Source organism: Diorhabda carinulata, chromosome 1, assembly GCF_026250575.1.
Source record: "Diorhabda carinulata isolate Delta chromosome 1, icDioCari1.1, whole genome shotgun sequence".
Taxonomy (NCBI): Eukaryota; Metazoa; Arthropoda; class Insecta; order Coleoptera; family Chrysomelidae; genus Diorhabda; species Diorhabda carinulata.
The window spans coordinates 26,590,497-26,711,398 of record NC_079460.1 but is presented as its reverse complement, the minus strand read 5'-3'; the positions used below and the strand labels follow the sequence as shown (position 1 = coordinate 26,711,398).

Here is a 120,902-nt window from a genome sequence, read left to right as displayed (position 1 = left end):
GGAATATCATGAAAAACTGAATATCAACTTTATGAATATTAAATTAAGGGGTTTCAAAATTCAATATTCAAAAAAGACGTCATTTTGAATATTGAGTTTCGAAACTTATGAATTTAATGTTTTCACAAGAATTAACAAAATATAAAATGGCCCGAAAAATCTTTATTATTTTCCAGACGATGATTACATAAGTATTCGCAAGCTCGGAATGTATATTAGTTAGTCGGAAGTTAGTCGACTGTGGTGTTTCATTGCCAAATTCCCAATAAGAAAACGCTCATAATCTAGGATATCGTTACAATTTAAATATATATATATATATATATATATATATATATATATATATATATATATATGTATATATATATATATTATATAAGCGTTTTCTTATTGGGAACGTAGAGTGAAACACCAATGTAGACTAACTTTAATATATTTTCCGAGATTTCAAATATTTATGTATTCATCGTCTTCCAAAGCCTCGTTTGTATTTTAAAAATATACTCATATTTAAAAATAAAAAATAACATCTAATTAGTTACGTTATTGTAATTTGGAACAGCCGAGCATAGAGCTACAGAGGAGTGCCTGGATATAACGATTACTCCTCAACTTATGAGAAGTTCAACTCGGTCTTTCCATGATCGTTCTGCATTCAGTGGTAGTCAAAACAATACAAGGCATCAACTCTAGTATTTTTTTGGTCTTGTCTAGCAGTCGCTGCAGTAACAAGTGTATTGTGTTGTTGTGTACTTTCTACCTATGTTTTAGTGTTTTAGTATCTGAAGTTTGTTGTTGAGTGGCTTCCTTTTATTACGGTTGTTTCTGCTTCTTACTCTGGCTAACTTTGGGAAGTGATCAAATATCAACTGATATTGTCGAATGAGCTTAGTGGAAAAAAGAAAGAAAGAAATAAAAGAAAAAGTAAGGGAACTGCCAGAAATTAATTCATTTTGTAAACTCCCTACATCTGAGACTAAATAAAACATTAATGATTATGAGATTGAATGGACAGTTCTTCCTACTACTTCCAAATCAACGTACCTAACTGTAGACATGGACTCAAGAGTTAGAAATTATATCTAATTAATCCAAAGCCAAAGAGAAAGCGAAGATTCCGATGATAAAGAAGAAGGACAGTTGTTCTTAACATTCAGTGATATTGCAAACTACAGTGCTCCTTTGAATGAAGAAGAAAAAATTTCAATACAGCTTTTAGAACCGTACCGACAACCTGAAGATCCGTTTCCAAAAGACGGCACATGGTGGCACAGTGGTTCAAATATTAAGTACATTACTTATGTTGGTTCCCTGGAAAATGGAATCAATTTTTGATTCAATACTGATCATTCGCGAACGCATTATTTCTTATATACAAGTGTCGATATCATCTTCCACAAATATCTTCAATGGTCCTCCCCCTGTCCCATATTTACTCGATCGGTTCTCGAACAACAATGAAAGTGATCCAGGTTAGAGATCATGATTGGGTCAATCCGATCATAGTATCCGAAAAGTCCTTGTATAACGCAGTCACCGATTTTAGAGACTTTTTGTCCATTGTGGTTCCTTCATTCTGAATTATTTACATTTGATCAGAAACGATTCAGATATTATCATTGTTTTGAAATTTGTCAACTGTTATTAACCTTAATACAAACGTAGTCACAGACATTTAAATTCTTTATAGACTTAATTTTTTCAATTCAATGTATTTTTATTTTCGTTTTCAATAATATGCATTCGCTCTTTTACCGTGTGTCTATTAGGTTAATTATTATTTAGTTTGTTGTTCATTATTTCCAGCCTGTATAATTTTAATATGACTGGTATTTTATGTCATCGCTTTCAATCCATCACGTTTTTACTAATTTCTAGTGATGAGATTCAAGTTTTCTCCTAATTTAAAAACAGGATATACCGCATCACAACACTAGCTTTTGGTGGTTATCTTGTCATGACGTTGGTAATTTTTTAGATTTACCACTGGCAGCACTGTCTGTGAACCAGAGTGGGGAAGAAACTAGTGGTTTATTTAGTAATAAAAACATTATTCTAATGTCTTCTCTGTAAATTTTTAGAGAATTTTAAGTTTTTTAAATTAGGTATAGTTGTGAGGAAGACGATATACTTTAGATTAAAAAATGTCAGAATCCATAGAAATAAGAACAATTATTGAAAACAGGAACATAAATGCAGTTACTGACACTCCAGTTACAGATCCAGCATCTGCAAGCAAGGTAAATTAATTTAAAAAATATGATAATCATTATACATATGGTTAACTTCCCAAATATAAAGTGCTCACTTTCAGTTCCAAAGATGTGTGATAAATTTCTAAAATTCGAGATTTTCTAGCAATTACCTTGTTTTTAAACGTCTCAGTATCAATGAAAATACAGTGTTCTAAATTCTTGAAGTATTTGTGCAACATTATTACTCTTGAGGTTATATTGAAATGTAGCCAATTTAAGCACAAATTTACTGATACTTGTAGAAATTAATTAATAAAAATTATTAATAATGTGTCAATATGAATATTTTATGTATGTATGTAAAGATGTGTTTCTGTTTCAATTCAGCATTGCAAAATTTAAATATATATTCTTATTTAAGTACATCATTACTTTTGCTTTTCTGATATTTATTTAGGTCATCCAACTCCAGGTTTAGAATGAATAAGGGTAGTATTCATCAAAAATATACTGTTATTTTCACATTATAACATCCCCATATTTAAGTACTATGTTTTTTAGGATTTGGAAGGAAGTAATGCATTTGTCTGCCAAAGATCTAAGTTGGTAAGATATATAATCTCTTTTCGAATGCTTTATCTACTTATGCCTTTCTGTTTTTAATTATATCAATTGCATGTTTATGCTTTGATTTTGGTCTACACATACAACATAAAAAACCCTAATAGTGCCATATAATAGTATAACATAAAAAAATAACTTGGTTTATTACATATAATCTCAAATTTGTCAAATTCATTAGTGCTATTCTTGTTTTAATAATCATTTTTCCAAAAACTTTTCAAAGAAAAGAATTTCTATATGATACAGAAATGAGACTATCTATTTTTCTAAAATCTGCATTAAGATGGATGTGATAATGCTTATCTAAGTTCATATACTTAGGTTAAGCTGTGGGGTATGAATAGTAATTGTCAGATATGACATATATTTAAAAGGAACAACACCCAAAGCCATAAAAATTAAAAACATTGATAGAATGAAATACAAGTTTCTTGTCTATCTATTTTATATAATATATCTAGTTTCTTTTCTAAATAAAAAGTTGAACAAGTATCTTCCTATTTAAATCTGTACCCACAAAAGTTTGGCTTGACATAACTATAGGTAGAAATATGATAAATAAATAATATAATATTACTATCCATGTATATGCCAATTAATCACATTGTAGTTATTTGTGCAGATTGAAGTAGTTTTCGTCCTATGTTTTAGGATACTAAAACAAGTGCATTAAAAAAATCTAGTCGATATAGAAGCCGTTCCCTTTCTGCATCATCGACTGATTCTTATAGTTCAGGTATTATTTTTTAATATTTAGATTCACCAAACTTTCTTATGATGAAACTTATCCTTAAATTTATTATCTTTTCTAGACACAACAAAAATTTAATTATGTTCATTTACAGTATATTATATATATATATATATATATATATATATATATATATATATATATATATAAATGAAAAATTGAAGAAATATATAAGATATGTATATGTGAACTATTTATGTCAGGTCTGTCATGTGGCTCACAGGTGGACCATATTAATAAATATGTATTCAAAAACCTACTTGCAACAGTTGAAAATGCCATCTTATTTTTATCTCATCTATTCAATGGGACAACCACTACTATTTTTGAATCTGTATTTAAGTTGGTTTCAGACCAAGGGGATTCCATAAATATTATTGTATTGTCACTGATAAGCACTGATCCTCAGCTATGATAGAAATTGAAATTGGATTCACAGGACTTTTGAAACAAAATAACATCTATATGTAATACACTTCAATGTTCACATTATGTAGAAAATTTTTTACTCAATGCTAGGAAATACCTATGATCCGTAAAGATGAAGACAAATTCAACACTAAAGAAGTGCAAAATCAAATGGTAGATACACAATATTCAATATTTTGCAGGAAAACAACAGAATATTATTAATTAAATCGAATACATAAATAGTTTTACAAATAAAATCAAGCTTTTCAAGTCTTAATGAATGAAAGGTTTTGAGGAAGTTTAAAATTTTTATCACATATGTATAATACATTGACACGATTACAGAAGAATTATTAAATCAATTTATTGATTTGAAGAAATTGAATGAAACAGATTACTTTTTACTCAGCTCCTCACAATTTTAGTTGAAAATTAAGCAAAACAGACAATGGTGATTTGCATCAGAACCTGTTCACCTCAAAAAAAATGAAAATATGTACATTTCCAGTTATTGATTTACTTTATTTTCAGTTAAATATATTAAATTTAATCCTTTGCACTCGTGTGTAAGCTCTTTTCTAATTCACTGTACTCCGGCTATTATTTGATCTACTTATGTATCTACTCGATTTTTTTAAAAACGCGCTATAATTGTGTAGTAGATACACTTAGTGCAAAATAAATAAAAATGTGGAAAATGTTTATTATTATAAAAAAATAGCAAAAATCTCTTAATGCCAAAAATAATGGTATATTTTTCAAAAATAATATTCTTGGAACAGGTGTTTATTCAAATTTAACATCATAATTTATCACCATAATAACATGAAAAATAAATAACAAAACTTGGAAAATGCTAATTGAAAAAATAAAAGCTACATTTTGTAATGTAGTATATGATACTGAGTATCACCAATATGAAAACCAGACTTACAGGTGAAAGTATCAACAAATTCCCTAACAAACTTTAGATGTGTCATTGGTTTTTTGTTTTTGTCCCGTTGTGAAATTTTATGTAATAAATGAGCATTGACACTAGATGTTTCAAGTTCCCAGAAAAATAACTTTCCCCACAATTTCAATGACTGCAGGAAACAGTATGATGCTGAATAAGAGTCTGAGTGGTGGACACCTTCCATAAATTTATTGTAATTGACCAAGTACAAACTGTGTTCCTGAAATATTCCATCATCAAATTACCTGATCTGCATGCAAAAGTGGTTTTTTGTTTGAATCAGATATAAACTCCAGGTTGATTTGAATAGTGCCTGTCAAATGGACATTTAATTTAACAACTATTTTGTAAGTGGCAACTTTGTATAGTGTAAAAATAGATCTTTTCTACCTTGGGTTATTGTCCAGTAAATTTTGACACAGATGTAACAAAATCCTTTTACTAACAGGTAGGTCACAACTCACTAAATCTTTTGAAATCAAGCTTCCACAGTACGGCAAAAATGAATAAACAAACCCGGTGTTAACATCTGTCATTACATATTTTCTGATCCCCCATTTTGTAGTCTTATTAGGGTCGTAAATGTTTTTGGAACTGTTTGTATCATTATTTTTATTATTATGTGACATCCCGCCATAATCCGAAATTACTAGGTTGTGTTCTATTCTGGTCTTCTTCACTGCTGCTTGAACTTTTCTGTCTTTTAGAAATTATATCACTACCACTTCTAAAGTGACTTTCTTCACTGATATTACTACTATCCAATCTATCATTTTCAGGCGAGTCAATATAAAATTCAATTCAAAACCAAAAATGGTGCACATGTGAATACTGAAGAGTTTGTATCATATTATCTTGTATTTTACACTTACTCAACGAAAAAAGCAATTTAGAAATATTATAAATAAGCTTAGGAGATGACATACTGGCCAGCTCGCTGTAATCATAAGACATGAGGAACGAAAAATAATCGGGCTAAACCGGTTATGATCTGAATGTTCGGAAACTAACACAGATTATGATCGTCGTTGTTCGGATTGAGTTAATCGGGTGGTAGTCATATAATGGGATTTTTCCTACCCTGGTAGACACCAGAAAGACCCTGGCAGAATGATGACTGCTATTATATTAATATCACACATGGTTAGCTTCGTTAACTACCAGGGAAATACTATTAAATAATTTGTACCCATCAAAAAGCGAAGAAAATACCGGCTCTCAAAAAACCAATGCTACTGGTAGAAAAAAGAAACCTTTTGATTAAATCGAGGAGTAAATAGATTCTAATTTATACCATGTAAATATATAAAATTTTCTATTTGCACCCCTCTAGAAATCAAGAAAAAATGTTTTTTAAGAGCGGACCAGCTGTTCCAATTTTCGCACCTTCTGCGCATGTGCGGCATCATGATTCTAGCAGAAAATAAATTCAGTTTGAAAAAAAAATAACATTCGCTTTTTTTCAATTCTACTATCTATAAATTATCATTAATTAATTTGCACCGTCAGGAAAAGTGCTTTTAAAAAATTATAATCCTTACAGAACAAAATTAGATTGGAATGAAAAAAACCTTTTGGCGTTATTTTCAATTGCACCACCTGAAAATTTTATTTGCACCCCTAGGAATACATAGAAAAATATTTTCTTAAGACCGAAAGGCATATCTCTACGAGTAAATATCAGTAACAATGCAAAAAAATAGTTGAAAAGTTGTTTGCTCTTTATTTTTGTGTATTAGATGAGACTGTTCAAAATAGGTATTTAATTAATATCTTAATAGAATTTTTCCGCTAATACAAATAAAAATGAAGCTAACCATGTGCAATTTTTCTATAAATCAATCATTATTCTGCTAGGGTTTATCTGGTTTGTGAGTAGATCAGTTGGTAAATGCAATCAGCGATTAATTTTCATAAGAGGCGTCATTCAAGGTTAATGATAGATTATTAGTATTAAATTTGAGTGCAAAATCCGTGTGAGTTTGTAAATCGTTGATAACCGCTTAACAGTTATTAAAGATCTAGAGTCAATTATACACGTGAATAAATATGGAAGAATTAACGCACAAAAAAATATTTAAAAGCTCTTTTTGATCGTGTTTTAAATTTGAAATTTCCACCGAAAATTGAACACGACCTTCGGAAACTGATTTAAATCTCGTTTTGGATTAAGACCTGCAATCAGCAGATAGATAATCTACCTGAAGTCAACATACAGCTTATATGTAATACTTTTCTATAGACAGTTTAAATAGGAAGGAATGTTCTACTATTAAAGTGCTGACAATATACTATTTTCTCTATCGTTCCAGATACCTCGTTCAGGTTGCGCATGCTTAAGAATGCGCAGAATCGAGCTGGAACCTCGGAGGATAGAGAAAGCGTTATCATTCTGTCTTCCTTAGTCGAAACAGCTTCCACTTATAGAAACTGTCCATATAGAAGTATTACATATATGGTTTATAGTGTCAGAGGGGTCCTATGATGTGCCACATATACGGCAACATTCGAGTGCAAAAGTTTAATATTAACATATTTGATAGCGAAAATATATATATATATATATAATAGAACTATATATATATATATATATATATATATATATATATATATATATATATATATATATATATATATATATATATATATATATTAGAGATTTTAATATAACTACGAATAATTTAATTGATGGTTCCTACATATTTTTGATATTCATGATAATCTATTGATTAATTACGCAAATTCTCTAATTCTCATTATCTAGTCATATTTTGATAAAGACGGAAGTAGGTCGAAACGTTGATTTTCAAAAAAAAATCGTATCGTAACTATTTTACAGAAAATTTAAGAATTCATATGTTACATTGAAGAAATTTCACCATTTATTTAATGAATTTTGACACGTTGAGTCGTTTCCATAAAGGTACGGAAGTCGCTATCATTGCGTGACTTTAAACTTGTTTTACTTGCACTTAATTGAAATTGTTCAATAACCAACAATTCTTAAATCATAATAAAAATAAATTAAATCATAAATTGAACGATAGATGTTATAAATTTTTTATTTTCACTTCAGGGGTCTTTATGTCAATTTTGGCTCTTCTTTTTTGAAGGATATCGTGGAGTGTGTGTTTCATATTTCTACTATATCATGTGTATAGAATGATCAAGGCAACGATAAATGTACTTGTAGTGTATATAAACCAGGAAATATTGTTCTCAACAAATGGTTTAAGCCAGGGGTCTCCAAACTACGGCCCGAGGGCCACATCCGGCCCGCGGAGAGCTAGCACACTTGAAAACTCCTTTTAGAGAACATATTTTTTATAGCAAATTAAATTTAGTTTACTGAAGTATTCTAATTTTATGTTGAATAATTATTAATATGACATCTACATTGATATGGCCATGGGTTAACTACTCATAACATTGTTGTAGGCTTATTGTTTTTGTGATAAGTTGGATAAAGAAACAGAATATGATGAATGCGTTCTTATGTAATATTCAGTGCTTCAGATATCCGTTTTGGACCAATTCGAAGGTCTAATAAAATCATGTCATAAACTGCATGGATATTTCCAAGCATGACCCAGAAACTGGCCTTCCCGATCGGTCATCATCTTCGATGAAAAATTTACCTCTTTTGAAGCTTGCAGTCCAATTTTTCACCGTCGCATACGAAGGACATTGATCACCAAGGGTATTAAGCATATCTTTGTAAATCTCCTTACCTCTTAATCGTTTCAAATACAGGTACTTGATGATGGCCGATTTCGATTTTGACAATTTTGGGTGGACATCTTTTTTCTTTTAATTTATTGCGTAACTCTGGTTTACTTTTTTGACGTCAAACTTCACACCGATTCTTCTAATAAGTTATTGTTCATAGCTATGGTAACGCAATATTTTTTTTTTACATGGAACTAGTCTAGGCTAACTGGATATCAATACATATATATATATATATATATATATATATATATATATATATATATATATATATATTATAAGTTTTCGTTTCAATTTAGGGAAGATATTAAAAATTTACTATATATATATATATATATATATATATATAGTCTTTTTTTATATGGTTTTGTTGATAAATTGTCTTGATTTTAGGTCTCCTTCAATTGAAACTTCGTTTTAAAAATGGATAATAACCTTGACGTTTCGACCTATCAAAATATAATTTGACATTGACAATTTTTATAATTATATAATCAATAGTTCACCCAAAACATGAATATATTTCTTGATACAAACGATTTTTTCCTATGTATATCATACCAATTAAAGCTTGATCATAAAATTCACTACAATTATTTTATAGTTGAACAGTAATATTTACTTTTATTTAAATAGAAATGCTGAAATAGAATTAGTGTTTTTTTCATTGGAATACTTCATTTAAAAAAGAAATTAACAATAAAAATATATATTCAGCATCTTGTACAGGCAGTAGTTCAGATGACGATGATATTTCTCCTAGAGAAAAAGTTCAGAAAAATTCAGCTGGTAGTTCTGATTTTTGTGTCCGAAACATCAATCAACATGCGTTTGGAAGACGTGAAATAGAAATTGCTGAACAAGGTAATCATAAATGAAAATAACATTTATTTTCTCAAATTTGTGATAAGATAACATTACTAATGCTTGGTAGATATTAAATATATATACAATGAGCATTTCCTACCATTTCAAAAGAAACCAAAGAGGTAAGTTATGTGACCAAGTTAATTATCCTATATATTTTAGAAATGCCTGGTATAATGGCTCTGAGGAAACGGGCAGCTGAAGATAAACCTTTAAAAAATGCAAAAATTGTGGGATGTACTCATATAAATGCTCAAACTGCTGTTCTTATTGAAACTTTAGCAGCACTAGGAGCTAGTGTTAGGTGGGCAGCATGCAACATTTACTCAACACAGGTACATTGACATTTCTTTTTACATTACTGAAACGTTCTGTTGATATAATTCTCTTAGAATGAGCTATTTGGTAAGTTTCATCTCACTTGGCACTGGCATTTTTTGATTAAGGCAATCCTTGCTATATAGTCCCAAACAAAAACTAACTATAATTACTGTATTTCCTTCACAGCTTATTAATTTCTTTAATTCTTATTATAATTACTATTTTCATTTTATAATTCATCTTGTATTACGTATATTTCAATAATTCTGTCTAGCATGGATAATGTATATTGTGGTTGGACATAGTATCCTTTTTTTTTCTTTCACTGGTAAGAGATTTACCATCTCTAAACTATTTTTTAGAATGAAGTTGCTGCTGCGTTGGCAGAAGCTGATTATCCAATTTTCGCTTGGCGTGGTGAGACAGAAGAAGACTTTTGGTGGTGTATAGATAAATGTGTAAATTCTGAAAATTGGCAACCAAATATGATATTAGACGATGGAGGTGATGCCACTCACCTAATGTTGAAAAAATATCCAGCTATGTTTAAACTCATAAAAGGTAATGTATATTTTTAAATATACATAACAATCAACTCAGTTTTAACATTCTGTATCATTTGATACCATTACAATTATCAACTTAATCATGTTGTTTTCTGCTTTTGTTGTAAGATTCTGTGTTTGGATAATTAACTTTATTTCCTCTTTCAAACATTTTGAATGCTGTACTTGTAACTTTGAAAATGAATTTTCAAATTGCTCAATATTAATTTCAAATCAATGCTAAAATCCAAAATTGCGTTTGACGGACCAAGTCCATTTTTGTTGATGGTTTTAGGAATAGTTGAAGAAAGTGTAACTGGTGTCCACAGATTATATCAATTATCGAAAGGTGGAAAATTAACCGTCCCTGCAATGAATGTCAATGACTCTGTGACCAAAACTAAATATGATAATTTATATAGTTGCCGAGAGTCAATTATAGATAGGTAAGTATATATATAAATATGTCCAAAATTTGCTCATATACAATGATTTATCTTGATTTTAGGTTTCTTTTCGTATAAAATAATTGGTAAAAATTTGGAACTATTGTAGCCTTTATCGAAATATAGTTTGGGATTGACAATTTTCATAATTATATAAATCAATTAATCACATTCAACATGAATATCAAAATGAAAATCTATTTTCAACCACATAATAAGTAGCAAAATAAATTAAATTATTCATACTTACATTTAAATTTATAAAATAGAATTATAAACTGTACTTAAATTGGTTAACTCTTTTTCATAGTTGATAACTGTCTTTCTGTGTATGTGAACCTTTTCTAAAAATATCTCTTTTATTGTACTATTTTTGAATTCTTATAATTAAACATATGTTTTTTTTTTGATATCTCATGGTTTGCTAATGCAGTTTAATTTTCATCATATTCATAACAATTTTCTGTTATACAAAAAACAATTTTTCAATCATGGGGAAAGCAGTTATGTGAGAATTATTAATTATTTTTCATACTATACCAAACTCTTCAATAACTTTGTATCGATTTTTAAGGTTGTAATAAATACCTAAGATTCTGGTTCATAAAACAAGAATTTTCTAAATTTTTGTAATTTACTTGTATATTAAGATGATAAAACGAAACCAATATCGCGAAATTTCACATCAAAACAAATAATTTAAATTTCATTGTGAACTACAGTATCTTTATAACAAAATTGCATTTTGGTTTTTAAAAAATTTTTCTATTTTTTGAGGAGTTTCATTAAGACTTGTTCCTATCGATTTGTTACCAACTTATTTTAAGTTGATTTTAAACTCGTATAATCAGAATTTGATACAAAAGAGTGTGAATTTAATGAAAAAATTAAAAATGTTTTCCTTTGTTTTTAAATTATTCAAGATTTGGATTAATGGAATACTAAAAGCGTCCATTCAACACAAACTAAAAGCTTGAAAAATTACTATATTAATATTCATATTTTATTATCGACTGCCGCCACCACTTTTGAAAAAAATTGAAAAGGTGGATGATGAAATGAGTCAAAATTCCGCGAAATTCGGAACATTTGAAGAAATTAGTTAGAACTTTTATAAGGCATCTCAAAATTTAAAATCACGATACGCTCTACACGAAAGCCGTGCAAAGTTTAAGACACCGAAATGTGCATTATCTGAACACGTTATAGACGAATTGTCCCATACAGATTTCTATAACAATTCCAAAAAAATTATTAAAAATAAGAAAATTCTTAGACATTTATCATATAAACTACACCGAGGAACCAATAAATAAGAGATCTGATGTTGAATCACTCAGAAAAATATACACCTTATTATTACACTACAAAAACGTCCAATGTACCGCCGAATAGTTTGTATCCCATTTATAGTTTTGAGTTTATAAGCAGCAGATAGAGAGAACTCTTCTGCTTCCCAACAAACTAAACAATTTTCACACAGTAATATACATATTCGGTTTCTAAACATAGACTAACTTTTATTACCTCCATTGTAAATATATAAAGGCACAAAACAGGCCCTAACAAGAAGGGAAAAGAAATGACATGAAACAGATGGCTATTAGCAAAACACCATACAATGGCACTACATATATACATATTTCGGGCTAAATTCAACAATAAAAATTTTTACAACTCAGGTGGCACAGCTTAGTAGCAGGTGCTGGCGACCTCCAGTCAGTCAGAACTCAAGGTGGGAGATTGAGTTAATCAAAAAATTAGTTTGGTGACCACAGTTTTTACCTTCAATCATAACTTACAATAGTAACTAATTCCAAACTATTTGGACATCCTTAGAACCAGTTGCTGGGCTTATCACACTGGTTTGACTCTATTACAATAAGTTTGCTGGCATGGGTTTACAGCCCGAAAATGACAAACATAAGAGGTTCCGAATTTCGCGGAATTTTGACTTATTTCGTCATGCCCCTTTTCAACTTATTCAAAAGTGACAGGTGGTGGCTGTCGACAATACAATATGATTATCAATTATTCATTTTTCAAGCTCTTCAGACGTTTCTACTATTCTATGAATGCAAATAAAAAAAATTTCACAAACTCCAACTCTTTTGTATAACATTCTGACTCTATGAGCTTAAAAATCAACTTGCTACCAACAATAAGTTGGTAAGATCGAATCGAATCGATAGGAATACCTAAAATTGGTCTTTATGAAATCCTAATTATTGTAAGTAAAATTTTATTATTGTTATACATTTATACATATTTCTTATATTGTATTTGACCATAATTTCAGTCCCAGATGATGAATACATAAATATTCGAAAGCTCGGAAAATAAATTAAAGTTTAGCCCACTTTGGTGTTTCGTTGCCACGTTCCCAATAAGAAACCGCTTATATATGTTTTGGCTCCCACTTTAGAGCCATTATCATGAGAAGGGTGGTTATTCGTTCAATGGTAAGAAGTGGTCCGATTCCGTGGTCTCAATCTGCCTGCTTCACACAACGAATCACCCCTTTTTCATGGTATAAATGATAAAAAAGACCTAAATAATTTTAGTAAAATTTATAGCTCTAATTTATAAATTCTAATAAAACTACAAATAATTTAATATTTGAGATGTTAGAACTAAGGAAAAATTAATTTTTCTTATTAGAACAAATTTCTAGTTTGATTTTATTCCTATTTTAATATTCATGATGAAGGTGATCTATTGATCAATATAAATAGGCAAATTATCAGTGTCAATATCATATTTCAATAAAGACTTAAAGAAAAGTCGACACGTCAAATTTTATCTATCTTTGAAGAAATTATCAAATAAAACTAATTTTAAAACAGAAGAAACCTAAATCAAAAACATTTAGAAACATAAACATAAAATAAGAAATTATATTATATATATATATATATATATATATATATATATATATATATATATATATATATATATATATATATATATATATATGTGTGTGTGTGTGTTGTGTGTGTGTGTGTGTAGGCAAGTATAAGCAACTTAGTGTATGAATGATTTTAATGTTGTGTATGCTTTTGCGATTAAGTACTAATAACCAGTATTGGGCGGAGATATGGTCGTTATTCGTTCATTGGTATGATCCTCATCTGCATAATTGGGAACTGAAATTAAGTCAAAGTACAATGTAAAAATATCAATAAAAGTATGAAAATTTTATTCACCTCAATTCTCAAGTAAATAATGTAAGTAATTTTTTTATTTGTTACACTTTTATAGATATTGTTACATTGTAGTTTGACCGTAATTTCAGTTACAGATGATGAATACATAAGTATTTGGAAACTCGGAATATATTAGTAAGTAAATACACTTTGGTGTTTAATTTTGCCACAATCTTACTAAGGAAACGCTCATGAACTAGCTGGAAAAGACATCGCTTGAATTCATGAATATTCACACCTTAAATCGAAGGTTTACGCCACTGACTCTGACAATATTAACGTTTTGAAATTAGTATTGTAGTATGCAGGGATTTTTATGGACATAAAATTTATTCTAAATTGTAATTGTTGTGAAGGTATTTTTGTGAACACGTTACTTTTGAATATTATGTTATAAAAATACTTATATACTATTAAATAACTACATTTTATTTATAAAAGATTCCAGTTGCATAAACAAACCCTTGTCTATTATTCCTAATCCCGATAGCCAAGCAGCCATTAAAGCTTTAAGCTCCAAAATCATAAAAACATAAATTTTTGGGCATAATAAAATGAAACAACGAAATGCCTAAATTGCACATAAACTGTATAAGTGTTTCAGCTGCCAAGCTTTGTCCTTATTCATCGCACGTAACAATGCGTGCACATTCTCTCTTCCACTTACCTGGAGTGAGAGTCATTCACAAAAATCATGGCAACCTGTTTGCGGCCATTGTACAACTGGCAACCATGGATTTTCATGTTCAATGTATATTAAACTTTAATTTTGCATGAAAATTTAGAAAAAATCGGTGAATGCAGTTAATTAACAATAATATACCTGTTTACACCTGGCAACCCTAATGCTGCGGTTGACCGAGAGCTGGCAACCATTTTTATTTTGATTTGTGGCATCATTTTCTTTCAAATGCTGTAAGATTGACTGAAAAAACATAGCTGCAAGTCAAATTAGTATATTAATGGCATTAAAAATAATTACAGGTAATTGCGGCTAATTTTTACAAGGCAATTTATCCTTAATCCATTCCATGCATCCTCAAGGTTCCTTTAAAATTAATTTCATCAAAAAAACAGATACCTGCAAGATCAAACGGTGGGATCTTAGACTACTACCCACTATTATATAACACATATGAAGTTACACAGGTCAACTTGTAAGATATATAACACTTTAAGTAAATTATTTGGGAGTCGAGGATAATTACCAATTAACCTAACCAAGTCTACTAAACCGATTAAATAATGTTTTGATTGTGATGACAAATAGATAGCGGCTGAAGAAGTATTGTTAATTTTTTTTAGTGTAAAGTAGCTACTTTTTATCTTATAACATTAACAAATAGGGGTAGTATTAACAACGGCAGCAGCATTTTATATAAATACAATCCTTTTAAAATGAAATTCGTCCAAGAGCTACTCACACATAAATATAGTAATATAGCATAATATGGTATTGGAAAATATTTTACGAAACCTATAATATAGAAAATCTTTTACCAACTTATTTTCAATCTACCAGTGTGTATAATAAACTTAACTATTCTATTCTAATTTTCGGTTATTTTATTAGAATCGCGTTCAGTTGATATCAAAACAAGAGCGGAAAGGTGCACGCCAAGTTCACCAAAATAAGAATTTTAAAAATATTATATATTGAACTCAAAGGTATGAGTATGTGACACGGTATGTCACAATTAATTCAAATTGTTAAGTCTTTCAGTCATAATGACTTGGAAATAAATAAAATAATAATCATAACCACAAAGAAAAAAAAACATTTGAAGAATAATCGGCGGATCTAAGAGGACACTTGATTATAACACGTGTACAAATAATTTTATTAAACATGTTTTCCGAATAGTTTTGAACCTCCCGTTTATTATGAGCAGGGAAATTGTCTTATTAAAACCAATTTTTCTCAAAGGTAACCAAAAGTGATTGGTTTGTAGGATTAATTTGATGTCGCAGTAGTTAAATATTTATTTTGAGTAATCCAAAAGGGACTTAAATAACGTAATCCCCCAAAAGAGATCAATATTAAGATGATATTGAACTGGACTGATTATATTTACGATGTATTGAAGACGTAGATTTATCTATAAATAATGTTTAAGAAAACTTTTCTATTTTTCATCATTTCTTCACAAAATTAAATATTTTTTGCATTGTTCGTTGTTTGAAGCAATGGTAATCATTTTATTCAAAAATATTCCAAACAATTCTATCACATAAGTGTGCAGCTTTTTGTTTGCTTCAACAGGGATCATTGGTTGGTTTTGGCGCTATACTATTATTTATTGCTGTTTTTTTTTTTGAATTTCATCGATTTTTTATTCACGTGATAAAAATCTATAATTTTGAATAGCGAAATGTGATATGATGTGAGTGTGATCTTCAAAATACCATTTTAATACCTGTATGTTCTCGTCTTTGCTGTACATTTTTTTTGAATTGCAATAACTTAGGTTATGTTGCAAAAGCTCATGAGTGAGTAACAGTCCAAATATATGGTAAAATGACTAATCTTCATTTAGGAAAAATGGTACAGTAAACAGATAATTGTAGATTTTGGCCAGAAAATCACTCACATGTGTAACCGCTAACAAAAAACCTGAAATATAACATAATGTGCCATAATCCTTTGAAGTTCAATGTATTAATTGTATTAATGTATGGAAACCAATGGAATTCAATTTGAGTACCATATAATCTGACTGCTAAGCTAATTTATTGAAATTATACTCGGCTCCCAAATGATTCATTTTTTGGTATTATGAATTTTTAGGATCTCCTTTTATAAGAGGATTAAAAGATGTAAAATTGTACAAGATGTTCCATTTAAAAAACTGTAAGAAGTGCTCATAGGTAGGAGGGGAAAGTTATAATGAGTATATATCAACAAAAATACTTTCTCTATATTATTTTTGACGTACTTGTACCCATTTTTTTATATAAAAGTTTAGTATAGAGGTATTCAGATAAATAACATTTTTTAGCAAAAAGTCCCATGAGGTGGTCCATACGTTGCATAACTAACTACTGGGCTGGAAGCTGACATAGCAGACTTGAAGCTAATTTGCACGATTTGGAGGATGTGGTGATAAAATGGCAGGTTGTAAATCTGCACTTTCTGTTCTCGTCTTTCCTCCAAAACATCTAATAACTCAATTGCCTTGCCTTTCTTATTTGTTGGCTGCTAGATTCAACCTGCTTAGTTGATACTCGTTGTCGTTAATATCTGGAAATAAATAACAAAATTAACCACCTGCGATTATTTTTCTTCGCAATTCTATTTATTACTCAATTGTAACTAAAACCTAATTAAGACATTCACTAATCTTGTTACTAATTATCTACTTTAAAACATTAAAAAAATCGCACATTAAACAAAAATTTTCAACCTATTTCTCAACACACATACAATTCAATACCATTAATTTTATTCTCTGTTTTGCTCAAACCAGCGGATAGGGGAATGTTGTCAAGTATGGAGCCTTTTTTGACAATAAATTTTCATACTGAACACACTGATTACACTACAACTACACCAACACTCACAATTACTCTGTCTGATGCGCGTTGCGATAACCAAGTTATCTTCTTCTGATACTAAAGGTAAAATGTTGACCAACGGTTCCAAAAATTCCAACTTAGCAAATGTGCTAGTCACAAGACCTACAATTAGTTGTTTGAGCCTATATTTCTCATACATTGTTTACGAAAAAAATTTGAAATATAAAAAATGCTGAAATATAAAAACAAGTTGCCATAGACTTCTATATATAACATCTCACCATTCCTCAAATAATTGATCGGATATTTTGGAACATTTCCTTAATTGGAAAATAATTAGTTACGTAACTTGAAAAATTAAATTTTCATTTCCTAATTTTTCAAGGTATGAGATTTGAGTCTGATCGTAGTTATTTCTTAATTTTTTTATGTTCAAATAAATACATGTTTTGAAAATATAATACACAATGAGAGCCTTCTATTGAACTATTGTTAACAAAATAAATTTTAAATTTCTTTAAATTTGGGTGAACTTTTCTTTATTCTAAGCCCAATTAGTGGGTGATAAATCTTATCTTCTGAGCTAATGTTTAATATTCTTGAAGGAAATTGTGCATCTTGTATTATGACACTTTAGATTTAATAGTTTTTGCGTAACTTCTGTTCACAGCCGCGTCTGCACCAAAGTCATATTCGAATGAACATTTCCCAGGCTTTATTGACGCGGCTTAGGCAGAATGAATCTGATTTATGCCTCGATTCATAACTGTATATGAAACTTGATTCCACCACTACGCTCTTAAAATTAAAAAAAAACAGTAGAGACAATGGATTACATAGGGCGAACCTGCTCCAAAAACAACAAAGAAGATTTCGTCGAGCGGAAAAGTGATTGCCACCCTTTTTTTGGAATAGTCATGGGATTGTATTCATCGACTATCTTCAAAAAGGTAAAACAATGACAGAAGAGTAATGCATCGTTACTTGATATGGTAAAGGAAGAAATTGCAAAGAAGTGACCGCATTTGACAAAAAAAAAAGTGCTTTTCCATAAGAACAATGTACCTTCTCACTTTTACGTGATCGCCATCGATAAAATTCACGAATTGCACTTCGAATTGATTAACCACTCACAGTATTCACCAGATAAGACCCTCAGCGACTGTTTCCTGTGTCCTAATCTTGAAGTTTTACTTGCATGAGATTTAGACGAGGACATTATCGCATATGTGAGAACTATTTTGAAGACAAAGACGGCAACTATTATTTGGAAAAGTTGAAATGAAAGGAGACTATTTTAAAAATAATATACGTACGGATAATGTACACAAGTATATTCTATTTCTAGCGTAAAAGGTAGGTATGATACTGGAGGAGATATGAAATTTGATGGAAATACTAAATATACTTCTTGCAATTGTGTTGGTGATTTAAAGGATTTTATATTATTAAATTTGAACTAAGTTCAAATTATATAGTAGGATTTAAATTACTAAGTCTTTGATTCGAATAACTTTCTCGTAACTGTTAGGTGATCGTAAATGTAGGATAATTTCACTAGTTGAAGGCAATCCAGGGACAGAAGTTTTTTAAGTTAATTGTCGTATTTTTAAAGATTTGAGCATTTTTCATTAACGTTTTAATGTGAAAAACTCAATTTCAAAATAATTGTGACTGTGATAAAAGGGGCTATAGATTTATGTAACCTAAAATTCAAAATAAATATCAAGAATAAATTACAAAAAAAGAGAATAATAATAATTTTCATTGTCCTTTTTTGGAAAATAGAATTTGGAATTGCTTATCTGTATAGATCCATTTAAATTGCATAAACAATCACAACGCGAGAGGAAGTAATTTAAATATTGTCTAAAAAAGTAATTTAATTTTGTTAATTTTAGTAAGAAGTAGTGAATTCAAGAAATGCCTCATTGTACAATTTCCAACATCTGACAAGAGCGCACTTGATACCGACGTTTACCAGTTTTGGTACAGTATATTGAGAATAGCAGGAATAAATCTTTACATTATTCTAGGGAGGTTTAAAAACTGTATAGAGTTCTGAGAATGAATAATTTTAATAATCATATATTTTTAATACATTTGAATCAAATACATTAAAATAAAATCCTAAATAAACAGAAAAGAATATTTTATTTCAATAAATCCTTAATTATTATAGCCAGGTTTGAAAATTGTATACACAGTTCTAAGAATTGATGCTTATTTTTAAAAATATTTTTGTAATATATTTGATTCAAATACTTTTGAAATAAAATACTAAATAAAAAAATATACATCATTTGAAAAATAAATCATATTTTTTATGCTTATTTTTATTTTAGTTTAAAACGATCAACTGACGTCATGTTTGGTGGAAAACAAGTAGTAGTTTGTGGATATGGCGAAGTAGGAAAAGGCTGTTGTCAAGCTTTAAAAGGTTTTGGTTGTGTGGTTTATATTACAGAAATTGATCCTATTTGCGCTTTACAAGCAAGGTAATATTTATTTCATATAGGTTCCTTTTTGTCTTTTGAGAGTAACGAGACAAACAATTTATGCATTATCTACAATATATCAAGAGTATTATTCGATGAAGAACGAATCAAACTCTGATGAATTGAATACTAGATTATTGTCCCCTCTCATATGGCATCATAGATTATCAAAATTCAAGTTAATAACCGTTATTAAATACAGATTGTATTGTTGTATTTCAAAGAACAAAGAAAATTAAAGGCTCTAGTTCTCACGCACCCTGTATAAAAAACAGATTATTATTACATTTTTATCGAATTTGGAAATATCGCATTGTATTACTTTCATTGTTCAACGTACAGGAAGCCACAGGATATATAGGAGATCTCATAAATTGAAACATATGTTTAGTTTGTGACTGAGATATGTGATTTTCTTTATAATTTGAGGTAATTTCAAAGTATGGACCTTTAAAACATCTACCATTTTACTTAATAACATTTTATCATATCTCCAATAACCCATTTACGGAATTTTGTAGCAAGATTGATACAACTTTTATTCCAAGAATCAATTTTTGTTAATAATATAAATAATAAGGTCTTTTCTTAATCGCATTATGGGTAACTATCATATAAACATTGTTCTATCCCAACTGATTCGCTAGCTCGCTATGGATGGAACAAAATTCTGCAAAACATCAGGATCTTTGAATCACAGAAACGAACGTTTTATTTTAAAAACGTTCACTAGTTCTTATCACTACCATTTACATATACATAATGTTGTAGTACAGAACTAATATAGTATTAGATTGAATGATGGCTGTATTAATTTACCTTCTTTTGTAGTATGGATGGGTTTCGTGTGGTAAAACTAAATGAAGTTATACGAAACGTTGATATTGTTATAACAGCTACAGGAAACAAAAATGTAGTAACTAGGGAACATATGGACAAGATGAAAAATGGTTGTATTGTATGTAATATGGGCCATTCTAATACTGAAATTGATATCGTAAGTTTTTTTATTATACACAAATATAAATAAGCGGTTGCTTATTGGGAACGTGGCATATATATATATATATATATATATATATATATATATATATATATATAGGGTGTTTCTATTTTCGACCGGCAATGCTCTACCACGGAGAGATCTCAATAAATGATTTTGATATGGGAATATGAACCTTTACGTTTATTTTAGGGCTCCATAAAAGGTTATTAGTTTTTTAACTGAAAATAATCAGGCAATTTAAAACAAAATAAAAAAAAGAATTCGATCCAGTGGCGTTAAAATTTTGAATACCCTATATCTTAGCAACTAGGCCCCGTAAGAGTTTCTATTCCCATATCAAAATGAATCATTTATTGAGATATCTCTGTGGTAGAGCGTATATGTATATAACCTTTCATATTATATGGACTTACATATTTCCAAATTTTTCAAATTTTTAGTTTAGTTTCTTTTTCACTTAGTTACTATTTTTCGTTTTCTCCCATCAGTATTCTTTTAAATTCAGCATGTGAGCCCTGACTGTTTAAGATATTGTGTGAATATCTTATATGTTGAAACGTCAAATTTTTATCTGTCTTTAAAAAATTATTGAAAAAACTAATTTTAAATCAGAGGAGACCTAAAATCCAGTCATTTTATAAACATTGATATATACATACAGAACTTAGAAGCCCGTTTGATACTATAAGATGTAATTTGAAAAGTTGGTGTCCCTTTTCATTTCATTTTATTTTTAGTTTATTGCTTAGTTCATAATAAAATATTGTGTTATTGTGTTGTTTTCTGTGTTATTTTACTCCTTCCCATGTATTAATTCCCTTTATTTCTGTTGGTATATTGGGCTTAAGCTTTTGAGATTTTAAATTATATGTTTTGTTTCTTCACTTTAATTGTAGAACTATATATTTCTGATTTACTCTATTATAATTTTATTTTATAAACTTGAACAAATTGTATTTGAGTTCTACAATTTGAATTGCAAAAATAATTTTTGTATCTGGTTATAATGTATAGAAATTCTTATTGAGTTCCAATTCAATACAACTTTTTTCCAAATGTTTTATCTATTCCTTCATCTAAAGTGTGAGAAGATTGAGTGAGTTAACACTTTATCAACCTTGACCTACACTTTGCCCATCCAGTACAGATTTTCTTCAGCCCTATAATGCATAAACAATACCAATGCTATTAAACATAACTTCAAATGTTAACAAAATGTTTCACATGATATAATATGGTTGCTCTTCGGGCATAACATACAGCTTTATACTCCAGACTTATGTTGAAATCAGAATAGTCAAGACCTTTCACAATGAAAAAATAAAACAGCCAAATCTAAATTTCAAAGAGAATTATTTCCATGCTGAACACTCGAAAAATTATATAAGAAAATCTGATATCTGTAAATCCCTTGCATGAGAAGTTTTAGATTGTTTAGATTCTACTGATTCTTTGAGTCACATACTTAGATTCTATTCAATTATAGCTAGAACATTTATTAAACTATTTTTAACAATATGATCACTTTACTTGTGCATGTAGTTTATTCCATTTTGTCACAAATTTGCAATATGTGATATTAGATATTGAGCCCTAAAAATTATTTGGAAAATTATATGGAAATTAGATATTCATTCACTTGTTCAATAATATCTAGTCACTTCATTTTTGTTCGTTTTAGAATAGTTTGAGAACCCCTGATTTAACTTGGGAAAAAGTTAGATCGCAAGTGGATCACGTCATATGGCCAGATGCTAAAAGAATTATACTCTTAGCTGAAGGACGACTAGTTAACTTAAGTTGTTCAAGTTTGCCTTCTTTTGTTGTTTCTATAACATCTGCAACACAAGCTTTGGCTTTGATTGAACTTTTTAATGCCCCTCAAGGAAGATATAAATCTGACGTTTACTTACTACCTAAAAAAATGGGTGAGTGAATCAAGTTATACATTTTTCCAATTGAAATAGAACTAATCAGCTCATAGTGAGGATAATAGATTTTAAATGGGAAAACAATAGTGTCACAGGAGAGTGGAAAAAATCAAGCAGGGCCTAGAAGATGAAGAAATTCCTACGTTTTTTATGTATCTAATAGATATCTTGATCAACTGAGAGGTAGACATTGTCGACTAGAATTTGGAGAAACTATACATTTACCATAAAAGATAATTTTAGGTGTACCTTTTAGAGTGTCTCGTCGCCTTTCTACTTGCTGCGAAATCAGCTTCTGGAAATTATGATTTCTAATAAAAACCGGAGAAAAAGTTTATAAATTTTTAGTTATGTAATAATTCTAGAGAACTGTCTTATGGAACCGAAGTTGGTACAATATTCTAGTTCTATTTCAATAATAAACACACTAAAATATCTTTGTCTTTGTTTGGATGAAAAACTAACATGGAATTCATTTCAAGTACAATATATACACAAAAATATGAATTGACGGATCAATAATTGCTAAAACTGTGATAATTTTCTTGTGAACCCATCGTATAGAATTATAGGGATAGTAAACCATGAGCAAAAAAATTGTCAGTTATGTATTTTAAATATATATAATTTTTTCTGCTATGAAAATGAAAACTGAAAATAGCTTGACTTGAAAATTTGTAAGTGGTAATGAATGATGCCAATCCAGTGAACTAATTAAAACATTTATTTTTTATTTAATTATTACAGCTGATTCAATTTTCAATTTGAACAAATAAATGAAGGTTGTTTTTAAGAGATTTAAAAATAATTTTTTTTGCATATTTCTAATCATGTGTATTGAATCATTTTATAGATGAATATGTAGCCAGTTTACATCTTCCTACTTTTGATGCTCATTTGACGGAACTAACGGACGAACAAGCTAAATATATGGGGTTGAATAAAGCAGGCCCATTTAAACCTAATTACTATAGGTAAAATTTTATCAATGTTTTCTTTTCTAATTAAATATCAATTCTATTAGATAATAATTCATCCTGTTTTTATTTTAGGTATTAACTAGATTTATTATTTTTTCGTCAAGTGAAATAGTGAATCGATTCAGTGTTGTTGCTGGTTAGTTTATTACTTCTGATGAATCAGTCTGAAGTGTTTGCATAAGAGAGCAGTAGTTTTTTCAAATCTGTGTCCAACATTGAAGATTTGGATAAATTGAAATACACAAAATAAGTTATAAGATCAAATCACCAAAACTTCCTAGATTTCTAGTATTTACCATGATCTTTTCAATTAATCACAAATTGAATCTTACAAAAAATATTATAGAAACATGGCCGGTATTAATTGCTAAGTAATCTATCAAACACTAGTACAAACTATATATTCCAAGCTTTCGAACAACTATGAATTCATCGTCAGGGACTGAAATTATAGTCAAAATATAATGTAAATATAAAACTATGTATATATACATATGTATGAATATATATATATATATATATATATATATATAATTAAATTTTTACGACGCCACCTAAAGCTACTTTTTGATGGAAATACACTGGGAATTTCTTTTGAATCAAAACAACACGTTCCTCTAAGTTAATTTTTCGGTATAATCATCTTTTTAGGGAACTTTCAGGAATAATAATAATTTTATTTGAAAAATATGAAATTATAGAACTCAATAGAAATAACAAAAAACAAAAATATAAATTCAAAAATTATCCATTTGATTTAGTCTATTAAATAAAAAGAAATATATTCAAATTAATATTTTTATTTTAAAATTACATTAGTACATACGTTATTTTAATATTTAGATTTCCTCACTGATATCCTCAAGTAAGCTTTTTTTCATATTTTTAATGCCTTCTATAAGCATCTAAGATTTGAATGAGAAATTGTTTCTGTTCTTCATCTTTTGTAAACAAATCATTGTACTTTTGTAATAGTTTTACGTTTAATTAACTTAGATCGTGTAGAGGCACATATTTTAAATAAAAAAATTTCCAATGTTTTTTATTAAAGAATTATTGAGCTCTGCTCCATTATCTTATTTTTTTGTTTCAGTATACAGTGGTATGGAAAATACTATAAACTACTTCAATTTTTTTACTAGATTTTGATAGATATATTGAATCATATTTGAAAAACGAATCTGTTATCATAAGAACGTTATTATTTTCTAAAGTTATAATATCTAAATGCACAATTTGAAAAGGTTTAGTAGCTGTTACAGTTAAAAATATTGATTTTCAGTTTAGTATTACGCTCTATAATTAATCTTTTCCTTGTCATAGTTTTAAATTATATCCTTAACTTCTTGAAAGAAATATGATTTCACAAAATTAATGGCTCTATTCATTGGCAAAAAAAAACAAAAAAAATATTAATATGACTCAAAACCAACAAAAAATTACTTAAATCAATAACTTCTAGGAAATAAAAAACATTTGAACTATATTTGAAATTTCTACCAGAGGCGTAACATTGGGACAGTCTAAGACTATCGATTTGCGAATTATTGTGTCGGATTTGCATATTTTTTATATTGTTAGCTAAATTTATCAATAAAAATACACTCTATATGAATATTGAAAGGTTTTAACTGACAATATAGAAATAATATGAAAATCTGAAAAAATCATATACAAATTGACAGTCCTAGACTGCAGGCGAACAGTGTGTGAATCGACACATCATAGGCCTTCAGTGCATGAAGCACAATAATTTTTTATGAGCAAGTGTGTCTTACAAAATGTTTTTTTACACATTGAACAAAAGGTTGAGTGCTTTCTATCGATTGTTGAAGGGCATTCCATGCAGCGTTGCGCTTGGTCGGTGGTTTTTCTTCATTGGCTAATTCTTAGATATTTAGACTATGTTTTATTTGTTGTTGTATTTGCCGTGAAATATGCGGATTTTCGGATCGTCTTTTCATATGATCTTCAATCAAAGATAGTCCTAATTTTTTTAGAAACAATCGTCTCGCTGTTTTTACATTGTTTAAATTTACGAACGCGAATAAGATTTGACTGTTTACACCAGCTATATTTATAATAGCATAAAATATAGCAAGGGGCCACCTTCATGTTCTTCGGTTACAAGAAAATACCGCACATTTTTTGTCCAGAAAGTCTACTCCACTTTTTGAAGAATTGTAAAATTCAATGATTTCAGGTTTATGTGTGACATCACTAACCGATTTATCATGGTGCATGAAAGATACTAAAGTTACACTCTTATTCTTTTTTGGCACGAATGAAACCAAGGTATTCTCCGGAGTGAAACCAAATATTTTCTCGTATTGCTCTTACAGTAACATTTCTGTTGGTGTGCATAATTGGAGTAACCAATTCTAAGACTGAGAGTATTGGAATAGAGAGTTTCTTAGGATTATCAACATGTAATTTTTTTCCAGTGTAAACGAAAGCGTTCAGAAGGTAATGAGTTTTGGAGTCACACAAGCATAATATTTTTATTCCGAAAACTGCATTTACCTCGAAATCCAACCAATATCTCGTCAACAGTAGTGTAAGCATTTGGTGTATAATTGTCATTGCAATTATCAATAAATTTCTGAAAGAGGTCAGATGTATGAGCCAGTTTATCACCCTCTGCTTTTTTGTTGCCGGGTTTCTGCATCATCAAAACGCAAAGCTGTTAACAGGAACAGAAAACGCTTCAAAGACATAGTGAGACGAAATATATCTCGTCCTGTGTCGTCGGTATCCCATAAAGAACTTGCGTCTTCGTGAGACGATTTGAAAAAACCGGTTAGATATAGTAATCATAAAAATGCCTTTAGCTCTATTTTATCAACATGCTTGGTAAAAAAAAGCGGTACCTCCATAGTTTGGTTGAAGTAGTGTAATTTTTTGATTGGTATACGTTATTATCATTTCAAGAATATCGTCTGTACAAAGCAAAGACTATGCATCTAAAGGTGAACCTGGTTTGTTTACAGCAGCATTACCTTTGAGACCTGGTAGTTTCGTTATATTTTCTTCTTGTGTTCTAGAAGGTGCCGGTGGATTTTTTGAGCATTTGAAGTTATTACGACCATAAAAGTATTCTCTCATTTCATCCTAAATAGGTTCTTCATCAATGGATCCTTCAATTTCCGTGTCCGTTTCATGCTCTGAGTGCTCACTTTGCACTTCCACGTCACTAATATCGTCAAAAGTGTTTTCGAGGACCACCTTATTGTCACTCAAGCTTTCCAAGCTATTAGCAATATCTTCCAGTTCTTTATCACTAAGATATTTCGTCATTTTGATGTAAATACCGTTTTGCAATTTACGTATTTAACTGGTATGGTTGGGTCAAAATTGGCCCGCAACGACTACACAGCTTGAACGATAAACGGGAACTGAACTTCTAGTGTACTGCTCGGTAGAGCAATGAATACTGGGGGAATACGTTCACGCGCGATATCGAGTGATGATGCCTACTCAGGAACAAATTACATGCTTGAAGTTGCTCTGGGGCATCGTTCACCCAACCATACCAGTTGAGGGTTAACAAAGTGAATATGGGAATTTCCAAAGTAATTTTAAAGAACACAGAATTTTTCAGAAATAGGATCTTCGAAAGCAAAAACTATTTGGTTTTAGGTACTATACATTCTTAACTAAGTTATGTGCAAGTGTCGATGACATTCATACTGAACACACTGTTTACACTACCACTACACCAACACTAACAATTATATTGCCTGACGCGCGTTTTGATAATTAAGTTATCGTCAACAGATACCGAAGGTAGACTAAAACTTGACTTACATAGTCATACTAAATATTCCACCAATGAACCTCCTACCGCAAAAAAGATTCTAGCGAAAAAAACCACTTCGGCGAGATATTTCACTTTTATTCTTTTTCAAAAATTTCATATTATTTATATTTATTACATGGTTATCACTGACAGCGTTCTCAGCAATGGACATTCTTTGCAAAAAGAAGTTCATTGGTGAAAAATTTAATAAACGTAAGTAAAAAGATTATATATATTTATATATATATATATATATATATATATATATATATATATATATATTTGATGACTGCTTGGTGTATGATTTTTAATAAAATTTTTGTCATGTGAATTCTAGGAAGTATAGTTATCTTTCCTAAATGTAATTTTAGGAAAAAATATGTTTAAATAAACAAACTATGAAAATTATGTGTTTTTGTTTCTTCTTTTTTACTATTATCATTTTGGATAATTCAAAATATTCAGGAAAAAAGTGGGTAGTCCCACAGATTTACTTAAAGTATCACGAAAAACCGTCCAAACACAAGATTTTTCATTTATATTGGAGAAAGTTTGATCGGAGACAGGGAATCACAAATCTATGTTTTGACCTCATCCTGTGTGTAAATCTTGTATTAGACTGATGATTAGGATATTTTAGGATAAAAATGAAGATGATCTTAGCCATATTTCTATATAATATTAATGTCAATGGTGTATCATACTCATATCACCTATATTTAGTTGTCTTGATAATGTTAATTGCTCTAACCAAATTTACATCGACTGGAAATCTGAATCTGAACTATTAATATGACATCGTTCATAAAATACTGGTAAATTGGAATTTTATTAATGGTGCATAATTTAAATTATTTGAAAGTATTTTTTCCTTCTACATTATAACTAAATTTATTAGCTGTAAGGATAAAAATATTAAATTTATTGTAAAAGCACTATTTCCATACTCATGTGAAATATGGACAAATCGATTCTAATGGCATTATGATAATTATTTAAGTATAATATGTTGAAGAATCTCGACTCTACAGTTATTTTTGTAGCGGTTACTGCAGAAACTGTGACTTTTCATTATGAATGGTTGGCGGTTCTGCTAATGACATTTTTAAGTGCTGTCACCTTGACTTTTATTTTACTTAATGTATTCTGATTTATTTGTAATTTAAATTTAATTTGTAAGTTATTAAAAACTAAACTGAAAAAGTTTGTTTATATTAGAACATGAAAATCACTTCAGGTTATGGTCATATATGTAATACTCCTATATGGAAAGTTGGTATGGGTAAAAACATCCCTACGTTACGGTGCCGATAATATTCATTTTCTCTCTTGTTCGTAACACTTTATCTATACTGTGCATGCTTGAGGATGCACAGAACAGAGCTGGAACCTTGGAGGATAGAGAAATCGTTGCCATCTTGTCTTCCTTAGTCGGAACAGCCTTCCACTTGATAGAAACTGTCCATATACATAGAAGTATTACATATATAGTTATGGGTGCCAGTTCGACTAACTGCGCCGTATTGTGTTCTGAGATCTAAGCAACCTAGAAGTGTTGGTTTTCGCCTGCGTGTGTTTTTGTGATTGCATCAAACGCTAAGTTCTTCGTTTTCGTCCAGCTAAAATGGATTGCTTAAAAGGTATCAAAACGTTGAAAGGTGCTGAAGATTGGACGAAGTCGAAGGATCGGGTTATGGACGTGTTGGAGTTGTATGATGCGGTCGGAATCATTGGTACCAGAAAGAAGCCTGAGTTTTCATCTGTATCGCAAGTAAGGCTAAAAAGGCATAATTCGAAGCGTATAACACGTCTGCAGCTCAAGCTAAAATAATAATTTCTCAGTGCGTTAACGACTATTTTCACCAGTGAATTGCAGGTAGGCTGTCAGCTAAGGAAGTATGAAACATTCTGGTTGCGCAGTTTGACAACAAAGCTGAAGATCAGTTGTTTCGTCAATGTCTTGATTTTTCCAGTTTGGAATGGGATTTTAACGAGAATGCTTCATCTGTTTTATCTCTTGTAAAACATCAACACCTTTTTTTGTCGGCTTGAATACGCGTAATATAGAAACTGTAGAAGATTTTCTTGAGCTGTTGTACGTCTCCAGAATACTGCACTTTTTACCTAAGAGTTTTAAATAATTCAAGTCGAGTTATCTAATGATGAAAGCAAACGAAAAGAAGTCGGTAGAAGATCTCTCGTCTACTTTAATTGAAGAAGGGCTTACAAGGTAATGTGACCATGTTGTCATGTTGCTCTAGTCTCGATTAGGGATGACGTCAAAATGGCTATCATAGATGACCAGTAGTTAATTGATAATGGAGCTACACGCCACATTACATCAAATTTAAACTGGTTCACTGATTATTAGCCTTTTGCAGCAACTTCAAAAGCTACGAAAAAAGAATTGATAAAAGCTGAAAATAGTCACGCTCAATGACGTATAGTATGTGCCCAACATATCTCGAAACCTCGTCTCTGTCCTTGCTGCTCACCATCGAAATCCGAATAGCAAGTTTAAATTAACTGACACTGAATGTCAGTTCACTATCTGTGGACAGACAATCTTTAGAGGTGCCTGTGACACGGGCGGAACTCTTTATGGTGCTTCGTTTGACACTATACTGCCGGCAGAAGTCTGCGTTAGTGTGACTGAAGACAACAAGACACTTCAGCTGTACCATGAGCGCTGGGGTCACATAGACAAACATCACGTTTGTTTCAAAACTTGATTCTGAACTAGGTGTCAAGGTAGCTGGGGATCATGAAATCTGCGAACTATGCCAATTTGGTAAGGCCCATCGGTTATCATTTAGAACCCTAGTAAAAGCCACAGGTGAGCTGTTGTCGGGTGATTTATGCGGACCTTTCGATCCATCCTTTAGTGGTCGCCGTTACTCAATAGTAATCAAAGATCATTTTTCAATATACCGCTATTGCTTTGTTGCAAGGAGAAAATCTGTCGTCAAAGAGGCTTTGCGTGAAGTACTAGCGAAAGCTTGTACCCTCGGCCATCGTGTTAAGGAGTTTCTCTGTGATAATAGTAGTGAATTTGACAATCATGAAGTTCAAGAAATCCTGAAAAATATAGAGTTACAAAACGTCTGACGACTCTTTGGTCCCAAAATCAATTGAATCTAGTGATGATAAACCAAGTGACGATTCAGACGCATTCACTGCCGCCAACGGCCCGTTCAAGTTACCGAGATCGTCGACTGCAGAATCCTTCCGATGAAGACGTGGTCAGAATCAAGAGAGTTAATCACTATCTGGCGGGCATGGTCGAATTCAAGTTGGTGTACAGCGGAAACTGCGGTTTTTCATTATGAATGATTGGCGGTCTTGCTAATGACATTTTTAAGTGCTGTCATCTTGACTTTTATATTACTACATGTATTCTGATTTACTTGTAATTTGAATTTATTTTGTCAAGTAATTAAAAACTCAACTGAAAAAGTTTGTTTAGATTAGAACATGAAAATCACGTCATAAAAACCTAAACAAAATGTGTTACTATTTATAAAAAATAAGATGAAAATAAAACTTGGCTGACCTCATTTACCATCGGAACCTATATTATCGGCGACTACACTAGATTTCTACCTGACGAGTATTCGCTATTCGCTACATATACCAAATAGCGTCGCTCTTTGACGTTGTCCTCAGTCCGGGACTCAAGCCGCAACGAGAGCTGTTAAACTGCTCTGATGAGTTGTAATGACGTCAAAACTATTCAGTAGTTACAACCCCTCCTTGCAATTGCGAGCCATTGGGGATGATAATATCGATAAAAGGGTCGATTTACATCACGCACTTCAGAGGAGTTGTAATTCATTATTAGTTGAGCCAAAGTCGTTCGAAAACTTGATATATAGTATATAAAAATTCACTCGAAAAAATTCTCTCATGACTGCTTTCTCCTTGATTAAGAAATTATATATATATATATATATATATATATATATATATATATATATATATATATATATATATATATATATAATATTAGGGAAACATGACGATAGTAAATCATCAAGACAAACTGTACAATGCATAGTTAAATTCTCCAGTTTTGTGTTTCTACGGCTTTGATCAGAAAATTAATTCAAACTTGGTCATCTGTATGAAAAGTCTAAAATAGGTGGTAAGTAATTGGAAAATATTTTGAGAAGTTAAGGTTGATTTATTCCTACTGTAGGATTCTAAAATAAATGGCACTGCTATAAGTTACAAAGCCTCAATATAAGACACCGAAAAAATGTATTACTTGATCCCCTTCAGACGTACATTCCTCAATAGTGAGAAATATACAATTTTGTCGTAAACAAAGTATAATATGGATTATATAAATGCAACCATTTTTCATTAATTTTATTCTATTAGAATTATACACAAAATTCAACAGTTATGCAAATGGATAGAATAATCTACGTTATCATTTTAGTGAAGATTTTATATGATTCAAATGAGGTAAATCATATTGTAATTATATTGTGTTGATAATAATTTTATTCTTTGTTATTTGTATCAAAGCGCAAAACATTACATTTTCATTTTGCACAATCATCTTAGACAATGTATTTCGTAATAAAATCAATAAAAAATGTAGCTGTATATACTACAATCTAATATAAAGTGCCAGCCTATTAAAACTTATTCACGTATTCAATTCAAAATATCAATCACCTCCATCTCGTTGAAGTTCATGTCGGTGCCATATGAATTGTCAAGATGGACAATCACGTCGCAATCATTGGTTAACTTTCTAATATCTTGCATTTGAATAGGGGCACTCAGCTCAATGCATGCTTACACTGTCAGAAATGTTATAATGGAATCAAGGCAAGGAATAACTAAATACTTTCTCCAGTACAAAAACAGCTATCAACTGGTTGGTCGCTTTTATCAATTAGTCTTTTTGCTATTAAGACGAGGGAAATAATGAGTGCACCTTTTAAGGCAGTCGTGTGGAGCTAATAAGCATTTTTCAGGATAATCATTCTTAGAAAACTCTGATGGTCTTATGTTTTTCGCTCCTATTATATAGCAAAGTATTGAAATATTTGGTATCATTTTTTTTTCGTAAGAAAAATTATATTATAAGTAGTTAATGTTTTTGGTGGTATACATGGTATTTTGGATTTTTGAAAGGCTATTGAGATAGTTAATTAAGAAATTAAGTTTATGTGGGGCAGTATGGAAAGTCGTTGAATCTAAGTCCAATACGTTACTCTGTATTGCGAGATTTTCCCTATAAACTAAGAAATTGGCACTGCGAGAGACTGTTGATTTGAATTGAAAATAAATCTTGTTTAGGAGCGTTTTCGTATTGGGAATCTCCCGATAAAGGCATTCTTATTTTTGGAATTGATTTTGCTCGTTCTCCAGGGCCAAATGAGGACATGAAGGGGTATATGTTTGGTATCTGGATTATGGGGAATAAATGATAAAATATATCTCATGCCTTACCTTTTTGAATGGGTATATGGATTGCGAAAATTAATTTTGAATTTGATATTGTTACTTGTGTGCCTAGGAATTGATAATACGAGTAGGTAGTAATATTTTCAAAGCGAAGAATTTATTTAGAATCGTAAACATTGTGCAAATCTTTAATCATTGCACTTAGGATTATATAAATCTGCAAGGAATTAAATTTCAAATTTATGTGAGAGATGATACCTTGGAGACTGGACTTTCCAGAGATTCGATCTCGTCATAAAATGACTCTTTTCTTGGTTTTCGCTTAAAATGGTTATAGATTTATTGTAATTTTTTTGTACAATGAAGTTTGTTAATTTACTTCGTGGATTATATTTCTCTGATTTTTATATAATTTAACTGAATTATACCTATCTTCGTCGTCTGAATCTAAAGAACCGAACAGCCATCTAGCAATTTTACCAACTTCATTAACTAGTCCTCTTCGGTTTCTAACATTAGAAATTGAATTGTTCAGGAATTTTCCTCTACGGAAGGGATAAGGTATTCTGTTCCACTTAAAATCGTATGAAATAAGCTATGATATGATATAGGGTTGCTGCTATTAATTATTCTTATACTACTTTGTATTATATAGTAATGATTCATTAAACTACTGTTTTTAAACGCTCAATAAATATTTCTTAATCCACGTAATGTGAAAATGTATGTTTTTGTTCACTATAAATAATTTTCGAATTTCTTATTTGTATAGTAAAGAGAAGGTTTTCTACTTTGGTTATTGATACATCCTCTTCAGTGCCTGAGGTACCTGAAGTTTTCATGTTAAAGTTTTATGATATGTGCCTTTATCTGTTTTAATCAGTACACCTTTATGTTTTACCATTTTGGCTCTTTTATATGTCCAGATTAGTTAAATGGTCGTCTAGATCAATGGGGATTATTTATATGGACTATTTTTTGTGACAGAGTGTAAAGTGTGCTTGTAACAGAATATGGCATTTTTTACTAGTTAAGGCTCTAGTACACAGGGCGAGTTTACAAGCTACAAGCCGGCTTTTTCACAAGCAGCTCGTGAACTCATCCAGTGTACTCGATGCTCCCGCTCCATTAGCTGCTTGTAAAAACGCTCTGGAAAAAGTTCAACTGTCGGCGACTTTTCATAACACTCGCTGGCTTTTGAGAGAGTTAGCTTGTAAACTAGCCGCGTGTACTTACAGTAGCTTGTGCACAAGTTGCTAATAGCGTTGGTTTTGAAGATGTCAGAGGAGCTGGTTCTAGCGGTAGTTACAGTTGTGCTAAAGTGATTAAAAACGAGTTAATTAGACGACAAAACATGCATAAGAGGAACGTGTGGGTGAAACCGTGGATAGGAAGGCGTACTGATTATGGTGCATCAAATACTTTACTGAAAGAGCTGAAAAATGAAGAACCTGCGGCGTATAAAAATATTTTGAGAATTACAGGTAAACAGTTTGATCAACTACTGGGAATGGTAGACGAAATGTTGTCAAAACAGGACACGACAATGAAAATGGCAATCCCAGTAACTACAAAATTAGAAATAACATTACGCTATTTAACGACTGGTGATTCGTTCAAGTATCTGGAGTACCTGTTTCGAGTTCCAGAAACAACAATATCTAGGTTTCTACCCCATATACTTACGGCGATTTGTTATGTTCTTTGACCATTCATTGAGGTAAGTGTAAATAATTTGTAATTAATTTCTAAGAATTTATTTCATGGAATCTTTTCACATACTTTGGGAAAACATATTAATTATAGCTGTTTGTAAAATGTCGTCTTCGTCGTTTGAGGAACCAGTTGCAAAAGCTATTGAGTGCGGTGATGGGAGTAGAAAAAAGTTGTGAAAATCTTGTTGGACTGATGTATTGTCCAATATGTCCAGCTTAGCACGAGCTATACTATTTTGAATTTTCTGCTGCAGTAAGATGGCTGCTCACGTTGGTAGCTGACGGAATTCACTGGCTATATACTTGCCAAACAGATCGTATGGGTTATCCGCAGCAGCATTATTTGAAACGTCGTCTAACTTCTTTGATTGCTTGCGATATTTCCACATTATCGGATTTACCAATTTTTCTACAGTTTTTCTACACCTTTTTCTTGGCGGCTCAGGTGGCTTAATGTATCCAGACGAGTGGGCTGTGCTGTCTTCAACAGTGGAGTTGTTCACGATGCCAGGCATAGCAGGATCAACGGCATCAATTCTCTGTTCATCTTGTTATCTATTTTGACTTTGGTTTAGGTCCTGAACAAAAGAAAAATATTAATAATAATGCATATTTTATGTGTTATTCATTAAGACATAATAAGAACTTAAAAAGAATCTATTTCTGTCAGGTACCAAAAACTGTGGGAAATTGGAAAGAAATTGAAAAGTTATTTCTCCAGCATTAGAATTTCCCTAGATGCTGTGGAGCGATTGATGGTAAACACATTGTCATGAAGAAACCTCCCTGTTCAGGTTCATTATACTACAATCACAAGAAAACCTATAGTATCATACTATTTGCTATGGTGGAAACAGATTATTGCCTCACTGGATGGACGAGCAAGTGATAGTGCAGTGTTTAGAGATAGTACTCTGAACATTGCGATGGAAAATAATACTATTGGGTTTCCCGAGATTTGTTTGAGCTGCTTGCAGTTTGCATAACTGGCTGCGAAAGACTACCTCAAGGCACTATATGTCGTCACAAGCGGTGAACAGAGAAGATTTTAACACGGGAGATATAACACCTGGCGAATGGAGACAAAATACCAGCATCCTACATTCAGTGACCAGAATAGGCAAGAACAATGCAAGCCAAATCGCGAAAGGGATCAGTCAAGCGCACATGAAGTACTTCATGGAAAAAAATACACTACTGTGGCAATGGGAGAAACTTGGACTTTAAAAGGCATAAACAATGTTTTAATAACATAGTATGCGTCTGTGATGTATTAAATTCATAATTAATTAAATTTACTTATCAAATTCGATGTACTACTTCTCGTTGTCACAACCTCACTCAAATAAGTAGCATCCTTAAACCATATTAACTTTGGTACATAAACTTCATCAGTTCCACAGCCACTCTTTTTACTTTTTTCAATTTTTTGTAATTCCGTTCTGTAGACATCTTTAATGAACTTGATTTTAGACTTAAGTAGCTTTGCATCTATTTCGCCTAACAACTGATTTTCTTTCAGCTCAGACATAAGTCGCTTAAAACTCGTATCACTCAACGATTGATTGCTATAGTCTTTATCTTTAATGTTCCACAATGTAGGAAATTGTTGGTATACTTGTAAAAATAATGAAATATTAATAGTGTTCCACTTCATTTTCACAACAGGATCTAGATAGGACACTGTAGGAAAACCACCAATAACTTAGCAAATCTTCAAAATAACCTAACCTAATTAACAGCAGACGGCAACAAGTGGTTTCAACAAGCCAGCTAGTTGGCTACTGAGCAAGTGATAAGTTTGTATGTACTCAAGTATTAGCGCACACGCCGACTAGCCGGCTTTAGCAAGTCGGCTTGTTAGCTTGTAAACTCGCCCCGTGTACTTGAACTTTTAGGGAGTTAAAATTGCTGTTATTCGCAGCGGTGAAATGTAAATGAACGTGGTATAATTTACAGACGTTTTCAAGGTCAAAGTTTTTTAATTCGGTACACCACGATCTGTGGTATTTTTTGGGGTAGGCCATGATGAGAGTTGAAACAGAATAGTTTATTAGCTACGATTACACCTGTTATTCTATCTAAAGGATATGCTTGTCCATAACGCGAGAAGGAATCAATAAAAATTAAATAGGATTCGTTAGATATGTTAAAGACATCTAAATGAATATGTTCAAATAGTTTTGATGTTGTAGGCGTTAAATTATATTTTATTACAGAGGGATTTCTCTCATATTTGTTCTTCAAACAAGTTAACAATTGTTTATTAATTTTTCGACATCATGATTATAGGTATTTAATTTTGGTTGTTCTTCCGCAGTTCTTCGTGCAATGAGTAAATTTGAGCGCTGAATTTTTGAATACGTTTTGAGTTGTTACACAAATATTCGCATGAGAGAATCATTTTGAAAGTATGAAGCATAATTTTGTTTGGGGTCGATGTATTCTTTGATAAATTGTATTATATTATAAATTCACTGTTAAATTTCAGTATTGTTACATATTGTATGTATTTCACCTAGTGCACATACTTCACCGCATATACCGGTATTCTCATGCGCAAACACGCACCATCTCTCTCGCACAAAGTGACGTCACGTTGGAATCAAAAAGTTAATTATAATGTATGCTGTATACCTGAAAAAAAGTTTTATTTTGATTCCTAAAGTAATATTTGATGGAAAGGCATGTCTATATATGTATTATATATATGGTTATTGAAGTTACCGTGAAAAAAAGTGACTAGGTATTTAAAATATGATTATAACATGAAATTAATCAATTTAATAATATTATTTCTGATATATTATGGGTATATTTTATACATTTCTTTAAGCAAATCATATATAGATAAATAAACTATGTTTAAAACCTAGACTTTATATGAAACTGCCTTCTTCGAAATAAATAGACATACACGCACTATTATAGCTATTAGAAAAAAAATAGGAATTGCGTGTTCTAATTTGTGATTTACGACATTTATTTACCATATTGTCTTTGTTTTTTGATGATAACTCCAATATTTCTGATTAATCTAAATCGTCTAGATTTGGCACAGGCGAATTTCCAAGGAAGGGGTCAAGTGGGTCATGACCTCCTCCAAACTGTCTTACTTTTAGGAAAAATGTTAGGAAAGCATTAAAGCTTCGGTACAGTTTGAGCGAAGTGCCGAAATTAAGGGAAAACAACAAAGCAGTCGCTTATAAAAAGTTCACAGTTTTACTTTTTCTTTCTTTGTTATTTCAATTCGTGTTGTTGTCAATAAGATTCTCTTGTTCTTGTCTAACTTAAGATCAATTAAATCGGTTTTGTCAAAATTTACGTCAACACATGCAGTTTTGAGTACGTTAAGATTTGATACATTTTGTGAAAGAGCTTCTTCGACTAAAAATAAAAATTTATATTACTTCACCTAAACTTGAACCATATTTTGAAATTTCGATTAAATAAATTTTTATTACATAAATCAATATTTACATTCATCATAAGTCGTGGAAGTAGTACAAGATAAAGTCAATTAAATAATCATTACCCTTAAATTCTGGAAATGCAGGTACTAAAGCTTGGTATCTTATATTTCTACTTCCTTAGCTGATGATAATTTAACATTTGAATGGTAAATCGTTTGGGGATAATATTTCTCTGTTACAGATGGTTTAATTATTGACCGAGAACTACCTATATCTATTAGCCACTTTAGATAATTTATTTCGATTACCTCATCTCGCTGAAAACTCTCTTTTTCTGCAGGGTTATCAAGTGGCTCTTCTATTGGTTCATAATCAGCCTCTATGTTAGGATCGTATTGATTGTAGTATAGCTCTTCGGCTATGAAATTTGGTCTTTACTTCAGGTTATTTCGAAAGTAATTATTATTATTTTTATTAAAGCGATTTTTTTTTGTAACGAAGAGATTTTCGAAGTTGCGGACATCAGCATGGGTTTTTGTAAATTATTTTGATTTGGATTAAGTTGAAAGGCATTTTTCGGTGGAATAAATACTTGTCTGCTCGTGAAATATTTTCTGTTTTGCGGGATCTATTGAATTCAAAGGGTTGGCTAATAAGATTATTATGTGTTTAATTTGGTTCAAATTGATAATTTCTTGGTTATGGAGAATTTTTGGGAAACGGCATGCTTCCGTAAAAGTTATGGTTATGCGTTTTGGTAAAATTAGATCTATTTGATATTTTTGAAATTTTAGAATTCTATTAGCTCGCATAAACCTTCAGACTTACTAGCCTTTTCAATTGCATTTTATTTTTGAGTATACCATTGCATGCAGCGATGGATGTATTTAAAGCGTTTATATTTTCAATTAATATTAATTGTAACCTACTATCAAAGTCAATTCAATGTGCACCCTTAAGGGGTCTACTACTGGTATTCTTGTACGAGACAGTCTAGATCTCATCTGTCTGAGAAACATTGTAGACATGATCGTTTAAATTTATCCCTACAATTTATTCCTGTTCTATTGCCTAGAATAAACTGTGTCTCTAACATCTCTTGTTCGCATTTAAAAACGTGAGAATTCAATTCTGAATCGTTATATGTTTGATACGCTTTCATTAAATTTTCACATCTTATTAGAAACTTATTACAAATAATCGCAATCACCTTTGAAATATTTAATATTATTTTTAGTTTGTGTTATTAGGTGTATTTATATTTAATTCGTTTTCGAACGAGTTCCATGAAGTTCCCAAAATATCGTTTATTATTTGAATTATTCATCCAATGCTTATCAAATTACTTACACCAAAATATCAATCGAAGACCTAAGAATTGCTAAGAAAGGTGAGAAAAAGAATAGTTTGCTAGTTAAGTTTTGATGAAAAAACGACTGCTCACAAAATTTCCAGCTTCGGGTGCTCCAAGGAATGGGTGCTGTAGCTACTTAATCTTCTACTCGAACGGTTAGAAAAGAAAAAGTTGCAAAATCACCGCAAAGTCAGAACACAAATGAGCAGTTCTTTAAATTACAACTTGTGCGGATCTTACTGACTGCGCCACTTGTATATTTCTTATTCCAAATAACGTTTTAAAAACAATTTAATTCGATTTATTAAGTAAAACCACAACGATTGAAATCAAGTAAAAGAATGAAGAATATAAAACAAACTTAGTTTTATAATACAGAAAGTATAAGCGCATTTTGATTGTATTGCAAATCTGCGGGTGTTTATTGATAACGTCGTACACATACTCGTATTATTGCTAGCTATAATAAGATATTCGTGATAACTAATTCACATTGATTGCGGAAAATGTAATTGTTAATTAGATTAAAAACTCATGAATTATATAAAAATATGTATGTAAAATATTATGTGACGTTTATGATCCACATTCATAAATTAAGATTATTAATGTATGAGCTTTTGCCGGAAACACATGTGGTTAAGGTAGGTTATGATATGAATAGCGGGAACTCTGTTAGATGATCTTTAACCATCAATAGGGGAATTGTCGATAACTACAATAAATCAATTATTTGTGTGTGACTAATTTGTATGGTTAACCGATACGGTTTGCAACTCAGTCAAGTTTGAAGTTTATATATCTAACTAGTAATTACAACATCCGCAATTAATGTGAATTAGTTATCAAGAATATGTTCCACTTATTATAGCTCACGTTAACGTCTAGGAACCCATCCCCAAGTTGAAGTAAGTCACTTTTTTGACATACTAATTTTATATATTCATTCAAAAATCCGATCTTTCACTATATCCTATTGTTAGTGCATTTAATCGAACCACCCAACTCCTGGCCAAACATATTACGGAAATTCTTCAGCCAATTGCTTAACAATCCCAACCGTATGTCAAAAACTCAAGCCATTTCATTGACCTACTCAAAGGTTTCGATATTTCTCCCATATATATTCCTGTCTGTTTTGATATTATCTCCTCAACTTAGTCTATCTCAGACACTAGTCACCACATCGCCCCAGATTACCTTCCGCTCATCAAAAATGATTTGTCCAACACCTACTTCATATTCCAAGGAAATTTCTACCGGAACTCAAAGGTGCCCCCTAGGGATCCCCTCTCAGTCCCGTTATTGCCATTATTTTCATGAACCATTTTGAAAATAAAGCACTATCCTCCTTCCCTCTCCGACCAAGCTGTTGGCTACGATATGTTGATGACATTTGGCCCCATGCAAAAGGTACTTTAGATTCCTTCCTACTCCATTTGAATGGCGTAAATTCTTATACACAGTTCACAATGGAGATGGAGAAAGAATCATCTCTGCCGTTCCTTGACGTCATAATAAAAAAATTGTCCCCATACAGTGTCTCTCACTTCGTCTATCGCAAACCCATTCACACAATCGCTTCCGTAATCGCATTCGGAATGGTTACAACAAATCCTAAACCTCTAGGGGCATCCACAAATTTTCTCTCCTCACCCTCCTCCGCTGGTTTGTAAGATCAACTGGGGTGCTCCTTTCTAACATCAAAGGTGTCACAGACAAAATTTGCAGACTCTTCAAACTCCATGGTATTCGCCACAATCCACAAACCCAATAAGAAACTCTCCCACTTAATCAAATCCGTCAAAGATTTAATATCCAATAAACACCATGGAGTGTATGAAATCCCCTGCTCAGATTGCCAGTTCTATCGATGGTACGCATATTTTTTATATTATATTATCATCATTTTATATTTTTTTGTTTCAGCTTTTCATTTCCTCAAAGAAATTTCAAGAAGTAGGCAGATTGAAGCTTTGGAGTCAACCAAAAAAAGGGATGATTCGTTGAGTGGAGTAGGCAGATTTAGACCACGAAATCGGATCACTTCTTACCAATGAACGAATAACCACCCTTCTCTTGATAATGGCTCCAAAGTGGGAGCCTGAATGTCGATATATATCACTCCTATAGCGACGCCTATGCGCTCAAGTAATTCGTGAATAAAAATAAGGTGCCTGCGACCCGACCCACCAAAAGAGAGAGGATATTAAACAGGACTCCGCACTTGTCTATTATCTACTAATTATTAGGAGGACATGTAGCTGAAGGAATAAAAGTATATTTTTCAGAAAAACTCAAACTTTCTATTATAGATTTTCAAGGAATTTTTCATCGCTATTTCACTATATGTAGCTAAATTATCGAAAAATTTCATTGTTATGCAAGAATTTATTGCAGATGAAATCCTGGAATAGGACGATTTTAAATGCTCATTTTTAAACAGTGTGCGAAAATGACATCACCAGTTTGATAAGATGACGTAATCGTTGATTTTTAAAAGTCTTTTAATCATGAATTCAGCACTATTAGCAACAACTATTATATAAGTTTGTTGGAAAGAAGTAGCATAAATTTTATTCGCGGGCATTGCAGATAACGTTCCCCTATTAGATTTTAAAAATATAAAGATAAATAATTATTTTCGCCCAGATAATAATTTTCTTAAGTATGCACTTCAGTCATAAAGTGAGGAATATTCTTACTCCAGTATCTGCAATGTTGACGAATGACGGCTCTATTTAGACTAAATTTCGCCTCATCAGAAAACATTTTGTTTAAGAAAACACATATTGCAGTTATTGATGTAGCTGAATTTTGTATAGATAGTACATTCTGTCTTTCAAAATACCTTAGGACGTTAAGCATTTCGAATAATTTTAACATGACAATTAAATTTTGTCTCAATTTTACTGACTGTTGATCGGCTGATTGGCCTAGGTACTTTGCATCAAATGAATCGCGTGTTTCTCCTTTTTTCATTGAAATTCAAAGGAGATATTCTTTGACAATATGTTTGACATATATATCTATGTATGGTGAGATTCTACTTTTCATAAGCTAGTTAACGACCTTACATATAACATACCTTTGCATTTGAAAAAAAGTTGTTACGGTTGCAGCTAAGGGATTGCAGAGAAAAATTATTCTAGTGACAATAAATACGTCCAATCTAAAATCATTTCACGTGTTTCTACTTTTTTTAAGTTAAGTAAAGTTTTAAATAATCATTTTTTTTGCTTCCTTTCGCGCAACTTTGTATAATCTATATATCTCTGTCCAGTTACTTTTTATCATTGGCATATTTAATTATTTCAAATTTTGGACGTAAAGTACCATACTAAAAATTACAGGGTTTTGCATTTATTACTCTACGCTCTTTCCAAATAGAGTATAATAATTTATATAAGTTTCAGAATGCCAAACTCATGAAAATAGATTATATTAAAGGCGATCTGTCTAGTCGTCTATTTCAATAATGTGAATTGTAACGTATGTTATGGAAAATATACCGTTTACAAGTCACCGTCCATCTTTATAAATAAGTTCGATGGAGATTGCAACAACGGACAAGTGCCGACTTGGATTATGTTAGGCAGAAGCAAAGGCAGCGGTGTATTCGGCTATGCTAATGAAGTAGGTAGAGAAGCACCAGTGTTAAATGTGGCCAGCAACACTAATAACCAGACAGCCAACGACAGTGCATAGTTACAGTATTTGGGAAGCACCGCTAAGAGAGGGTGCTTTACGTATTTATTTTACAGTTTATCCCGTTTGCGTTTGCGTTATCGTATTCGTACCACTACGGCGCACGGGAGAAAGTGATCTGTGTTCATATTCGGTGTTGGTTATTTAGACACTGTCGCTCGTGTTTTTCTCAGTCTGTGTCGTTCGGGATTCGCGTTAGTATTGTCATTGCTTTTGTTTATATATGTCTACATGCAATGCTAATGTCTCGACAGTAGATTTTCATGATTCTGCTCTGTACCCAGTCCCATAATGTTATGCATTCATACTAGTGATCAGGTGAGAATCTCCGTCCTTTTACTTTCGTTGTATTAAACTCTCATTTTCTGTATTAATGTACCGTGATCCGAATTTAATCATCTGCTAATTGCAATTTGTAGCCGGCTTAATATATTATTTATCTACAGACGTCTGACTTTTTTGTTAAGTAAATATAATCATAAATAACAAAAATAGCAGCAAATTTTTCCATTATTCAGTAAATAAACCATACAAAATCAACAAGTCGTTCATTTTTATTTACACAGTATGTGAATCCAAAAACTTTTTTTTCTTAATTTTGGAACATTGCATGCTGAAATAACTGGTATTTTAAGTAACAATGATAAGTGCTTATAGTAAAATAGAAATGTTGAAAAAATACCTGAGGTATTTTTTCTGTTCTCTGTGAATATACTGATATTACAAAATATTTTATCTTTATGTGAATTAAAAAAAATTAATTTTCACTCAATTTTACCTACCACTGAATTGTTTCACGTAAATACCAACATAGATATGTATGTATGTTATTTACGTGAATTGCCCAAGTACCATATCCTAATCAAATGTTTAATTATCTATGAGTAAAAGTCCATATCTATTTTATTAGCTTCTTTTCTATATAATCGTAATTTGAAATGTTCTCTCGTTACTCAATGGATTTTGGAATAATTTTCATTTCATTAATTAACAGCCACTTCTCCAAAAGCAAGCTGATGATAAATAGTGGTTAGTAATTCTCAACCTGTTTTTATTATTTTTAACAGTAATTATCATGAGCTCTATTCCCATCATAAATAAAAAAAATGGTAGTAGAAATTTAGTAATATTTGTCGTCTGTTTCCTCCAGTTTTTTACCTGCGCTTGAACACTTCTAGTCAACTTCAAAAGATCACGTTCGAAATAAAAATAGGGGTCTAGAAGTTTCAAAAGTTTTATAAGTGAAGACTAGATTTTGTTTAGTCACCTAAGAGAGTTATTGGTCACATGGACGTATTGGATAATGTTCCAAATTTCTTGTGACATAATAACTACAGTAGTGTATTGAAATTGGAAAAAAAATAGTTTAAATTCTCATAAATACGAGGTGGTCTTCGACGTATTAAGGTATAAGAACACACTGTCAATTGCAATAGAAATAATAGTAATAATTCAAGAAGCTATAGAGATAGAAAAATGTCCACAAAGTGAGCAGATTGAAATTCTGGAATCGGTCGAAAGGGGTGATTCGATGCATAAAGTTGGCAGATTGAGACCACGGAATCGGATCACTTCTTATCGTTGAATAAATGACTACGCCAATCCGGTCCTCTTTTAATAATGACTTCAAAGTGGAAGCTGAAACGTCGAGAAATTGCAAATTTCTAACGCTGTTCAATCCGTGAGTGTGAATACGAGGTACATCCAGAAAGTAAGTTTTCTTTTTTCATCCTTTAATGTAAACGTAACTAATCGTGTCGTAACAAATCTATGATTTATCAATCATATACTAGCGGATAGATACCGCCTCGTTCCACTATAGTGGTAGCAATAGTCCAAAATGGAAGCTCTTACTTTATTCTCCGTCTGCAATATTTGAACACATTGCACAATGCAATGCGTGAAACAATCTGGTAATTGCGACGTGTCAAAACAAGAGGCGTAGAATGCTTACTACAGATGCCGTGTTCCTCCATAACAATGCTTGTCCACATACGGTTCGACGCACAAGCAGCTATTTGACGGAAGTGACTTGCTTCCAACGATTTTTGTGCTTGGTTAATCCTCAAAAAATTCTTGTCTTCCGGTCGGTGATTTGGCAATTTCGCACAAACCACATAGAAATATTAAAGTTGATCCCACGAAAAGGCAAGTGTTTCGATTCTGGTGGCGGCTATGTTGAAAAATAGCTGAAATATTGATTCATTTGTTGCCAATATATATTTTCCTCAAAGTGTAAGGTTTTTTTTCTTGAATAGGAAAACTCACTTTCTTGGTTAGGCTCTTATGTAATTTGTAATTTATTTCTTTACACAACTTTGCAATTTGCGAAATAATTTTAAAAATATTTTGAATATGATTAATTTTTATTTTTATTTTACTATGCAAAAAAATGCACAATTAATTGCTAATAGAAATTAAATTGATATTATCTTTTCCCGCATTCCGTAATAATTTGAGGGCATATTTACTGGAAAGTGCCTTCTACTCTGTAAACGACTTCTATTCTAATAATAATATTTAATTATGGACATGCTGCATACTGCTTTAATTTTTGCTATGAACTTATTTACTAATTATTACCTATTACTATTACCTATAATTTAGTTACTTATGGTGGTTTCTTCTTTGTATTGAAATTTTATTGTATTTGTATCTTTATTTAGTTATTTTTATGTTCGTTTTTTAGTTTTTACAAGCTTTTGTCTACAAATTGTAACAATTTTTTAACAATAAAACATTTCTCTCTCTCTCTTTTAATATCAGGAATAATACAAAAAACTTAACATTTTACCAAATTTAAATTAACTAATTAAATGTTCGAAATGACCTTCGCCGACCTCCACACAATGATACAATCTATTTGCTAATCGTTATCACCAAATGGAGTAAAAATATATTGTTTTTGTAAAAACTAACACATTATGCTGTGGCATGATTTTGAATTCATGAAGATAAGGAATCCTAATGAGCTCATTGAGCACTTTGATTAGAGGAAATGCTTGTCTGAATTGTTGGTCTTTTTATCATAGATAGAAGTTTGCAGCAACAGGTAAAAATTTGACGATTCGACGACCTGCTTCGGTATATATATATATATATATATATATATATATATATATATATATATATATATATATATATATATATAAATATATATATATATATATATATATATATAAATATATATATATATATATATATATATATATATATATATATATATTCAAAAAGTTTTTTTTCTGCTTATAATTTGAAACTTGCATGATACCGCTATACACACCAAAATCAGGATAAATATTTAATTTTATCTTTCATCTCTAGTCATTAAAAGTACATATAGCGTGCTCTAATTTCAAGGTGTATATTTTATTTATTTTGGTTTTCTGAAATATAGGTATAGGAGTTCCTAGTTGTTCTAGGGTGACAATTGAAACTGGAAAAAAACTTTTCATTGCACTTGCTCTAGTTATATATAGAACAAGCATTAATTGCATTTAAGTTATGGTGACATCTTAACGATCTACATTCTATTTGAAATTCACCTACAAATTATTTAAAAAGTCTGATGATAAAGAAAAACAGCATCTAGATCTATCTTTGAAGACTACATGCATATTACACAGTCTTTAGAGTACATGTTTGAAATATTAATTCCGGCGGATTAACTAGGTCACATAATCATATTTTGGTTAAGTGCGAGTGATACGCCGCATTCCTATCAATTTTATCTTTCAGGTCTTGTTTTCTATATCTCACAATAGCTCATTATTGTGTGTTGTTAATAAGCCTAATAGTTTCCTCTAATTACAGCTAGACTAATCGAAATATTAGAATGGAATGTTTCATTTAAAATGTGATATGGGTTGTGAAGAGAAAGAGGTTGCGGAAATATATTTTACTGCCAAAAAAAATTTTATAATTTTGTAGACAAAGCGAAATTGAACTCACCGTGTGGATATATGGTTAATATTGGGTCTTATAATAGAATTGCTATCACAAAACTTTGTGCTATATCCTACATTTTAAAACAGCCAAATACACGTGGCCATGAATTAAGTCAGTGATAGTGACATTGAATTTTATATTAACCTTGGTCGCTTGATATTAAGATATTATATAGTATAATTTTGAACGTTGAATTACATCTAGATATTATAAAAGTTTACCACAATAAATTTTAATAATAGACGAAGTGTGTAATAATAGAACTTAACATAAACAATATTTTTACATTGTTTATTTCCGCATATCCTATACTATCTATAGTAAGAAGAGTCTAAACTAAATCTATTAAGAAATAAGTAAGGAACAACTTTGCTCTTTTAGATAATTGCGACAACTGGCTCTACTTCCAAAAATCCTGTTTTTATTTCTTCCGCATATATTTTTCTTGGCTTTGATATTGTCTCCCCATTTACTACCATCTCTTAGTCTATTCCAGACACTAAACAATGCCCCAGATTGTGTTTCTCTTATCAAACCCTGCTTGTCTAATATCTAGGTACTTCATAATTCATAGTACTTCTACAGACAACTGGAATAGATTGTGGGAGATAGGAAAGGTTCCAACTGTTTAGATATGAGGGACAAACTTATAATTATGCATAGTTACATTGAAATTTATTACATATTACATTACACAACTTTTACTCAACTCTACTTTTTTTTCTCATTTTGGTCTCAGTTATATGTATGTATATATTTAATTTCTTATTTCTTAGACTTTTTGATATGTTTATCTTCTTCTTGATTTTCTCAAATTTTCATCTTTAAAAAATTAAAAAAAAAATAATTTTAAGAGATGTTTTAGAAACATGAACTAAAGATATTCCAATTAAAACTATGTTAGCTAATATTGATTACATATCCAGTTTCATATATAATAAACAAGAAAGAAACGTTATAGCTAAAGCACCCATCCAAAATTTTTTTAAAAGAAAATCCAAATTTAAGAGTCTTACCATCTGACAAAGGTAATGTCACAGTTTTATGGAGAAACAACAATATTTAAATTTATCCAAAGAACTAATGTATAATAATACATCAAACGAAGAACTTACTATTGATCCAACTTTCAAAACAACTAATAATTGTAATAAATTAATGAAAAAAGTTTTCAACCAAAAATAAATTGAGAAATAAACTCATAAAAAATTAACAAACTACAACTGTATTTCAGCTAAATTCTACTGTTTATCAAAAATTCATCAACCTACTGTATCAGCTAAACCAATTGTAGCATCAATTAACACTCCGATATAACCTATTACTAATTGGTTAACTGAAATTTTCACAAAATCTTATTATTATAACAATGATTATCACAGAATTACGTCTTATTAGAATTAGATGCAGTATCCCTCTTAGCAATGTCCGTTTAAATATGTCTTGGAGCTCTACAACATAAATGTAGTGCTATAAGTAGAAATTGTAAACTTAATAAAGAAACTTTATTAGAATTGATATTAATTGATAAAATAATACATATTTTTCTAATAATAATAAAACAAATCTTTGAACACCAATGGATTTTCAGTATACCATCTATTAGTATATTATATAATGGATGATATTTTGGAATTTGTAATATCTGCTCTACCCTTCAAATTATTTTTCATTAAAAAGTATGTAGATGATATAACTTTATCTCTTCCATATAATGAAATTGATAATTTACTATTCCACTTAGATCCTCATATACAATTCACTATAGAAAAGGATAATACTGAAAAATCGTTACCTTTTTTGACACTAAATTGATTGGAAGATAATAAAATTGACTGGAATAGGAAACCAATAAGTTCTGGCAAATGTATCAATTATAATTCATATCACCCACGTAACACTAAGATTAATTTAAACAGGCAGATGAAAAATGGAGTTCTTAAAATTTATGATCCAACACTCAACACACTGTACACGTTACCAGTACACCAACACTCACAATTACACTGTCTGCCGCCTGTTTCAATAACTAAGTTATTCTCTTCATAGACTGAACGTGAACTGTTTACCTTTAGTCTCTGAAGACGATAACTTGATTATCGAAACGCACGTCAGACGTCCTAAACTTTGAACAACACAATATTAAGATAGCGTACAGTCAAACTTTTAATATTCAATCTATTTTTAATAAAATAAAAGATTAAACACTATTCAATAAATTGCCTAAACATACTATATGAAATTCCTTCTTCAAATTGTGACAAAATGCACATTGGTCAGTCGAAGAGATCACTCACCAATCAGATAACCAACAATCAATAATCAACATCATTGTAATTGTAATGTAACCAATGGAAATGAACAACGATTTCTATAACAACCACAATCAATAATCTTAATATTTTTATCGAGCGTCAATTTGAATATTGATTTTTGAAATCGATGATTTTTAAAAGAAGCAACGAAATTTGAAACGCCACAATTCTTAACTAATTAATGTAAGTAATTTTTGTTATTTTTAAACTTTTATACATATTTGTATATTGTACTTGACAATAATTTCAGCTCCAGATGATGAATACATAAGAATTCTAAAGCTTGGAAATATATAATAAAAAAACCTTAAACAAAAATATGAAAGTGATTAAAACTTGAAACTATAACTTGTGAGTATAAGGGACCTATTAGCGTGCTTGGAGTTCGGCTTTTCGGGGGGTTTTGGAGAAAATATTTTTGTTGGCACTGGAGCAGGCCGAAGTGGCATAGGAAAGAAATAGATGAAGAAGATATTTTCAAGTTGATGGTAATCTCTATTTCGATAGCTTCTTGAAGGAGTGAAGAGGTGCGAAGTTTGTGTTCCATTGAAATCGATTGTGTGTCCGCTATGGACACGATGTTGGGGAAGGGTAGAGGAAATATCGGAATTAGTGACAAACAATAAGTATTCCTTTGCCCTGACGGAAATACTTCAAATTGTCGCGCCAATGTAGGAATGGTGATAGCTAAGCAGGGGTTTTCATACACTCTATGGTGTTTATTGGATATTCTATCTTTGCTGGATTGATGTGGAAAAAATTCTGTTTGGGCTTAAAGATTGTGCTAATATCGTGGGGTTTGAAGATCTGTAAATTATGTCTGTTAGAACTTTAATATAAGGAAGGTATACCTTCAATTGATTTTCCAAACCAGTGGAGGAGAATGGTAAAAACAAGGCAAATTCTTTTAACCGTACATTTTTGTGCCACATTTCAATACAGAAAAACACCGCAAATCAATTTGTTTAGTTACATTGAAATTTATAAAATGGAATTATAAATTTTATTATTTTCATATACTCGAACCATTTCTAAAAATGCTAAAGATATTTGAATTTCATATTTATCAAACAACATACATTTAATTATAAAAGTGAATTCTTTTTGATATGCATGTACATATATTCTTTATTGGAGACTAAAATAATTATAAATATAATATAAACACTATATTATTCTATATATGAGAAAAATTTTAAAAAAATTAAAATTACTGTAAATAACATTAATTGATAATTGTGGTAAGTATGTGAAATATTACAGTAAAATATTAAATATTTAACATAAGTTAAAAAACAAAATTTTAAACTGACATTGAACAGAATTACAGATTTTGTTAATTTCTTATATTTGAAATTAAAATTTCGTAAATTGAAGATTGTTACGACTAAAATTGCAGTGAGTTAGACTAAATCTAAAGATACCCATTGATTACACAAAGTTTTTGGAGCAATGTATGTTGTTTTTAAAAATAAATGTTTTTGGTAGTTATTTTCTGTGGTTTGTCCAGTGTTGTGTGGAATTTCTTGTGTATATAATGTTATGTTGTGAATTTTTCAACTGTTTACCTGTGCTATTTCTATATGAACAGAAAATATTCATTCGCTTATATCCTCCAATATTATAAACACTAATAGGCTTAGTATGCCACCTTGTAAAACTTTGAAAAACATGTAAATCATTTGCTGAAATGGTGCTGTTACAAAACTGCTATTTAATTTGCTCTACTTGTCATTTTTTTGAAACTCGAAACTAGTATTATAATAGAAGAAGCCAGAGCAGAGAAGATCTATGATTGAAAATTATTTTTCTGTAGATTTTTGCTTCAGTATGATCGTTTTAAATTAAAGGATCGATCCTATCTATCAATTCCGTGCTTTCTCTTTATTTTTAGGCTACCAGTGGCCTTGAACTTCAATTTTAGATTTTTTTAGGCTATAATGCGAAGAAATATTACTAACTGTAAAAGCTCGATTCCAATTAATGATGAATGAAGAAATGAAAGTATTTATTTTTTTATATCCATACCTGCACCTACTTAATTCAGGTCATAAACTCTAATTTGTTTAATTTGAATGCTCTAATTTTTTGTATAAAGGTATACAAAATTATTAGACTCTTATTCATATCAAATTCTTATAACAAAAAAATGTAGAAAATGTAGAAATATGCATATCCGGTGAATATTATGTCTGAAGTTCTCCACTCAAAGTTGTTATTCTTCTTTTCATATTTTAAAAATATTCAAGAGTTTTCTAAGCAAACGATTTTAAATACCTTTATAGGAATATACCCATTTTATCGCTTCTCTTCCACCGATGTATCTACCAAGGAATGTATTATTTATCCACCTTTTAACTGAAAAGAAATAATTTGTCAATTTTTTTCGTTCATATGCGTTGAGCCAATGGGTTTCGTGCAGAAAGTACTTGATAAATTAGAAAGCAAGAATTTTCTATACTGGAAGTAGTTAGTAAGTACTTAGAGCACATTTATTTAACTCGAATAACTCTATATGGAGTAGTCACTTCGAACTGGATACTTGACTTTTTTGTCTCTAGTAAAAATAATGATTCCTCTAAGTACTTTTTAAAAGTACTTGTTAATTTACTATTTTGGGACGCAATCATTTAAAGCTTATTGTACTAGTTACTTGGGCTACTTATTCCGAGTTCCTGTATCAGCACCGAATGTTTCCATTCAATTTAAAATATAATTAACATTTTTTAAATCAATTTCTCTTAGAAGCTAGAATATGGAAAAACATTTACATGAAAAATTATTTTTCTGAATACAATTATGTATTCATATATCATTGAAAAGTCTGAAATGATTTTTTTGTTGTTCTACAACAATAACATTAAATTTTTTGTCGAAAACTAATGTGTTTTCATAATTCTTTATCAAATAGTAAAATACTCATTGTTACAAGTTTACTACATTTTCGTTCCATTGTCAAAATTTTTCTTGGTTCTATTGGTTTTTAGTCACTTAATTTATTGTATCTGTATATTCTTTATATAATAACTGAATAAGTCAAATTCACGTACTTTTTACATAGGTAATATACTTCATTTTACTGTAGAACATAACATTCATTGTAGTATTTATTCTCTGGACAACCTCTGATTGTATTTATCTATAACATTAGCATTCTAAATTGAAATATATTATTTGATTTTATGATCTCTTATTTTCATAGTTGTGAGGCGTTCCGAAATTTAATTGCAGAAGAAGTAAAAATTTTTCGGAGTCGTAATATATAAAACACACCAAGAATTTAAACGAGTGATCAAGTAGGAACTACGAAGTAACCCATAGAATTATTCGCTTCAAGGTCGGACTGTTGAGTTTTTTCGGAATAAGTATTAAAGGTGAATCATGTTACTTTATGGCGATGGATGTAATAGACTGACCGAGTAATATTTCAACTACTTATGTGGACTTATTTTTAATTCTACAGGAAATAATCTACAACAAAATAAAAGTTGATTGATGGTTAAGATGTTCGGAATGATGGAATTCTTTTATTTTTATGAATATGCTACGTACCTAGTATTCTTCCCCAACTTCAGTGTATTTGATAGAAAAATCACAATCGTTCTGTAAAATGGGCATTAGATCAAACACCTTTTAACTCATTAGACATGTTCTGTCTTGAAATTGAGTGATGAATCGTCCAAAGCAATGTGTTTTACAATAAGGTGAGACGCACGGAGAAAAATTAGTTATCTATCTGTTAGAAGAGAAACTTAAACTGAAATTGTGAATAAAATTAATTTTTCTTTCTTTGAATTGAGGTAATTTTTTTATTAGGGCTCACTGCAGGGACTTCTTTAAAAAGTCTGACTCTTCCTTCCATATTCATCTTTAAATCCGTTTGCCTAATTCGTAAGCACGCTTCTCCAATTTCTGAAAGATCGTTGCACTCCCTTTACCTATCTGCTCCACGTTTAGAATTAGTTAAGGGCTCTATATTTTACATTGCAAAAATGCACAATCACTTGCCAATTGAAATCAAATCGATAACATATTTTCTCTCATTTCGCAATAATTTGAGGGCATTTTTATTGAAAAGTTCCTTCTACTCTGTAAACGACTTCTATTCTAATAATAATATTCAATTCCGGGCATGCTGCATATTGGTTTAATGTTGCTATAGACTCATATACTAATTATTACCTATTACTATTACCTATAACTTTGTTACTTATGGTGGTTTCCTTCTTTATATTGAAATTTTATTGTATTTGTATCTTTATTTAGTTATGTTTAAGTTTGCTTTTTAGTTTTTACAGGCTTTTTTCTACAAATTGCAACAATTTTTCAACAATAAAGCATCTCTCTCTCTCTTGCATTGAAACCACGTCATTTTTTATTGTAGACGTCTTTCGTATTACTATTAGCCGGTTCTTCGAGGGTGAGTGTATACCTGAACAAACTCACTCTGGGTAGGGGTCATCCTAGCCTCGATTACCAAACACAAGTTTTGAAATAACAACCATACTCTTAAATAGTAGGTAAACGCTAGAAATGGACACCCGCAGTGATGCACATCAGAAATAAAGTTATCCGCAGTTTAATTGTCTAATTTGTTGAGTGGCTCTTGAGTGGAAGTGTTTGTTCTAAGATTACAGAGAGGTTTGAATTTCATTCATAGGGTTTGACTACAGATTGTCAAAGTAATTGATACTACAGTAATGCTTATTCAGGGTGAAACACGGGAGACGGATGAAGTTTCCAAATAATGATCAGCCAGTTTGTATATTGTATATTTCAACTCGTACAAATTTAGCGGTTTGTAATTATAGACACACTTCTTAGGGTACACCCATATATAAAAGTCACATATCGATAGGTCGGGAGACCTAGGAACATTGGCAAGTGTTAAAGTAAATGTAAGAATAATTTAAATAGGGCCTATTCCTTACAGCCCACTTTATAGTTTAGTAGTTAAATAATAAATGTGAAGTTTCCCGCCGAAAAGGTTTTCCCACTAAAATTATTTTTCGCGGGAGAAGGCTCATAATATAGGTAAGTCAAGTTGATAGGTTCTAGTTTACCTTCAGTCTTTGAAGACAATAACTTGGTTATCGAAACGCACATTAGACAGTCTAATTGTAAGTGTTGGTGTAGTGGTAGTGTAAACAGTATTTTCAGTATGTTTCAAGCATACGTATGTAACAAACCAAATTAACTGTAACAAGGTCCAATAGTACCAACAGAGCAAGCAACACACCACACTGTTACTTTGCAAGTATAGAGGACGCTGGTAAAAAAAAGCTTTATCGTCCAAACAACTATGGACTTTTATTGTAGAGTAACATCACTCTTGACTACTTTATTTTTCAAAAATAATAGGAATGGCAGGTAATGTCCTTTGTTAATTTATTGCCTTGATTGACACAATATATACAAAGGTTCAGCAACCTGTGTCGTTCAATTTAATAACATTAACCTATTTTGTTAGTTCATCTTAAGTGAAACGTGAATATTACATACCAAAATACGAGTGTATGAAAGATTTGTTTCGCTCTTGTGGTTATACATAGTTTTTGTTAAATTAAAGGAAATGTTAACTTCAAATAGTCCTGAAACTGATAGCTTCTCTCTTATCATTTTCAAAGAATTTCTGAAACTAAATAAACCATACCAAACAACCAATGTATTCCCATTATAACTCCGATCGACTTCTGCAGATTTATATCCGATTTTATATACACAAAAGAATATATAGGGTGAGTACTGAAATTTAATTCTAGAAATACACTGTAAAATGTTATGATTATTTGATTATTTGACGAAGTAAGTCATGTATTGAGTTCCATTCACCAATTCCCGATATTTTGACAGTAATGAATTATATGTAATAATGTAAACTGCTCATTTCGAAATATCGTGGAAAGTTTGAACAAATCACATAAAAAATGGCAATAGTAGGTACAAAACACCAAATGTTATATATCTATGAGAAATCTCTTAAATATTCTACAAAAGGAATTTAAAAAGCATGTAGGTAAAAAAATAATTCACAGTGTTTTTTCATTGAAGGTACCTTTCAACTTAATTAAATTAAATAAAGTAATTTAATATTTCAAAGCCAGAAAAAAGTATATTGGACATAAACTTCATGTTACCTATCTGAAACTTCAATTTTATAATTATATATAATGTTTTCAATGGAACAGATACTTCCAACTACTAATACAAATAATTAAGCAGTGGATTCGAAATCAATGTTTCAAAGAAAGAAACTGCGGAGTACATATTATGTCTTTGAGCTGATAGACTTTATAAGAATATTGAAGCTGTTGAATATTAAGTTTAAAGGACCACAATAGATTTGAAATGATCGCAGTGAAGCCACTTCAGTGAAATCTATATAAATTCAATGATAATATGATTTGTTTTGAAAATCATGAAGACATTTTTATCTAGCTGCAGATTTAGTTATTTTTCATTTTAATATATTTTTTGATAGAAATGTTTATACATTTTTATCACATAATAACCTCGCACACTTTGTGGCAAGTATCCCAGTTTGGCGATGCTATCGCGTATGGTTTTAGGCACGACGACGGTGGCTGAAGTTATAACTGAGACTATTATCTGTTTAATCTCAATTGAGGGATCTGCGGTTCTTCTAGTGTTTGTTGAGAATGTTGTAAATATTCGGTATGATTACATCGACGATAAGACCTGAATTGACTCTTCTATTAGCCACCACGATGTAAGGTCTGTTATTCGTCACCTGTCTATCTGTGATAATAGAGCTATCGTAGTAGAGTCTAAAATTGTCATTTTCAAGCACCTCCTTCTGTGGCTGGTACTTGATTGAAGTATGGTATATAGATGCTGAGAAGACCGAACTTGTTGGTCAGTTTCGGGTGAATGATGTTGCACACTTGATTATGCTGGTGCAGATTGTCAGTATTAGCTAATACACTACAAGCAGATGCTATATATTAAATGGTCTCTGATGTTTGCTGACACTTTCTGCATTTGTCGGATTGAGTGTTTGGATTCTTAATCACATTCTTTTTGTAGTTGTTAGTGTTGATAACTTGATCATGGATAGCATCACCAAGCCCTCGGTCCTGGAAGGGGAGTTCCGCTAGCCTCCTGTTTGATGCTTCGTTGTTAGTAAGTGGCTGGTTGAGGTCATTAAGATGCTCCAGCTTTTTGGGGTCTAATATTACCTTTCAGTCACATTCTGGCGAGTTTCAGAGTTGAGTAATATTTATCCGCTTTTCTGAAAAGAATTCACGTAGTCTCTTTACTTGTTGAAGGTAAAGGTTGACACGATCAAGTAAGTTCTAATAGTGGATGACTTCGGGTGGTGGTTGTTGTTCTTCGTCATCATTGAATACCTGAATCTGAATACCTTCTAGCTCTGTTTTCGTACGTTAGAACAGGCATAACATAGGTGTTTATTGCCTGGACTAAGTTTCCTGCATTTAATTTTGATTTTATAAGTGAATTTACCATTTATGTGTGTTGGTCCTGGATTCTAGGTTTTGCTTGCTTGTGGTCCAATAACCTAGCCTGTTGAAATCCCAGCTATTTGTAGATTCCCCGTTTTCCATTGCCTGTACGATATCTCCGTTGGGTAGTTACACATTTTCGTTTATGACAATGCCATTCTCGATGTTATCCATGTAGAGAAGATGAGAGATAAAACATTTGGTGTTTTATTAGCTATAATATTAAAATCGTACTTCGTATCATTGAGCATGGTGAATTGGTGAGTTGTTGGTACCGTGGACTACGTGACTGATTTCCTTTAGTGTGAAATCATCAAACTGCATCGGGACAATGATTAACCGCTTCTCTTCAGCTCCTATCCAGTCGGCGTTTCTCTTGTGATTTTTGGGGGTTGACCGTAATAAGGACCAATACTTTACAACTGCTGCTTCGATTGCATAGATTGGGTAGTATTGTTATCAGGCAAGTCTCCTGTAAAATACATTTCGTGTTGCTATGAAACATATTGTTCTGTTGCTTCTTTTCTGTGCACTCAATGTATTTCGATAAACGCTTGGATTACGCTTTCAGCTTTTGCTTTTCTTAAATATTTTCCTGAAGTGGCTTTTCAAGTGTTTAGAGGGTTATGCACAATTCTTATACTCCGTTAGGCGTCCTAGCTGGCTGCTAATAGTATCAATGGAACGTTCTAGGCAGAGCTTTGCCACCAGTGTTTTTGGTTAACGTTATTGGTACGGTTCTTTGTCACGTGTATTTGCTGATTGTATAGACGGCGCACTTTAACACCTATGCAATAATGAGTCTACTCCTGCAATGAGTTTTTTTGGTCTTTTTGGGTTATTTTGGACGACGTATTGGGTTTATGCCCTCAAATTCCGCGAATTCCTTGCGCATTTCGAGTGACAATTCATCGACGCTATTTGGTTGAGTATTGTCAAAATCGGGAATGGTGTCATTATTTGAGTACTTCTTCCTTTTCATTGCCAGTGTGAGTTTAATCGTGTGCGCTGCGAGATTATTACAGGATTACGTTTTGTGAAGATCTAGAAGGCTTTCTTCTCGTATTTGTTGCAAGATAGGTACAGGAAACAAATTGTTCTTCACAGTACTTCTTTGGTCATTTATTCTTTGTTCCGTTAAGTGCTGCAGTTCTGGGTACTTGTACAAAATTACGATAAAAGGAGTATCGATAGGTGGTCCATCTTATTTTATTTACTATACTTTCTATTAACAGAGAGTAACATGAAAGAACCAAGGAGGTTCATTTCGAGACATTCATTAGTTGGTTACGACTTTAATTGAGGTGTAGAAATTTCAATGACTATAATTTGAAATGGCATTTTATAAATGACATATTTTTCTATTGGGAATCTATCAGAAAATCTTTTCAAGCATATTTTGAGAATACTTTCCGTTTATTTATTTTTAAAATATAAGGTACATGATTTTCAAGATCACTCGTTCAAATGAAGAAGAAACAATGTTTTATCATAACCGATTGAGAAGACATTACAAAATGATAAATCATTTGTGTGAAACTTAATAGTAAATGAATTGAATAATGTTGCGTCTATGATGATTATTTTATTTCCTATGACCTGAAATTGTGTCATTTTGATTAAGACAACCAACTACAAGAACTTTTAGAATGAATTTAATTTTGTGACCTACTTAATAAGGGATATGTATACGATAATGTTGATTTATTATATAAATTTTATAACAATTTTTCGATTTGATAGTATATAATTTGTATGACTAGGAGAATAAACTAATTTGTTCATCTCTCTCACGTCCGCCCCAGACTTTCGTGACACGCCTCTTAGAAGCTCTCGACAAGACACGAGTCTTGGCGCCGTAATTGCTAGTCATCCACATTCTCGATTTATTCAGCTGCTAGTTACTGAAAACTTATCTAATTGAAGTTTATTTCTCTCTCAGATGTCCTCTAAAAGCCGCCATCTATGACTTTTTTTTAGATTTTATCTCCTGTATACGTACAATACAATACAAAACAAAATTTATTATTTGCACTCCACAAGAAGTACCAAAAATCTGTAATACCTATATTTGTAGCTGTATCTAGTTATATTCAATTCTTTATTCATCCGATCTCACGTGTCATTCAGGCGAGGGCGGGTGAAAGGACATGAGCTTACCATCCACACTCTTGCACTCGTGTTCCCTCGTGGAGGATCTGGACAGGTTTGCGGATTTGGAACCTCAAAATTGTCAATGAGAGATGATATCATATATATATATATATATATATAGATATATAGGTAGATATGTATATATATATATATATATATATATATATATATATATATATATATATATATATATATATATATAACGGCCTAACTTATTCTAACCTAAAAACAAATTTGGAGAGCAACCAGAATCAATATTTTAATATTTATGTCACGACACAATTTGAATATTGATTTTTGAAACTTATGAATCAAAATGATAATAGACATAAATATTGGAGCATATATATTTTGGAAAAATAGCAAAAAAAATCAAGAAACTCTAATAAATTATATATTTTTGAGATATTTGCATTAAATGGAGTACTTGACTTTGATTTTAATTGTATCCCCACATCCCAACAATATCAAGATTTCGATACGCTGTTTCTCTGACAACACATTTGAATTTAATAAATCAAAAGATAGCACTTTCAATAAACCAATTAATAACTCAGACATTTCAATTTAATTGTATACAGATATGCAAACAACTGAGCCGCCGCAATAATTTAAAAAACAAAAATGTAATAACTAATATATGTATATATATATATATATATATATTTATATATATATATATATATATATATATATATATATATATATATTTATATATATATATATATATATATATATATATATATATATAATTTCCTCATTTTTGAAGCACACTTTTCAAGAACTGTTTAGAAATGAAATCATGTGTTTTTCAGTTTTCTATATAAACATGAAATTCAACGAAAGTTGATGTTAGTTGCGTTAGTGATTGATTCGTTTTCATATTTTAAAATTATTTACAATCTTACAGGGTTTTCCAGAATGCTGTGACATATGAAAGTAAATGCATCATCCTATATTTTAGGCATATAGCCAATTTTTTCTACACCTAAAATTATTAGTCTTAAAATATTTTAATTTTTCTGGACTATACGATGATTATGGGTCGAACCATCCATATTTCTACGTATAGAAGTAGTTCTATCAAGCTTCAATTTGAATATTGATTTTTGAATATGTTGAATTTAATAAGTTTTTAAAGAAACAACAAAATTTATACATAATTAATGTAATTTTTAATGTTATACTTTTATAGATATTGTTCTTTGTCCAGAATTACTAATGATGAATATATAGGTATTCGAGAGCTGGGAAATATATTAATCAGGGTACACTTTGCCACAATCCTACTTACAGTACTTCTCAAAAGGCCCCCACCCCCCCTTTTCTTTTGAAAAGTGTTATAGGCATTGGTGACGTCGCTAGATAACTGAAATCAATAATGTTAAATGGGACCTTATGACTTATGGATGTTTTTAATGGTTAAAATAAATAAATACTAAAATTTGAGTGTCGCTTTTAATTAATAAAGATTCAAAGTCCTCCTATGGTTAATTATCAAAAACGTTTTTAAATTGACGTTTTTACATACGATAATACCTTGAATTTTTAATTTATTGTTAACAAAACGCTCAAGTATCTACATAAACAAAATAGTATGTGCTCTAACTGACAAAGTAATAGCTATCTTAATTATTGGTGAAAGTGGAAAGTTACCACTAGTAGAGAAGCTTACAATAGTTCATTTTCACGCTCCAAATTTCATCAATCCAAGTATCAGCGCAAAAAAGAAAAGAGGGGGGAGAGGGTTTTGTGAAGTACTATATATATATATATATATATATATATATATATATATATATATATATAATAAGCTGCTTCACATGTACATACATACATATATATATATATATATATATATATATATATATATATATATATATATATATATATAATGTTGTGATAAACAAAGTTTCCTCTTTAATTGGAATTTACGCATCTGTAATTTTAATTCAATTTCGAAATATAGCCTTAATCACCATTCATATTCAATTTTATGAAACTCTCTGTTTAGATAGTAATAACAATAGTGAGGAGTGGGTGATTTACGATGAATATACACTAAAAAACAAATATTTGTGGTAAGTTAAACAACACAGTTCCAAAATTCCTTGCTTTTGAAATGAAAAAATTACTACGCTACTATTTTTCTTTCAGTTTTATCATTTTTTGCTCCAGTTTTAAAACATTTAATGCAAATATATTTCAATTTTTATGAGCAAGTGTTTTCCAAATAATCTACGCCTATTATATATAAGAAATGATACTCTATAAATAAAAATACAATAATGTATTATAAAAAAATTAAGATTTATCATGTAAACAAATTTCGTGAAATATGTTGAATGTAAGCTCTATATAAATTTGAAACCTTGTGAGCATTGGTTCATGAAACCAAAAATAATTTTTAGATTGGAGTATTAGGACATGCAGCTCATAATCCTCATAATTTCTCATTTCATTTTACACAAATTATACAAATTTGTTTTTAGAACAGGTTGACTTAACTAGAAATCTTTAAAATGTTTTGGTTTACTTATTTTCTTTTTATAACCTTGCCCCAAATTTGAATATTCTTCGCTACTATTCTCAAAAATCTATTTTATTTCGGTTTCTTGTGATTTTGTATTATTTTCAAATGTCTCGACATTGTTTTCTGTTTCATTTACTTGCTGTATGTAATTATGTATCTAAACTATTTGCCGTTGCCTTCTGAGTTTTTTAAGACTAAATCTCTTCTTATTATTATATCTTGTTCTCTTTTATTCCATAAGTATCCAGTTGGTGCATATCCTCTAAATGCTCTTCAGATCCAATTTTTTTTCAATATCCAAGATAATTGTGATTCAAAAACTTCTAGTCTTTTATATCATTTGCTACAATTCTTTCTGCAGTAATCTTAGTACCTTTTTTGTTACGCATATGTCTGTTTGTTTTTCTGATAAGGTTTCAAACAATTCTTTGTCATTTACCATTTGAGCTGTGCTCCTTAATCAAATATGAACAGTTTTTTCTTTGGTTTACTTGTTCTTGGCTTGTCTCTATGAGATGTGTGATCAGTTTCCTAACAAGTACTTCATATTTCTAAAGTTGTGTTTTGACGGTTTTGACTGTATTTTTTTTCATTCCGAAGTTTTACAATTTCATATTAATTTCTATTTCTATATCGAGCTAACGTTTAGGTTTCTTATAAATGTGGCATAATTTTTCCCCTGAAACACTGGAATGCAACAAATCTTTCTTATTCTTTGTTTGCATTTTCTTCTAATAATAATAATATTAAAACGATATTTTCCAAGCTTTTTCAAGCACGAAGAGTCTACACCCAAGAAGTCATAAAAAAGATAAAGTGCTTAATATATTTAGAATCCAAATTTCATCTATAACGTTTTGCCTTATTGTATTCTAAATCTATGTTCTAAATTCTATAGCTTATATGTATGTGTCTGTAAATTGTCACCCCTTTCATAGCTAAAAAATAATTTCTCCATAAAGGTGCACTTTTGAACTTAATTTTTTTTTAAACAAATCGTAAAGTTTTTTATACATATCTGTCGCGGTAGTAGTTCATTATATGCATTAAAATCTTCTTGCCAACAGTAGAAATTATTATTTTTAAACTTTTGCGTCTCTTTGTATCCAATTCCCAACCCAACTTTTATTTTTTTCTTTAGTCAACCGTTTAAACGATTTTTATTATTCACAACTATTCACAAACACATTTCAAAGGATTCTTAGTTTATCAATTATTCAATAATTCCAATATCGTCCGTTCCTTTTCCTATCATTATTGTTGTTATTTAGGTTATTCGTGTTTTTCACCGTTATTTTCACTCAGTTTTAGTTTTTTTTATACCTAGTTTTATTCTATTATTTATTAACCATGTCCTGAGCCCATAACCTCTAGGTTTTTTGTTATTTTATACAGATTAGACAGTTTTGTTTTTTAGGAGCCCCCTTTTTTATTTTCTCCTTCAAAAAGGTTACACGTCTTCTTCTTTCTTTTGAAACATCAATTAACTACTTTCTCAACACATAAAAGGAATTAAAACATAACAGCTCAAAAGCGGTTTCGTATGTCTATATTGGAAGCAAAATATAGTAACATTATAACACATAATATCGAGAAGATTAAGTGCGGACTATATATTAAGAACTGTCTATTAATACACTTACTGATTAAAATCTCAAACTTCTATATATGTCTATTTAGCCAGTATCATTCCGTTAGCCTTCCTCTATATATATTGTCTTTCTCCGTTTTCATCCACCATAGATACTGCCTGTTTCTTGAGGTCGTCTGTTAATCTAATTTGTGGACTTCTTTTGTATTCCCAATTTCCCCGATTTATTATTATTATTTTGTTCTTTTTTGATGGCTAGCGAATTTCCATTTTAATTCTACTACTCAAACGTCACTTACTATCAGTTTGTATATCTAGCATTTATCTTTGTGTTGATCTTTGTGCCTTAATGTTAAAAGATCCGTGACTAGTGTTCAGATGATGATTAATCAGTTAGGTATTTATTTTTCACTTAACTCGTGGAACCAAACAGTGTCCTGACATTTTTACTATTGGTTTTAATTCTATCACTTTTTTAATGAATAATTCAATAAAATGTAGAACAAATACACAATCTTATTTATTCGCATGAGTATGCTTTTTAGGGTATCCACGTGCTTCAATTTTGGCTCACAATGAAACTACAGTAACATTTATAAGAAACCAATGTCCTAGTAACACGCATTTTGCGAACAATATGTGAAAGTGAAAATTCGCCAAATCATTCGTTACATTAGGAGATGACCTGATCTACGCCCATGATTTCTAAAAATCTTGGAAAGTGAAACCGGTAAATTAAAAAATGAGAAAACAAATAATTCAAATCATTGGACATAGGCGTGTGTGTCGAAGATTTGGGAATTATAGGTGGTTAATAAAAATGATAATATATTCAGTAAATTTATGTAGTGCGTAGGTCCTATAAAACCGTTGATATGAGTAAATACGAATTTGAAAGAGTTTATCAGATGTTGAAAATATTATATCGCAATTTTACTAAAAGATTTATTAGTAAATTCTACCTATTAAAGCTATCATAGCTTTAATTGCATAATGCATGGTCTTCAACAAGTTTTCGAAATATTAAGACAAAAATGTGTTGCTATGAAGTTGTAATGACGAATGTTTTCTTCGTTATCACCCGAACGAATCACAACAAATATTTTTAGAATTAGGAAAGAGAACACAAGATGTAAGGTTATATTTGAACTGAAGAACAAATACATGCAGTGCGTCAATAAAGTGAGGCGTAGATTTATTTTTAGCTAAATAACCAATAAGATGAGAAAACATAGAAAAAATCTAAAACTGTCTATTCTGAGAAAGATAAAGATAGAAGATGTCAAATGAATAATATCAAACATTAAAAAATTTACGTTACAAATATATATATATATATATATATATATATATATATATATATATTAATAATTAGATCACCTACATCATGAACATTAAAATAAGAATAAAATCAAAATAAAAAATATTCTAATAAGAAAAATAAATTTTTCCTTAGTCCTTACATGAAATATTGAAAAATCATAAATTCAATTATAAAGTTTCAAAAATTCTTGGGACGGACTAATACACGAAAAAGAGAATTTTTAGAAATCGTTCACATTCATAAAAATTAATGATATGAATGATAAAACAGATCTAAATAAATTAAGTAAAATGCATAGCTCTATTTTGTAAATTCTAATAAAACTACAAATAATTTGATTGTTTAAGTACTGCTACATATTTAAGATGTAAGGACTAAGGGAAAATTAATTTTTTCTTTTTCTTATTAGAACATTTAGATGCATTAATATATCAAAACAAAAGGTCTAAAAAATTGGAGAAATTTATATATATATATATATATATATATATATATATATATACATATCTACCTATATATCTATATATACAGTGTGTCTGTGTCTACTTAAGTTGGAACCATATGGAAATTTTTTTATGAAAAAAAGTTCTGCATGATCCAAAAGTTAAAATGCAACCATCAAATATCAATTTTTTAAAACAGTATACGAGTTTTGTCAAAAAATTTGAATTTTGTGCAAGAGTAAAGTATCTTTATTTTTCACAATTAAGGAAAATGTTATAAAGTTGTTTTCCGTATTCCGTATTCTGACTGGATACAATTTATCTCTCTTACCTGTTAAAAATATGATAACCTTTCTATTTATTACTGTTTTTGAACAACCTTGTAATTTACATACAAAATGAATGCATAATAATTATTTATTGTAGAAGTTGAAAAATCCACACAAAAAATATTTATTAAATAGAAACAAACATAATTAAATTTTAAGTCAATGTCCTACAACTTCGACGTATCCACCTTCTCTTTGTAAATATTTAATTGTTCTTTTGCCAAACTCTTGTATTACTTTCCGTATCATATTTGGAGTAATTTTTTGGCATTCTTCAGAAATAATCCTCTCCAAATGGTCTACATCATTAAATGGTCCCGGCTGAAAATCTGTTTTTTTAAGTAACCCCATAAAAAAGTCAAGGGGAGTCAAATCAGCAGACCTAAGAAGCCAAAAAATATCTGAATACATGTGAATCACTTTCCTATTAAACATATTTTCAATGAGTACTCTAACGTTTAATGTACTATGGATAGAAGCACCGTTTTGTTGGAACCAAATTGTCATACGTAACAGAAGGTAGTGCAAAAAATCTTGAATTTCAAATACTTCTAAGTATTGTGCGGCATTTAAGGATTGTCAGAAAAGGAAGCCTAACTAATTTATTTTTGTACACACCACACTATACGTTTGTTTTGTTTTATTACAAAATTTGGATTACTGTCAGACCACCAGCGACAATTTTGTGATGAGACGGTTCCGTTTGAAGAAAATGTTGCCTCATCGGTAAATATTATAGTTCTTGTAAAAAACGGGTCTTCATCCAATTTTCCTTGGATCAGAGCGCAGAATTCAAAACGAATATCGTAATCCCTTGGCAGTAACGTGTGTACAAATTGCGGTTTGAATGCATGATATTTATTACCTTTCAAAATATTTGCCACTGTATTTTTACTTACTGAAGTAGTTTGGATATTGCAGAGGCCTTTTTTATTAATGACATTTTTGCGTCTTTTACGACAGAAAGCATCACTTCAAATTCACTTCAAATTGTCTTCATTCGCAACCCGTTTTCGGCGTTTATTCTCAAATTTATTTTCTATACTCCTACTAGCCTTAAATTTATTTAAAATTTGTGTAACTGTTGAATGCCCAACGTTTCTATGCCGATGTCTACTATTAAAAATATTTGCGGCCTCTCTGTATGTTTTGTAATTGTCTCCAACAATTAACACAAGTTGTATTTTTTCTTCACAATTTAGTAAATTTGCCATTTTTATTGTAATGTTATGAACAACAACTCACTCAGAAATTCACTGTCACATACTTCATGTCAGTCCCACCAGAATAATTAATACGGTATAATTAGTAAATAATCACAAAACCTGAATTTGCATAATAAATTGTAATTGCATATTTGAATGTAACTTTTAATTCAAAACAACTCTACTTCATAACATAACTTCTCTCTTTCTCTCGTTTTTGCCAACTAGTTTATGAGCGTTTTAGTTTTGAAATTCGGAAATATAATACCGAAATGTGCTCTATTTAATATGTATTCTGTTCAAACTTCTAATACCCATGTATTCATCATCGAGGAGTTAATTTAGAATTGTGGTTTCAAATTGACGATTGACATAAATTTATGTCTTACAATTTACTGTCACTTTGTAGTATCTCTAAGGGCAGAATTAAGTATTCTTTTTTAAATTTTGAATTGTTAGACAAAAATCTTATTTATTTTCAATAAATAATAAATTAAATCTATTGAAAAGTGAAACCTCATGTAATGTGTGTTGATTGTAAGTTGTTAAAGTTTTATGTCAGATACTTTGTATCAACTGTACCAAATAAATAAAATTAACGAACAACTCTAAAACGTTTTAAAATCCACATTGATGTTGATCGTTTAACGTTTCTTGATATTTTTTACCCATTGTCATTATTATCATTATCAATCGTTATTTATGTGTACAAGAATACATATTTTTTCTGTGTGTATCTACGTTACGTAATATTGTGTTGGCTTTGGGAGAGCTTTTGTTACTTTCGTTCAAAATGCCACATCAGTTTTCAACCACAGAATATGCCATCATAATTTTTATGCCAGTTAATGTTTTTTGTTAATGTGTGGAGTGGTGTGATAAATGTCCCATTAGTAGGTCGTCACTTAATAGATGATCCTTCAAGAAGACAGGTCTATTTGGACTTTGAATAAAAAAAAATTTTACCGAATTGGCTTGCCAATGCAAACTTTGTTATCGAGATGTCTATTTTCTGCATGATTTATAATATTTGTTTAAATTAATACCTTACTATTTGATAAGTCAATATGGTTGTTCTATGTTTGATAAGATGCGATTGTCGTATATGTCTGTTTCATTGGTTATTTTTCCAAAGCCGGTCTTGAAATTTAGGTTAACTAGTTTCGGTCAAATGTTTGATAGTATGAGCTGTGTAAACACTATAGTCAATTAAAATTTTTTGTCAGTTTTACAAATCACCCTGTAAATTAATAAGGAAGAGAGAACATTTTTTAGTAGCTTCATGATATCTTTCCTAATGGCTTTATATATGGTAAAAGTATGTAAAGTTCCTCATGACTCATCGTATATATATTAATTAATGAACTTGCCTCGTATATCACCTAATAATTTGATTCATATTATCATAGACCACGGCTAGATTGCTCTTAACTACTGGTTCACAGTCAACAGTCAACATGGCATGTTTACTACATGAACTGAATAGTACCGCTACTTCAGTTCGGTTGAGAAACTCCGAATGACAAGTCGTTACGCCACTTCGAAGAGACGCAAAATTGGAGAAACTAGTCAGTAGTTACGACCCTCTCCTTGTAATTGTGAGCCATTAGCAATGTTAATTTAAATTTATATATATATATATATATATATATATATATATATATATATATATCCCAAGAAATTGGGAAAAAATTTAGTTTTTGAAGATTTTAATTTAAACTATTTGATTTTTCATTAAGATAATACATAAAATAATAAAAATTGAAATCATTAAGAACTTTCCAATATGTTTAAAAACATGTTATGGCCAATTCGAATACTGTTAATAATACCAATTACTATTGCCACGAAAATTGTGTATGAAGGTTTGCTAAGTATACACACAATATGGCAAACACAATACTTTTGACTTCGACTTGGACCATTTTCGTTTGTAAATCTTTCTATGGTAGACTCGATATAATTACACTTAACATTCCTAACAGACTAATAAAGAGAGATAAATAATTGTTTTTTTATCAGTAAAATAAAATACTTACATATGTAAATTTTTTAAGAGGACGTCGTGCCGGATGTTAATATCTTTTGTACTCCGACATATTTGAACATATTCGGAAGTATAAGAGATATTATATTGACATTGAAAAACTGAATCCGTGATGGTGGAGAATATTATATTTGAGAATATAAAGTTTGAGGAAACAAATGGTTAGTAAAACAAATTTTTATGCAATGTTTCGACTTTACCAGTTTTCAATATTCTTATAATTTTTTATCTTATGAACAGATTTTATTTCAAGTTCTTTTTCAATATCTATCTCTCTTTCTCGCTCTCTCTCTCGCTCTCTCTCTCTCTCTCTCTCTCTCTCTCTCTATATATATATATATATATATATATATATATATATATATATATATATATATATATTAGGTCTCTTCTCTTTTAAAATTAGTTTTTTTGATAATTTTTAAAAGCAAGATAGAATTTAACGTTTCGACTTTTCTTTAAATCTTTATCAAAATATGATATTGACACTGACAATTATTTACTTATTTCTATTGATTTATAGATCACCTTCATCATGAATATCAAAATAAGGATAATATCAACTTAGGACATTATTCTAATAAGAAAAATTAATTTTTCCTTGGTCCCTACATCTCAAATATATAGCAATAATCAATTAAATTATTTGTAGTTTTATTAGAATTTACAAAATAGAGCTATAACTTTTACTTAAATTATTTAGATCTTTTTTATCATTTATAGCTTTTTCGAAATCTAATACACGAAAAAGAGAATTTTTAGAAATGGTTCACATTCATAAGAACGATGAAGGTGATCTATAAATGAATATAAATAAGTAAATTGTCAGTGTCAATATCATATTTTGATAAAGACTTAAAGAAAAAACGAAACGTCAAAATTTTTATTTAAAAAATTATCAAAAAAAACTAATTTTAATATATATATATATATATATATATATATATATATATATATATATATATATATATATATCCTTTTGAAGTTCATTATAAACCAATATTTATTGTTTAGTTTGTTCTCAAGTTACGTAATAAAATATTATAAAGTATTATTCACTGCACACTCTGTATAAAAACAATAGTCAATAAACTTGTCATTTACATTTAGAGTGACTCTAGATTTGCAACACACCACCTTACGGTTTTCAGAGTTGTAAATAATACGGAAACTACGTGTGGTCAGTGAGCTCAGATTGCAGTGTGAATGAGAAAATATTTATTGTTATAAAACAGAGGCGTATTGTTTTTTATCATAGAAAAATCTATAACTGATGTTATATTGATGCTATTAATTGTGAACCCATTATATCCAAAAGAAATTAACAGTAATACGTTTGTTTCATTCTAATACAAAATTGAAATAGTTTTTCTGTTTAAGAAAATAAAAATATATAAGTGAAATATGTGAGAGAAGTTGTATGGAGAATCAGTGAAATTGTTGATTGGAAATTCATATTTGAATAAAACTAGGTGAAAAAGGCTATAAAGAATAATTCGGTAGCTATAGCTAAAATTCATATAAATTTTTAATTTCGAATCTATAGTGCCAATACGTTTTCTAAGTTAGTGACTATAAATTTATTGTGCACTAATTCGAAATATGTACTTATTCATCTCAACAACTTTTGAAAAATTTCTGGGTGGGATCGTGATTTTTGATTTTTATGTGTAAATTAAAAATGAATGACGGAATCAAAAATTATCATCCCATGTCATTTATCTATGGTACGTCTATGTGCAGATTGCATACTAAAGAAAAAAATCATTAGGTCATTTGAATGAATATGAGTATGCACTTTGAGGTATGCCACCATGCTTATATATATATATATATATATATATATATATATATATATATATATATATATATATATATATATATATATATATATATATATATATATATCGGTACCGTTTTGAGACTTTACATAATGACACACAGTAATTGGACAGTACTAATATGAATGGATTTATATATACCTTGATAAATTATCCGGATGCAGATTTCAAGACTTTATATTTTTTTGCATAAGATTGTATTGCAAGAGCAGTTAGTTATTCTTAGAAAAGCTTCTAGATTGTTCCTTGTTTTTAGATTTTTCATTTCATTATTTTGTTGATGTGCCCCTGTAATTACGGCAATAGAGGATTTTTTGTAACTAGACGGTTGCTCAACCCACTTCTGATGAATTGTGTGAAAACAATTAAAATATCAGTAATCCCCAGACCTCTCCTTTTTAAACTTCTCTTACTAGAGTGTGATGGACAATTCCAATAGTTAACTCGCTTTAGCATATTATTTGCATTCATTATAATTTTAGTCCTAAACGTTCTATTTTCCTTAATTGTGTGAATTCAAACTATTTTTTACCTGAAAATTATGTTTTCCGGAAAATATCTGTGTAATAGCATCTTTTACAATGCTTTACTCATTACTTACCACAGAGATCCTTTAAGAGGATTGTCAATTGTTAATTATTGTTATGCGTTGTTGGAAAATTATTGAAATAAATAAATGCTTATGAACTGTTTCAGTAACTTTAATAATCTAAGAAATTTTTCATAAGCACTTTGCTGTGGATTTTTATATACTCGTACACGAAAAAAGAGAAAAATTTTTAAATTGACGGCATAATTTATTTAAAGATATTAATATAAGTCTTTTTTATCATGATACTATTTATATTCACCATATTGATTTAAATTTTTGATTAAATGTTAAATTCAACTATATTTTTTGTTAATTATACTCTCTTTACCAGAGCTTTCGTCTATTCGGCTCAACGGAATCCGTTTTTTTTGTTTGCAACAATTGCGATTGCAACAATTTTTTTGCCAGGAAAAAAATGTGTTTTCATCACAATTTTATTCCGTATCGAATGTGTTGTCACTTATAATTTTTCGACTCTTCTAACCATTTTTCACTCATAACTCACTTCTCGATTAGACTTTTATCATACGGTGAGTAAGAGCTTTAATTTAAGTTATTAGTCTAAAATTCAGTACCCTTAAAACAGGAGAAATTTTCATGTCACTCTATATTTTTCTCATGTATTATTATACAGTATGAAAATTGATCTAAATGTATTAATGGCAGGTAACACGCATTCAAACTTTATTACTCACTCGACGATGTTTATGTATACTTAGGATTGGCGCATTGTTTATAAAAAAATATTAACATTGTCTCGTATTTACAAATAATTGCAACACACAATCTGTAGTTGTATATAGAAGAAATGTGTTTACCGAAAAAATGATTATAATCTCTATTTACAAATGAGATACTCGATATTTGTTATGTAGCAATATCACTGATTAAATTCTTTGGGGCATTGATCTGTTATCTTTGCGACACATTCTCTAATGAATTAGATAAAATTTGATTTCAAGAAAAAACAAAGTTTATGCTTTTGATCTTGTTTTGAATTTGCTTTCAAACACATTGCAGAAAACGATATCATACAACAATTTATCATACGTTTATTCTTTGAACGAGTTTTCAATTATATCTCCAACAATTTCACATTATATAAACTTCTTCAAGGTAAACAATATAAAAATATTACCAAATTATTATTACTGTTTTATGTTAACATTCATTTATTTTGTAATAATGTAAACAGTGTTACGTAGATATCCTCAATTGATAGTGATTGATATTTGAGTTTAGGTTTAATACATTTTAATTGAAATACATATTTAATTTTTCATCATTTATTCTAGATTCTATTGATTTTGTATCTGAAATCGATGAGTACAATTAAACATTTCCGAAATTATTTCATATAATTTTTCTATGAAATATTGCAATTATGAAACTTTTGATAGAAAATCAGTTCAAGATAACAAGTAACACTTTGACGTTAAAACAGATTTTCAATTTGATTTTATGAATGAACTATAAAAAATTCAATCCAATGTTGCTACTTATTTGATATATAACAACAAAAAATTATTTGATGTGGTTGAGAATATACTTTTATTTTGAAATACATGTTGTAGGTGATCTATTTATTAACATAATCACGCAAATTATTTATCAATGTCAAGTGATATTTTGATAAAGACTAAAATATGTCCAAATGTTGAATGTACCTGTTATTTTGAACAAATTTTCTATCAGACAAGCCTTAAAATCAATATAAATCATCACGGAAAACATATAAAGGTCTAAGAAGTAAAAAGTTATATATACGGTGTGGAACAGACAAATAGAATGAATGAATTAATAAATAAATGAGAGGGTGTTGGGAAAAACGCTTGGACATGCCAATTTGTATTTGTAAAAGTGCTTTTTTTCAAATAAAAAATTATAGAGGGTCTGTCATGTGACTGTATCAACTTTCTTATTTTTCATGCAACCTAATATTATTTATTTTTTTTGATTCCTCAGAAAATTCTAGCCATAATAAATGTACAATATCATATACCTGTCCTTAACTAGTTTGGTATTGTTGTTCTAAGATTTATTGCAAAAATTAACATTAAAAAAAGGAAATTATTTGATTTCACAAATTCGCTACATTACTTATTTCCCATTACTCTTTTGATGTTGAGAAAGTAAGGAAAAACGATTCTAGAGTATCTTTTAACTGATATGAATTGAGAAAAATTAAAAAAAAAGTTTTGTCTATTTTCGTTAACTTACATTCTTAGCAACTTATCTGTATTTATGACAGTAGTTATCAGTGTCATTGCTATTGTCGTTTAAATTATAGTTCAGTTTGAAAGTTCATAAAAGCCTCTTAAAATAGGATTTGATTTGCAATTTATTGCTAAAATGTGAGGACTAATTTTTATCACTCCTTATACCCTATGAATGCAAAATCAACAGGCCGCCCAAAACTAGTATGGGTGAATTATTCAAAAGGGGCAAAAAACTATTTTTATGATTTTTACCTCTACTGCATACTAAACTGGCAAAATCTTATTCCATTATTTTTATTAGAAATATTCTATTTTTGATTTTGACTTAAAATCAACCTGCGCAATGCTCCACCTTGTTGTAACTTGAAAACCACTTGCTTTTATGAAAATCCATTTTTGATGGATAGTTTTTCTTAACTAGAAAAGAAAGATTTGCGTGGGCGGCCAGGCAATAAACGACTTAGTGGTTACCACGGGCGCTTAATATCGTTTTCTTGTGACGTCCGCCAAATGGTTTTATGTAATATGGTTTTAATGTCTGGATTTTCAAGTGTCTAATAGTTTGTGTTTCAGTGAGTGAGGTCGAATTTTAAGCCCTTGATTGTCGTTTTGGTACTTAATATAAACAGTGTGTGAGTGTGACTTTTGACTTGGATATAGAAATTTTGAGGTATTTCAAAGATTTACTCACTCCGGATATTTGGATGAAATTTAGAATAAGAGAAAATGAACAGTTTATTGCAATTCACGATTTAAAAATGGATAACTTAAAGTGTCTACCAGCGTTCCACGCACTGCTAGATTGTGATTCAAGTCAGTTTGCTGAACTAGGTAACAGAACATGCTTAAGGTCTTTCTGTCCCATTATCATCTACTAGCTATAGTAGATTATGGTTAGTATTTAATTGACGAGATTTTCCATGATGTTATTAAATTTGTTGTTGGGTTATAGAAAGTGTATAAATACCATCAGAGGAATATTGACTTCTTCTCAACGAATTAGCAAATTTGCTCCAAATTTGGATAACTTGAAGCAATATCTCCGACGTCGTCATTATCAAACTTAAGTATGGCTGAACATCACTACATCTACCCCAATTTAACCAAAAATTATGAATAATTGTGGCTGGAGTATTGAAAGAGGAAACTTTACGATTTTGATTTAAAGACCCAACAAATAAAAAAAATCATTTGACTGTACGGTTCACCTCATTAAAAAACAACGAACCAAAAATTTTTATAATTTTTAATTGTAATCTTTATAACATCAAAAACAAATAATAAATTTTTACAATTTTTTGTTAATACGAGTAGGTGTTTTTTGCAATAGTGAAAGAAAGTTTGAAAAAATTTAGGAGCTTATGAATTGTGTACAAAATTTTTTTATCCACTTTATCTTCAATGTTTGATAACAAAATTATGTAGCCTGTTATAATGTCATTATAAATGTTTCTTCTATCAACATTTTTTTGCCTAAGTTTAGTTTATGTTGTAAAGAATTATTCGTGACAGAAGTTCATAGATAACTTTACACGGCTAATATCCCCGAAGATAATATATTGGATAATGAAACAAGTTCGGACACAGTAAGAGTAAATAAACAGGACACAGTAAGACTAAATAAACGTAGAGGTGATTTTATTATTGATTGAACTGTTATCTTTTACACAAAATAATAACACTCTATAACAATTTTTAGAATGACTATTAAAAAGAAGACTAATTTTTTTCCCTTATTTAGTGGGACTGTTTTTTTAAATGCAGTTATATTATAATATAGATACAATTAGTATTTTTATATAGTTATTAATTTTTGTATACATCTTATAATCTGTACTTACCTATTAAATATGTAGTAGTGCCCAGAAAACGATATAACTGATGTGAAATCCGAAAAAAAAAACCGTTTACATAATTTTTAATTAATCAAAATAAAAACGAATTATTAAAATATGTTTTAAATAGTTATGGATCCTAATAATATTGTTATAATCTTGATTTAAGATTCCCTCATAAATTCATTGCCACAACTTGATCCTAAGCGCCCGACGGAACCGTTTATTGCCTAGTGGCACAAATCTAATCCTTCCTCGCTGCTATGCTGGCGACCGCAGTATTCACGACATTGAGTTACAAATTTCTACTTAAAAAAAACTATCAATCAAAAATGGATTTTCAAAAAAAAACAATAGTCTTATGAGTAGTTTTTTATTTGGATCGTGGCAAGGAAACGCCAAAGAAATATTTCTAACGTCAATTTGAATATTGAATTTTGAATTCTCAGCTTAAAAATTTTAAAAAGCTTTAATAATATTAAAAATCAGCGGCAATCTTAATTAATTATTTCCCAGACGATGAATACATAAGTATTCGAAAGCTCGAAAAATATATTGACGTTAGTCCACTTTGGTGTTTCCTTGCCACATTCCCAATAAAAAACTATATATATATATATATATATATATATATATATATATATATATATATATATATATATATATATATATAAATATGTATACATACATATTAACTACGAAACTCAACAATATTTGAACTTTCTGAGAAGTCAAAAAAATAGAAGATTACCCTGTATCCAAAAAGGGAAACAAAATTCCATTCCTTCAAATCATATATAAATAGTCTTAATCAAACATTTACGTGGAATCCTACTGTTGACCCAGTTTCCCTCTTATTCCAGTCCTCTTATTTTTCCAATAAACAGAATTCGAAATAACCACCCCCCAGAACTGATTCAGCCTAATAAAACTTTTAGTAATAATCAAACATTCAATAATCCGTCCACTAGCAATTTTTTTCGAAATGTCTCCCTATCAATTAGTGGTGTACAAACTATTTCTATCAAAAACCAACCCATATGTACTTCCACAAGAAGAACTAATTTCAATGTCGGTTCTCAACAAAACGATATAACTTCAAAAATCCTATCGATACTTTAGACTTTTACGATTCAAATGACAATTTTGAAAGCGACAATTCTGATATGAGTTCAGATGTTCAAGACGAAAATTTTTACCAATTCAATAAATCTTAATAATATCCGTGACAACCCCCAACTGTCATACTTCATTATGCCAAAATCTAAACTGTTGATACAAGAGGATCCGATTCGGTCATATCTCCTGAAGCTTCTACCTTTTTCAGTCAAATCACATTTATAATAAGCCCTTCACGTTGACGTTCATGAAAATAAAGTACTAAAGTATAACTCCAATATTGAAACACCCTATCGACGTTAGAATAGCCGTTTGGAGTAAAGACATACTATTAGGAAATTATGGCTTATAACGCTTGCATGCTCTGATAGAATATCAAAGTTAATTATTTACATTGAAACGCCTAAATTAACCATCCATTTTGACATTTTGCATAATAAATTTCCATTCGACATCTTCAATGGCAACAAAATCTAAAAAAACTAGGTAGCCGATTGTCTTTATTGGGTACAGGTTAATGCACTTTCAAATTCTTCTATTTGTATCGAACCACTCATCCTCACGACTTCGATATTGGTAAATTTCGTGAGGAATTCGATAAAAACAAATCTCTCAGCGAAAATCCAATTTCCGGCATTCTTATATCTGAAGATCTCATTGATTCAGCAACAAACTAAATTATTATTGTCCCTATATCTCCAGAGAATATGACATTATTCATTGGAAACCTTTTAATAATCATAGAAATATTGAAAAATTCTTAGCCTACTATGGAACGAAAGAAAATTTTAATGTCATAATATTTTATTACTCAACATATTCTCCTCTTAATTGGATACATTTATTACATCGAACCTGCAACATCTCTAGACCTTCCAAAAAAAATGTTTTTTCTTGCTCTGCAAACCAGACCTCCATAGCTTTTATTACCTCCTCGTTGGGAGAAATTTTACGACCTTTTAAATTTTTTTTCAGTTGAGGATGATAGTCGGACGAAGCCAAATCTGGTGAATAAGAAGGGTGTTCTAGTAATTCAAACCCTAAATCACCATTTTGTCCTGCAAAAACAAAACAACTTTGGATAGCTTTCCGCGTCTATTCTCTTTAATTTTTTCCCGTAGAGTGTTCTATCCTTATCCAAAAAATCAATCATGATTACTCCATGGCAATCCCAAAAAGCAAGAACTTTTCCAGCAGATTTTTGGACACGAAACTTCTTAGGTCTTGAAGAAGCAGATTGTCGCTATTCCATCTATAGTTGCTTTGTTTCTGGAACGTAGAAATGTACCCAAGTCTCATCCATAGTAACAATGCGGGTTAAAAAGTCTATATCGTTTTCAAATCGAGCACAGTCGAATGCGATACTTCTACACTTACACGCTTTTGGTCAACATTCAAACATTTGGGGATCCATTTTGCAGCAATTTTTCTCATGTCCAAATTGACGTGAATTATATGATGAGCACATTCGTATGAAATATTCAGTACTTCAGATATCCGTTTCAGCCCAATTCTACGGTCTGATAAAATCATGTCATGAACTGCATCGATATTTTCGGAGACTCACACAGGAACTGGCCTTCCCGATCGGTCATCATCTTCAATGGAAAATTTACCTCTTTTGAAGCTTGCAGTCCAATTTTTCACGGTGAGATACGAAGGACATTGATCACCAAGGGTATCGTCAATCTGCTTACCTCTTAACCCTTTTAAATACAAGATGGCTCGATACATCAATTTTTCGATTTTCATAATTTCAGTGGACATCTTTTTTTTTAATTTATTGCGTAACCCTGGTTTACTTTTTTGACGTCACAGTTTACACTGACACTTTACACATTCGAAAAAACAACAAAAAACTAAAATTGTTGGCAAGACCGACAAGCGAAACACCACAAACACTCACTTGAAATTTGCAAAGCGACTTAGTAACGAAAAGAAAAAGAATATTTTAGAAAGACTCTCTTGGCAGAGCGACCCTATCCCTGGAACATCTACTTAAGGTACAGGAAACCGTAAATAACGGTTATTATGCAGAAGACATAGGCAAATCAACTGAGATAAGTCATTATCATAGACATATTTTACACAATAATTTAGGAAGATTAACGTAGCATCTTAATAACAACCGAACAAATAATTATCATTGGAGGAAAACGATATAATAAGAAAATTGTGCAAGAAATTACAGTAACGCAAGTAGTCTCAATCAAGCTACAGCGAAGCATGAAATTATGCTAGAAAAACTCCTACTTCCAAAGACGCAGTGACAAGTTCAACTCTTTAAGCCAATTCCACTTTTGCCACAATTCTCTGCTGAACTCAACCCACTCAAATCCAGATACTCCTAGATTTGTTCGCAGAGACTTTAAGACTTAACACTCTTTTTCATTGGAAATAATGCAGTAATATTTGATATATCATATCATATTTGATACATCATTTATTACATTGACAATCCTGGAACATTATGAAGCAGCCATGTGTGCATTCTTAGACATCATAGTGTCGTTTTATAACACGTTTCATAATATGGTGTGTCGACCACACCATGTGCACTCCTACAGACGCATTTAAAAATAAATTATGTAGGTTTCCCGGAAAACTACCTCAATAAAACAATATTCCTTTGTCACTCGACTGACCGTCGCCTGAGCCAGTGTATTCTTTTAAAACAGTTGTTTTTCTTTTGTAACATTATTAGTTTCCTAACTGCATTCAATTAAACTATTCCTCTCCGATATTCCCTGTAGCATGTTTCAGGAAAAACTAACATATATATCCCTCGACCTTCTGTACTGTATCAAGAGACTGTATCTGGCCGAGTTATGCTGCTCTTAGATGTTAGCCATGCGCGGGGGACATCGACTAAATGAATTTTCCATTTTCCATTTTACGGAAGCCGTCACCCCATTTTAACTTTATTGTATTTCTATAATTTAAAAGTTTCACGTATTTAATTGAACTTTGGTTATTTTGTACACCTTCGCCATCATCGATGCAATGACTCGAACTCCCAATCGGCTCATTGGAGCTGAGAGATGTTAAAGAGACTTATAATCCGTTGTTTGGAAGAGTACAACAGCATAACGAATGACATTTTTTACGTCAATATGTCATGAATTCGTATATCGATGCGTCTAAAGCTGCAATAGGAATTTAGATAGGAGTTTAGAGGCAAAGAATCAAACACTCCAAATCAATAGGAACCAACTATAGCGTTTATTGGACAAGAGAGATAACAATATTATCTGACAGTTCAGCGGCTATACGAGGAAGCAACTCACAATAAAATAAGTAAAACTTGATCATAGAACATGAACATTAAAACTGTGTAAATAGAATAAAGTTCTCCAATCAGGGGTTCAGAAAGCGAATAATTTGCCGAGAAAGAGGCGTACCAGAACTGCCATCTAGTTTACCCAGGGATAATCTCAGTGCGCTCGAATCTGTCCGCATCCCATACCTAATGGAAAACTTTCACTTGAACAAACACCTCATAAGAGTAAAAATAGAAAACTGCACATTCTATATAGATTATAGTAAAAAATCTTGTACTAAGACAGGAAACACCTGTGCCCATCGAAAACGAAGAATTAACCTCCGTGAGTCTGTTCCAAATAAAAGCATTCATGAATGCTCTGGGACTGTATGAATAGCTATAACATGCACGCTCAAATTTCAATCATATGGCTTTCAAAAAATGTTATAAGGTTAACTCAAAACGGTGTAATCAAATCCACCCAATCTGATCTAGACTTCAGATGATAAAACAGATTAATTATGAAAGGTACTAAAAAGACTACCCAATGACATTTATCTACTATAGTCCAGTCATTTTAGAGGGTTGACTTCGGAAAATAGACATACTTAGTATATTACCATGTAAAAACTTGTACTTTGGCATCCTAAAACTATTCTCAAAATTCACATATAATTAGATGCTCACAAGTTTTAAAGTTTAAAGGTCACAAAAATCGATTTTTTTACATTTTTGGAGAATATCTCGTTTTTTATGGGTTTTACGCTATTTGTATTTATTATCAATATAGTAGAGAATATATGTATATCTAATATTTTTTATACCTTGTCGAGATAGAGGACGCGCGGTCAGAGAATTATCTGAGGTCAACTGGTAGTCCCGATCAAAAACTCGTAATATTAAGGTTATAGTTTATTGCTAAATATGTAATTATCTTTTTTTATCAACTTTTAGATTAAATTCAATCTTTCTTTCCAATACTTCTTAAATTTATCAATTCAATAACCCTCATAATCTCTTTCGGTAATCGAAAAATTAATAAGGGACACTAATAGCATTTGAAGTAGAAAATAATTGAGTACATCTTATTTAAAATTCTTAAACTTGCTGCATTATTTGAAGAAGAAAACTATCCGGTTTAGAGTTATTTGAGAGTGGATTGCAAACCTTATTAACAGTTTATAATGCTCTGAAATCTGTGGATAGTATCGGTCATCTTCCGTTTGTACTGCATGTCAAATCAACAAAGTCGAATAAACCTGTGCAGTTACCAAATATTCCACCAACGAGTGGAGCAGCTCAGCAACATTTTCAATCGCGTTTATTATCAAATTGAAACTTGGCTACGGCCAGTGTAATAGACAAGCTTGTCTCAATGCTGTACGATTCAGACCGATATTAATGATGATAGAAACAAATGTCGTTGAAGACGTTAATGAAGAAGAATTTAAAACTCTGTAGCAGAGGGACGATAACGACGATGAAGAGTATTGAAATTAGAACTTGTTCTCGAAATTTTTATTAAATTCGACAATGATAAATCTATAAAATGACACGTTTAATAAAAACATTAATTAAAAACTTATTTCTTTACTTCTTTATTTATATAGAAAGTCATTAGTATAAATTAGATTAGAATTAAAATACAATTAAAATATTTTCCTCAACAATTTCTTAATAACATGTCCAGGTAAGTGTTATCAAATAAATTGGCATTTAATTAAAAATAGATAAGTAACCAAAAAAATGATTTTCATCTAAAAGTTAATGAAAACGTATAATTATACATTATAACCTTCATATTACAAGTTTTGATTGGGACTAGAAGATGACCTCAGATAATTCTCTGACCGCGCGCTCTAAGCCCTTTGTCTTGAAAACAGTTCAAAGTATATCAAAAAATATTAAATACAAAAGTTGTAGAGAATTGAATTCTCTATATCACCTACATCATGAATATCAAAATAAGAATAAAATCAAAATAGAAATTTGTTTCAATAAGAAAAATGAATTTTTCATTAGTTTTTACAGTAATTAAATTATTTGTAGATTTATTAGAATTTATAGTTAAAATTTCTATTTCGATTTTATTCTTATTTTGATATTCATGATGTAGGTGATCTATTATTTATATAAATATACAGATTGTATATTTATGTGACAATATCATATTTTAAAATAGACTAAAATAAGTTGAAACATCAATTTTTATCTTTCTTTTAAAATAAAATTAAGAACAGAAGAATATACATATAAATATTTAAAACGTCTAAGAAATAACAAATTAAAGAAATTTATGTATATATATATATAAATTTATGTATATGTATATATATATAGTGGTATATATATATATATATATATATATATATATATATATATATATATATATATATATATATATATATATATATATATACCACTTAAGGATGGGAGATAAATTTTATGATAATTATGTTTTGTGTTTTGTGGTAGGTTAGTTAGTTGAAACAATACGTATTTGATAAAATTGATTTTTTATAGGAGATAGATACTCTGGGTATTAAATTTTAAAATTCAAGTGTTATTTAAATCACCTTTGTCTAGATAAAAGATAGAAACTTGGCAACTCTCACGGAATATTGATAAATGTGTGAGCAGAATTTCAAATGTACCCAAAGCTAGTTCAACAATGTAAGTATAAAACCAGGCAATATACAGGGGACTTCAATTGAAAATAAATATACATCTGTGAAATTGTGAAAATCTAATCTTAAAACTTTAATATCATAAACCTCTTCCATGTAGCAAATAATAATGGTTATAACAGGTACGTCATTCATCTAGTGTAAACAAGTACTAAATACATACACAATATATTACAAAAATAAAATCAAGTTTTTTAAAATTTCACTTTTGGTGACAGTAGTTGGCAAATAACCCGGTTGCCTAATACCAATAATTAATAATGATGATTACTAATAGTTAAATAAACGTTTCAATGTGTTTAGTAATATCTATCAAACTTATTTTTAAATCGATAGATTAGAAGGTTATGCCTTCATATTTCTTATAATGTGTTTATTCATTCAATCTTAAAGTTGTGTTACATAACTTATTACAGTAAATATTGCTATTCTCTAAAAAATATTAGCATCGGCTCTGATTAAAGGTTACGAAATGTGTAAATGAAATTTTCTTGTTTAAATTGAACAACTTGCATAATGAATAGCTTACGTCTAATCGAACTTAAAAACTAGAACGGGGTTTCAGGAATAATAGACTGCATAATTCTGAAAATCACGAAGGTGTCGTCACAAGGATGTATAAATATATGGGTCTTGAAATGCATAAGTATCCTTAAAGTGCATGTTTCCTACAATCATTTACTCTTTACTGTAGAAACAGCAACTTATATATCATTCTGTTTGCTGTTCATTAACTGGAGAAATAAATATGTGGGAAAGTACGCATATATAAATCATCTGAGAGGCAGTTTAGTTCTCAAAACATTTTTTTAATCTATTTTCAGGAATTTATATCATCACGGTAGAATTCGTACAATAAAATAGCAAAATGAGGCATTCAAATCTGCTGAAAGGTATGATTTGTTGTGTGAAGTGGGCACATTGATACCACGGAATTGATTCATTTCTTAGATCATGGTTTGATAATAGCTTCAAAATTGAAGCTGATACGATTCAACCTGTGAATCTAGTACAAATTTTTACAAGAATGAAAACATAAGTATTCGAAAACTCCGAAAATACATTAGTAAGTTTACTTTTGGTAAGGTTCATTGCCACGTTCCCAATAAGAAAACGCTCAAATATAGTTGTCAAAGACTTCGTTACAATTCATATATATATATATATATATATATATATATATATATATATATATATATATATATATATAAATACATATATTTATTAAAGCATCTAAATGTTCTTGATTTTAGGCCTCTTCTGTTTTAAAAGTAGTTTTTTTGATAATTTTTAAATTAAAGAAATATATATATATATATATATATATATATATATATATATATATATATATAGATATTAATAATTACATATCTCAACACGAGTTTATCTAGAACTAACACTCATAATAAAATAATTTAAATTTGAGATAAAAATATATGAATTAATTGATGGTTTGGGACATTTATATCGAGTGTTATAACAAAATTAGTAATGGAAGATTGTGAGGAAACTGAAGCAAACATGAAATGGTAATTTTTTTTCGTTATATGATCTTTCACAAAAAAATTGGAATAAAAGTTGAATATTCCACTCTTTTAGTTTAGTGGATTATTTCGATAATGTATTATATCCTTTATGACTCCCTAATATTTTAATCACTAAAATAATTTGCTAGATGGTGTACATATTACATTGATATCTATAATGTTAGAACAAGTTATAAAGGAAATATATGATATTATAATACATTATCGAAAAATTTCACAAAACTAGAATCTAAAAGGACCAAAATCAAAATAAATAATATTGTGAATCATGTACCATTCTATTCGCGGTTAGGTTAGATTACATCGAATTATGTTGACTTTTTCTAGAATTTGTTTTTTAAAATTTGGAAGATATGCATTGCCTTAACCCTACAAAAATCACTTTTTACCAAGCTGGCAAAAAAATACTGCCAAATAACTCATTTAATCATATTATATGTTATCTAAATTGTTTTTGAGGATCAATAATCCAATATTGACTATTTTTATGGATATTTATAACATCGTTATGTAAATAGTAAATAACCTATAGCTGCATGAAAATAAACAGATCAAAATGATAGTTACCAGTTAGCTAGAGTTACCAGTTAATATGCAGTAGAAATACTCTCACTTTTTTGAGATTATTCAAATCAAAAATTATATTATATTGTACATTGTTTGTCAAATGTAAGGTGAATATGTACCTCTATAATGCTTGATATATCTTGAGTAGTTTTCCATTAAGTATGACTTTTCATCAAAAATTATTTAGTTTTTTTTAACTATTACATTAACAAATTATATAATTAGTTGTAATAAGAATGTAATGGAAAAGAGCCATTCATAGACGAAAACGTAGCTATATCTACTTATGTATATGTCACAATTATAACAAATATTGCAAACTGTAATTTGAATTGCTACCGTCTCTATTCAATCAATAATCTCACATTTAAAAGTGATCAACCTTGTCTTTTTTTCTACTATTTTCTCTCTCTATAATATGTAAAACATGGTGTAAACATTTGATACCTACGAAGTGATAATTATTCTAACTTCTGTTAACCTATTTACATACATTTTGCTGGAAATGTATAACCATTATTATGGCGTTGACCCTAAATAAAGTCATTGGCGGTGCTGAAGGAGATCATTGATCGGGGGACTGAGAACTTGGTTTTTACTCGTAAAAGGTTATCATCAAGAGCTTCGAATAATTATCAGGGATGGATAGCAATGTTTAATTACAATTAATAATTAAACCATTTGAAGTTGAATTCATCAAGTCACATCCATTTACAAATATTTTAAACAGTTAGAAATTGATATTTTTTAATATGTGATTCTACTGAAACACCATCCCGAAATTGTAGAAAGAAACGAATGCAAGCAAAAAAATTAATCTAGGTATCTGGTCCAAATCAATTCTTTATATTATATAGTTTGTTACTTGAAAAAAATTCAAAAGTTCACATACACTATCATTTTACTGCTTAATTTCATAGGACGTGTAAAGTTGTAGATAAAAAATGTAGATCAATTTGTACTCCTCATCAATTACACAAAAATAAAAAGTAGTCCCCAAATAATCGAATTCACTTATTTCAATCAAGCAAATGCCTATAATATCATCGATTAATTGTCCTGCTGTAAGAAGGAGATTATAGTTATATATCTAATAGAATACAACCAGATCACCAAAATCAATATTTATAGACAATTGTGAGAGGTATTTAAATTCAAAACCGACACATATTTCTATAGATCAAGAAAATGAAATTTTAATACACTCGACGGCTTTTTGATTTTCATCCAAGATAGATTTTGCGCGATTGATAAAAGGAAAGAAAAATAAAAATTGTGCCTTGTTCACGAGGAACTTTATATATGATGAACTTCTGTATTCTAGGTGTTTTTTATTTTGAACTGCTGCAACATTTTATCATATGTAATACTTTTGTTTCTTTAATAACATATTTCCCAAAAAACAGGTGAGACATAGTGAATATAGAAATTGTACATATTCGATTTTTCAATAGCTATTCTCTTAGATCAGGATCTTATATGTAGTTGGACACGCTCATAGTTTTGGTAGCCCATCTTAGGGAGTATAGTTATTGGTGGGATTTTGTTGCCTCATCATTTGATAACTTTATCATTTTATCATTATAATTGCGTGATGTCATAATAACAGTTTATCAGATATCTCCGTTGATATGTGAATACTTATTTTTCTTTATGAAATATTTGCCTTTGGGTATATTCTGATATTGAATATTACCTTGTTGTTTTTCAAATTGTTCCTCATATTAGAGGCAATAATAAAGATTATTTTTACGTCTCTGAAATTAGTTAAAATTTGACGTTTGGACTACTTTCACTCTTTATCAAAATATTATTTCACACTCACAATGTGCGTATTTATATTATTCAATAGGTCACCTACAACATGAATATCAAAATAAAATAAAAAAATTTCCTCAGTTTTTACATCTCAAAAATATGTAACATTAATCAATCAAAGTATTAGAAGTATTAAAATTTACAAAATAGAGCTATAAATTTTACTTACATTATTTAGGTCCCTTTATCTTATATAGTTTTTTCGTTCTTATAAATGTGAACCATTTCTAAAAATTCTCTTTTTCGTGTTTCCATTCTTAGAATTTTTAAATTCTTATATACGAAAACGAAATTCATAAGAACGAAAAAGCTATAAATTATAAAAAGACCTAAATCATTTAAGTAAAATGTATAGCTCTATTTTGTAAATTTTAATACAACTACCAATAATTTGATTGATGGCTAAGATATATTTTTGAGATATAAAAACTGAGAAAAAATTAATTTTTCTTGGTAAAACAGATTTCTATTTCGATTTTATTATAATATAGATACGCAAATTGTCAATGTCAAATCATATTTTGATAAAGACTGAAAGTAGTCGAAATGTAAATTTTTAACTGTCTTAAAAATTTACAAAAATACATTAAGGCTACATCCAATTATTTCTTCCATAGAATCACCCAAAGAAAAAATTGCAGAATAAATCACAAATAAATTTACACTAGTATACAATAAAAACAACATGTTTTTTGTCAAGGATTCTTTTGATTTTGCATTTTTTATTCAAAACTAACAGCTATCAACCAACTATTTAATCATTGGTTCAGATATTGTATCATTTTTTACAAACATTCGGTTGACTTGATAATTTCAGGATAATTTCGGAGAATTTCATCATAGTGGAAGTCAATCCAAAACACCTGCAGGTTAAACGTATACGAATTTTTAGAACTTGTAGGTTTCTGAACGACACCTCTTTTTTTGCTTTTAATAATTAATACTAAAACAAATTTTTTAAACACCAATGGAGAGTTCAGTATCAAGCATTTTTGCATAGTATATCATGGATGATCTGTTATCGGAGTATGTGGAAAGATTACCATTCAGTATTCCTTTCCTAAAAAAATACGTAGATGATATCATCACAGCGGTACCTGAAGGTATGATTGACACCTTTCTTGAAACTTTTGATGGTTACAATGAACATATCCAATTCACAGTAGAAAACCAAATTAACAGATGTGTACCATTCCTAAACATAAAACTAATAGGAACCAATGAAAACAAGATCATCCTTAATTGATACGTAAAACCTACCAGTTCGGGGTGATACTTAAAATCAAATCACCCGTACAATCACCCGACTTTACTTCAAGAAAACTACAAAATACTCATAGATACACTACAAAAAAACGGATATCCTGTCTAACTATTGAAAAAGGTTGATCCACAACACTGCTAGCAGACACACCCATGATGAGGTAGGCAATGATGAAAATGAACAAAACATCTCTCATGCCCAAAAGATAGTTTGTGGTTCTATTTCACACATTAGAACTCTTTCTGAAAAAAATAGTAAGGAATTGAAGGGGAAACAAACATAAAAATTGTACATAGAACTGCAAAACCACTACGTGCAAACTTTTCACTAGACAACCAGTAGATCCCTTGACAAAAAATGTGCTGTATAGGATTCTCTGTGAGAATTGCAACAAGATTTATATAGGTATAATATCTCAAAATTTAGAATCACGATGGACTCAACCCAAGAGTTTAATAAGAAATTTAGAAAGAAAGACAAAAAAATTTACAACCCAGGTGGCATAGCTCGGTTGCGGGTGCTGGCGACCTCCAGTTGGTCAGAATTTAAGGTGAGAGATTAAGTTCTTTTAGTATTTATGTCCAATTTTTGTTTCTAATCATATATTCACAATAATAACCAATTCCAAACCATTTGGACATCCTCAAAAACGGTTACTGAATTTTGCACACTTGTTTGTTTCATTACAATAATCATACTGGGATGGGTTTATAGCCCGACAATTACTCGCTGACTTTTGACTCATTTCATCATTCCTTTTTTTTCAATTTTTCAAAAGTGACGACATAGCTGGCAAAGACCTCTTTACAATACATATATATACGACTTTAATATATATATATATATATATATATATATATATATATATATATATATATATATATATAGGTTTCTTTAATTTCTCATTTCTTAGACCTTTTGATATGTTCATGTTTCTAAATGTTCTTGATTTTAGGTCTTTTCTTTTTCAAAATTAGTTTTTTTAATAATTATAATAATAAAAAGATAGACAAAAATTGACGTTTCGACCTTTCCCTAAGTCTTTATCAAAATTTTGAAACAGAAGAGACCTGAAATCAAGTAGTAGGCTAGAAGAAGCAAAAGACAAAGACAAATATGAATTCTACTGGTTAAGTTATGAGAGAACGTTACAAGACATGATACATTAATAATAATTGGAGATATGAATGCAAAAATATGAAAAGAAGATTACTGTAATGTGGTAGGGTAACACACATTATACGATACAACTAACGATAAATGGAGAGCGAATATGCAGTTTAGCCGAGGAACTCAACATGTATATTAGTAGCACTAGGTTTAAACATAAGAACATAAAATTACGTGGATGATACCAACAACTACTGAGGGAAATTAATTAGATCACGTCTTAGTATTAAAAAGAAGATAAAAGATGTAAGATTATACAAAGGAACAGTTGTTAAGATGAATCATTATTTAGCAATTGTCAAAATGAAATTAACAATGGTAAATGTGAACAAGACGATAAAAAGCAGAAAATGGTATGTGCAGAAACTGAAAACAAGTGATGACGAATGCAGATAAGAAATAGAAAAGCAACTTCAAAAGAACAAAACAAAAAGATACTATTGATAAGCAGTGGGAAGAGGTTATGAAAAGTGTTATAAATGCAACGCAGGAAGTCATTAGTACAAAAGATTTAAAGAAAAATAACGAATGGTTTGACCAGGAATGTACAATTGAAATTAAAGAAGAACAAGATGATTATGATGTATATTTATAGAGAAATATGAAACGAGAGCACAAAGATAATAAAAACAAAGAGAGTAATGACTAAACGACAACTTGGAAAATGATAAATAAATAGAAAATAGAAATAGAAAATAGAAAACGAACTACAACAAATATTGAAGAAAAATAATGGAGTCGAGATTTCAAAAAAGTATTAACGGAAGATGATATAAATGATAATGGTACAATACTAGAAAACGAAGAAAAGACTACGGAAATGAACTGATAAAATATGGGGGAGATAATCTAAGGTACAACATTGCAGTTGAAGGCATAATAACGAAATGTAATATAGATGGGAATGTTATTATTATGTGTCATAAATCGATAGAAGTAATAACATATGCTGATAATTTAACTCTATCAGCAAGGGACCGACAGAGTCTAGCAGACAAGTTAGAAAGAGACAGGAAAATATTATAGAAGATAAATCAGAAAAAGACACAATATATGGAAATTGGAAGAAAGAAGGAAGTTCACAAAAAAGAAACAGTAAAGATAAATTACCTCATCTTCGAAGTAGTCGACACCTTTAACTACTTAAGAACAATGATAAGCAATAAAAATGGCACAAAGATTCAGATAAGACAAATAATTCATGCGAGAAATAATATATATAATAAAAAATTATAATGCAAATCAAAAGAATAAGCTGAGCAAATAAATTAAGAGTCTACAAGACTGCAAAAAAACTAGTATTTACATATGCTACTGAAACTATGAGACTAACAAATATGGACAAAGAACAACTAAGGATATATGAGAGGAGAATAATTAGGAAAATTCATTGATGGGTGCAAGTTGAAAATAATGAGTATAGAGGACTTATGAACTATGAAATTAAGAATATATTAGAAGATGATGATATAGTAAATACAATTAAAGCGAAAAGAATACATTGGTACGGACACATTGAAAGAATAGAAAAACGGCAGGGTACAAGAATGGAGACCGAACGAATAAATATTTCCAGGTAGATAAAAATATAGATGGGGATATCTGATTGTACAAGATATGCAAAATCCAGGAGTACGTGACTGGAACAAACGGAGGCAGGACAGAAAGAAATGGAGAACAATAGTCGATGCTTAGAAAACACGTGAAAAGTTGTAATTAAGTAGTGATAAAATGTGAGGTTGTGAATATAAAATGTCAAAGTGTACTCTATTTAATATATATATATATATATATATATATATATATATATATATATATATATATTCTAAGCTTTCGAATACCTCTGTATTCATCCTCGGTGACTGAAATTATAGTCATGATAATAGAAAAAAAATATGGGCGTTTTATTTATAGAAAATAATTGGCAAAATTAAAAATTATTATTAACATTAATAATTAAACATAATTAATTAATTGCGAAATCGTGCATAAATATATAATTTATTATATTTTATTTCTTTTGTTTTCGAAATTGAAAACCGTCAATTCAAAGATCGTTACTCCATTGACATATATTTTATAACTGTCCTCATTACGCATCCAAGGGTCACTTTAGGATTGACTCCGCAGTTATAATCACACATTCTTCATATACCTAACGGGATAAAGGATTGAGTTCTATATTCAATGGTAATCATCAATGCTTTTGCGATTTTAGTGTAAGTTTGGTTATATTTTCGACGTTATAATATTAAGGTAGGTAGGTAATATATTAACAAAACATTAGGTACGCCAATATAAATGCACACAATATTACAAAGAGTGAAGACCAAAATTACTAGAAATCCTGCCATCATTTATATTGTCATGGGAATATTATCACTTTGTGACACTCAGATATGAACTTTTTCCTACTTCTCCCATCATATTTTCCTAATTTATTGGTTCTCTAATAAATTTGTGATATAAAAAATTATTTGGGAAATAAGAAGATAATTATTTGAGAAGAGGAAACAATTGGATTATTTCATTATTTAGTCCACTTAAACTATTGATAGATAAGAACTTCGCTTTTAGGTTGTAAGTACAGCCGTTCAATAATCAATATTTTATAAAAAAAAAACAATCTATCGTTAGGAGCTGCTTCGTTTAATACTCGTAAGGCTGGCAAGTAACTAACATGCGCCCATGTTGATGAATTTATTTATTGATTTTTTTTCAAAGACATGTAACAATGTTGCCATATATTTAGAAACTTAGAATAGCTATAAACCTAAAGCATCAAAGATAAAAATAGTTAACATGTGCTGCACAAGGCAGAATTTATTTGACGTACTGAAATAGTACGTTATTATAGTTAAAACATAAATTTAGATATATTTGTCATTAGTTGTATATTCAAAAAATGTTATTTGAATATGACAGCAGGGCCGGATTAAGATTTATAAGGCCCGGGGCTAAAATAATGACGGGGCACCCTTAAGGAATTCGAAAACCCGGAAAAATTCACAAAATAATATCAATACGTTAGATTTGAGGTATCAACACATAAAAAAATACAGAATGATTTCCAAATGATGGGGCCCTCTTGGACCTGGGGCCCGGGGCTATAGCCCCCCCAAGCCCCTAGCTTAATCCGGCCCTGTATGACAGTGACAGTTAAATTGCGAATGAAAGACATTCCGCTGTTAAGTTTGACATAGTGTGAAAAAATTATAATTTATAAATAACATATTTGAATCGGAAGTAATTGGCAACTACGGTAGAACATTTTTTTTATTTAATATAACTAGATTGTGTGATTAGTGAAGAAAGTACATAGATTTAAGAGGTTTCAAAGTAAATGATGACGAGAACTTTTGTGAGATTGAATATATTTATACGGTCTCTAGAGGGCAAACAGTGATTTTTCAACATTTTTTTCTCATTGCCAAATGAACATCAATTTCGGCTATCATGTAAAACAATTACACGATTTTTCAAAGGAACGCCCTATATTTGATCACATTTTTTGATTCTACACAGAAAATAATGTCAATTTTGAATGAGTCCAACTATTAACTCTACAACGATTTGCTAACTATCATTAGGAATCAATGTTTTGTGAAAAACAATGTTGAGAGAGCTTGTGAATATTTTGAAGGTAAAATTTTGGATGTAATTATTAAAAATTACTTACATCAATTAGTTAAAGATTGTGGCGTGTTAAGATTATTTCCCGTTTAACAAAATCTTAATTAATTCATTCGTTGGTATTTTACCTTTGATTTTAGTAAAAAGAGAATGAATATAAAAGATTTGACTATACGCTATATTAATAGGTAAGATTGAAATGTCTCAATTGACGTTTGAAGGTGATATTGGTATGATGGCAAAGTGACTGTCATATGTGTTATAGAATATATAGGGAATAATTATTCGTCCTCTGAGATTTTATATGATTTATTCCAGTGTTTAAATATATGATGTCAAATCCTTAAAAAAATACGTAACTATATCTTCTAATCTAAGAACTACGTCTTAAACTAAATACTGTGCAACGGTTGTCTACAGTAAGTGTTCTATGAAATTTTCAGAAAACTTTGCTACATTATTGTTGGTGTAGAATGAACGTGTTCAACAACAAATATATGTATTTCAATTATACGGTCAGAAAGTAGATTGGAATGTTGGAAAAAGAATCACCTTGTAGAAAACAGTTGGTAATAGGCAGTAAAACACGTACGAGTTAGATAATTCAGCCAAGGCAGACCGTTGAACGTGTGGAGACGCATAAGTCACTTTCAGAAATATAAAATGAATTTCTCAGTGGGTTATAACAAGAAAAGTATAGTGAAAGGTCAGGATTGTAATCATTTTCTATTCGGAAACTCGGTACAAATAATTGTTACTTCATTAAATAAAACATAAACGTAACGAATAATTTAATTTTCAAACTGAATGAATTTGATATTTAAACTATAGTATTAAGTTTTTCAAGAATGCATAAAAATAGAAGAAATAAATAATAAAATAGAACAGGAAGATGATGACTTTTTTGATGAAATCAATTCTCAACTCATTAATTGAGAGATATATGTGAGTACATCTTTCCGAATCAAGACAACCGTTCAGAAGTTACAACTTAAAGCAAAAAAGGCCGCAGTTTGAGCTTTACGGTTAGTCCATTAGTTACTCATCAGAATATTTGTAAGTTACACACAATTGAATTAGAGTTTCTTATTTTGACTCATTTGTACGGTTGGGTAGTTACGAAGCGGCCGATTACAATATCGAATAATAATTTTCGTTCGAAAATATTTAGATTTCCTGCTCATCAGATCTGCTATAGGTTCATAATAATCTTTTTTGATATTATATTTCATACAATGTTCACAGAGATCTCAAATTGTTTTCAAGCTGATTACAGCCCACTCTATAGTTTAGTAATTAAGGAATAAATGTGAAGTTTCCCCACTGGAATTATTTTTCGCATGAGAAAGCTCATTGGTTGGAAAAGTTAGTATAAAATAGGTAGGTCAAGTTAATAGTTGCTATCATCTAAATTCAATTCAGGAATTCGATTGTATATTAGAGAGATGGGATACTACAGGAATAATAACATGGTTTACAACAAGAATGAAATATTCACCTGTTTTATAAAAAGTAAAAACATCATCAATAATAATAAATATATAATAATGAATTATAAAAAATAAAAAATAAATAATAAATAATGAATAATAAAATATACCCTCAGGAGCTTAGAATTTGGAAACCAAAATCTAAGCGGAAATGCGTGCCAATGAATTAGTTAGCTCCACGTGGAAAACTTGGAACCCTTCCGTCGTCATTATCCTTTTAGTAGCTACTCGGTTTTGCTACTAGCAGCGATTTCATAGATAACACGATAGGTTAGGTTAGAATAATCATGATAAACAATTCGAGTAAAAAAACAAAACGACTAACTCAAATGTGGATGTGAATATTCCATCAACAGAAGAATAAATATTTTTGATGTCTGATTTATTTCTTGTTGTAGTTACCTATAACTATTCTAAGGAAAATAATCTTCTGTTTTCATTTCATAATTCTTATGCAACCATTTCCAGTTTCATTTTTTATTTTTGCCAACATATTGAAAGAAGTTTTGGAAGCCTTTATTTTAAAATTACCGAAAAGTGTACACGCACCACTTTGGTAATGATAACTCTAACAATTATATAACAAGAAACCATTGGTCCGAAATTATATTTATTCTAAAAATGATCGAATATATCAGTAAGAATCCAATTGTAGTAAATATATTTTTGTTTCAGATAGTCGTAAAATTCAATTAACCCAACATATGATAGAAGATAGAAGAAATCGCTTAGTTAAAAATTTATAGACCTCACCTACAAAAATGACTGAAGATAATCTATTGGAGAATCACAGAATGTTATCAAAAATCAGTAACAATAATTGCCCAACAAATGAAATACCAGATGAGCAGTCCACTTTATCCCAAGAGTGCAATGGTAGGCACAGAGTTGAAGAAATTGAAATGGAGTGTGGTCTGGGACCTTGTGCACCAAATTGGCTACAAAAGTTTGCGTCGAAACAATCGTTTTTAATAGTGTTTTGTTTAGCTTGGGTTCTTCAAGGAATGTACCACACTTATTTTGTTAGCGCTATAACTACCATCGAAAAACTTTTTCAAATTCAATCAAAAATAACAGGAATTATTATGAGTGCGACGGAAATAGGACAAATCGGTTCTTCTTTATTATTAACTTATTACGGAGGGCAGGGGCATAGGCCCAAATGGATAGCTTGGGGTATGATATTATTCGCTATGTCTTCTTTAACTTGTTCACTTCCACATTTTATTTATGGACGACATTTAATAAACGCGAACGAATTAACAGGAGTTTTTAAGGATCCAAATGTATGCAAAGTAAAATACAACACATCATTTCTATTAGATTATGCAAATGTTAGTTTTGCTAGTAATTTGAGTATGAGTACCCTGGAAAATTGTCAAAATGAAGCAGTTACTTCAAGTTTTCGCTTAGCACCATCGGTGACCAATATCGTATTAGCAATATTTTTTATTAGTTTACTCGGAGTTGGTATGGGCCAAACAGCTGTATATACATTAGGAATTCCTTATATAGATGATAATGTGGCCAGTAAAGAATCGCCATTGTATTTTGGTAAGTTAGATATAATGTGTGCATGTTTATCTCACCCTTTATAGTATAATATAATAAAGTTTATTATTAACAAAATGTCAATTAACATCGTTCTTTATACAATTTTATGTACTTATTCACTATATAACTAAAAAAATATTAGGAGAGAAAATTAAAGTTATATTTTTCAGGCGTGGGTAATTGATTCTGGATATTAGAGAATGTAATAATTTTGCTATTTCTTGGTCTCGGCTAATTTTTATTTCGACATTATACAATACAGATTTCAAATTTACGGATTTATTCTCTATAACTATAATCGAATGTACATATTAATAAATTACAGAAAATAGATTAAAATGTAGCTATAAAAATTTTCTAAATATCGGAATTAAATTTCTTCAAATTCTCGAATGTACACTGCCAAACATTAAATTAACAACGCCCCGTAACTTAAAACTATTTGCGAAATCACTTTTGTCGTACGGTTTTAGTTTCATCGTAGTTAACAAACTGATAGAGTGCTAGATAAAACATGATTTTGTTAAGCATTTGTCGTAAAAGGAAATAAAAGTCGTTACATTCATTATCATTATAGTTTTTTTATGTGATCTCATTTGTCTGTTATAATTTATTTTTGTAGTGTGCGGCAGCGCGAAGGAATCGAGTATGCTCATATGATAACTACATTCAGGTCTATACAGAACGATGACATCGATGGCTGTCTCGCGTCTAGTACTCTGAGAAATCGAACGTTTAGGGGCGTCTCACGTAATTATCTACAAGGCATGAGAAACATAAAATAGATGGTCAGAAAGGTGCTTTCTGATGCATTCAACGTGGCACGAGAACACTTGGCCTGAACAATACTGGATTGAAGTTATTTTTTTTTCATGTAGTAGGTGATCTATTATTGATAATAGATACTAGTTGTTAATGACTGATTATATTCTGAACAATATTAGATCGAAACACCAAAAATATTTTCCATTGAAAACTCTATTATCAAATAAACAAACTAAAATCAAAATTATTTATCGGTAAATATATATTTTTATAAAATAGCCGATTTAAATAACCTTAGGGTGATCCATGTTTATTTAAACCTTAGTGTAATCTATGCATATCTTTTAGATTCTGAAAACACAAATTCTTTTAAAATTTAACGACATTTGAAACGACCAACTTATGAAAATTCAACGTTATTTGTAATGACCAAAGTTAATTTCTATCTTTATCAGAATATAATATTATATTGACAACTTGTATAGATACCAATCAATAGACCACCTACCAGATGAATATCAAAATAAAATCTGTTTTATCCATAAAAATAGCAACCCTAAATTCAGATTATTCACCTACCTACATTGAAATTTATAAAATAGAAGTATAAATTTTGCTTAAAATGCTTGGAATTTTAGCTTTTTCGTTTCTCTGTATATGAACCATTTCTAAAAATTCTTGTATTTCGCTCCATTTTATAATAGGAATAGTCATGTCATAATTGTGATTGTAAAATATGAATTAAATAAAAAACTTGAGAAAAAACACACACATACATTCAAGACGAGTTTGCTGAAGCTATAGAAATAAAACCTCCATATTCCAAATTTAAGAATAATGTATATAAAAATTAACATAAAACAATTATTAGGAAAAAATGTGCAATAGCATATTCAAAAGAAAGATAAAAATATAACAAACAAAATAGATCCTAAACAGAAAATGCCGAGTACATTTCCTTTCCAGATTAATGTACCAGGGTTTTCTCAACAATTATCAAATTATTTTAATTAATACGTCAAAAATACATAATATTTAATACATAATATGATATTAGTATAAGTCATAAAGAATATTATCCATTATCACTAAACTAAAACATAGACATGCAGTAATCTCGACTGTAAAATACGACGGATGCTCGGTAATGGTTTGGGTATGATTTGGAAGAAGGAAGACTGGAGACCTGTTAAAAATTAAAGAGAATTTGAAGAAAGAAGGCCATAAAAAATATTAAATGAAATTGTAGTACGTTCTCGCCAGCGCCTGATCGGCAGAAAATTTATCTTAAGCGTAACAACGATCACAAGCATTCCTCGCAGCTGTGTAAAAAGTATTTGGAAGAATTGGAAATGAAGAATGTAATGAAAGTAATGATTTGGCCGCCACAATTGCCCGACCTCAACCTGATTGACTTGTGGGTCAAATTTACAGGAGAGTTAGAAAGCAGTGTGCTACTTCCACTTGTAGAGAGAATGCCAAAATTGCGCTCCGCAATTATAAAAACAAAAGAGGGTTTATGGATGAAAGAAAAATTCAAATATGTAAAAATTACAGACTATAGTGTTATTATTACTCTATATTCTTTTCTATATATGTTCTTTGAAATATAAATATCAAAATCGAACGTATTGTTTTTATTTGTTGTGTAACGTAAACTATAGGGTGATCAAAAACTTTTGACGGATAGTAGAACCAATGATAAATACATAGGTATTCGAAAGCTAATTAAAAATAATTAAATAATATGAAATAAATTTTTTGTTGAAATCATTTTTTTTTAATGTCAAAAAGTAATGTAATAATGTCACAGAAGCGTAATATTAGATATCAGTTTACCTACCTTAGATATTTCAAGATATATAAGTTTGAAAATTTAATTGATTAAATTATAAATTTTACTCAAGTTTAGTTAGGATGTCATTAACTAATAGTTTATTTTGTTTTATAAAGATCATTTCTTTGATTGTTAATTCGATTTTTTTGTATTTTTAGTTTTGCTTTTTATTTGTGAATATAATGGGGACAGTGTATTTTCCGATTTATGTAAAGTAACGCTATATATCTATTATATTTTTTTGTGGATTTGAGTTATTATTGTTATGAAACTTATATAAACGTTGTTTTATAGTTTTATTAATTTGGTTGGTAGGATACACTGCTTCGAATGTTATTTACTCAATACCATTTTTAAATTGTCCAAGAAAATATATAGGAATGACTATGCAATATCTAGAAAATAGGATGAATGGTCACAAATATACTAAAAATGCATCAACCGCATTACATAAACATGAACGAAATGAAGAGCATGTATTTGATTTCAAAAACACCAATATATTAACTATTAACTATAAAAATGATCAAATATCAACAATCAAAGAAATGATCTTTGAAAAACAAAATAAATTATCAGTTAATGATAAACGAAACATGAAAAACTTGAGTAAAACTTATAATTTAATCATTTAAATTTTCAAACTTATATATCATTTAGTATCTAAGGTAGGTAAACTGATATCTAATATTACTCTCCTCTGTCACATTATGACATTATTTTTTGACATTTAAAAAAAAGTAGGATAGCGAAACGATAAGATAAAATGAAATCCAAATAAAAATCAACCCAAGAGCTCAAGACATGCATACGAAAAAGGAAAGTTTTAGAGATGGTTCCTGTACATAAAAAATAAATGAATCGTAAAGGTGCTTAAATTTGAGCAACTTTTATAGTTCTTTTCTATAAATTTCAAAATACCTAAAGTAGATCTTCAAAGTCAATTAATGTAGCCTATAATATCTGCGAATACCACAGAAATTGATTTCAAATTTCAAATGATCGAGTGCCCTGAATTTTTTGCTTGGCAGTGTAATTATGAGAATAAAATGTGAACAAGTTATAGTGTCATATAATAGAGTAAAATCAAAAGGATAGAAAATAATTCTTGTCTCAAGGATCCGTTTTAAATTATTTTGTTGTGTATTAATTATTTGTTAAATTCAAGGCACGTTTATAGGGAAATCAATTCCCAATATTGGGCCGTCTTAAGTGCATATTGTTGGTTGTATTCAATTTGTTACTGTGATTTTTGAACAATATATTTTGCTTGGCTGTTCAATACACTAATATAACTTTTTTTATTTATGAAATAACTGAACAATTGACGAGCTATTTATTAAATACTATTTTATACCTTAACTTATAAAGTAACCGTGTTGAAATTGAGATGTGTGAAACTTTGTGGAAAAGTAAGTTGCCTGCATTCCAGCCTTTGTATAAAACCATCTTTATATAGAAAAATCTATGATCATTTCTTCTCACAGTTGAGTTCCAGGAAATAGTAATAACAAGCTACTTTGCTAGCTATCTGCTAAAATAAAAAAGTGAAGTTTTATATTTCAGTCAAATTATAAATGCCTAAAAGGCTTTGAAGTGCGACTATTTACAAAAAGATTAGATATTGTCCTTAGCGTGCAGTCGGTATTTGCAAAAGATTAACCAAAAAGTTAATGTGTTATATCCAATACAACAACACAAAATTTAGTTTCTTCAACTTTGATTAACAGGTAGTATTGTTTGGAAATATTACACGGTAGAATTAATGGTAGAGTTAGACTAGTGTTGATAATGTTTCAAAACATTAATTTTGTTTTTCAGCCATAACAATTGGAGTTAGGATATTAGGCCCAGCTTTAGGTTTTATTGTTGGATCCCTGTGTACAAGTGTGTACGCAGATTTATCTGTAAAACCTCAATTCAAAACGTCAGATCCAAGGTGGGTCGGCGCTTGGTGGCTAGGTAAAATAATGATTTCACACTATAGTAATAGTTTATTAATTCAGTTTTTCATAGGATTGGTTCTTATATCCTTCTTGTTAATGATAGCATCATTTGCGATGTTTGCATTTCCTAAAAGACTGACAGGATCAAAACAACCTGTAGTGAACCCACAAAGTCCTGATCAAAAACAGCCTACTATAAAAGGTAAGTATGAAGATATTTATTCTACTATTTCTTATTTTCTCCAGTCTCATTCAAACTTTTTTTAATTGTGCCACTTTTTTGTTTATCGCCAATCGATGTTTTCCCTGTAGTTGAAAATTTCAATACACTGCTTAAGTTTTCTACCTCTGTATTTTTTCTATTTTTTCTAAAATTTCCTATATACTTTTATAATTGTGTATGGATTAGTCCAGTCGAAAATTTCATATCTGGCCACTATTTAAATTCTTTATTGTAAAAAACAGGTCAAATCTTAATTCAATTTTTTTTCATCTCAAGTTCTTTGTGCCTACTGTGACGTTCATTAAAAGTAACCATAAACTGATTCATTTTTTTGTAATGTTTTCGTAGTCGTATTGTAGCAAAACACCAAAGTCCAAAGTGTACTATTTCTAATATATTTTCCGAGCTTTCGAATACTTACGTATTCATCAACAGGAACTGAAATTATGGTCAAAGCAGAATGTAAAAATATCTATGATGTATGATGATAATAAAAATTACTTACATTAATTAGTTTAGAATAGAATTGCAATATATAATTTCCATGTCATGGGATTAACACATCTTGCTTATCTCTTTTCTTTCTTCTGGAATATGTCTTTTTCTAGAACGTTGTTCTGTGTCATATACAGCTAATTGTAGAGCAACTACAAAAAATGCCTTTTTTTATGTAAAAAGCAAGCACTAGAGGGTAAACCCTATTACACTCTAGTAGTGGTGCCTGCCATGTAGAGATGTTCGTGGATATTGATCTTGAACGTCTGTAGGTTGTAGTGTGCGGGAAAGACGTGCCTTGGTAGCTAATTCCTCAGGCTTACACCTCTCAAATCGAAGGTGTTCCGATAAATTGACGTTTTGGGCGTCTGCAGGCAAACGCGGTGTTCATGAACCACGTTTGCTTGTCGAGTAGGTATTGCAAAAATTGCTCAAGGTGGGATTATGTTGGATAGTTCGGAAGAACATCTGCCACAGGAGAATCGGTAAAACAAAGTCAGGTCATTGATCTTTCTTCTATGGACTAAGATGTTTCTGATCAACTCTGGATCGTCTATAAATCGAATTGCTCTCTTATGTATTGAGTTGAGCTTCCTCAAAACAATATTTTAAATATGGACGAATCTGGGCCGTGTAGAGCATCAGATGGCATGTCAGTAGTCTCCATTAACTCCAGTTATCGAATCAGTACAATAAGCAGTATATGGAAAGGAAAAAATATAAGCAAGATATATCAATTTGATGGCACGGAAATTGTAAATATAATAGATAAAAATAACAAATTGCCCATTATCAAGCTGAAATTTGGTCGTTTTACTGGTTGACCAATGCGAAGAACAGATGGATTAATGGATCAATATCTATGAAACTGAATGTTCCATTTTTTCTATTACAATTAGATAATAAGAATTTAAAATGTTCAATTGTATGAAGTAAAATGCAAATTGGGAGTCACATGGAGAAAACTATCTAGGTACATAATTATGAAGTAATATTGTGCTAATATACAGGCAAGCATTTATTTCGCCTTATACTCTGTTCCTGTTCCTTTTTTTTATAATCCACCAAAATTCAGTCTTCATAGTCATCGAGCTGAAATAAAATCTTAATAAAGTCTATTTTCTCTTTTTAATCTCGCGCAGTAATTTTCCATTCTACTTCCTAAATATGTATATTTTTTTAGATTTTCCGAAAACGGTAAAGAGGCTATTAAAAAATGATATTCTTATGTATAGAACAGCTAGCAGTGTATTACATATTTTACCAATTGCTGGACTCTACACATTTTTACCCAAGTACCTGGAAACACAATTTAGACTACCCACACCGTCAGCAAACATGATTTCAGGTCAGTATTATAGTTTTTTGTATCATAATAAAATTTAAGTTACTTTAACTAGTCATATTTTATGTAATGACCTGAATAATGAAAAGATTATTTTTACAAAACAGGATAATGAACTTTTGAATGTGACCCAAATAAATAAAAATGATATGTAATTTGGAACTGCTCTTTTCTGAAAATACTATTTTAGGTGTCGGTGGAATTCTTGTAATGGGATTAGGAATCATAATAAGTGGAGTATTTATTTTAAGAATGAAACCCAACGCTAGATTTGTGGCTGCTTGGATTGCATCTACGGCAGTTCTTTATGCATTAGGTATATTTATGTAATTAGGTTTTCTATTTGGTATAACTAAACTTTTTATCAAATTATTGGATCACGTGCTTTTAAACTGAATCATTTCTAGGGATGGGATTACTTATGTTTATTGGATGTCCAATGAATGACTTAGCAGGATTAATGAATCACGGGTAAGTTCAAAGCGATCTTCATGGAATTAATTGACAGGAATATATTTTCAGATTTGATACGAAACAGTTAAATTGCAATTCTTCTTATTGTGATTGCGACAAAGATAAGTTCACTCCAATTTGTGGACAAGACGGGAAAACTTACCTCTCACCCTGTCATGCAGGATGTTTAAATTATACAGAAAAAGATGGACAAATTTCACAGTATTCAGACTGCATGTGTTTGAATATGACTCTCGCAAATATTACTATTAATGAGAACCACTTATATGGTAACGCTACAATAGGATACTGTGATCAGGATTGTGATAGTTTCATTTTATATATTATTTTATTTTCCATATTTGTTTTCATTCATTCCACTGGAGAAGTGGGGTCTATGTTGCTTATCTTAAGATGTGTAGATCCTAGAGACAAAGCGATGGCATTGGGTCTAATACAGTTTGCAATAGGATTATTTGGAAATGTACCTTGCCCTATTGTCTATGGAGCTGTGGTAGACTCTGCTTGCTTGGTGTGGAAAATGGCGTGTGGTGAAAAAGGAGCTTGTGGCCTATATGATTCTGATGTATTCAGGATGTTTTACCACGGTAAGTTTTCTCACTATATTGTTATATTCTATATAAAACTTTATTCACAATAAATATTCGTCAATTTACGCAAAAATAATTTTGTAATCAAGGAATGAACTGATAAAATAATCATTCACAAACAAATGTTTTTGGATAATCTATATGGGAATTATATTTGAGGGAAATCTGCCAAAAAGAGTAACCTTTGATTTTTTATTCCTGCAACTCCACAATATCTTTAATAGACAATTTAATTATTTACAAGTATATTAGGCTAACTTACTTTCCAATTTTATAGTCTGATTATCAGAATGTGACCTATCCACACCGATACTCTTCCTATTTCCATAAAAAATTTCCCTTAATTTTTTCCTCATTCTTCAGATCAACACTTTTAATTTGTTGGAATGTTAATCAATACATACGCTAATCTTGTCTTTGTCTGTTGGTCTGCTATTTTAAGTTATTATTTTCAATTTGCAATTGAATGTAACTATTAGGCACTTATCTTTTAACAAATATCACATATCATCAAATATTTTGATATAGACCTTAGGTCCGAACGTCAAACTTTGCATAATTATATCAATCTATAGATCACATACCACATGAATATCGAAAAATGAGGCTTAAACTATAAGTAAAAAATTCAATTTCTATTATTGAAACCAGAATCTAGAACAAAATATAAAAATTAATTTTGTTTATGTTATATTAGATAAAATTAACAATAACATAGAAATAGAATAGTACACAAAACTAACTTGGTCCTCAAGTATTAAAAGTTCAACTCATATCATTTCGAGGCCTCAATCTCCCTACACTTTGGAAAGCTGGAAAAATAAAATAACTAAAATAGGCGCTTACCAGCAAGAACTGTAGATACTAATACTATTAGTAATATAGTAATAATAATATTATTACTGCTATATATTATAGCAATAATAGTATTAGTATATCTATATGTATAATGTATAATACTTGAGCTGGAACTATATGGAAAACTTTTTTATTAATGGTTTTATGAAAAAAATTATTTTTGATAAAAAGTTCTCATGGTCCAAAAGAATACAGTATCTTTATTTTTTACAATTCAGAAAAATGTTATGAAGTTGTTTTGAATGAAAAGCTATATTCAAATATGTAATTGCAGCCTTTAAGTATGTGGTCTAACAGTAATCCAAACCTGTAATAAAAACTCGGAACCAATATTCTTTTAAAACAAACGTTTGGTGTGGTTGTACAAAAATAAATATAAATAAATTTTTTGATAAACCTCATATAATGCTTCGAAAAATTGATATCTGATGGTTGCATTTGACACTGATAATTTGCTTATTTATATTGATCTATAGATCACCTTCATCATGAATATCAAAATAAGGATAAAATCAACTTAGAACTTTGTTCCAAGAAGAAAAAATTAATTTTTTCTTTGGTTCCCACATCTCAAATATATAGCGGTAATCAATTAAATTTATTAGAATTTACAAAATAGAGCTATAAATTTCACTTATTTAGATCTTTTTTATCATTTATAGCTTTTTCGTTCTTATGAATGTGAACCATTTCTAAAAATTCCCTATTTCGTATATGAGATTCCGATTCAAGAATTTTTAAATCTTTATAATTGATTTTATGTTTTTTTTGGATATTTCATGGTTCGTTAATGCAATTCTTTTTTTTATCGTATTGATGACGTCTTAGTCTATTTTCTAAATACTGAGATGTTTGCCCTATGTAGACAGCGTCACAATTAGTACAAGGCACTTGATATATAACATTACTTCTTTTGTCTTTTGGTGTTTTAGATTTTAATTTAGTGAAATATTTGGATAATGTATGACCACATTCATAAGAACGAAAAAGCCATAAATGATAAAAAAGATCTAAATAATTTAAGTAATATTTATAGCTCTATTTTGTAAATTCTGATTTTAGATCTATTCTGTTTAAAATTAGTTTTTAAACAGAAGGGTGTGTCTGTGGGAGTCTGTGAGTATGAGATTGAATTAGGTTGAATTAGGTTCGTTTGATGAAGAGGCGATGTGTGTAGCTCGATATATTGCATATAATTCAGCAGTGAAAGTGGATGCGGCTGGAGGAGCTTTTAGCAAATATTTGGCGGTTGGTGTAATGATTGCGGTACCCGTACCGTCTTGAGTTATCGATGCGTCTGTGTTAATATGTACAAATTTTTTGTACTCATTGGCGTATGTTATTTGAGTGTCCTTCGATTAGCGTATGGTTGGTGTGGTGTTTGTCGAAAGAGATGAGCTGGGTAATGAATTTGGTGCTTTATATTGTCCATTGTGGAGTCTGAGAAGATTCGTTAGGAACGCATTCAGGAATAAAGAAATTTAATTCGCTTAGATATGATCGAATTCTAGCATAGAAAGGTTTAGGGGTTCAGGGTTTATTTGAAAAAAGATTTGGGAATTTCTTGGTGAAGCAGTTTCGGAGGGTTGGATTGGAAGGATTGGATTTTAATTTGGCCGCATATGTAAGGCTCAAATATATTCTTCTGTCTCCCAAGAATGGTTCTCCTGATTCGCAGTACAGACTTTCCACTGGTGTTGTTTTGAATGCACCTGTTATCAAACGTAAGGCTGAGTTTTTTCAGAAGCGATTTGTTAGCTTTTGAATATACAATTGATCCATAATCTAGTTTTGATCGAATAAATGTTCGATACAATGTTAGTAATGTCTGTCGATCTGTACCCCATTCTTTCTTCGTTAGCGTTTTCAGTAAGTTTAATCGTTTGTTGCAAGCTAGGAGAAGATTTCTAATATGATAGTTCCAGCTTAGTGTGTGGTCGAATAGTAGGTATACCGAGAAATTTTATTGATGTTTTTTCTATGTTTTCATTATAAAGTTTCAATACCGGTACGTTTGGTATGTTCTTTTGTCTTGAAAAAAGAATGTAACGAGTCTTTGTAGTTGAAAAAGTAAAACCAGTTTTTTGTGACCACCACCAGTTATGGATAAAAGCCTGACTTTGTGAGAAGATGTTTTTAATATTTTTTCCTTTACAGTAAACAACCAAGTCATCTGTGTATAGTCGAGCTTTTACTGGTAACTTTTTCAGGATGTCGTTGATTGCGACGATAAAGAGTGTGGGACTTATGATTGATCCTTGGGGTATACCATTATTGAATTATTTTTTTTCGGAGGTGGTGCCGTTGGTTTTTACTTTGAATGTTCGATTTCTCAGGAAGTTTTTGATAAAAACCAGGCAATGACCATGTATGTTGAATTCGTATCATTTTTTTATGATGTAATCATTCCTTGCAATGTGAAAAGCTCGGTTAATGTCAAAGAAAATAGCTAAACAGCTGTTTTTTAGGGCAAATGCTTCGTTGATTTCACTTTCCAAGTCTATTATGTCATCCAGGGCTGATCTATGTTGTCTAAATCCGCTTTGTTCCGGTAATAATAAAGTTTCCTTTTCTAGAGTCCAGAGCAATCTGTTGTATATAATTTTTTCCATTAGTTTGCACATAGCACATGTGAGAGATATAGGTTTATAGGATTCAGGATGGGTTCTAATGGTTTGCGGCGTTAGTATAGGAATTATTATGGATTCATGCCACTTTTGAGGGAAGTAATGCTGCAGCCAAATGGTATTGAACAGGTTAAGGGTGTATTCGTGAGCAATTAAGGGGAGATGTTTCAATAAGACAATTGGTATTTCATCTGGTCCTGGTGACGTTTCTTTCAGGCATGAAAGAGCTTCATTATATTCTTGGGTGGTAATGGGTAAATTAATGAGTTCGTTTTCATCGAACTGTATCATTACCTTATCCTTTTCTTTTCTCTTATGGGTAATAAAGTATCATCGTAATTTCATGTGATGGAGCGGTTTTTGTAAGTGGTAGCTAGTATTGAGACTATTTTGGAGTTATCTGTGGTTGTGCGTCCGTCTTTCTCTAACATTTGTATATTATGGTGCTTGTAAAGTCCTGATATTTTCCTCACTCTTTCCCATACCTCCGTCATGGGTGCTTCAGAATTTATTGTAGAGACGTATTCTATCCAGGATTTGCGTTTAACATTTTTTATTGTACGTCTAGCTTTGGCTCTAGTTTTCAAGAATTCGATTTTGTTTGCTGGTGTAATGTATCGTTTATATCTATTGAAAGCTTTTTTTGCTCTTAATTGCTGATTCGCAGTCGCTATTCCACCACGACACAGGATTGCGTCGTTACAGGCGCGTAGTTCTTCCGATTGATATGTTTGCTGCTCGCTGAAAGATACTAATAAAGGTTTTCTAAAGCTTCGTCTATATCTGTTGGAATTATGTAAGTTGTCAAACTATTTGAAATAATTGTTTTGAAAAGAGCCCAGTCTGCTTTTTTTAAATTCCATTTTGGATATAAGTTGTGAGTGTGATTTGGTTTTCTATTGTTATGAATAACGATTGGATTGTGGTCACTGTTGTAGGTATAGCCGATCTCAGGTAACAGCCGGAGTCAAAGTTGGGTCATAGATAGTGAGGTCAATACATGAACCCTGTCCTGATTATATGTTAAATCTAGTTGGTTTCCTATCATTTAAGATGGAGAGATTTACGTCATTAAGAATATCACCTAGTAAGCGACCTCTGTGGTTTATTGATGTGGATCCCCATGGTGTTATGGTCATTGAATTCTCCGACTATTATTCTAGGTTGAGGAATTTGTTCCAATATTTCATTTAATTCTTTAGCATCTACTTGATATGCTGTGTGTGAGTGTGGTATGATGGGGCATACATTTGAGAGTATTAATATTTCGGAAGCATCCGCCCTATCAGGATGCCTACGAGATATAGTCTGGTCCAAACTGTACATGCGCAAATATAGCAAAATTAGAATCTACAAGATTTGTATCAGACCCATCATGACGTACGGCACGGAAGTCCGCGAAAACACCATCAAGACGAAACAAATGCTGAGGGTGGCCGAGATGAAAACACTGAGAACAATAGTGGGGAAAACAAGAAGAAACAGAGTAAGAAATAGAGATGTCAAAGAGCAATGCGGGATACAAGACATTGTGAGATGGGGAAGACAACGTATGAGGCAGTGGTACAACCATGTAAGACGAATGGACGAGAATAGACTTCCGAGAATACTCCTAGAAAACAACCTGCCCGGCTCAAGGCCTCCCGGGAGACCTCCTAAAAGGTGGAAAGATAGTTGGAAATCCACCTCTCAGGAAAAGATTCAGAGGCAGCTTCAGAATTAAAAGATCGACAGATCTCCAAGAAGTAGAAAAAGAAGAGAATCTTTCGGAAGGTGTTATAAGCTTTCGGGCTTGGATCGGAGTGTTGTTGATAATGATCAGCCCTTTATGAAAGGTCATGAAGCGTTTTACAGTATCTTCATTTGCGAGATACATGCACATTCTATTGTTTGACAGCCTCAATCTCCAAGTGATATCAGATCATCTTGAATTTTCAGGTTATCAACAGCTGGAAAAACAATTGCTTGATGTTTTGTAGGAAATTTGTTGTAGTTTGTATTCTAACAGCTTCTGTAGTCAGAAGTACCAACATTTGTATTCGACATCATTAATTTTAGAAATATTTCCGCTTTGATTTGAAAGTATAGACCTGTTTTGACACAGGCCACTTCATATCAAGTTGAATCGGTGTAAAACTGATAGCACTGTATGTAACAAATTCACTGTTTTGGTATGAATGTATGAGATTCTACTTACAGTAGTGTCTCTGAAATTAGAATACTTCTAAAAGTTTCTATCTATAGTTTTATAAATTTTTAGAACTGTGGTAACTATCGTAAAAGAGTTATTTTTATAGGAACTGACACTTTCACTGTTAACGTTACTGTTGCCAGTGCCGGACTCCTTATTCTTATTTTGATATTCGTGATGTTGATTAATATAATTATACAAATTGTCAGTGTCAATATAATATTTTGAAATAGACTGAAATAAGTCGAAACGTCAATTTTTATCTTTCTTTCTTTTAAAAACTTATTAAAAAACTAATTTTGAAACAGAAGAGACCTAAAATAAAGAATATTTAGAAACATAAACATATCAAAAGGTCTAAAAAATAAGAAATTAAAGAAATAAAAAATTTCATTGATTAAGTAATTATTAATAAGTAATTTATTATTAAATAATTAGAACTTGAAAAGTTTAGCTGTATCATAAGAGAGAAAAGAAGTTTGGAAGTAAAAAGGAGTGCTGATACGTTAAAAATTATTGTAATTAACTAATCATTGGAGAGGAAGTTAAGCTTAGCATAATCAAGATAATTGTATATGATTAGGATATATTATTAAAGAAATTAGATTGTCTATTGTTTCCAGCAAATAGTCCAACTGAATGTACCTAGATGAAATATTAATATAACCATTAAAATATGAGAATTAGTTAATTCAAAAAAGATTGTCTAGAAGGTATACTGACATCTATATATACTTTTTTTAATGGGGCATCCTGTATATATCCTAAATTTTAGATTTCTCTTATCTTATAATCCTCGTTATCAGACTATGCAGTTTTACCAAACGAAATAGAAGTACTATATGAATAATTAATTATTTGTCGAATGTTCTTTAATTTTCAAAACAATTGTATAGTAATCACCGACAAACATCTGTATAGCAGAAGAGCTGAAAAGTAAACTTGATTTTCTTTATCTTTCAACCTATTCTTCTAAATTACATTTGGTATATCCATTCATTTTTGTGAACTCATCATTTCCCGAAATATTTTTGATATTTTTCAATTTCATATTTCATAAATATGTATTTATTATTATGGAATAAATACAAACCATGAAAATATTCAGTGAAAATAATTTTAAACTTAATCTTCCACCTACGTCTATTTTCAAATAAATCTGTTACATTTATAAATATTAGCATATCAATACTATTAGAAACTTATACATTTATATGCTGTTGTAGATGGTTTTCTATGTAGCCATACATAAGAAAATTAATTTTTAATAATCCCGGTGATTGAGCTGGCCAATCAGTTTGTCCTTCTCGGCCTATCTACCTTATTGTGAAATTATTAGTTTAGTGGCTGTTCGTAAAGTTCGTATGATGTAGAACATCATGGTATAACAACCACATTTTTTGCTGAATATTAAATGTAACAAGAATTATTGGCAAATCATTCTCAAGGAAGTACCGATAAACTACACTACTCACGCGATCGTTAAAGGAATGTAGCCTAATTACGTGGTCTTCATCGACACTAACCCATTCATGAAAAGTTGCGAGTTTCTCCGTTCAGGATTTCACCATACATATATTGTGGTGCGAGTAAATAATTTCTTATATTTTTTTCTGATACCCAAATCATATCGATTCATGTTCTGAGCTACAGTTTTCAACAGTTTTGCTTGATCATTATATACGTTTTCTACATTATAGTGTGATGGAAATATTGTTGACTGAGGATTTTGTTATTACGTGTAAATGGAAGTTTAGAGAGACTCCTAGAACTTTAGGAAACCTATTATATCTCTCACCGAAAGAACTCCCGAACACGTTCGTCAAGAATAATCAAGGGCGACGCCAATGAGGGAAAGGGGGCAGTTGCCCTTCCCCCTAGAGATCTAATGTAGCTAGCTGCAAAGCGACCAAAGTCCTAAGGCCGTGCGACCTATTAATAAATTCTGCATCGCATGGCAAATTAAGGTTTAATGTATATTGTAGAAACTATTGAAATATTCAGAATAACATCAAGGTTTAGACAACCGTTTTTAAAATCGTTTGTGAAGATTTATACATTGATATTGATATTAGAACCGTTCTTATTACAATCGTCATCGAGACAAAGACTTCCAAAGTGTAACGCTTCATGCTCTCGACTGTACCAGGCGTTCATATTTTTCATCCTCCATAATATTGCTCCATTGCCCCCCATTAACTGGTGACTTCCTTGAGAATAATTACAAAAAATGGTCCAATTTTACAGAAATATTCATCAGAAGAGGAAAAAAATTGCCGCACTAAAATAGAAATGCTGAAAATATTCCTTCTATCATTACAAACATTACTAACAAGTCTGAAGTTCACATTTTATTAAATATTTTTCAAAGATTGCACCTTCAACTAACTCTCAAATTTCAAATCTGATCAAATTCAACTTTAATAACAAAAACAAATTATAATAGCAACAATTTAATCATAGAATTTAATCCAGAATATCTAAAATGTGTACCAAATTGCGATGGCAATGATAATTTGAACAGATATATAAATATTCTATGATAGAGTTTTGAACATCCTTAATCTTTTGTGTTGCTATGTAGACGTTTATGATATCAAACATAATTCAAAGATCTTGAAAAAAAATTCATATAATAATGTAGCTTCAATAACATTTATATCAGGACCTCAGGAACCAAACCTCCTAGATCATGAAGTTTAATAATTTAGCTGAAGCTTTGCAATGTGCTTTAAAAGAGGGCAATGTACACTATTTCCTAAATTTCAATCCAAATATCAATATAAAGCAGCCACATGCCTCTTGTGATATCTAGAAAACAAAGACCATTTGACCATTTCTATCTCAACCAATATTTATTCGTTCTATAATATCAAGACAACCACATCTATTTCCTACGAATTCCCAACAAAACCTTAATGCCTCTAAAACAAAAATAATTAAATTCACCAAAACTAACACCAATAACTATTTCCATAAAAATTAGAACAATGAATTTACTCAGTAGAAACTCATACTAAGGACTTTCACAAGTGAATCATTCCCAAAATCGTCAACCAAAAAACAATTTCATACCAGAGGAATTATTTTATGCTGATATTCAGGACAAGGCTCTCGAATAATATTATTATTCTGATAACTTATACCCCGAAAGCAAGCAATATCAATATGCAGAAGAGAACTTTGATTCTTACGATTCCTACACTTGAAATTTTCAAGATATAATTCAGAATTCAAAAATAAAAGATCCCAGTCCCAATGTATTTCATTGAATTGGAGCAATAGTAGTGATTTATTTTATATAATATTCTAATAGTATAATATTGAACTTTTAATAGATCCTGGTTCAACGAAAAACCGAAATTACATTCCAACAATTTTCAAAAAACTCTTGACCCATTTTTAATCAAATCAAAGAATCTGCTCATAGATTATCTCAATTTTAAACATTTTCAAACTATTATTTAATTAATATCAAACTGGATTGAAATTCCATAGTAGACTCATATGTCTAGACAACTTTTAATTGACTTGGAGAGAATGATATTCCACATAGTGTGATAAAATTAGAATATCGTAAAACTGCAGGGGTACATAACACTATTATTACTACTATATTAAATGTAGTAAAACTGAATTATTCAGAAATATTTCCTGGTAAATGATTTAATATTAACTAATTTCAAAATTCCGAAGTAAATAGTGTAGTGCACACCAAATGATATTAGCATCGATCATTTGAATGACAAGGAAAAATCTCAAATACTCAAACTTTGTGCCGAATGTCCTGACATATTTTATAATTTAAACACAACAAAATTAAGCACGAGTTACAAACCACTGACGATACTCCGTCTCAATTACAACCCTCACCAGTTACAGATGGAAACCAACCAAAACATTCCATAACAGAATTAAATCAAAACGAAAAGCTCCACCTAGATACTATATCTTTTATAGTAAATCAAGACAATAACCTAGATAATGTACATTTGCCGAAAACAAACTCAACCAACGATCAAATATCTATTTTTGAATTTATAAAACAAGCTAATAATTTTAATCGTTTATTGTATTAGAATTATTCTTGCGAGAGTTATTTCAGAAAAATAATGATATACCAGTATTTTAATTTACAACTTGATTTTTACATATAATTTTATGAAATATATTATAATTATAACTTATATGTACGTGTTAGCAATACTTTTTGGAAATTAAAACTATATGGAATTGTGGATAATTTCGTTGCAAGGACGATCATTTATTAATGATAGCAGCAGAAACTACTAAATTATTATTATTTTTTGTATCTAAGGTTTGTTGAATCGTCAATCGAGTGTTAAACTGAAAGATATTTGATAGTTGTATTTTCTAACAATTTCAGTCTCTTTCAATTCCATAGCGGTTATTCGTATTTTGAGGGTAGGTCAGCGTCTATGGTAGTGGAAAGTTTCTCTCGAATTTCCAATATCTTTAGCGTAATAACAATTGAGAATCTCATATAGTTTGAGAGAACTTCCCAAGAATAGGATTGTCCAACTCTGAGGTATTACTTTTTGGATATTTTTATTCGTTACACTATGAAACGTTTTAAGTATTCTAGATGAGTGCTACTACGATTTTTTTATCAGTTTTGCCTCTTCGATTCCATACAATCGGTTCTGGGCCCGTTTGTAGAGTCCTAATCCTAGTCTGGCGAGCGAGATGGGAGATGGGAGAAAAGAGAAGGTTTTAATTTTTAGTATTTCAGACTGGCACCGCCTATGTACATGCCACAAGGCACCGACGTTCTTTCCCAGGCAGAGAATAACCAAGTCGTCAGCATAGACTTCACAAGATTGGAAATAAAACTCCACCCTTAAATACCTGGGTAGTCGTATTTTTTAGTTTTTTAATGACCAAATCAATATCAACAGTCAGGCCGAGCATCCCTTCATATTCACGAGGCACAAATAGGAGGTCAGGATTCAGTTTGACATCTTTCCAGGCTGAGAGGTTTTGGTTGATTAGGATATTATTCCTAACCAGTCGAAGGGAAAGAAACTGCGGTGACTTGACTCCACTACTGCATGAAGTCCGCATTATATACCCAATTACCGAGTCAATGAAGTTTAGCAGCTGTTCGTACATAGCTGGTATGCCTGGTATGGTTGCCCAGCCCCTGTCATCTGTAGATTAGATCGTCTCACCGGTTTGCGTAGCAGGCACAAGGCCACACTCCAGAAACATTTTGATATTCGGTTTTAATATTTTTGATGTTTTATCCTTCTCTAACATAATTGTTAATTTTAGTTTAATATGTTCATTATCTTTTTCAATTTAATCTAATTCAAACACACTGCTGCACTGTCTATCTTGACAAATGCCATCAATTTGGTTTCCATATCAGCACAAGTGACCGAAAAATAGTGCAAGTGGGATAAGATATATGAACCGAGCAGGAACATTATATTTTACTTGAATATTTATCGGGGAGTACATAACTAATTCAAATAATTCAAAATTTAAAACGATCACTGTTTCAGAAATTTATTTTAAATAGAAATAACCGCACTTGGCTAAAACAAAAAATGCTGTGTCATTAAAATGAATGTCATGGACCGACCGAAGCTTTTTTCGATACCAGTTTTTTTTCATTTTCCGATCACTGTGTAACTTGATTTCTTTAAGTGACAGTCGACCTACAACACTATTCTCCGAACTTGTAACATAAAATACAGTTAGTTACCGATTTTCCAAATTGTATTTGTCCAAAATGAATTCGTGACGGTTTTTTTATAAAAAAAAAGAATTTTCAAATCACCAAATTTAAACACATTATCTCTTGTGTCGCCTAGGAAGTTTTATGTTTTAATAAATTATCTTATAGGTACAACAGGTTTCATACTATTGTGTGCATTTGTGGTTGATGTAATAGTATGGTATAAAGCTGGTAAAATCAATTTTGTGGACGAACAGGCGGTGTTTGAAGAGGAATTACATTCTATGACTGGAAAGATGAAAAATGAACCGGAATAACAAATACCCATGTTGGCCTTTTCGCCAGTAAGTCAAGCTTAGTTTTTATGGCTATACCATCATAATCAAGACCTTGTCAAATGTGTGGATGTGAAAAAGCAGACTTCATTATAAATTGTGCTAATTCTAAATTATGTATAACGTATATCGAAATGTCTTTTTTCGGTTTAATTATTTATTTTAGAGAAACAGAATTAGTAAGAGATTGGAGATATGTTGAAATACATATAATTAGTTGCGAATATTTATATACTATGAAAAGAATGAGTAAAATAAAGATAAGATAAAGAAAGATAAATTTATCTTTCTTTTAAAAACTATCAAAAAAAAAACAATTTTAAAACAGAAGAGACTTAAAATCAACAACATATATATATATATATATATATATATATATATATATATATATATATATATATATATATATATAAATCGTCTTGGGCCGAAATTATGGTCAAATACAATATAAGAATTATTTCTTGTATTGTATTTGACCATAATTTCAGTCCTAGACGATGAATTTATAACTATTCGAAAGCTCGGAAAAAAATATATTGAAATATATATATATATATATATATATATATATATATATATATATATATATATATATATATATCTTTCGACTGAAATTATGGTCAAAGTACAGTGTAAAAATATGAAAATATGTATAAAAGCATACAACAATGAAACTTACTTGAGGATTGTGATGTGTGTTTTTTTTTTAATTTAACAATACTAAAATTTATGAGCTTAAAAAATCGATATCCAAATTTACACGTGACATAAATTAGTAGGATTATGAATGACAATACATTTTTATGGGTTAGAATAGATTACATCGTTTCAGACGAAGATGATTGTTTATTGGTTAATTATGAACAGATTAATTTTTTATCGGTTATCTCAGGTTATTTGGAGACTGATGGAGTTGATTTTTTTATTGAAATTGGTTTTTCAAAATCATGACGACATGTCATTCATAATCAAATCAATAAATATCCACAAAACAATTTGAAAAGCAACCAAATTTGATACATTATATTTATGTCACCTATGTGATTTTTTATTGATTATTGATTTTTGAAATATGCGAATATGATAGTTTTATTCAAAGAAAAATTTATTCAATACGCCACTATCCGTAATTGATTAATGTAAATTTCAGTCCCCGATGATGAATACATAAGTATTCGGAAAGTTCGGGATATATATTAAAAAGAGTTCACGTTTGTGTTTGATTTATCACACTCTAACAAAGAATACGTTCATAAACTAATTGGCAAAGAATACGTTCAAAGTTATTTAAAAAATTATAAAAATAACTAATTTTAAAACAAAAGAGACCTAAATTCAAAAGACATGATGAAAGATCTAAGAAATTAACGAAATTTATATACATATAGGTTCTTGAAATAAAGTAAACAAAGCATACGCTTTTTAATCGGTAATCCGAGTAACGATATTTATCCAGCCTTGGTGATGAAACTATGGTGATGACCAACATTATATAGAAATATGAAGATTTCATACATAAAAAATAATGGAACAAATGCGAAATTTTTTGGAAATTGAAATCCGTCCAATTAGTTCGTTACGAATGACGTTGAAGTTCTATAAGATTTAGAAGATATTCATAGATTACATTAAGGTTAGTTAAATTAGAATTTGTTATTAGGATACTGATCACCTCAAGCAAATATTTTGTTTCTGAAAACCTATACTTTTTGTAGCTTTTTTGTTGTTAATGCTCTGGTCCATGTAGGTATTTTGACTTTTAACTACTTTTCGTAAAGACTGAGTATATATATATATATATATATATATATATATATATATATATATATATATACGAGGATATATTGACAAATTCTTAGCCTACTATAGAACCAAACAAAATTTCAATGTCAAAATATTCTATTACTCAAAATATTCTCCTCTTAATTGGGTAAATTTATTTCAGCGAATCTGCAACGACTTTAGAACTTTAAAAAAAATGTTTCTTCTTGCTCTGCAAACTAGACCTCCACAGCTTTTATTTCCTCCTCGTTGGAAGAAAATTTACGACCTTTCAAACTTTTTTTCAGTTAAGGAAAGAAATGATAGTCGGACAGAGCCAAATCTGGTGAATAAGAGAGGTGTTCTAGTAATTCAAACCCTAAATCACGACTTTTTTGCAAGGTAACATGAGATTTGTGTACAGGAGCGTTGTCCTGCAAAACAAAACACCTTTGGATAGCTTTCCGCGTCTTGTCTCTTTAATTTTTTCCCGATGGAATGTGGAATAGTAATCTCCAGTTATTGTTCTACCCTTATCCAAAAAATAAATCATGGTAATCCCTAAAAACTGAAGCAAGAATTTTTCCAGCAGATTTTTTGACACGAAACTTCTTAGGTCTTGGAGAACCAGAGTGTCGCCAATCCATCGATTGTTGCTTTGTTTATAAGTCTCATCCATAGTAACAATTCGATTTAAGAAGTCTACATCGTTTTCAAATCGAACATAGATCAAACGCGATGCTTCTACTCTTGCACGCTTTTGGTCAACATTCAAACATTTGGGGGCCCATATTGCAGTATTTCTTCTCATGTCCAAATTGACGTGAACTATATGATGAACGCGTTCGTATGAAATATTCAGTGCTTCAGATATCCGTCGATATCTTATTTTCGGGACTGACACAGGAACTGGCCTTCCCGATCGGTCATTATCTTCAATGGAAAATTTACCTCTTTTGAAGCTTTAAAGGAGTCCAATTTTTCACGGCCGCATACGAAGGACATTGTTCACCAAGGGTATTAAGCATATTTTCGTAAATCTGCTTACCTCTTAACCCTTTTAAATACAGTTCATCCAATTTTTCGATTTTTACAATATCGGTGGATATCTTTTTTCTTTTAATTTATTGCGTAACTTTGGTTTACTTTTTTGACGTCAAAATTTACACTCACATTTTACAACTTTATTGTTCGTTGCTAAGGTAACGCAATATTTTGTTTATGCATGGAACTGGTCTAGGCTAACCAGATATCAATACATTCTTATATATATACTTTTATTTTTCAAATAAAATAAAGATGAGTTGATTGTTGAAATGATGGGATTTATTTATTACTCAACCAGACATAAATAATATAGATATTTCCTAAATAATTTTCACATATTATCTTGAACTTCAGTTGCATTTGGATATAAGTTTTGCAGCACCATAAAATTGGATAAAACAAACTTTGTATTTATGAATTACCGCGAATTTAAAAAGAATATTGAATGAACATTCAAATTTAATATGAAAGTGAAATTTCCGCTTTCTCTATTCAATTTTTGAAAATCATATTTTTTTAGCTTGTTCCCCCACTCACTAATAATTGCCACAATTGTTTTTATTTCGGAATAGGTCCATTTTATGCTCTTGTAACTTCACCCTAAATAATTAAATTAGAGAGGTCAAGCAAAATGAAGTGTTCATTCATTTAAAAAATTTCAATTTATAGCTGTTTTAATTTATCAGTTTCATTTTGGAATTGGGAAGATAAAGATTTGAATAATGACGTCGGAAACAGCCACAACCTCCAATGTATAAAATAACATAATAATATACATATATGTCTGTTCTTTAAAAATAACAAGACAATGAATTTGAAAAATGAGAAAGCTTACAAGAGGTTATCAGGAGGACATTTTCTATCTAGGGTCACGTTTGGATATTTTTAAAAATTTCCAAAATAATTTACAGTTAAGATAACATAATATAATCCGCTACATTGATAAAACTTAAACGTGACGGAACATGGATCAAATTCAGCTAAATTAAGCCTAACTTCCTTGTTCCTAACGAATAATTATTTAGATTATAATTTAATAAAAAAGAAAACCTGAACAAAAGTCAAGATATATCAAAAAAGTAACTCCTTACTGAATAAATTAACAGTGACTATTTAAAACAATTGTTACTGAAGATTGGTTGACGAAACTCAAACTACGGGCGTATCATTATAGAGTATTTCATTTCTTCTCCTGAAGGATCCGCTAATAATAGCTCTTAAAACGTCAGAATGACGTGGTCTTAATGCAGAAGTTCATCTTACATTTCATACATAATTTCCAAGTTAATTTGTGTTAAATTCATTCCACACTACTGTAATGCTATAAATTTATTGAATAAGTTTACTGATTAATAAAAATCAAAAGTTTCGGTTATCTTCGAAAAATACAGGTTTGATTAAAAAAAGAGTCTTTCAAAAGATTTTATTATACATTTCAATACGATTAAGAAAAATTACTTTCTTCTCATATACATGAAAATAATTGATAGTATTGGTGCTTACTGCAGTTGTTTCACTGTTTGCCAATTACTGCCACCACTATTTTCCACAATACTCTTTCTCGACTTTTTTTATCGCCTAAAAGTTTGAATTGAACGTACTAACAATGTTTGTATTTATTTAACAAATACTTTGAATCGTTTTTTTGGTGAATGCTGTTGACCTTCACCATATATATATACACTAATCCCGGATTTCTCTTGACATCCCTTACTCAAGTCATCTATCTAGAATTAAGTCTATCTGATTTTTATAGCGTCTTTCTTGTGATAAATAGATACCTAGATTTCTTGCATAGTGTTACACCACTTCCCCATTAAAAATATTTAAGGTCCCATCTGGAAATTGAATAGGCAGAATAGTATATTTTGTTATTTCCTTAAGTCTGTATTGAAAACAATCACAGAATAAAAAGAAATTTTGCAGTTGCTCAGTAACTTGTAGGTTCTGAAGTAACTGTTATGGGTTAAATTAATCTAGTTTTAGACAATATTGCAATGATATGACCACTTTTTCCAAACTTGATGTATAAACATAGCATATTACCGAAATATCGACTATAAAGTTGATGAAACTAGTAAAATGGGTCGATATTCTAAGTAACTTAATAAAAAATCATTTATAAATAAAAATAAGTTCGTTGATCTTTATTAAGCAAATTAATATTTATTAAACGGTTGTTTCAATAGCTTTTACACGAATAGGATGGTATCTTATCTATTTTACCCATTGTTACATAATATAAAATATTTACCAAGAAATTAAATTTACAATCTCTATGGTATCATAAGCTTTATCATAAATAGACTGATAATAAGAAAAATTCCGTATAAAATCCAAATGTTCTTTATAATATACACAAATTTCTATTTTGTCGTAAATCCTATTAGACCAGAACAGAAGAAAAAAATGTAGATTAACTTGACCATAACTTCGCTCAAATTTTCCACTACCTTCACTACCGTGTATATAAGCACCAAAAGCCTAAGTTTCATTCGTAACATAATTTCCAGGTATTTGACACACCTAAAGAAATCAGGCAATTTTATTTATTTATTTTTAACAAATGAGTTCTAACTTCAAAATTTAGTGTGAAGTATTGTTCAGGTATTCGTACATAAAAGCATCTTTATTTGATAAACAAAATAAAATGCTGGACGTATATATCTTCGATATTTAATTTATAATGTTATATACAAAATTAGTTGTAGAACTTGTTTCGCAAGGTATGGTGTCTAGGAATCAAGCTGGAAACTTTTTCATGTGGTCACTTCGACTAACTAAAATATGAATAGTTCTCTATATATAGCCGAGAGATTGTCTTATTGATCTAGTATTTTGTTATCGAGGGTAAAATTTTTGAAACAGAGCTTCGATGATCAATATTTACAGAATTTTCAACTACATGATTTAACGTACCGAATAGGGCGGATGGCAGAACAATTATTTATAATCTAGTTGAACAGTCCAAGTTGGCATAATATTCCCGATTGATTGTTTTAACCTTTTATACCACGCACACCTCAAAAGGTAGTCGCTATGATAAACCCACCTTGAACTTCTTTGGCACCTAGTCATCTCTGTAAAACAACTGTTTTAACTGCTTTTTGATCTTTGAGGTGGTGTGGTAGATCCATGTTTGGTCTACACTTAAGAAACAGTGCAAAAACTTGTGGTTGGATAACATCAACTGAACCATTTGAGATTCATCTGTTTTGGTTCAATTTCCGATAGACAAACACCATATAGACACTTTTCAATGGAAAAGTTTCATGATGTTAATATTATAATTAACGTAATAATACCAAAATTAATCAATCACTGGAAGAATTTTTGAAA

At 30.2% G+C, this 120,902-nt stretch overlaps 2 protein-coding genes across 5 annotated transcripts; both read left to right on the top strand.

Annotated features, from left to right (window-relative positions):
- The first annotated feature begins 1,985 nt into the window (after nucleotides 1-1,985).
- On the top strand, nucleotides 1,986-28,983 carry LOC130895314 (adenosylhomocysteinase-like 1). Of its 3 annotated transcripts, none has more exons than XM_057802544.1 (12): nucleotides 1,986-2,240; nucleotides 2,757-2,801; nucleotides 3,471-3,555; nucleotides 9,383-9,529; nucleotides 9,695-9,867; nucleotides 10,216-10,414; nucleotides 10,694-10,844; nucleotides 19,912-20,064; nucleotides 20,896-21,061; nucleotides 22,752-22,998; nucleotides 23,855-23,975; nucleotides 24,054-28,983. In XM_057802544.1, exons 1-12 carry the CDS (start codon nucleotides 2,145-2,147, stop codon nucleotides 24,058-24,060), a joined length of 1,590 nt encoding a protein of 529 aa, XP_057658527.1. In that variant the 5' UTR covers nucleotides 1,986-2,144; the 3' UTR covers nucleotides 24,061-28,983. The 3 variants fall into 3 exon arrangements, with proteins under 3 accessions (XP_057658527.1, XP_057658536.1, XP_057658532.1); XM_057802553.1 differs by having other exon boundaries at nucleotides 1,994-2,240; nucleotides 9,395-9,529; XM_057802549.1 differs by lacking the exon at nucleotides 24,054-28,983 and having other exon boundaries at nucleotides 1,994-2,240; nucleotides 23,855-23,979.
- An 11,567-nt stretch (nucleotides 28,984-40,550) lies between these two features.
- LOC130890994 (solute carrier organic anion transporter family member 74D) lies at nucleotides 40,551-115,095 on the top strand. 2 transcript variants are annotated; one of them, XM_057795470.1, is made up of 10 exons: nucleotides 40,551-40,594; nucleotides 41,616-43,712; nucleotides 94,487-95,365; nucleotides 99,789-99,929; nucleotides 99,984-100,115; nucleotides 101,815-101,979; nucleotides 102,167-102,292; nucleotides 102,384-102,447; nucleotides 102,499-103,037; nucleotides 114,589-115,095. In XM_057795470.1, the coding sequence occupies exons 3-10, from the start codon at nucleotides 94,573-94,575 to the stop codon at nucleotides 114,735-114,737; spliced, it is 2,109 nt and encodes a 702-aa protein (XP_057651453.1). In that variant the 5' UTR covers nucleotides 40,551-40,594; nucleotides 41,616-43,712; nucleotides 94,487-94,572; the 3' UTR covers nucleotides 114,738-115,095. The 2 variants fall into 2 exon arrangements, with proteins under 2 accessions (XP_057651453.1, XP_057651454.1); XM_057795471.1 differs by lacking the exons at nucleotides 40,551-40,594; nucleotides 41,616-43,712 and adding an exon at nucleotides 44,230-45,105.
- The last annotated feature ends 5,807 nt before the right edge of the window (nucleotides 115,096-120,902 follow it).

Bases quoted from the DNA above. Each gene is read 5' to 3' on its own strand.
- LOC130890994 (XM_057795470.1), top strand. From the start codon at position 94,573: ATGACTGAAGATAATCTATTGGAGAATCACAGAATGTTATCAAAAATC. The intron at 100,116-101,814 runs GTAAGTATGAAG...ATATTTTTTTAG, and splicing joins AAAACAGCCTACTATAAAAG to ATTTTCCGAAAACGGTAAAG. The intron at 102,293-102,383 runs GTATATTTATGT...AATCATTTCTAG, and splicing joins GGCAGTTCTTTATGCATTAG to GGATGGGATTACTTATGTTT.
- LOC130895314 (XM_057802544.1), top strand. From the start codon at position 2,145: ATGTCAGAATCCATAGAAATAAGAACAATTATTGAAAACAGGAACATA. The intron at 10,415-10,693 runs GTAATGTATATT...TGATGGTTTTAG, and splicing joins TATGTTTAAACTCATAAAAG to GAATAGTTGAAGAAAGTGTA. The intron at 21,062-22,751 runs GTAAGTTTTTTT...TGTTCGTTTTAG, and splicing joins CTAATACTGAAATTGATATC to AATAGTTTGAGAACCCCTGA.